At 43.2% G+C, this 144,179-nt stretch overlaps 5 protein-coding genes, 1 long non-coding RNA gene and 1 pseudogene across 7 annotated transcripts in view; 4 read left to right on the top strand and 3 right to left on the bottom strand.

Moving 5' to 3' along the window:
* Window positions 1-21,391, bottom strand: part of LOC143276781 (uncharacterized) — a 22,631-nt gene extending 1,240 nt beyond the window's left edge. The window contains exons 1-8 of the mRNA XM_076581424.1: window positions 21,289-21,391; window positions 18,137-18,315; window positions 16,029-17,411; window positions 11,646-14,202; window positions 10,191-10,480; window positions 8,053-8,201; window positions 6,352-6,617; window positions 1-5,298 (exon numbers count right to left, since the gene is read on the bottom strand). The exon at window positions 1-5,298 is cut by the window's left edge and continues 1,240 nt beyond it. Of these exons, the coding sequence (XP_076437539.1) occupies window positions 4,589-5,298; window positions 6,352-6,617; window positions 8,053-8,201; window positions 10,191-10,480; window positions 11,646-14,202; window positions 16,029-17,411; window positions 18,137-18,277 (5,496 nt within the window). The 5' untranslated portion in view covers window positions 18,278-18,315; window positions 21,289-21,391 and the 3' untranslated portion in view covers window positions 1-4,588. The remainder of the gene's footprint in view (window positions 5,299-6,351; window positions 6,618-8,052; window positions 8,202-10,190; window positions 10,481-11,645; window positions 14,203-16,028; window positions 17,412-18,136; window positions 18,316-21,288) is intronic.
* LOC143276822 (uncharacterized) lies at window positions 8,449-9,626 on the top strand (the record flags this gene model as incomplete). The annotated part of the gene is made up of 2 exons (XM_076581476.1): window positions 8,449-9,129; window positions 9,618-9,626. Coding segments are annotated over 2 exons (690 nt in total), but the record flags the coding sequence as incomplete, so codon positions are not given.
* A 34-nt stretch (window positions 21,392-21,425) lies between the features above and the next one.
* LOC143277074 (kelch domain-containing protein 9-like) lies at window positions 21,426-27,057 on the top strand. The gene is made up of 6 exons (XM_076581813.1): window positions 21,426-21,531; window positions 22,035-22,153; window positions 22,576-22,785; window positions 23,499-23,717; window positions 25,253-25,453; window positions 26,654-27,057. Exons 2-6 carry the CDS (start codon window positions 22,124-22,126, stop codon window positions 27,029-27,031), a joined length of 1,038 nt encoding a protein of 345 aa, XP_076437928.1. The 5' UTR covers window positions 21,426-21,531; window positions 22,035-22,123; the 3' UTR covers window positions 27,032-27,057.
* A 2,916-nt stretch (window positions 27,058-29,973) lies between these two features.
* LOC143276920 (myotubularin-related protein 9-like) lies at window positions 29,974-51,940 on the bottom strand. Its single transcript, XM_076581587.1, has 15 exons — window positions 51,864-51,940; window positions 50,507-50,678; window positions 49,562-49,721; window positions 48,507-48,658; window positions 47,541-47,669; window positions 46,802-46,958; window positions 45,998-46,102; window positions 43,900-44,025; window positions 40,116-40,218; window positions 38,383-38,521; window positions 37,902-37,986; window positions 36,812-36,881; window positions 36,433-36,532; window positions 35,765-35,892; window positions 29,974-32,965 (listed from the first exon to the last, which is right to left on the bottom strand). The coding sequence occupies exons 2-15, from the start codon at window positions 50,651-50,653 to the stop codon at window positions 32,872-32,874; spliced, it is 1,695 nt and encodes a 564-aa protein (XP_076437702.1). The 5' UTR covers window positions 50,654-50,678; window positions 51,864-51,940; the 3' UTR covers window positions 29,974-32,871.
* Window positions 51,941-52,112: 172 nt separating this feature from the next.
* LOC143277253 (uncharacterized) lies at window positions 52,113-83,642 on the top strand (annotated as a pseudogene). The gene is made up of 8 exons (XR_013053709.1): window positions 52,113-52,149; window positions 58,946-59,007; window positions 64,287-64,409; window positions 69,192-69,330; window positions 69,606-69,757; window positions 70,638-70,746; window positions 72,012-72,058; window positions 80,404-83,642. The product of XR_013053709.1 is annotated as an uncharacterized LOC143277253 (transcript).
* Window position 83,643: 1 nt separating this feature from the next.
* LOC143277254 (uncharacterized) lies at window positions 83,644-90,138 on the top strand. The gene is made up of 2 exons (XR_013053710.1): window positions 83,644-84,249; window positions 84,372-90,138. It is a non-coding gene; the product is annotated as an uncharacterized LOC143277254 (long non-coding RNA).
* Window positions 90,139-106,194: 16,056 nt separating this feature from the next.
* Window positions 106,195-121,814, bottom strand: LOC143276880 (uncharacterized). The gene is made up of 5 exons (XM_076581537.1): window positions 121,689-121,814; window positions 119,638-119,811; window positions 117,990-118,151; window positions 116,857-117,093; window positions 106,195-106,322 (listed from the first exon to the last, which is right to left on the bottom strand). The coding sequence occupies exons 1-5, from the start codon at window positions 121,786-121,788 to the stop codon at window positions 106,195-106,197; spliced, it is 801 nt and encodes a 266-aa protein (XP_076437652.1). The 5' UTR covers window positions 121,789-121,814.
* Between the last annotated feature and the right edge of the window lie 22,365 nt (window positions 121,815-144,179).

Genomic DNA, 144,179 nt, shown 5'->3' with positions numbered 1-144,179 from the left:
CACTGTCAACAACCACAGCAACATAAGAGGGGACAGGCAGGACAGATGTGTGCACTTGACATGGCAAATATATTTATAGGGAATGTTTGAAGAACATACAATGTACCATGTCAGATTGCAGCAGAACTGAAAGCAAAGGAGGAGGATACATGACCTGTGGTCCCAGTGAGTGGACCAGGAATTAGAGATGGCTGTATAGCTAAATCAAAGAAGATACCATTAAGTTTAACTGACTTGAACCACCCCCTAAAATGGAGCGTGACTGCCTACATGGCAGGGGTAAAAACAACCACACAATCAAAAGCCCACTCGTGTATTCAAGTGAACATGGGAGTCGCAGCCAATGAACGAATAAGAACTGAGTAAAGTTTGAGCCGTCAGCCCTGTGCCATTCTAAATTCCTGCAAATAATCACTTTTGAAATGATTGTTGGAGTGCCAACAAGCTGCCACTGAAATCTATGTGTTTCAAGGGAACAAAGAGCTAAAAGGTTGCTGAAAAGGTGATGGCTCTAACCTTGTGGGCTGGACAATTGGGGAACTGGTATCTGTTTTTTTCTGCACTATCATCTGCATCATTTCAGTGGCATTACTCCCACACCACTCATTCCCAGAGTCCCCCATAAAAAGTCACACTTGGATTCGTTTGCCACAGTTTCAGCACAGGTATTTCACAGAGAACTACTGATATTAATTTTCCGGAGGCCACACATCAGAGGAGACCCTGCTAAGTCCCATTCTGGCAACAGAAATTGTTTAGTCGCAGAACGCAACTGAGCGAGCATCTCCTTCACAGTGGTTTTGACTGTACGATGTGGAGAAATGACCACACATAATTTCTTTCTAGATTGAAATGGAAACTTTTATTGTGACAATATTTCTTTACAACACTGGTGCTCATGAATGTGTCTAAAGAGGAATTTCTAGTATTGGATTAAAAAAACAAACCTGAACTTAGCGAACATAAACATACTTGCATTATACAATACTAAATACACAAAATAATATTTATAACTGCATTAAGCAGGGGAAAGATGACAGAAAGAAAAATACAAACTCAGAAAGAAAGAGCAATAGAATTTTCATAAAGTGGGATACTATTCTTCATGAAAGAGCCCCCTCATCCCATGGGTGGGGGGTTGAGAAGGGTGTAACTGACTCAGGTACTGCACATCTACAATGTTGTTCACCTTGCAATCTAATCTTTTTATATTAAAAGTATTTATGTAGTGCTGAATTTTGTTCAGAGACAAAGTGCATACCAATTATTCACATGCATGTACAGCTCTGATTCTGGGTAACAAAAAAAAACCACTTAAGAATTTATTCGAAGATGGAATAAACTTTTATAAAGCCAGAGAAACAGTAGAGGAAGAGGAAGTGGAGGAGAGGGGTCTATTCTGCAGACTGACTGGCAGGTTTTAAGGCCAGGCTTGAAAGTGCAGGGCCTTGACACAGCTGAAGAGGAGCTCATTTTAATTGTAATGTCCAGAGACAGAAAGAGCAGTAACCGACTACCACCCAAACAAGCTTGGTCACATATTCATCTTCTCACTCATCTACTTTTGAATTTAAAAAAAAAAAAGAAAAAGAAAAAGAAAAAAAAAGTCACCGCCACGTACACACACACAGACGAGTGTCACAATATATTTCATTAACTGGAACTTACACTGTTGTCTGACCATCTTTTTCCAGTTTCATGCTTAACAAAACAAGAAACAAGCAAAATGACAGTGTTCAGCAATCACTGACATAATTTGCAAAATTGATTTAACCTTAAGTGGGTCATTATCCTTTATTTCTTTTTAGAATTCAGAATGTGCACACAGTTGTGCATGTATTGGGTGATATGGGCATGAGTGTGCATATGTGTGTGCACACATTCATGCTGCTCTTCATCTCTTGTTTTCTCTTTAAAATATGCAAAAAGTTTTTTTTTTCTGATGCACTGCTCTTTTCGTGTTTTAGCGTTTCACAAATAAAAGCACAGAAACAGATGATGACTGTTTATCACTGACACAATGCATGAGCAGACAACTCAGGTACAAAGTGGCTATCCATTGAATGAGGGAGCTAAGTCTGGCTGTAGCTGACTCTCAGTTTTCATTTATCTTCTAAGTCATCTTTATTTTGTTCTCCATGGTCATAAAAAAATTGTTTTGCTTGTTTGTTTTTACTGCGCAGCTAAATTACTTTATCGTTACTGATTTCAGAAACTACGGAACCGGTAAAATCAAAATGATGATTAACAAACCAGCCGCTGTGGTGAAGTGCTTAGCTTCACATACTGAATGCTGGGAGGATGCTGGTTTGATTCCCAACTTAGGTGGGTTTTTCACCTTGGCTCCTATCTGAGCTGAGTCACAGTGTGATATGGGCTTGAATGGGAAAACTGGGACCACACAGTCAGGTATCATCCACTTCAATGATTCATCTCAAAGTGTGCTGCTGAAATTTCCTGACCAACACTGCAAACATCTGTATCTCTCAGACCTGGTTGATGCCAGGATGTCATGAAAGGAGACATTGAGTCAAGTCTCGTCACATACACCATAAGCTGAAATGGTCCTCCACAGCATCATCCTTCTCTACCTCTTCAGTCATCATCAATAAAATAATGAATTTCCATATTCTGTGGCCTTTCATGCCCTACTCTCATGGTAACTTCCGTTTTGATCCCCCTCCATTTCCATGCTTCGGGTAAGTCCTGTCAGTCTTCAGAGGTGGCAAGATTCATAGGCAACTGTTGTTGTTGGGATGTGGTGGTGGTCTCCAGTCCGCTTCCATGACTAAGTGATTACTGTTATTAGTCTTGGCCTTGTAAGTGATGTCCTGTGTATGTTAAATCAGAACAGGCAATACCAAACACCACCAAAGCGAATCAGCAGCAATGCTGTGTCTCCTCTGGTGTGTGGCCTCCTGGCGACCTAACATTCATGGTTCCCTGTGGACTGCTGGTGCTGGAATTGTGAAAGATAAACCTGGGTATGGCTGTGTGTGTGTGGAGGGGGGTAGGGGGGGGGGGGGCTCAGAATGAGTGGTGTGAGAGTAATGCCACTGAAATGGTCCAGATGATGGGGACATATATATGGTCAAATCAAACAACTGTTTTGAATCCTATGCTAACTTTTTTTGTAATGATATTTCAATGATGATGAGGTTGTTGGTTTTTGTTTATTTGTTTTTTGTTTTGTTTTGTTGGGTTTTTGGGGGTGTGGGGGTGAGGGTATTAACAACAAATGCCAATATTTCAGAGATCATTGAATGAAGATTTCTTTTTCCAATGTTACCCCAGAACAGATATGCACATAAGAAATCATGACATGGGCGTTGAGCAGAGGAAGAAAACAACTTGTCAGAACAATTTATCTTAAGCTGTGCCAATGTGGCGAAGCATATGTGAAAAGAACAAACAAAACATTTACGCAAATGCAACCACAATTGAAATGACAACTACAATAGACAACAGAGATCTCAGAACAGGTTTCTTATAAATCTATAATAACCCTCAATGTCAAATAAGCCCAAACAACAGCAGGACCTTAAGTCAACAGAATCTGTCCACACTTTGGTCTCTGGCCATGGGAACACGTTCACCACACACACACACACGAACACCAATGTGACCAACATTTCAGAACAGCACAACTCATTAAACAGAGGTAGAGAAAGACATTGATTTGTCATCAAGTACTCTTTAAGTAGTGTTATGACAACAACCCAAAATAGAAAAAGACAGAAAATGGACACAGAACATCAACAGTAAACTGCCTTCGTAGAAGTGCATTTTGAAGTTGCACAAGAGAAAGGAAGCATGAGAACACAATTTGTTTGTTTTGAATGCTTTCCCAGTTTTGTATTCTATACAATGTACATTCTTCCCACCACACCAGCTTCTGTCTTTCTGTATATACACTTAGGGCTTCTGTTCCCAGGAAGAACATGTCAGCATAGTTCAGCATCACCCGCTTTCTTGGCTCTTTGGTTGTCAGACAGGTACATCACTTCACTTCCAATCATTTGAGATATGTCAGGATTTCATGCTTTTTCTTCATTACTGTACAAGTTTTTTTTAAGTCACATACATTTTAATGTCACAAAACCGAGCCTTAATTACAGGGTATATGAAATGCAAACTGTCAAACGCATTCAAGAAAATACATCAGTGCTTTGTGCGTAATACAATAAGACGCCTATGATTTGTCAGTTTCAAATGCTTTTGCAATAAATTAAGTAATATACATGTGTCATTACGTGCACACTGCACATAATACAATGTGACCTATGTAAAAACAGTTTTACACTTTTATTCCCTGACCGCAGAAGATTGCCATCAACTGTCAACAGCTTTTTATGGAATTGAATACAGAAAACACAGTCAACCTACACAACAGATTTGTTTTCTTTTGATATTAACTATAAATTATAATTATATCACTGGAAATACAAGATTCTCTTTTTTCCTCTCTCATCTTTCAAAGGAAAAGCTGAGTTTTAAGGAAAAGCATGTCAACAGTTGTATATGGTCATGTGAAACCAGTCAGTGTTCATATGAAGTCAGATGAAAATAATCCTACAGCTGTGTGATGTTAATCATCATCATCGGACATGAAATGTTCTGGAAGAGTTTTCAGTTCCTCCACATCCATCAAATCGCTGTCCTCACGCTTCCGCATCACAAAGTCACTCTTCTCCTCCTCCTTCCCCCTAATCTCTGTGCTTCCTGCAATCCCTGCGCTCGCCACACTTTTCTTCTCCCCTTCTACTCCAGCCATGGTCTCTCGACCAGACAACTGCTCCACCTCTTGGTCCACTCCCATCTCACCATGTTCCAGTCTATTTTTCACACTGCTGCCGTCTTGGCTTACAGGAGAATCAGTTACGCTTTCCACAGTGTTCTTGGCTGTTTCTGACTGGACATCAGACGACGATGAACTGGAATCAATGACCGCTGTTTTGGTGTTCACTTGGTCGGTCAGCTGGTTTTCACTGCCGGTGTCAGATTTCTTGCTCTCTTCTGCAACAGCTTGGGAGAGATTCTGGGCAAAAGATGACAGGTTTCGTTTGGCATAGGCTCCTTTGCGTGTGTTCAGCATTGCTGGATCACTGTCACGGCTGTAGGGTCGGGTGTCAAAGTTTCGTGGAGAGTTGCGAGTTGAAATGTTGAACGTGGTAGTGTTTGGGGGCTTGTTTTTCAATGGGTCACTTGAGGCTGTAGTCACCTCAACCACCTTTCCACGAGTGGTGGGGCGTCTAGTAGGAGTGCTGTTGGAACTGGACTCTGGGGCTGATGAACTTCCTGAAACAAAAGAAACCAAAAGTTCAATACTCCATAGGCAATGCTCTTTTACTTGTCTGAAAAAAGTTCAATCAGGAGAGAAGTTCAATAAGAGCTGATTTGAATTTCACATTTCAGAGTGTTGAACAAGATCATACACTTGATCAAGGTTATGGGTGGCTTGATAAAATGCGAACATACAGATTGCCCCCCAAAATTCATCTAAAAAATCAGTTAAACTTGCAACAAGCCCTAGTTTTTATTTCATTTTAAACAATATAGATTTTGATGTTTTATAACTTACCAGCACAGATGAAAAATACTTTTCTTTGAATAGATAAGATTGTCATGTGGCAAAAACCTTTTTTTTTCCTGTATGGGTGAAAAGCATGATTAACCATGAGACTTGAAAAGAGGGAAAGGGGAGGGGGAAGGGGAGGGGGAAGGGGGGGGAAGGGGAGGGGGAAGGGGAAGGGGGGGGGATGTTGGGGGGGGGAGGGAAGGAATCATACATAAAAAATCCAACCAACCAAAGAAAGAAAACAAAAGCAACTTTGCCACACAGTCCAGATTCTAAATGGACGTTCAAAGCAGCAATATCATCACCCTCATTTGTTGTAATCAAATACTGTATACAGTGAAAAACAAAAAAAACTAAAAAAACACCTACAGTTAGGCTGCAGTAAGATTGTCAGTCCTCTTATTTAAAACAAAATGCTTGAGTCAATGCTGACAAGTGACATTTGCCTTTTGTTTCTGGAGGGTGATTTTTGTAGCAATTCAGACAGACATTGCCAATCCTCTGATGGTTTCTGAAACTAAATGCTTGAGTCAACACGATAAGTGACATTTGTGTTTTGCTCCTGAAAAATGATTTCAGTAGGAATTCATAGTCAGACACTGCCAATCCTCTGACAGTTTCTAACTTGAAACAAAATGCTCGAGTCAAAGCTGACAAGTAACAATTTTGTTTTGTTTCTGATTTCTGAGGGTGATTTCTGTAGGAATTCACAATCAGACATAGATGAATTTTCCAACACACTTATCACAGGTGACCCAAACTCTTTCTCTCACCTTCAGCCTTGTCAGCAGTCGTCTCCTGGCTGACTGCTGCAACCTGGGCCTTTCTGCCACTGCTGCCCATATGGGTGTAGGGTTGATCCTCAGCCTTCCCGCCTTCCCCCTGTCGCTGTCTGTTCAGAGTCTGCCGTTTCTTCAGGCTGCGAACACTGGCAGCCTGCCGGTTGAGGTCTGTGATGAATGTGTCGATGCGAGCACCACTACTGCCCAGGCGGACGCGCTCAAAGTGTGTGCGGATGATGTGTGTGTTGCACTCTGACCTGCAATTCATTATTGCAATACATGCTCAGCATGCCTCATAGGTACAGTGACAAAATAAAAGATGACTGCTAGGTCTAAAAAACTTACAAATAGAGAAAGTCTGTAAAAAAATATATATAAGAGTAGGTTGTAAAATAAGACTCACTTGAGAGGCTTCACATTTTTGTTTATGATCCCTAAATCTATCTGGCTTTATCAATCACTGAGTGCTGAGGGCTCATTTTGTGCATTTAAGGTTTTTTTTCTCATACATCATGTCTAACCCATTTAAACCCATGTAAAACTAAGTTATCTCGTCACTCAAGACCAATTCGATTTTCTGAAGGCTGAAAGAGACTTGCATCAAAAAGGAAATTTTCTTCCTAAAATTATGTTTAAGTAACATACTTACTGTGACCCACTAGTGCAGACTCCGGCAGGGGTCTGACATTCCTGTCCTGTATCTGCCTATGCAGAGAAAATGAAAGTAGCTACGGCCGATAACCTCCCGGAAGTAGGTAACCTCCCCTTTGCCCTCCTGACTAGCGCCCTCGTTTTCCGGCAGCCATCTCAACTCCTGTTCCTGTGCTCTCCATACGGCTAAGCTTTTTTCCCCCACATTTTCTATCTGTCTATCGATTCTTTGGCATTCTTGCTTTTTGTCCAATTATGTCTTGTTTCTGAACTGACTGTTGTAAAATTTAGTGTCATGTTGTAAAGTGATACTGAAGCATGTGTAAACTGTAAATTGAATGAAACTAGTAAGCTACATTTTTCGTCTTCGTTTTTTTCCCCTTACATGGAGGTTACTACTCTCTCTTGAACATCATCACCATCATAACAACTCAATAAGGAGAAATCATCCACGGTATTTGGGGTAGGGGTGGAATTGTTATGCTTCAGCATGGCAGACAACTGGGACGCACAATGTTTTTTATGCGGAGCAAATCACTCTTCAGTTCTTATCTTTTGTACTACAGTAAACCTTTTTTAAAAACATATGTTTGCACTTGATACAGTCTGTCTTTTGTACTAAACTCAAAAACAAATGTGTTGACATTCTGATACCTGTTTTTATCTTTTGTGTCAACTCATTCTACCCCATGGCTACACCCCTGCTACAACTCCCCTGGACCAGCATTACATGAGACCACTGCAGTAAAAAGTAGGGTGGTTTACTAAAACAGTGAAAACTGATGCAGAATTGTTGAATTTATCAGTTAAACAAAGCCTCGTTTTCATACTTCAGGAATCTGTAATTGGTTCACTTTAGAACAACAACTGTATCAAGCAAGAATAAACTAAATTAGAATAGCGTATTGGTGTGAGAATACTGGGACCTGGTCCACTGGGGAAGTAATCATGGTACGAGTTAACTCATGCCTGAATGAGATAAGTTAAACTAAATTTAAAGAAAAAAAACCTCTGTTGGCATTGTGATGGTGATGTTGCTACCTGTTGTAGGAGCAGAAGCGACACAGGCGACACTTGAAGCGTTTCCAGCCCAGGTGTCGGATGGCGTGGCGTCGCAGGTTGGAAACACTGGTGAAGAGCTGGTTGCAGTGCAGACAGTTCAGTCCTGTCTCATTCACTATCTCCTCCACCTGTAACAACGTCAGACACTTCAGTCCTGTCTTATTCACTATCTCCTCCACCTGTCACAACATCAGACACTTCAGTCTTGTCTCATTCACTATCTCCTCCACCTGTAACAACATCAGACACTTCAGTCTTGTCTCATTCACTATCTCCTCCACCTATAACAACATCAGACACTTCAGTCCTGTCTCATTCACTATCTCCTCCACCTGTCACAACGTTAGACACTTCAGTCCTGTCTTATTCACTATCTCCTCCACCTGTCACAATGTCAGACACTTCAGTCTTGTCTCATTCACTATCTCCTCCACCTGTAACAACGTCAGACACTTCAGTCCTGTCTCATTCACTATCTCCTCCACCTGTCACAACGTCAGACACTTCAGTCCTGTCTTATTCACTATCTCCTCCACCTGTCACAACGTTAGACACTTCAGTCCTGTCTTATTCACTATCTCCTCCACCTGTCACAATGTTAGACACTTCAGTCTTGTCTCATTCACTATCTCCTCCACCTGTAACAACGTCAGACACTTCAGTCCTGTCTCATTCACTATCTCCTCCACCTGTAACAACATCAGACACTTCAGTCCTGTCTCATTCACTATCTCCTCCACCTGTCACAATGTTAGACACTTCAGTCCTGTCTCATTCACTATCTCCTCCACCTGTACCAACATCAGACACTTCAGTCCTGTCTTATTCACTATCTCTTCCACCTGTCACAATGTTAGACACTTCAGTCCTGTCTTATTCACTATCTCTTCCACCTGTCACAATGTTAGACACTTCAGTCTTGTCTCATTCACTATCTCTTCCACCTGTCACAACGTCAGACACTTCAGTCCTGTCTTATTCACTATCTCCTCCACCTGTCACAATGTTAGACACTTCAGTCTTGTCTCATTCACTATCTCTTCCACCTGTAACAACGTCAGACACTTCAGTCCTGTCTCATTCACTATCTCTTCCACCTGTAACAACGTCAGACACTTCAGTCCTGTCTCATTCACTATCTCCTCCACCTGTCACAACGTTAGACACTTCAGTCCTGTCTTATTCACTATCTCTTCCACCTGTCACAACGTCAGACACTTCAGTCCTGTCTCATTCACTATCTCCTCCACCTGTCACAACGTCAGACACTTCAGTCCTGTCTTATTCACTATCTCTTCCACCTGTCACAACATCAGACACTTCAGTCCTGTCTCATTCACTATCTCTGTCATTTTAACTCATCAAACCACCCAAAAACAACAAGACAAACTAATCTTTCGTATCGGACGATAAACAAGGTCTCGTGTGAAGCATGCACAAGGCACACATAAAAGACACATAGCAACAAAAGGGTTGTTCCTGGCAAAGTTCTGAAGAAAACTCCAGATGTATATGTGTGTGTATGTGCATGTGCTTGTCTGAAGCCTGAATAAATGACACAGGAAACAAATGATGAACAAAGGCAGCTCTCAGTCAGCTCCAATCAGGTAAGCAGACTGTTGTGCAAATAACTCCATTTGTAAAGTGCTTAGAGTTTGGTCATTCTCATCACTCGCTTAGAGCTTGGTCTCCCACCGAGGACAGGCGCTGTAAGTATCCAAATCAATCAATCAATCACTCTCAGCCACATCTCTAAATCAAATTACGGTGCTTAGAGTTAGAGCCTCACCAACCACTAAGACCATCTCAAGGCTATCGCCACGTTACCAGATCTCTGAGTCCACCGTTTCTTTTAAAATGTTTAGCAGAGTCACCATTCAGAATTTAATTTTGTTTGGTTTTTCAAAGCAGACAAGAACTGTACTTACAACCAAAAATTAAGCAATCAGTCCAACCCTGAACTATATGTTCTCGCATAACTTTTATTGCTCATATATCTCATTAAGCTTGCTCATGAATATCTAATCAATGAATTTATTCTGATTCACTATCTTTGAACAGAAGACCACTTACATGATCAAACAACCACTTGTTAACAAGGCTCTGTGCAGGCTTACCTTACGTGTGTCCTGACAGGTGAGACGGCCAGCATGGGAAGGCTCCACCACGTAAATTCTGGACCTGGCCCGTTCCGTTGGTCTCCCAGTCTTCTTCTCTACCTTCGCCTCTTCCACTGTCTGCCTGTCTGTGTCCTGGCTGTCCTTGGTCTTTGTCACCATGGAGACAGAGGGGTCTGTGGATGAGGTCTGTTCTCTTGAGGAAGCTGTCCTGGTGTTCAAGTCCTCTTTGACTTCACCATGGTCTGGGACAGGGTCATGGCGACCTTTCTTCTTTTCTACAGTGCTCTCTGAAAACAGCGAGACTGAAAGTAGAGTCAGTAGAATTGTGCCTCACATACAATGTAAACTTATTCAAAATCATTCAGACCAATTCAATCAGAAGAAGAAGAAGAAGAAGAAAAAACACTTTAGGAGGAAAGCAAAGAAACAATGAAATTTCCTGTTTCGTAAGAAATTATCTTAATTTTCTGCAGTCTGTCCACAACACTTTCCTCCATAACTAGTGTAAGGATAGCATACATAATTCAGTGAGTTCAAGTTAGTGACTGCCTATGAACACTGATCTGATTAGATTGTTTCTTCAAAAATGAGAAATGCTAAGCCATAGTTGTCAAAAATAAAAAGGGAATAAAAAAGAAAAGCCTTTACAAATTCAAATATGACACTGGGATTTTAGAGAAAAACAAAATATCTAAGTTGTGGAAAAGTGAAGAAATTAAAAAAATAAATAATAATACTCATAAATTTTGACCCAACACTGGCCTGAAAACTGCACAGAAAACCTGGACTCAGCTGACTTTTAGTGCTATGTGATGCTTTTACTCTTTCAGCATACAATATTTTTTTTTATTAAATATTGCACATTTATGAATTATTGAGCATACTGAAAAGTGTTAACTGAAATGTGATTTTCTTTAAAAAGAAAAAAAGAAGAAAAAGAAAAATGTTGCTGTTGAAACTGAAAAATGATTAAAACTGATACAATTCTTATGAAATTGTTACACATACTGTAATTCTATAATTTCACTGTCTCAGAATAACTACATAATCATGATAATGGTTTTCATTCAACAAAAATAAAACACATACAGTGGTGGAATTACACATGTGATACCATCACAACTTACTTCCTTTTAAGTTTTATCAGCTTCATCAGTGATGGTGGAGCAGATCACCTCTGAACAGTACAGTCTCTGTCACTCACTTGCCAAGCTTCACTATTTTACTGGGGAGAACATGCATTCAATTGAATTTATTAATGGACAAAGACACACGTCATTTGTCATTAAAAAGGAAAACAAAGTAAACAACACACTACATTAAACCAATAAATTAACATTTGCAAACACTGCATTTATAATATATCGTGATGAACAAGTCAGCATGCACGACATCAGTGAATTAAAGTTAAAAACAAATAGAAAGCCCCAATATGAACATTTGAAAACTTACTTGGCAGAGTTATTTCACTGTCCAGGACCCTGGCAGGAGCTCGACGTTTGCGCCTTGGTCGCTGGTTTAGTTCACTGGGGTTTTCCTGAGGTGACTTCCCTGAGGGGGGCACGCTCCCTGCTGCTGCCTTGGGGGCATATGATGCTGCTGACTGCTCTGACTTGCTCACAGGTTCTACTGAAATCTGCACACCTTGTGCAGGCGGAGGTAGCTGGGCTGAAGAAGAGTCTGCCTTCTTTATTTCTATTCTAACTACAGCTGAGGTTTCCTGCAGTACTGGCTTGGTTGCCGACTTCTCTGACAGCACAGGCTTCACTGCTGCTTTCTCTGGCAACACAGTCTTTGGGTTAGCAACATCCTGCTTGAAAGGAGAAGAGGAGCTGGCTGAAGTTCCTGAAAGTGATTCTATGGAGGGTTTCTTTGGAGAATCTGGCAGCTTCCCTTTCACAACCTTTCGCAGCACACTTGTGGTCACAGTTCTCTGAGAGATGGATTTTTCTAGAGAACTTGTGGTCACCGAACTCTGTACTGGGTCACTTTTCTTGGAGTCAGATAGGGCATCTCCTGATGAGTTACATCTTTGCCTGTCAGTTCTTGGTCTCACTGGGGAAGGGTCCTTGTCTCTGTTCGCTGTAGCTGCAAGTAGCTGCTGTGAAAGACGCTGGCGGGAAATTACTAAAAGATTTTCTTCTGAGCTTATCTTGTCAGAACTGGAAGCTCGATTTCGACTATCTCTCAAACTCTCTTGACCACTAGATTCTGATTCTCTACGTAATGTACATGTGCGTTCTGCTGACCGCCGAACAGGTTTGCTATCAGATCTTCGTGTTCTTACACTATCAACAGAACTATCACGACTAGAGCTTGCTTTGGAATCTGCCTTTTTTCGAGACCTGGATGGTCTTTCCACTGCTTCAATGTCAGACAAGATATCTTTACAAGTTACCTGACGGTCCAATGAGCTTTCTCGACTGGAAGATCTTTTAGAATTTGATTTTGATTCCTGTAGATTTGCTGATGATTTCTGAAGTCTTGGCATTTGTTCAGCTGAACTGTCTCTAAGTGTTCTGGTGTGGGTCTGATCATCATGCACTTTACCAGTTCTACTTAAAGATGCTCTAGATACTAAACTTTCAATTTTCTTCCCTATACTTTTTTGTGTCAGTTGTAATGCTTGCACTTGCTGCTTTTGAGCTGCCTCTGGTGCTGCAACAGGACCTTTGCTGCAAATTTTGATGTGGGAATCCAAACTAATTTTTCGCCCAAATGCGCGATGGCAGTGTGGACAAATGTGCAGAAGGCCAGAGGCTTCCGAAGCTGGGCCACGTGTCGAGACTTTAGTCCCACTTCTTCTCTGCCCCACCACCTGAGGGGAAATTTCCTTGGCAACAGCTGCTCTGGAAACCTTTGGGCCAACGTGAGAATTCAGTCCTGAACAACTGGGTGTTGTTGCTACCATATCTGACACTCCTGAAGATGTTCTCGTTCTTGTCTGTGGATTAGATCTGGCTTCAGTGAGTGGTTCATTCTTCTTGAATGTGTCCACCTGTGTTTTGTCTTGAGTTCTTGTTTGTGGATGAGATTTGGCCTCAGTGGGTGGTCCATTCTTTTTCAGTACATCCCCCAGTGTTTTGTCTCTTGAAGCTGGAGACTGTGTTGATGAACATGCAGCAGGTTTGGAGGGACCTGATGCTGCAGAATTGTGAACCTTGCTGTCTTCACCATGAGGGGTTGCTTTCTCACAGTCTGTCTTGACATCCTTGTGAACTGCTGCTGACATTCCATCTTTAGGTTCCTTTCGCTCATCTTTCTTCCCAGAAACTTTGTCACTATCGACCAGCTTTGGAGTGGATGCACTGTTCGGGTTCTGCTCAGCTGTTGAAGACTGAGCTTTTGTGGCTTTGGAGTTTGTTTTCTTTGTCACTTTCTCCGGTGTTGCTGGAGGAGAGTCAATGGCTGTGCGATTGTACACACGCTTGCTGCGAGTGGTGCGCAAAGCCTTGGCAACTAGCTTTCTGGTTCTGAATGGAGAGGACAACGGGTTGACTGCTGTAGGGCTGCTAACAGGGGATTCTGTTCTCTTGTTGGCATACACTTTCTTGTACAAATTAGCAGGCTTTTTAGATTTGGATTTAACAGACGTAATCACTTCTACTCGACGTCTGCGACTCGGCATGTACAATGTGTTGGGTGGACTCTTCTTCACATCGTCAGTGGGAGAAGAAATAGATGCAGCAACCATTTTCTTGGCATGAACGCTTGGACGGAATTTTCGAGGAGTTTCTTTTTTATCTTTCATGTCCACTACTACAGGGTTCTCTGCTGTGCCGATAACATGTTCCTCAATAATATTCTGCTTGTAGGCTTTGCGACGCAGACTTTTTCGCATACGATCAATGTCAGACCGCGTCTTCTTGTGGTTCATATTGAGGTGTCTGGTCAGGCCCCAGAAGTAGTAGAACACACGTGGACAGTAAGGACATGGAAAGATGGTGCGTTGTCCAGAGTGACGAGATTGGCAGTGGTACATCAGAGACTTTCGGGCCGCAAACTCCTTCTGTTAAGATGAACATAACGGTTTATTCTTATTGTTTTCTTAAAGAAAGAAGTATTTACTATTATATTTTTTCTATTCATTTCACAATCACTGTAAGAATTTACAATGGCCGCAAATTTCTGTTAAGATGAACACGTTGTTTTTTTCTAAAATTGTTTTCTTAAAGAAAGAAGTATTTACTATTATATTTTTTCTATTCATTTCACAATCACTGTAAGAATTTACAATAATTATCTATACTAGGAGAGAAAATTCTGTCATGGCTGAATTTCTAAACATTTTTTTCTATTAACAATGAACAAATCCTTCATGCTGATTTAAAAAACAAACAACAATGAAATGAAAAATATGTGAATGCACTGGTGGTAAAGAAGGGGTGGGGGTGGGGGATGCAGCACCACCAGCACTTACTTTACATGTTTCAATCCAATCCACGTTATACTTTTACTCACCATCAGAAAAGTATTCATTGAACTTAAAATTGACAGGCGCCAAGTGGTTAAAGCGTTGGACTGTCAATCTGAGGGTCCCGGGTTTGAATCACAGTGACAGCGCCTGGTGGGTGAAGGGTGGAGATTTTTACGATCTCCCAGGTCAACATATGTGCAGACCTGATAGTGCCTGAACCCCCTTCGTGTGTATATGCAAGCAGAAGATCAAATACGCATGTTAAAGATCCCGTAATCCATGTCAGCGTTCGGTGGGTTATGGAAACAAGAACATACCCAGCATGCACACCCCTGAAAATGGAGTATGGCTGCCTACATGGTGGGGTAAAAACGGTCATACACATAAAAGCCTACTTGTGTGCATACGAGTGAACGTGGGAGTTGCAGCCCACGAACGAAGAAGAACTTAAAATTGTATGCTGGAAACAGAATGATTCCACCAAAAGCAGCCTGCATCAATAGCATTTTATTGTTTTCAATTATAATACATAAATTTATCAGTGAATCAAACTTTCCTTGTTTCAACAAATAATAAGAGAAGTTCCCAGTGCTTATACAACACTGGACTGTATTAGCCACACTGGATTGGCATTTCACCAAATCCAAACTTATTATACTTATAAATTCACATCTGCAGAACTTTTAACATATTTCCATCATTTCCATAACTTTACAGCTCAGATACTTCATAACAAAAGTAACTATCGCATGCTGAATGGTTCCCTTAGAAACTGATTAAGGCAAGACTGTGGATGCAGAAGTTGTAAATAACCATGCTGATGCCACAGTCAGTCATTCTGTGTGGTCCATCCAGAATTTGAGAATCAGAATGTCAGGCTGTCTTAAAACCTCAACTCAAGAAAACATGATTTTTGTTAATTCGGCTATGAACCCGGATTGGCTTAAGAGTAAGAAACTCTTGCACATCTGGAGGCGAAACAAAATAAAATATTCACCATCCTGAAATACATTTTAATCCAGAAAACTCAGTCAGACAACTAGTATAACTGGCATGTGTGAAAAGAATGAATATTTTTGTATCTTTGAGCCGAATTTGGCGGAAAGTATTTCTAGAGAAAATAAATTTTAGTTAACCATGGGCACAAACACACACATGCATACTTACACACTGATACATGGACAACCAAAACAGTTACTGCAATGTACATTGATTTACTTTCACACACGAGCGCCAAAACAAAAAAGCACCGAGTATTCACACATCACAGACACACACACACACGTCATATCAAATGCATGTATACACACATACATGGGCACACAGGTAAGTGAATTATGCTGATCACATGAATCGCTCATTTGTTTTAACATGAGCCATACAAGTGAAATAAAACAAAACATAAAAAAGCGCCTCACATTGCAGACAGTGCAGCGCAAGTTGTCCATGTCCATGGCACTCTGGTCCCCGCCGCTGTCCTGTCGCACCAAAGGGGATGGCGCCTCCCCGCGGTCGCTGTAGCTCCCTGCTTCGCTGACGTTGTCTGCATCTGCATTCCAGTCGCCGTGTTTGTGAGGGGACACCCTCACTGACCCTGGACGCCCCGTCAGGCACCGCTTCACCACGGCGCGCAGGCTCCCCTCCTTGTCTGCTTCACTCTCACTGATCTGGTCAGTGGACCTGGTGCTTGGGGTGGGAGACGGGGTGGTCAGGGGCGGTTTTTCCTTCAGTGACCGGGTGTCAGCTGGTGCCTCTGATCTCTGCACTGAGGGAAACGGCGCTGCAATCTTGGACTCAGAAAGAATGGAGAGAAGGATAGATTTACTGTTTTTCTTAGTGTTCTTCTGGGCTTTCTCTTTCTGGGAGGCTTGTTCTTTAGCTGTGTGTTGTTCTTTCTTCTGTCGCAGCTCTTTCACCACTTTGGTCACAGAGCGTATAGCTGCTTTCGACATGCTGGTCTTCTTTGTTTGTTCTAGACTGCTAGCAGTGATTACAGTGGACTCAGTGGTGGTGGTTGTCTTGGTTCCTTCATATTCCTGACCAATGGCTGGTGTGGAACCCTCTCTTGGAGAGTTTTTCATGGGCTCTTTGTCCCTTAATTCTGCACGCCCAGGCACCATGTCTGACTGAGAAGAGGCAGACTCTAGCACAGGTGGATCACTTGGTAGGCTCCCTTTGTTGACAAACACAGCACAAGGTGTGGTGGGGATTGCTGTAAAGTGGATGGCTGCACTCTGTTCTACTTTTCTTTTGTCTTTTTCTGCTTTTTCGGCAGCAGCTGTGTAGAAAGCATATTCCTGCGACTTTCCCAGCTGGCCACTTTCAATCTGATGAACTGTCTCTTTAAAGGAGTCTACTGTCCTGTCCACAGATTCTTCCGACTGTTTAGCACGGGTCTTGGTACCAGACTTGTCACTACCAGCATCAAGTGGGTGACTCCCAGGTTGTTTACCATTGCCTTTGCTGCTGTCAGATGGAGCCTTGCCAGTTTTTTTGGTTGCTGGATCTGTCCCAGCTTTGTCCTTTTTCTGCTCCTTGCCCTTTTCCTTTGCTGGTCGTGGCTGACGCAGGTTCTTTGGCTGCACATCCTCTGGGGCCACAGGTTCCACGACCACCACCTGTTCTGGTGGTGGCACAACTGTCGTGGCAGACTGAAAATGTGAGTCATGGACAAAGTCTGAGTAAGCCCGGCAGCAGTACACACGCTTGTGAGCAATGAAATTGGGCAGAGCACGGAACAGCCCTCGACAAACACGGCACTCTAGGATGAAGTCACATTCCTCAAGCATCAGCAAGCGAACCTGCAACACAATTTAACCAGCAACACAATTTAACCAGCTAAACATCAGCCACTGCCTACATGACATTTTCTGATCACCTGCTGACAAATGCAAACCCAAAACTATCGTCTTTTGGATGAGATAAGCAGAGGTCATGTGTGCAGAAGGCATTTGTGAAAGCTTACATAAAAGAACCAAGGGCAACAAGAAAGTTGCCCTTGGCAAAATTATGTCTTAAAGTCCAAGCCACGTCTCAGCTTACATTAATACATCACAATCATTACCAACAATCAGGTCAGGAACCAAATGTTTTGTTTTGAGAAGGTAAACTTTTCAAGAACATTACAACGAGACCATGTTTGTTTTGACATCTTGTTTTCTGGTGCCAGCTACCCATGGTAAATTAATGCGACTTTGCAATTCATTAAGTTGAAACACAGTACTGTGTTGTATTTTATTGCATTGTATTACTTTTTATCCAAGACAATAACTTGCAGGTTTGTATGCATAACCTGGCAAAACATTTCTCAGGAAACCATTGAAGAATCTTCCACAAAACAGAAAGAGGTATTTCCCTAATTTCAAGAACCTGAGTTGTTGTTTTTTTATTCTTTAAAATTTTTTTATCACAGATATATATATATATATATATTAACGATTTTGCTAATTCTAATTGTTTGAAGAGCTCTACTCATCAGTATTCTTGAAACTAACTGACAAGAGCATATATATATAGATATCAATACCTCTGGGCTCCCATACTGAATGCCATTAATAATCTGTTCAATCATCTTGCCCCCAGTTTCCAGAGCTGTGGTGATGACGGAAAAGTCAATGCCAGTTACATCAAAGGGAGGAGCTTTCTTCTTCTTGCGTGGGGCTGCCATGGCACTATGTCAGCAACCAGCTTTGGAATCCTTTAATTCTGGAACACACACATACCCACCAGTGTTTAGTTCATTCAAAGCACTGAAACACAGGAATGGCTTTAACTTTAGCCCATTCAGTGCTAGATAATCTTATGGAAAAGAAGTGCTCTCCCGTCGCCAGAGATTTTTGAGGGTTTAGGGGTAATTATTATTTTTTTAAAGATAATTTTCCACAAAATCTATAGAAGAGGTTGTTTTTTGTTTTTGTTTTTTTCAAGACCTATGAGTATCCTCCTTCTTTTAGATGGGAAACTCTTTCATGATACTCACTGCTGTTGCACTGTTGCAATAAAGTGTCTCCTGTGCAATCTGGTTTGCCTCTTGTACAAAGAAGCTGGTCAGCTAATCAGCGGCCAAAAACATGAAAAAAACAGGATTCCTTTCCACTGTCTCTAAACCCTGTTTCATGTAAATTGTGGATTATTGGCTATTGTCCATTCCTGCCAGTTGAGCACTGTAAAACAACAATTCACTGTTGTTCATGGCCAAGCCCCCTTTCACATCTTATGTCTGACCTTTGACCTATACCACTCCTCTCTCCCTCTCCTCCCCCTCTTCTCAAACTATGCAAATGTACCGCACCTGTCAGTCATTGTCATCCACTAAAAAACTTATGTATGACTGGACTGATGGATTAAACAAAGTGTCAAATATTGCTTTCAGTTTTGTCACTGTTGTCTTCACCTTTGAGTTCAAATGTACCACCAAACAAGATAGATCCATTTCTCATTGTTACATGTTTACATAATCATCTGCACAGCCTGTTAAGTTGTGCAAATTTGCTCACTACAACCACTTCATTAGACACATTTTCTGACGCCTTTTTTTTTTTTTTTAAAATAAAAAACAAACAAACATGAGGCATATCAACTTTTCACCGTGCTCCATGTGGTCCAGTTTGCAAAACATTATTGAGAAGAAAGGTGTCTTCCACCTGGTGTATGCTCATTTTAATAGTATGGTTATAATCTAGACACATTGAACTAATTACGAACCAATCAGAGTCTGTTTTTGTTCATTGAAAATTTTGAACCAAACTTCAATGAAGGAAAAATCGGAATAGATGCAAGTTGTCAGCGGACATCTTATAGGCACTATTGTAACACTTTAGGCAGACATCAGCTGGGTTATAGGCACTGAGCCTGTTATGGTAAAATCTGTAAAAGGTTAAAGACAAACATCAGCTGGAGTAAAACTAAAACAGGTTTTCAATCATTATTTATGTACATACCATTAACCTGTAAGTGAAACAAATCATTATCTTTACATTACCATTTAATATACGATTTATTTTTCAAAGCTATTCAATGACATGCAAAAAAAGAAATAACTGTAGATGGGGACACATTAATGCGTAAATTATACTAGTTTACCTGCAGTCCCCAGGAAGTACTTCAGACAGGACTCTTCTACTGATACTCCACTATCATGTGTGAAACATTTAAGAAGAACTGATACTTAGAGACTAACCTTTTTCAGCATCAATTAGCCTACAAATGAAAACCAGATATGAATTGTCGCACATGATGAAAGAGTCACACAATTAGATTAACATTTCAAATTTTCATTCCTTTAATTAATAACATCTGGCAGTGTTTCAAACACCTTGTCATTCATATCTATGATTAACAAGTACGGAGAAGTTACATAAGCATTACTCCACAAACAATGTCATGATGGCATTTCTTTGAAATCCTTAATAACTGGTACTACTACTAATGGTAGTGTCAAATTTTTATAAGAAAGTTCAAAATCCAACTGAATTCTCTGCTGTTAATACATATCTATTTATTTAAACTAAAGACGGATGGAAGATGATAGACATTTAAAAATCTAGGAAAACTGAAACTGAAACTTGTTAAAATGTTAAATATCAGTAGTAATTTCTTCTTCAGATTACAAGCAATTTCACATCGAGGCAAATGTACTTTATTATGTCAGCAAAACCTTGGCCTTTCCTTTCTTGAAGGAAATAACAATATTGAAGAAACTCATAATACATCTCTACAAAAGCAGCAAACTGCAGGACTGCATTTCATGAAAGACTGTAATCTAACTTTTCAAGGAAATTATAATCATTCAAAAGACTGAATACCGTCCACCCTGAGAAGCAGCAAACTACATTTCATTTTTCAAAGTAAATTGGAAAAAAACAAAACAAAAAAACCTCAGCACTGACACACTCAGCAACATAAATAAACTTTTCATACTGCAGTTAGCAAGTGCAAAAAACAGCAGTACATTACCCTAATAATGATAAATATGACTGCTGAAAAAATAGAACAAAAAGATTTGATTCATTGATTGTGTCAGGTTCCTGAAGGCATCTTCACTCACAATTCTCATAGACTGACAAGGTAACCTGAAACAAAGTATAAAAATAACACAAATCAAAGTTAAACAGTACACACGTTTAGTGATTTACTTAAAACTTAACTTATATCATTCATTGTGCAACACTATTTATCACTCATGTAACTGCAATTCTACACTGATTTGTACCATTTTTCATATACTGTGACACTGCACAAATCTACTGTTTTCGTACTAATGCGTCTGATACTAATACACGAATCCACTAGTAATAAAGCAATTCATCAAGTTGATGATCTGTTCATTCTCATAATCAACATTCAACGGGAAAAGACTTGATATTGAACATGACCGACCGAGCTCTTCGCTGCCATGCACTGTCGTCCATGGAAGAACAGTAAAACGTGTGCCTGTCGAGAAACAAACCACGTTACCCAACAATGAAGCACGAGCCCGCCTTGTGCTGAAATGATAAGAAACAAAGCCAAAATCTTTCCGCCCAGCTGCAAAGCGTCACGCGCGCACCTTCATCGCGCACAAGCGTTGAATGGGTGAGCCTGCACAATTCTGACAACAATCCTATGCTTCAAATTAATATTAAACATTGAACCTACTAAGTTTAATCAAGATCTGTATTTAATTAGTGTACATTCTACCTGGGTAACACTTCAATGGATGAAAATCAGACCCATCCGATGGATCTGTGAAGAAAAATTTCCAGTGACTCGCAAGGTTCAACAGTCGGCCATCTGTGAAAGTTACGGGGCATTGTGGGAAATATCAACGGAAGCACCGGAGAACCTCGTTGTTCAACATGGCTGTCTTCAGAGAGAAGCGTCATAGGCAACGAATCCTGGAAAGTTGAATTTACGTTGTAATTTTTTCAGCCAACAAAACCGGTTAGTATGCGTCTGCACCCAAAAATTTGAAATGCTTCTGGTTTAATATAGTGTATAAAATAAAGTATCATTTATTGTACCATTTCCAGGCATCTGCACTACTATCATCTGTATCTCCGAGACGCCGAAAAGACAAAAGTTTGCAGTAGCTGATTACTCAGAGCCTTAGTAAAAGAAGCCCGGTACCGTCAACCAACAGTTCATACATGAAATGAGAACAACAAGTATTTTCTCAGTTCATCGGGAGAAAATGGATAATATTCATGAAACACTTAGGCAGTCGATAGCCTTTTCTATTACACGACCACCATCAACTGCATTGCCTAGTGCAGCAACACTGAACTTACAGTTGATGTACTCTTTCAAATAATATTGATATGGGAATCATAGACATGAGTGTTTTGTGAGGAAAATTATTTAGCGATGATTACAACACAGAATTCCACATGAATTGTAACTTTTTTTTTCTTTTCTTTTTTTTTTAATTACATTTTTCTTTGCAGAAAATGGAGAGAATTGAATCCAGCTGACCAACAAATAAGCCAGAAGCATACTAGATTTATCATATGGTTTTGCATCTGGTACTGAAGGCATGAAAGAAAACATCATGCAAAAACGCAAGGTAAGTTCTGTTGTATATCTATGATGACATACATATACCACCTAGAACTAAGCAACAAAGATACTGAGAACAGTTTTGCATGAAAACATATATACATATGATAGAAGAAAAACATTTTCAGTTTTGGACAGGGCCCTGTACCCCAGGCATCTAACTGTTCAGATGTCATGAATAAAATAATTTTAAACTGTACATTCAGGAACTAAAATGCTACCTTACTGTGTAGCTTTCAGATGTTACTTTTCTGCGTAAATGTAACTTCTTACTTCGATAGAGTTTAAGTCATGAAAATGAAAATGCATTAACTACACTCAAAGAATCAGCATGATGCTGCTTTTTTCTGAGCTTAAATTGTATACAGAGTTAGATCAGATCTGTGTACTTCACCGCATGATTCTTCTTTTTATTGGTCATCATTTCAGAGTTTGGTTGGCTTGGAGCCCAGGAAGAGTATACAGGTGATCACAGCAGAATGGGAACCTTTTGCCCCGATTGGTCCACAGGTGGCATACCATGCTGCCTGTATAATTCGAGGTGGACTCTTTGTGCATGGCGGAGTGACACAGAAGGATGGGAAAGAACCCAGTCACAGTCTGCACAGGCTGGATCTCAGTTCAGGAATGTGGAGTCAGGTAGGATTATTTATTTGTCTAACACTTCATGGACTATAAGGTAATACTTACCTCAACTAAACTGATGGGCCTCATAATCCAGTGTGTCTAATGTTTGGTTGTATTGACAAAATACTATCGTCAATCATAATCATATCGTGGTCAGCTTCCAAACCCAGAAATATGACACTTAAACAATAAAAATGAATTAAACCTTTCCATGAATCATGATTAGACCAGCTCACAAACAACACCCAAGGGAATTTGTGGACAGTAACTGGATCAAGAGATGGACAGAGCTGACAAAAAAGTAGATGATGCAATATATAGACTTCTGATGATGATGTCAGGGTTTCAGCATTATTTCAACAGAATTGTTGTTGCTAATGTTTGATTACCAGCTTGAATCTGTTATCTTCAGTATAAACACTTTAGTGAAGCTTGACTGGTAGTTTATTGTAGGTATCCAGTCTCAAAAGTGGCTTAGAATGTTCCTGTGTGTATACCTATCAAAATTATCATCAGAATGGGTGACTGACACTTTTTTCCGATAAATATGACACACTTGTATCAACATCGTTTAAAGGATTAACAACAACAAAAAAAACTTTACCACATTTAATTCAGTTCCCATGTGTATTTCATTATAGGAAAGCTTGACAGTTTTCAGTAACTTTGACAGAGTGCTACCAGCATCTTTCAACACATTAACAACAAAGACAACTTTTCCACAGGTGAAGACTCCTGGTACTCCTGCCCTCAGTCACCACTGTGCTGTTGCCATTGACGACCGCTACATGCTGCTGATTGGTGGTTGGAATGGGCGGCTGCGGACCCCAGATGTTCACGCCTACGATGTGCAGGAAGACCTCTGGCTGCCGATAAGTGTAGCGGGATTTCCTGAGGGGGCAGGTCTCAGCTCCCACACAGCAAACCTACTGAGCCGCTCTAAGGTGCATGGTTGTTATCACACCGTTAGGTAAAGTTTTGGTATATTGAATTTTGAACAGTAAGCTTGCTTACACATTTGCCATTTGCACTCTGATGCTGAGATCAAACAAAATAAATTATTTCTTTATGACTGCCTTTTTGAAACTGTGAACAAATGCACCAAGCCATCAAGCAGCATATAGGACCATATGAAGATCTGCTGAAATGAGTTAAGCAAAAGGAAAGAAAACTATGTTGGTATGGCCATGTAACACTGGCCTTGCTAAAACAGTCCTCCAAGAAACTTGGTCGAGAGAGATGGAGGGGAAACAAAAAAACGATGGACTGACCACATAGCGGAAATGACAGGAAAACCATTTGCAGAGACCCATGCTTTAGCACACAACTGACAGGCCTGAAAGAATCCAGTGAACAGTTCTTCTGTCTGGCACTGCAATGACTCTTCACAGATCCCTTAGAACCTTCAGATTTTTTTTAAAGGAAGAAATGTTGGCATGAATACAGTCACATTATTTACTTAAACCTAGGACATGCCTTTGATGTTGATTATTCCATCAATTTTTATGTCAAAGGATAAAAAGATCTAATCTGGACAAAAACATAATTATACAAGATACAAAAATGATTATATGTATTAACAGGCATAGAAAACCCCAAATCACCAGTGGGAAACTCCCACTTTCTAGGTGCAAAAAAGAATACAACATAGAAAGAGTGCACAATTATCAAGTCCAGAAAAAATAAAAAAAACATTGATGGCTTTCCATAGAAATACCGGTGAATGGACCAGCAAGTCACACAATAAGAAAGGAAGAGATGACAGAAAGAAAAGGAACAAAAAAGAAACAGAGTGATAGAATAGAGAAGCTTCAGGCACAGAATTAGGGGATGCATGTATCTTGTACTGAAATAGTCCCTGGATCCCCTCAGGTGGGTAGTGGGGGATTCAGGAGAAGTGTGGAAGTAATGCCATTAAAACAACACTAAAGAGGAAGCAGGAAGAAAAAAAAAAAAAAAGTACAGTATTCTCTATAGGATGTAATGTTTTTTTTCTCTGTTTGATTTATGTTTCATTGACAAGTGGATGTGAATTATTTATGTTTATTTTGTCTCATTTTTTTCTGTCCTCTATATTTTGTGCTTGTTTGAGTATGTACATGCAAATGTGTACACATGTCTGCATGTGTAAATAACTGACTGATTTTTCTCTTACCTTAATCACAGGTCTTTCCCGATAATTCAGTCAATAATGGTAATAATGATGATCATAATCATAATGATGATAATGATAATAGTAATAAGAATAACAATCATAATGATAGTAGCACATTTATATTGTGCTTTCAAACCTTTAAAAGCGCTTAACAGTAATATGTCAGTCAGACACAAAGTGACCATGAACACACACACACACACACACACACACACACACACACACACACACACACACACATGCAGTATCCATTTTCTCCCTTTTTTTTTCATAACACATGTACACCCATGCAGGCATTATCCATATTCTCCTTTCTTTTCGCAGATTTTGGTCATAGGTCGGGAGGGCAGCCTTCGCACACAGCGGCGCCATGGCTGTGTGTACATGCTTTCAGGGACAGTGGAGTCTGGCCACTTCAAGTACAGTGAGTACAGCCAGTCAGCATCCTCAAGGTCAGGTCACACTTCAACCTTTGTGGGCAACAAGCTGTACATCATCGGGGGACGCAGTGACCACCTGATAGAGGTAATACAGAAGTCTGTCCCACTATGTATGATTGTGTTGTATTACTTTTTTTCAAAACAAATTGCTCTGTGTGAAATTCAGACTACCGTCTCCAGGGAGAGCATGTCAGCACAGTGCAGCACCACCCTTTTTTTGTGCATTGTTAAAGTGCAGCACCATCCATATTTTGTCTTTTTTGTTTTCTCTCTCTCTGCAGTTGTATTTGTTTTGCAATCAAAGTGGATTTTTCTGCAATTTTTTTTTCCGGGAACAATCCTCTTGTTGCTGTGGGTTCTTGTATGTGTGCTAAGTGCATGCAGCCCATATGGGACCTCAGTTTATTGTCTCATCCAAAAGACTAGCACCCAGACCATGGCTCAGGGTCTTGTGGAGTAGGGATTTAACCTCTAGGTCCACAAGTGGGAATTGAAAAAGATATGGTGACATGCTCTCCTTGTGGTGAGCACCCTGAATTTCACACAGAAAAATCTGTTGCAACAAAAAGTAAAAAAGTAATGCAATAGCTGTTGACTGCTTGCGCTGGATTTACATTTCTTTGTAAATATCAGAAGTATCACTTATGTATTGTTCAAGTTGTCTGTCCTGGTATGATGCTATTTCTATGTTGATAACTACCATAATTGTACTACTTGGGTACAGAAATGCATACACACAGTTTTAAACAGCTGACAAACTACTGCTAATTCTGTTCTGTAAATATGTAAAACTTGTCCCACTGTCGGTTAAACACACACAATAGTGCATCAGGATATATATGCATTTGCACATTCATCTGGGAAGTACATGCATGTGATAGACTGCAAAATGCACTCAAAAACAAAGATTTTTTGAACTGTAGTCAGCTCACACATACACAAACATGTTGCACCACCTCACATATTACTTAAGTCACCTGCCATGGAGAAACAAAAAAACAAAAAATGCCAACAAAAAAAGGCATGCACATATAATTTGGTAGTCCTTCGTATTCCGAAGATGACACACACACATATCTTGGTAGTCCTTCGTATTCCGAAGATGACACACACACATATCTTGGTAGTCCTTCACACTCGGAAGATGATGCAGTCTGTGTTCTAGACACAAAGACAGACACGTAAAAACACGTACATCGTGGCATATATTCAATGCCTCAGAATGTATATAAAAATAAAAAAGACAAGTCAATGAACACAGCTGACCCTTATCCTGAAATGACAGGTATCCCCAGGCTTCTCCCCACCCCCTGCCACTCCCTGCACTCTGATGAAGAAGGTTGCTGAAGCGGCCAAGTCTGGACAGCTGAAACCCCTGGCCAAGATGCCTTGTGGTCGCAAACACCACGTCACAGTAGCTGGTCCTGGGATGATACTGGTTTACGGCGGGGATACGTTTGATGGACGCAGTCGTGAACCGGTTGGGGAGATGATTGTGATTCACTTCAACCCCGGGCCAGAGTTCTACTCCCTGGGTGTGTCCCGCTTGGGGCGTGCGGGGCATGTTGTCGTGACGACTGGGGATTGCATCATAATGCACGGGGGGCTGGGAGGACGTGCTGACATCTTTGGAGACGCATACCAGCTGAAACTGTTTGTTTGAGGACAGAGAGAGCAGTGTCTTTGTTGGGGGGGGGCGGGGGGGGGGGGGGGGGTAGAGAGAGCAGTGTCTGTGGGTGGTGGGTGGTAGAGAGAGCAGTGTCTATGCGGTGGGTAGAGAGAGCAGTGTCTGTGGGTGGTGGGTGGTAGAGAGAGCAGTGTCTATGCGGTGGGTAGAGAGAGCAGTGTCTGTGTGGGGGATAGAGAGAGCAGTGTCTGTGTGGGGGATAGAGAGAGCAGTGTCAGTGTGGGGGATAGAGAGAGCAGTGTCTGTGTGGGGGATAGAGAGAGCAGTGTCAGTGTGGGGGATAGAGAGAGCAGTGTCTGTGTGGGGGATAGAGAGAGCAGTGTCTGTGGGTGGTGGGTGGTAGAGAGAGCAGTGTCTGTGTGGGGGATAGAGAGAGCAGTGTCTGTGGGTGGTGGGTGGTAGAGAGAGCAGTGTCAGTGTGGGGGATAGAGAGAGCAGTGTCTGTGTGGGGGATAGAGAGAGCAGTGTCTGTGTGGGGGATAGAGAGAGCAGTGTCAGTGTGGGGGATAGAGAGAGCAGTGTCTGTGTGGGGGATAGAGAGAGCAGTGTCTGTGTGGGGGATAGAGAGCAGTGTCAGTGTGGGGGATAGAGAGAGCAGTGTCAGTATGGGGGATAGAGAGAGCAGTGTCTGTGTGGGGGATAGAGAGAGCAGTGTCTGTGTGGGGGATAGAGAGAGTAGTGTCAGTATGGGGGATAGAGAGAGCAGTGTCGGTGCAGGGGATAGAGAGAGCAGCGTCGGTGCAGGGGATAGAGAGGGCAGTGTCGGTGCAGGGAATGGAAAGAGCAGTGTCAGTGCAGGGGATAGAGCAGTGTCGGTGCAGGGAATGGAAAGAGCAGTGTCAGTGCGGGGGATAGAGAGAGCAGTGTCGGTGCGGGGAATGGAGAGAGCAGTGTCTGTGTGGGGGATAGAGAGAGCAGTGTCTGTGTGGGTGACAGAGGGAGCAGTGTCGGTGCGGGGAAGGGAGAGAGCAGTGTCGGTGCGGGGAATGGAGAGAGCAGTGTCGGTGCGGGGGATAGAGAGAGCAGTGTCGGTGCGGGGAATGGAGAGAGCAGTGTCGGTGTGGGGGATACAGGATATCAGTGTGGGGGATAGAGAGAGCAGTGTCGGTGCGGGGAATGGAGAGAGCAGTGTCGGTGTGGGGGATACAGGATATCAGTGTGGGGGATAGAGAGAGCAGTGTCAGTGTGGACGACGAGAGAGCAGTGTCTGTGTGGACGATAGAGAGAAGAGAGCAGTGTCAGTGTGGATCGAGAGCAGTGTCTGTGGGGAATAGAGAGAGGAGTGTCATTGTGGACGATAGAGCAGTGTCATGATGGTGTCTGATGCTGGGATAGAAGCTGCTGGAGAATCTTGTGGTGACAGGATCCTGATCCATATAAACAACCTGAATTTCACACACGTCTGTTGTTACAAAAAGTAATACAATAAAAATGTGGGAAAGTGAACAGGAGAACCAGTGCCTTGCAATGCAACATGTGCAGACTAAATCGTCATGGAATGGTCAGCGTTGTGGATGTGTATCTGTTGATGTGTTGAACTCTCAAGACCTGAAAATCAGGTGACACTGAACTCTCAGAATCTGACATTTAAGTGACAAACCAAACTTCCAAAGTTTTGTGGATGTGGGTCTGTTGAACTACTTGAAGTGTTGAACTCTCAGGACCTGACAATTCAGTGACAAATCAAACTTCCGAAGTTCAATCGGCTGTGACCCACTTGTATGAAAGGAAACACATTAACTGTGATAGCTCATGTATTTTGAGCGAGCTGTGAGGGTGGGCAGGAATACATTAGATATGCTGGTCTGCAAAACGAGAGGGGGATGATGCATGCAGGAGTTTCTTAAAAAATGGCACATCCAACTTTGTTTTTGAAAGTTTACCACACTGACCAAGTTGATTGTGTGATTTAATGTCACTGCCAGTGGCAATGCCTGTTAATGACTGCATGAGTGTGTGTGCATGTGTGTGTGTTTATATGTACACAGCTGTGTGCATATGCTTATTTCTACTGTTGTTTTAAAACATATCTGAGGTTTATTTGTTGCTATTGTATTTTCGGATAACTTATCTGTTGGTGAGTTTACCACCATGGTGTCTTTGTTACTTGTCGATGCACACAAATGATGACGGTGTATGTGTGCGTGTGTCTGCATGTATATCTGTGTGTTATGTTTGTGTTTGCATGCATACATCACATGTGTGTGTGTGTGTGTGTGTGTGTGCATGTATGCTGTTAATTTGACCAACTTTTTCTTTATACTTCCAAGACTATTGCATTTTGTGTTGATGTGGTAGAGCATTTGTAAGGTTTGACAGTCCTGATATGGCCAAGTGCAGTCGGCTGGACTATAAGCAACAAGAATAAGAATAAGACTATTAAATAAGACTATAAATTCACAACCATATTTTGCTGAAGGTGGAATTTCAAATTGCAAAATTACAGTTATTCTTGCCAGTGACAGATGTGGTATTTGATTCTTGAAACTGAAATCAATGATTTTTTTTTCCAAGGTAATAAATTGTAAAATATTTGAAAAAAAGAGGGTTTTTGATATTTCTTGTCAATGCTGCAAAATGTATTTGGAAAAAAAAATCAAAATCATGTTTCCAGGCTTTTGGAATATTGACTGTGATCATAAAGGTAATCTTTGAATCTGATTATCTGTACACATGTACTTAAGTACAAAGTTTGCTGTTGTAGCAGCATTTAAAACCTGTGTATATGCAGTTTATATGAAAGATAAAGAAAATTTAAGATGATATGGATTTGAGACAAAATAATACTGACACAATTCAGACTGAGTGATTATAATTATTTTTTTTCTAATAATGCAAAACATACAAACAATCTAATGCATTCTCACTCTCCATTCATACACATATTGATGCAGACATTATACACAGATGCCTTCATATCTTTTTGAATATTTTTTAATGAGAAATTGATTTTAAAGTTGTGTCTTATGTTGGAAGACACAGACACTGAATGACATTACCATGAGGAAAACTGTTGAAATAAACTGTATTGCACTAGAGTTTATGCATTGGCATTCATGAATACATACTGTTCTTTAATCTTAACATTTGATTCACAAGTTTCAAAAACAGAGTTATGAACAAATTCATTTCAAACGTTGAAATAAAAAATCTAAAAGAACTCCAAAATACACAATGGATATCCACCATATCCTGAGCATTCAAAGGAGTCTGCAGTCTCCTCAACCTATCCATTCACTTTACACATGCTGACACCAACACACAGACACAGACTAACACACAGACTTTACAAATAGATTAAATGTCAAGGTAAAATAAGTATGTGTGAGCTCTACAAGCATAACATCATACAGGACTGAATGAGCGTGACTTCCTTTAGGAACAACCTGTGATTGACTGCTAACAATAAAACAAACCACCAAGTATCCATCACATTGATTTTCCAATCTTTTCACGAAGTACTGTTGCATGCAAGTATGATTACAGCAGTCAAGCAATCATGACTGATACTTGGAAATTTGACCATCGCAGTCCACAAAGAAAAACACCAACAAATCTGTAGATAAAGTAGTTGCTCAGAAAAATAAAATCTTATTTGAGATAACATTTCACTGAGTAGTCACATATTAGGAAAACAATAATTTCATCCACATCAAGACCATAAGAACTTAATACTACTGATAACAGGAATGATGATTACCACATTTTTTAAAGACATTCACATCTATTGCTAAATTTATCAATCAGGGATATGCTCTGTAAAGAGACAACTGCTAAACATTGCTTTTTTTTTCTTCCCAACCATAAAGTTGTCTTCCAACTGCACAGCAGTACTATATTTATCTATTACTCCTATATAAACAAAATCACATCCCCAGTATCACAGAACATCACGAAGTCAAACAGTAAAACAATGACCATGTACTTTGGTGACAGGTTTTTCACAAGGACTTCACCAGGCCATAACAGACAGTGACAAGGGCCAGTCTAAAACAGTTCTGGTCAAATCAGAAATATGTACTGTGCTCTGTTACTTTGTCACTTGCTTTTTCTTACTGCGATTTGGGCTGCTCATTTTCAGAATGCCTGATTAACATACAATTAAATCACCAGTGTCAGATGATGCACAAGATCAAGTACAGATCGCACATATTTACTTCTGTGTGTCCAACAGATTCATTGCTTCATGATTTTGCATTCTTCAATTTGACAAAAGAAAGGTGTGCAATTCTACAAAAAAAAAATTCTAATAAAATAAACTGCAGCAAGAAAGCAAGATCTGTCCTTTCCCTTCTTCTTCTTCTCCTTCCTCTGCTAACTGCAGTGTTTTACTTCATTTCAGCCATCAGATAAAGCTCTGATGGTGTTTGGGTAAAAAGTAATAAAATGTGAAGAGGAGGCTATGCAGAATATTAGCCGACTGAAGTGAACATTGAATCCACGTCTGGGCTCTTTTGTTACATTGCATGCTGTTTAAACTTCAGAGGAAGAACATATGTATGTGCAGAATAGACAATACACTGAGTCTTAGTGTATGGATCTGAGGTGCAAGTGAGCACACCTGTGGTTTTCAGAGATGTTCCGAGCTGAACTGAAAACAATTGTGTAATCCCATCAGGAGGTATCACAAAGATTGAGCATAACAACTTGACCTGGGTGTCCCATCATTGTGAGGTAACAGTCCTTTGCTGACATTCAAAGTAATCAGCTACAACTCAGAGGATTAAAAAGAATGAACAAGACACACACAAAAACCTTGCAATAAGTATGATGAAAGAAATTTTCGATCTATAAATCTTTTTCAAGGATGAATGATGTAATGTGGAAAATGACATAATTGAGAAGTTTTACTCTCTTTTTTTTAAGTGATGTATATTTTATCTCTCTCCATGTCTCTCTCTCTCTCTCTCTGTGCTTTCAACAAATGTTTTTTATGTCTGTCTGTCTGCTGCACACTCACAACATGAGCTCCACACACTCAGGTAAGTGTAGAAAAGACAATGAGACACCAAAGTACCATCCTATATTTCAGTCAAATACATTCAGTCCGTCAGGATAGTGGTCTGTAGTTGGTGGCACCAGAAAATTTCTCGCGTCTCTTCCTGACAGTTACGCTGGGTGTGTGGATACGTTCGATAGATGTGCATCGCGCATCACTAGCGTCAAGTCCTCTCTCAATGAAATTTTTGGCCACCATCCTGTCTTCTTTCTTTCTGTCTCTCTGTCAAGGTCCTGACACATGCAGGTCATGAACTGAGGATTAAAAAGAACTCAGCAAAAATGTCTACCAAACATACACAGTTGAAAAGAGTTCAAGTTCTGAAAGGCTGTCTTAACACACAGTTTAAGAAAATCAGTCTGACAGCACCACACCATGACAATACTGGAGTGGCTGCTTGTCTCTTATGGAAACTGGTGACAAGATGATACAGCCTGTCTTTTGGTCCCTTGTCATGCACTCTTCTGGCTCCTTACAACCCCCGCATGGTTACACTGCATATCACACACACACACACACATGCAGACACAAATACACACACTCTCACACACATTCACACAAAAACACATGCACACTCAAAAATGCTCCTTTTAATCACATCACAGTCATGCCTCAACTCCGTCATCGAAACTGTTCACGCGTGTTTGTGTGCACATAAACTCTTTATAAAACCAGCACAAACACATTCTTCAACTGAGTCATTCAAAGCACCACACACACACAAGTAAACCCCCTTCCAGAATGCTTCCACCAGAAGTGGAACTATCAACAAAGTATCTGACTGTTGCGCAAACTCCCTGACAGTTCAACGATAGGATCAGTGTGCTTTGATTTCATCCCCTGCACTCTCCACAGCTGACGGGAGGATCACTTTGGCACCCACTGCCTCTTTGGTCAGACTGGCCAGCTGCCTGAAACATTTTTACAGAGATATCTGGAATACAGGAACACAAACATGAAACTGGACAACATTTGCAGAAGAAATTGTTCTCTGTTTATAAAGAAACATCTGGAATACAAACAATTGAAAGTGGGCAACATTTGCAGAAGAAATTGTTCTCTATTTATACAGAAATATCTGGAATGAAAACAACTGAAAAACAACATTTGCAGAAGAAACTGATCTCTATTTTCATAGAAATATCTGGAATACAAACAACTAAAGTCTAGCAACATTTGCAGAACAAACTGTTCTCTACTGTACGAAGATATCTGGAATACAAACCATTGAAACTGGGCAATATTTACAGTGTAAAATGTTCACTATTTAAACAGAAATATCTGTAATACAAACTACTGAAATTGGGCAACATTTGCAGGAGAAACTGTTCTCCATTTAAAAAAAAGTATCTGGAATAAAAAGTAAAGAACTGAACAACATCTGCAGAAGAAAACGTTCAAATACTCCCTTTACATGCACAAATACATCAATAAAGAATAAATATCAATTAAAAGTGAAAGTGAAGAAAAACAAGAGAGGCAAGGCCTTCAAGACTCACTTGTGATACACTTTTAAAAAAAATCTAATTGTTAAAATGTGTTCTGTATTTGTTATTATAAAGCTTCGGGTTAAAAGAAAAAAAAAAAAAATCCTAGATTCAAACCCCTTGTGTTCGGGTGAGAAGGAACTGTCTTACCCATTACACTATCGTGGCTCCTTAAATGATGTTCAAAAATATAACACTTAAATATGCTTTTTTAAAGGGCGATAAATTGATTACAGCATTTGCAGTGAGAACGCTGTTTAAATAATATTATTCTGGTGTATCTTGGACATTCAAAAAATCTTTATGGACAATTAAAATTTTTTTTTAAGTCCATGGTAAAGGAGACGTGGCTATCGCTGCAATCACACTGCAACATTTAGCCGTTTTCTCTGGATCTAGATAGATGTCCAAGTTTAGTTACACCTGGTTGACATGGTCGATTCAATTTCTCTTTTATGTTCATTCTAGTTTTATAGTTTTAAAGTTGATATGAAAATTGAGTATTTTGTTAAACTAATAACATGTAGAGCCAAGTACAAGTACTTCTAAACGTCGTATGAAGTGAAAAGGACTTAATTTTGAGAAAAGTCAAGACTGGAAATTTTTGTGTTTCATCAATTCAACTGTATTAACTCTCATGGTTTATTATTTTTGACTGTGAATTCTGACCGATTCTATGGATATTTTAATGACAGTTTGGGGCATAATCCAGTTAAGTGATGAGGCGTTCACAAATCTTTCTCTGAATAAATATTTAACGGTCTCCTTCTCCAACTTTCCATCACTTGTTATCGTGTATTGTTGATTGAATATAGGATTGATCAGGCAGGTCAACAACTTGAAACAAAATGGCATCATTCGCGTTCGTGAAGAATATGAGCACGCGCTTTGAATATGCATAAATATGTGTACGCAACTGATTTTTGCCCATGACCTTCAGGGCTCAGCCAATAGATCTATAAAGTATAAAGTCCACTCGTCGTATTGATTTTAGTATTTTCCGAAAAAGACCACTTGGGCGAATGAACATAGTGAAAGCCCTGAACACTGAGAGTAAAACACACAAGCTTTTTGTGTATTGAGTATAATTTCAAAATGTAATGTTTAAGATGAGAAAGATCAGATTAAAGCAAATTAAGCCCCCTAGCATTAATTACAGATTAATTTCCCTTTTTTACTATCTGCACCAAAGACATGCAAAATAAATATAACTTCCATGCTTAGCAAAAGAAGTTCCTGTTTGAACGAAAAATGATAAAAATGACTGCTCTTGTTGTTGTGTCAGAATATCAGATCAAAGTGCCAAGTTTAGAGAATTAAAAAAATATAAATATAACAGTAAATTCAGTTTGCATATAATCTGGCTTCTTTTTTAAAATTTTTTTGTGCCCATCCCAGAGGTGCAATATTGTTTTGAACAAGATGACTGGAAAGAACTGAATTTTTCATATTTTTATGCCAAATTTGGTGTCAACTGACAAAGTATTTGCAGAGAATATGGCAATGTTAAAGTTTACCACAGACACACACAGACAACCGAACACCGGGTTAAAACATAGACTCACTTTGTTTACACAAGTGAGTCAAAGAGCACCACAATGTTAACACTGTCATGGCACTGAGGAAAGTGCAAACAGAAAACCAACTGTTGTCATATGTTGAGTTTACTACTGCCATTATGCTAAGGAAAAAGCTGAAAAAAACAACAACAACATTACTACTGTCATGAAGTGGAGGAGGGTGCAGAAGAAAAAAACAACATTACTACTGTCATTAAGTGGAGGAGGGTGCAGAAGAAAAAAATAACAACATTACTAATGTCATTAAGCGGAGGAGGGTGCAGAAGAAAAAACAACAACATTACTACTGTCATGAAGCGGAGGAGGGTGCAGAAGAAAAAAATAACAACATTACTACTGTCATTAAGCGGAGGAGGGTGCAGAAGAAAAAGAAGAAAAAAACAACATTACTACTGTCATTAAGCAGAGGAGGGTGCAGAAGAAAAAAACAACAACATTATTACTGTCATTAAGCGAAGGAGGGTGCAGAAGAAAAAAACAACAACATTACTACTGTCATGAAGCGGAGGAGGGTGCAGAAGAAAAAACAACAACATTACTACTGTCATTAAGCGGAGGAGGGTGCAGAAGAAAAAACAACAACATTACTACTGTCATGAAGCGGAGGAGGGTGCAGAAGAAAAAACAACAAAGGATGACTCACTGGCGCAGTTTCTTGACCTTGGAAGTGAGCTCCTTGTCGTACTGTCTGATCTTGGTGATCTCTGTCCACGCTTCCTCCTGGGGACCTGGGTTCACCTGGCCCCGCAGGTACAACCCGTTCCACAGGGTCTGCCACACAACACCATGCCTGTGTTCAAGTCTTTATTCTACCACTTTCCTCTTTGAATTCACCATAGTGCTGACTGTTTGTGTGTTTCTGTTTTGAGCAGGGTCATGTGTTGATATTCAATACGATTGTGTGTGTTTGTTGTGATCAAGTATGTTGTCATATGTTGAGTTTTTTGTGAGATGTGGCTCCAGTGGCAGCCAGAAGTTAGTTTTCTGACACAAACAGTGCAAATACTGCCAAAAAGATACACACACACACACACACACACAGAGATAGAGGAATACCAGGAGTCAGATTTCAGAAGAAAAAAAAGTTGCATCTTATGGACTGGAAATTACTGTACAGGACAAAGAAAAATGCATATTACAGGTGTGCACAAGGACACCATTTTTACACCTATCGATATAATCAAGATAAAGCGATCCAGCTCTCAAATGAACTTGTGTGCATCAGATAAAGAACACATGGACAAGCTGTGATGCTTAACAGAGAGACAGACAAATGGACAATCCAAAAGTCAGACAGACAGACTGACTCACCAGACTCTGTGGAGCAACAGAGGGCCAGATGACAGAGTTGTTGGGGTCATACAATGGGTTGATGTACTTCTGTATAGTTTCTGGAGTGTTCAGGTATGACCTGCATATCCACACATACATTGATGACACAAAAGCACTGATTCATAGTATTGCAAATATATATATGTATATATATACTCACACAAAAGTGAAGACATGAACACACGAATACGAAAACTACACCCACAGAAGTAATTTTCACACGCGCACACACACACACACACACACAAAGTCCAGGATGTTTCTTGTTGAAATAATGAGAAATAAAATCTATAAAAAAAATAATGGAAAAAAGGTGAGACAAAAAGAAAAAAGATGAATAATACTTCAGACTACTGACCAGAGTGAGACAGTGCGCTCTCTCAGCTTATGGTCCTTCCTCTCTGCTTCATTGTTGCACAGGAAGGTACCTGCACACAGTGTACAGGAAATGGAAAACGTCAGTGGCCACCTGTACTGTTACCGCACCCTCTCTGTGGTGCATGGTCATGTTGTTATTATCATTAAAATTATTACTTTCTTTTTTTTCTTTTTTTTTTGATACCTAAACACCGTGTACCCTCAGTCAGAGACCAAACTGCTTTACAAACACACAGTCATTTGCACAACAGGCTATCTACTTTGGTATGATGACAGCTGCCTTTATGCACTCATTCAAATCCTATATATAATTCAGTCAGGCTTTGGTCATGCGCATGCACACACCTGTACATCAGGAAGGATTTTTCCTTCAGAATTTTGCCAAGGACAACTCTTTGTTACTATTAGTTCTGTTACATGCACTAACTGCATGCTGCATATAGGACCTCCATTTATCAACTCCTTTGAATTATTAGCATTGAGAACACCACTCAAGGTCTAGTGGAGGAGAAAATTCTGGTGAGTATTGGATTTAATCCCATTCTCTTGCTTCCTAGGCAGACATATTACACTTAGGCAACAACTCTATTGTTCTCTCTCACATGGTGACATGCACACATTCCAATACCCTCTCTCTGTGGTAATGTTTTCTCTCACATATTACTACTGATATGGCGATGTTCTCTCTCACATGCTTACATTCAAACATTCCAACACCTCACGTATGTCATGCAGAGTTCTAAACTTTCCACCTCTCTCCTTCATGAGAGAGAGAGAAAGACACATTTTACAAACAAACATTAGCTGCAAAAACATCAATATATGCATACAGAGAGGGAGACACAAAGAAAAATAAATGGGAAAAAAGGGAGACACAGTTTTGCAAACTGACATCTACTGTAAAAAAAAAAAAAATGCACATGGATACACACATAGAGAGAGAGCAAGGAAGAAAAACAGAGACAGAAACAGACACACTTTACAAACTAACAACTGTTATAAACACACACACACACACACACACACACACATATATATATATACAGAAATAAACTGTCACACAAACTTACCGAACTGAGAGGAATAGGCATGCTGTACCAGCATGATAAGGAAATTCTCATTGAACTCAAAAGAACATGGGAACTGTGTCCATATCTGCAACACAACCACCAACAAACATGTTCGCCATCATCTACTGTTATTGTTTCTGTTTGAAAATTGCATGTCATCCAGAGAAGGAACTGGTTTTTGTTTTGCTTTTATACAGGAACAGATTCACAAACACATTCCAAATGAGGTTTGGTCTTTTTCATTCAAGCATGAACACACACATGTTCACATACATGCATGCACACACACACACACACACACACAACTTGCTCAAAAGAACAAATGCTTGGAAACTTTGCAGTAAATTTAACATCTCAAGTGTGCTGTAACAACAATCAACAATGAAAAGTATTTGTAATGTGTACCACCCCTTCACTGTTCAACTTAAGCTGGAATTCTGAATGTGTTACCACAAACGACTCACCCATGCCTCTTACCCACCTGCCACACACAGTCCATGAAGAGAATGAAAACTGGCGACTCATGGCGCTGTTTACTGATGGCGTACGCCGACTTTGCACAACGGAAACGGAAGGGGTGACCAGCCTGCACCCACTCTCGTTCAATCAAAGCTTCAAACCTGGATCAATTGTGGAAACGATATGACTGACTGATTGATACAGATACTTATATAGTGCCTATCCTCAGTCAGAGACCAAGCTCTAAGTGCTTTACAAACACGGGGTCATTTACACAACAGGCTGCCTACATGGGTAGAGCCGACTGACGGTTGCCATTGGGCGCTCATCATTTGTTTCCTGTGTCATTTAATCAGATTTCAGGCACACACATACACACTCAAGACAAACATGTAACGTTTAACATTTTACGTGTATGACCATTTTGTTTATCTACCCCACCATGTGGGCAACCATACTCTGTTTTCGGTGGGTGGTGGTGGGGGGGTTCATGCTGGGTATGTTCTTGTTTCCATAACCCACCAAACGCTGACATGGATTACAGGATCCTTAATGTGCGTATCTGATTTTCTGCGTGCGTATACACATGAAGGGGTTTCAGGCACTGACAGGTCTGCACATATGTTGACGTGGAAGACTGGAAAAATCTCCACCCTTTACCCACCAGGCGCCACCGAGATTAGAACCCAGGACCCTCAGATTTCAAGTCCAACGCTTTAACCATTCGGTGCTTTAACCATTCGGCTATTGTGCCCGTTCGGTTGTGTATTAAACCATGCCATCCCTAGTAAAAATCAGAAATCCCATCATTCCAGACAAAGTAATTTTCAAGTTTAAAGGCTGGGAAAGAGTTAAATCCAAAACATAAACACCAAGATTTTGTTCCTGAATGGATTGTTCTAAAATCTGGTGTGCCTGTTGTGAAGTGATAAATGAAGCATGTGTACAGTGTACATCAAATAAAACTGATAAGTTGTTGCTTTTTTTTTCCTCCCTTAATTCGAAGGTTATCATTTTCTCTTGAACATCATCAAAACCGCAACAGTTCCATTCTACACAGTTCACATGTGTTAGTTTGTTCAACAACAAACAAAACAAAACAAAACAGCCAAAACGGAACTGAAAGTAGGGTTTGAAACACAAGCTCCTCATTCGCAGTCTCTTCGAGTACACAGTCATTGGCAACACTGGCAGACATAAATCATATCCCTTTGTAATATGTGACAAACTTATTTCAGTGCGCTGGAACTGAATGTAAGGTTTTAGGCACAAGTTCCTCATTCCACAGTATCTGGTAGTACACACTGATGTCATGAGGAACTCATGATGTCAGACGAAATGTGTTAAGAAGTAGACACCTTTGTGAATATTTTTAGAATCACAACTTACCAATGGCTATGAATCTCAAACATGCCTGCATGCACAAACGATAAACACACACACATACCAACATATAAACGACGATGAAAGCTGCTTCAAAATTCTTAAGTTCTGATTTATCAATTGTTGGTAAATGAGTCAAACAACAAAATATGACAAGATGGAAAAACTATTTTCCCTGCTACCATAAACATTGAAATTGGACATGCTTGAATATATCATTTTCAGTTTACTAAGTATTATTTTTCTTCTTTTCAAGTTAGAATATTTTTCCTTTTACTGAAAACGTTTCATTCACACACCTGATAAATACAATTATAGTCAACAGAACTTGTATCTGAAGCAGGTGAGAAGTATTCCAAAAATGTGGCTCACCCATTGACAGTGCGACAGTCTTTGTCCAGAATCAGCTGTGCCAGAGAGGAGACCAGCAGAGTGGTGTCTGTGCCTTCTGCTCCATGGACCAGAACTGGGGTGCCTGCAACGTACCGGTGGCCATGCTGTAATGTACCGGACTATTGTTTATTGTTGCTTATAGTCCAGCCGACCACGCAGGACCATATCAGGACTGTAAAACCATACCAATGCTCAACCATATCAACACAAAACTGTCACATCTACAAAAAAAAACAACAAAAAAACACAACAAACAAACAAAAAAAAAAACACACACAAAAAAAACAAACAAAACCACCAAGACAAACCCACAAAACATTATCCTAACCATTTAGCTCTTTAGGACAAATAAGACTAGGCCGTGCTGAGGACGTCAGCTCTTCCACTAAATTCATCATCCCCAGATTACAAAAAATCGGAAGAAAAAAACAATACTTAAAATCCAAACAAAAAATACCAAAAAAGGACATATAGGCAAATAACACTACAGAATGGACAGCTAGTGCCCATCCCAGTTTTACAATTTCACTACCAAGTTGCCAGAGTAAAACAACACAGACAGCACATCATAAACTGCAGAAAAGAGATAAAGTGTCAAGACTTGCTGAAAAAAGTCTGGAGGAATGAATTGGGAAGGCAGAAAAAGGAGACAATTGTGAAGGAAGAAGAAAATGAATAAATAAAAGATAAAGAGAGTAATACAAAAAAGGAATTTTCTAGCACAGAAGTTCCAGAAAGTGGGGATGCTGTTTATTCTGAATGACCCCCGGCATCGTCACGGGGGAATGCGCCGGACTAGGAAGTAAGTATCCAGGGGTTCAGTTGTCATGTACAGAATGGGAATTTTTATCCCACCCCCACACCCCCTGTCCCCCTCAATATGACCTTGAGTGATGGTCTGGGTGCTAGTCTTTTGGAAGAGATGATAAACCAAGGTCCCATGTGCAGCATACACACTGCACACATAAAAGAACCCACAGCTACAAAAGAGTTGTCCCAGGGATAATTCTGTAGAAAAATCCTCTTTTCCTTAGTAAAGCAAATATACTTGCTGTCAGAAAAAAGAAAAAAGTGGGTAGCGTTGCATTGTGGCATTGCATTGTTTCACTGTAGCGACAGGAAGAGCAGCCCAAATTTCACACAGAAATATTTGTTGTGACAAAAAAAGTAGTACAATATATTTTACATTTGGCAATGCTTCTTTTTCAATCACTTCAATCCATGCACCTTGTAATACCATGCACCTAATTATGGTTTAAATCTGTTCAATTGCTGGCGTGAATCAGAATTGTAGGGAGGTTGACCTCCAAAGGTGGAAGTATGACATTCATGGCAGTGAAAATGAAGCAATCCATCCCATGAATTAGAATAAAAACAGCTGACAAACAACTCACATTCACACAGACAACATGCTAGGGGGGAGGGACGGGGACATTAAAAAATTAAAATTAAAAATATTGCTTAGAGCCCAGCCGACCATGAAGGCCATATCAGGGCTATCCACCATTCAAAGTCTGGTCACCGCAGATGGGCCACCCCAATGTTTTCAGCTTTCTACTGCACTGTGATCACTCCATGATAAAAATTTCACAACTTTTGTACTAAGCATATACTATATTAAATACTATTAAAAATATTTATTTCTTTTAAATATTGCAATATTGTCCACGGAGGGACATCACGGAACAACGTTCTCAATGAATCTGCTGTAAAAAAAACCCGTCGTGTGTCATAAAAGTCCCAACAATCAATCAGAATATGTTGCACAGTGAGTGGTTCATCACACGGAATACACCAAGGAGCTTCTTCTCCTTTCAGGAGGTAGGAATGTGTGATGTATGTATGACCTGTATGAAGTCGGCACAGCACTGTCATTTCTTTTCGATTCACCACAGCCATAGGCAGAGTCTCTTGGACGGGGACATGACAGATTTCAAGAAGGTAGAGACTGACAGAGCAGACAAACAAATGGATGATGGTTCAGCATGTGAAGAGGTTGCCAATGCTGACATCAGGGCCTCGACATCAACTTCAGATGAAGGTGCAGACACGGCCACAACAGCGACAGTGATAGACCCATCAAAACTCAACTTTTTGTTTATCATTTTGCTGAGCGCATTATTATATGCTGCCTCACATACTGTTAAATATATGCTTAAAGCCTTTGTAAACTACCTTCTTCTTTGTCCATGCACTGTAAACTACATTCTCTGTCCATGAATGAAAAATTTCCATCCATGCACTTTAAATGACTTCCTTTTTACATGCACTGTTATCTACCTTCTTTCTCTGTGCACTGTAAACTTCTTTGTCCACTCACTGTAAACTACATTCTTTGTCCTTTGCCTTGCCGTGCTTTGCCTTGGTCCTTTACCTCTGTGAGGAACCGTCAGGGCACCGTGATGTTGACTTGTGCACCAGCCTTCTTAATTCTGGACGATCATGTGTGAGTAACTGTATCTCAGCAAATGTCAGCCCTGTCCATTCTTCAATGTTGTCAGACCAGTTTTCTCCTTTGCCTTTTCTTCTCTTCCCCTTTTCCGTTCCTTGGAGGATGACTTTGAAAGGCTGTATTCTTTGTCCATGCACTGTAAATCTACTGTCTTTGTCTATGCACAGTAAAACTACTTTCTTTGTCTATGTAAATGATCTTCTTTTTGCTACCTTCTTAGTCCAAGCGCTGTGACTCACCTCCTCTATCTGTGCATTGTGAATCTTTGTCCAAGCACTGTAAACAACTCTATTTGTCCTTCTGTCTTTGTCCATGCACTGTGACAATCCTCTTTATCCATGCAGTATGGCAAACCTTTGTCTGTGCACTGTGACAAACCTTCTTATCCATGCAGTATGGCAAACCTTTGTCTGTGCACTGTGACAAACCTTCTTTGTCCATGCAGTAAGGCAAACCTTTGTGAACTGTGACGTACCTTCTTTGTCTGTGCACTGTGACGTATCTTCTTTGTCTGTGTTCTGTGACTACTTACTTTGTCCAAGCACTGTGACATACCTTCTTTGTCCAAGCACTGTGACGTACCTTCTTTGTCTGTGCACTGTGATGTACCTTCTTTCTTCTGTGATGTACCTTCTTTCTCCAAGCACTGTGACATACCTTCTTTGTCCAAGCACTGTGATGTTCCTTCTTTGTCCAAGCACTGTGACATACCTTCAGTCTTCTGTGATGTACCGTCTTTGTCCAAGCACTGTGACATACCTTCAGTCTTCTGTGATGTACCGTCTTTGTCCAAGCACTGTGACATACCTTCTTTGTCCAAGCACTGTGACATACCTTCTTTCTTCTGTGATGTACCGTCTTTGTCCATGCACTGTGACATACCTTCTTTGTCTGTGCACTATGACATACCTTCTTTGTATGTGTTCTGTGACCACTTACTTTGTCCATGCACTGTGACATACCTTCTTTGTCCAAGCACTGTGATGTTCCTTCTTTCTTCTGTGATGTACCTTCTTTGTCCATGCACTGTGACATACCTTCTTTGTCTGTGTTCTGTCACTATATATTTTGTCCATGCACTGTAATGTACCTTCTTTGTATGTGTTCTGTGACCACTTACTTTGTCCATGCACTGTGACATTCCTTCTTTGTCCATGCCTGATACCTTCTTTGTCCAATGCCCTGTGATGTACCTTCTTTGTCTATGCATTGTGACGTACCTTCTTTGTCCATGCACTGTGATGTACCTCTGTGACTTACCTTCTTTGCCCATGCCCTAATACCTTCTTTGTCCAATGCCCTGCGACATACCTTCTTTGTCCATGCACTGGGCAACGACACAGGCGGTGGTGAGGATGTCTTTGATGTGGGTCAGCCAGGCACTGGACTCCAGCTTGGACAGCCACTTGTCCATTGTGGCCCCACTGTCGCTGCTGGCTGCAACAACCAACATCTCTTTCAAACCTTTGTCCTTCTTCTCTGTGGCTACACAATAGTGATTTTGCTTTTAATTTTGTAGATTTGGGGACAATGTTAGTTAAAAGGTAAAGTGGAGTGGTGGCCTGGTGGTTACTTGTCCACTGTGGCCCTGCTGTCACTGCTGGCTGCAACAACCGACATCTTTTTTCAACTATCTGTTTCCCTTCTGTTTATTTACTAGCTGCAAACACCGATGTTTGTTTCACCCTTCCGTTTCTCTTTGGCTGCACGATATATAAAAATCCTTTTTGCTCGAATGATTTTGAGACTATGGCAATTATTTATCTTTGTCAGACTTCATCTTTTTATGTGTGTGTGTGTGTGTGTGTGTTATTCAGTCAAGCCCCTTAATCGCTGGTTAGTAAGTTCATGTATTGTACACTGCTGTGGAGACTACTAGCCAGCCACAGCTATTTTTGATTTCTCCACTTGGGTGGACTAGTACTTAGCATACTGCAGGATTGAGATCCAGATCAGAGTCTGCACCAGTAGGTCACAGTATAGGTGTGACTGAATAGACTTTGATTCTGAAAAGACCTTTTCCTGATAAGTGGCTGAGGTACTTATTCAGGACTGGTAAGAGTGCAGTTCATTTTAACTACAATTGTTTTTAAAATCAACAATAAAAGCTGTCACTGCTGGCTGCAAAACCAAACCATGTTTCACCCTTTTGCTCTTCTTTGCTGTGGCCACACCATAATGTCTCATAAGACTGCTTTTTCTTCTTCTTCTTTGTTCGTGGGCTGCAACTCCCACATTCACTTGTGTGTACACGAGTAGGCTTTTACTTGCATCTCCGTTTTTACCCTGCCATGTAGGCAGCCATACTCCATTTTCAGGGCTGTGTGTGCTGGGTATGTTCTTGTTTCCATAACCCACTGAATGCTGACATGGATTACAGGATCTTTAACGTGTGTATTTGATCTTCTGCTTGTGCATACATACCAAGGGGGTTCAGACACTAGCAGGTCTGCACATATGTTGACCTGGGAAAAATCACCACCCTTCACCCACCAGGCGCCATTACTGAGATTTGAACCCGTGACCCTCAGATTGAAAGTCCAACGCTTTAACCACTCGGTTCTTGTGCCCATCAAAAGATTACTGATTTTAGGATTAAATCATGTTAAAAGGTTAAAGGTCCCATTGCCATTATGGCCACCAGGGCAGTATCACGGAAAGGTGACCAAGTGGTAACACTTCCATCTGTGAAGCGAGAGAATCTGAGGGCAAGGGATCAAACCCCACACTCACCAGAATTTTCCTCCCTCAAACTAGACCTTCAGTGGTGGTCTGGGTGCTACTGTTACAGACCAGACAATAAACTGAGGCCCTGTGTGCAGTAAGCACTTAGCACGTGTAAAAAACATCCATGGCAGCAAAAGGGTTGTCCCTGGCAAAATACTGTAGAAAAATTCACTTTGATAGTGAATCAAATACATGTGCAGACCAAAAAAAAAAAGAAAAAGGGTGGCATTGTAATGTGACAACATGCTCTACCAGGGGAGAGCAGCCCAAATTTCACACATTAATACAAAATAGCCTAAAATCTTTTTCTTTTCCAAGTGTGTTACAGTGTAGCCTATTTATTAAGCACTAATTAAAAAATTGTTTTAAACGTATTGTCAAATAACTGGCAGAGGCGAAACTTTTTTGCTTTACTTATGTTGGGACGTTGATCACACTGTTCAATCTAATTGATGCTTTTTATCGATGGTAATAGGTTAAATTCAAGATGTCAGAATGCATGGTGGATTTTTTCCCCTAGATATAAAGAGTTCAACTTCACAAATTCAGAATTCATGATCAAATAATGTCTTTTACCAGAACAATGTTAGTTTGCATGTTTTCTGTTTTCAAACTTAAGTTGACAAATAACTATACATAAATTAAACGAGATTTTCTGTGTGAATACAGACAATGTAGTTACCTTCAATCATTTTGATGAGGGAATCGTGAAAAGCCTGGCGGCGTTCAATGGGCTGGTGAATACGTCTCCACTGGGGGTAGTGGCATTCAGGTTCATACCCACCTCCTAGAAATTTAAGCACTATACTATAGATTAAGTCTTTGTAATTACCAGTGAAAAACAGAACACTGTAAAGGATCAGAAAAAAAAGAAAACAGTGTAAGTACCACAGTGTAATCATCAAGAACAACCAATGAAAAGTACTACCTTTAAAGCAGCTAATTTGTCATATATATACATAAACATGATAAAGGGTAGCAATGCTTTAAAAGTAAAAGCCACTGTTTACTGTTGACATTATCATAATTACTATTGTCATTGTTGTTCTTGTTGTTGGTGTTGCGATGATGTATAGTAATTAAAGTTGTTTGTAATGTTATCATCGTTGCTCTATTGTTGCCATTATTTTTTTTTTAGGAAGGGATAGACAGGGATAAGTGCACCAACTGCAGTGGTCTTGCTACTGTGTTTTGCAATAATTATGTACATAAGGTGCATGTCTGTGTGTGGGTGTGTGCATGCACGTGTGTGAGGATAGAGGAAGAGAGCATGCGCAAACCACCCTTATTCTCAGTATTTTTTTTTAGGTGTGCACTGGCTGCTGATTAGTGTCATTTTAATACCCCATGCACATACCAAAATCTCTTTAAAGCCAATAAAGAGACAAAAAGAGTAGCAGCTCATGAATTCAGATGAAGAAACCCAAGGAGGCAGGGGAGAGAAAGGCAAGACAAAGTGTTCACATGCCACAGATATTCCCCTCACCCTTGCTCTGGGCCATTTTGGCCACTGTCTGTGCCCGTGTGTCCACAATGTACCCACGGCGTCCCTTCCCCAGAACACAGTTGATCAGTTTTTCGTCCTCCTTGCAGCGGCGATTCGACTGTCCTGTCAGGGGCTGACTACTGCGCATCAACACTGCCTGCAAGTGGCAGTCACAACCAACACAGTCTTAACAACAGGCAATCATAAATGAATCTCACAGAAATTTTCAGCTTATTTGTCCAAAACTGTTTCATCAACCACAAAATCAGCACATTTCATGTCTTGTGTTACATGTTGTTAATAAACACACAGTGAATAGACAGACAGATCAGAATACCTATGCTTGCCTATAGTATGTTACTGTGTATTCATGTAAATATGAGAATGTATGTACAGTGTGTGTAATGGCAAAGGTGAGTGGAGTGAGAGAGTGTGTGAGAGTGACAGTGACAATGAGTGAATGTGTGTGTGAGTGGGTGTGAGAGTGTGTAAAAGTGAGTGAGAGAGAGAGAGAGAGAGAGAGAGAGAGAGAGAGAGAAAGTGTGTGTGTCTGTGTTTGCGTCAGTGTGTGTGTGTGCTTGTGCATGTGTATGTGCATGTGTGATTATGCACACCTGTGGTGTGAATAGTACATCTATGCATACACATGTGTGCATGTTTGTATGAATATATATGTGGGCATGCATGCACATGTTTGCTCAATCCTCAACATCTCCACTTCCTCATCCTATGATCTCACCTTACTCTCCCTGTGGAAGAAGCTGAAGACAGGGAATCGTCCCCCCATCCTGAAGCTAGCGGCTTTGATCAATGTTTCATCGTCCACCGCCTTGGGCACAATCACTGCTTGTGGGTAGGTGGAACACACCTGTTGGGGATTATATGAAAAATAAAAAATAAAACTAGAGTCTGATCTATGTCTCTGGTAATTAACAAACCCATCTATTTTGGTTTGGCCCTGTCTTTGATTACAGCTGTCTTTTTTTTCCTTTAATCAAAGCAAACCAACTTAAATGTTCACCTCCAAACAAAAATTAACTTAAAGACAAAGAAAGGCATGAATAATAGAACAAGACAGAGCAAAACACAAAATACTGGATTGATTTTAGTAAAATGTTACTTGTACCATTATAATATAGCAACTTTTGTCTTTACATACATACTTTCGTCCCTTCACCACAGTTTAGTTACACACATCTTGGACTTAAATCACTATCTGTAAGCAGGCACAGAGTATATGTGTACACACATTACATGATTCTCATCTTTCATCACAGTTTACTTGTATCCTGTGTGAGTGTGAATGAGTTTGCCACTGGCCACTTAGCAAAAACTTCACAATGTCACAACACATTTCAGCACAAACACAGGCAGTGTATACAGGCCAACTAAATGTCTCAACAAAACAAAACAAAACAAAACAAAAAAAAAAGATATTACTATTCACAGGTCACATGTGGAGAATCTCAGATGACTTCTCAGCTGATGGCACTGATCGATCAGCTGTGTACATACTCTTGATTGGGGAAATGGGGGAAGGTGGGTTGTGTCCTAGCAAAACCACTGAAACTGCACAAGATGGGGCAGCAAAAAAAAAAAAGAAAAAAGAAATGGCACGAAAAACACTATGAACTAGTCTCATTTTTACAGTCAAAACACAGATTTACACAGATCTGCACTCCTTCCAGCCAAACAAAAGACTCACAGAGAAACCACTGTTGACATAGCTCAGCCTCCAGTCATCAGAAATCTCCTTGAAGCGACCAAACTCTCTCTCTGGCTGAAAGGCCTCCCAGCCATTCTCCAGCACCTCAAACATGGGCCGGTAGAAAAAAGGGTACTTCAGATTTATGTCATCTGAAACCAGAATAAAACAGATTATTATAGCATTTCATGTTTTAAAGCAAGGAATAAAAGAATAAATACAAAGAAAATTTAAATGTGGCTGTGCTGTTACAATACAATTTATACATACTATGATGCAACAGCAGATTAAAAAGCAAAACAAAACAAACAAACAAATTTTTTTTTAAATCAACATTTTTATGAGAAAGCCAAACATGCAATAAATTACTTCTTTTTTTTAAAAAAAGATTATAAATGAACGATAAAATTATTGATGAGCAGAAAACATCAAACATAACTAAACAGATGAAAGCATACATAGGATGTACTGACAAGCAATCCACCAACACTCCTCACACCCATTGGAGAACGAATCAACTGATGCAGACAAACAGCCTCCCAACACCACCACCCCACCCACGCACACATTTCCATTTCACCAATATACAAATAGTTAAAAACTTCTTTTTTTTTTTATCACAGTCCCCATACTGACCAACATTGGAGAGCAAATCAACTGATTCCTCCGAACACCACCACCCCACCCATCCACACACATTCCCCTTCACCAACAAACAAATACTGAAATAATCTAAAATTTTTTTTTAAATCACAGTCCAGCATACTGACCAATATTGGAGAGCAAATCAACTGATTCCTCCAAACACCATGACCCCACCCATCCACCCACTTTCCTCTTCATCAATAAACAAATACTGAAATAATCATAAACTTTTTTTTTTTTTTTTTTTAAATCACAGTCTGCCATATCAACCAATACTGGAGAATGAATCAACTGATGCAGACAAACAGCCTCCCAACACCACCGCCCCACCCACCCACACACTTTCCCCTTCACCAACACACCAATAGTCAAAAACTTTTTTTGATTAAATCACAGTCCAGCATACTGACCAATATTGGAGAGCTGTTCCACTGATGCAGCAACATTGAGGCAGTCCTCAGCCGTGGGCAGCTCCAGCTGGAGGTGGACGAAGTCTTTACACTTGAGTGTCACAGTGCCCCCTGCTCCACTGAGGCGTTTCTCCACACTGTCCACAACACTGTGCAACAGCTGCACACCCCGTCCCCACAGTGAAAACCATGACACTGATTCAAGTGTGAGCACTCTAATATGAAATGAGTTAACAATAATAATAACAATAACAATAAAAATATCAATAATAGTAATAATAACATTAAGTTAACAATAACAATAATGCAGATTAATGCTCACACCTATGAGACAAGCAGTTTATGGCATTTACAATAACTGTAAGTGTAATTAAATAATAAAAAAAACAACAACTTTATTTGCATTCAAGAATGATATACCATACACAAACAAGAGAGTGCACACACACAAACACATAAGTAAACACACACACAAACATTGACACACACACACTTGAATATGTTTTACATGTTGTATCTTTTAATCTCTCTGGGTAACATGAAGTAACCACTCACTCTCATTAAATTTATCTGACATCTTTAAGTTCTGTTCACAGACATACCCACATATCTATAAGAATATGTCCATAGACAGTCCTCACTAATGTGTGTATTCATGCACAAATATGTACTCAAACTGGTACTTGTAAACACATAATGGACACAGACATGCAAACAAAGCCATATAATATGGATACACAAAAATCCAAAGATATGGACAAACACATATGCATACACAGTTTTTCTTGTTTTGCAAAATAAAACACAATTTGTTATTTCACTTTCACTATGAGATTTTCAAAGTCACCTTCACTATGAGATTTTCAAAGTCTTTAATTTAAATGATATAAGCACAATGAAACAGCATTAAGTACAAAAAGCTATTTCCTGTTTATGAAAACCCACCCATAATTCTTCATGATCATCACGGCGAGATGACAAGATCAGCTGATGCCCTGTCACACACAGTGTGCCTTCCATCGGCTCCATGAAAGGTCGACGTAAGGTCACACTGTTGACCATTGGGGTTTTGATGAATTCAGCAAACTCCATGATGTCAGTATATCATGCAAACAATCTGTAAATATGAAGGACCAGGCATTTTAATTATTGATCACAATCGGTTTATATACATGACCTTCAGTACTTTCAACAAAACATAAAAGAGATTTTAGATGGAATTTTCCTCCACTTTGTGTCAAAAACTGTCTTAATACTCTTATTCTCAGTGTTCCCATCATCCTGACTAAATAAACAGACCAGTGAAGCCAGCTCTTATAATAGCACTGTGTGCTACTGTAACAGAGCTGTGGTGTTTACCACCTTCCTTTATCGCTTTGAGTGTTTGGTCACCTACAGCAGTCACATCTGCATCCTGGAGAGATTCCACCAACGCTGCCTCCGCATCATCTTATTTATCCATTGGAATGACTACAACATTAATGTTGAGGTCCTTAGGAAAGTCCAAGTCACCAGCATCAAGGCCACCCCACTGAAGACCCATCTGCACTGGGCATCTCTCCATAATACAAGATCACTGCTCACCAAAGATCATTTGCATGGTTAAAATTATCTGGCCACCTGGGAGGTGGTACAAAGAGATGCTGAAGAAAGCCATAGAAACCTGTAACATCAACTAGCCAGGCCATTGACTGAAGTGACTGTCATGCCAGTCTGGAGGAGTAGAGTACAATACAAAGCAGGAAAAACAAGGCCCAAACAGAACCTGTCAGAAACCAGACAATCCAATGTAGCTGCTGGGAAGGAACTTTCATCATTTGGTGTAATCAAGGTGTTCTACCTGCTTTCACTGTTCAGTGTGATTGCATCAATGTTGGTATCCAGGATAATTTCCCATTCTGAGGAAGAAGCCAACGCAGCCACCACTGCAGCATCCGAAGTATACTTTAAAATGCTGTTGGGAACTTGCAAACTTTAAGCTGTTCTGAACTTAGATCCCTGGATGAGTTCAAGTAATTCAGAAACAGAAATGGAGTGACAAAGTCACAGAGATTAAATATCTGGGCTAAACTGCCCATAAGAATCAGTCCCCTAAAGAGTAATCCGTTCATTTATTTGTTTATTTATTTATTTTTATGACCTGTGTCCAGCTGCTCAGTGGGAGGGACTGACCACGGGCCGGTTGCCAAAGCACTGGGCAAATGCGGATAGTGCACAAACACAAAAGCGATAGCCCCCCAAAATGTAAGTAACATGTATTCTAAGATTTAGACTTCACAGGACAATATTTATTCTCACGAACCTTTAAAATTGAATTGAAAATGCAGACTTCATCTCATCACATCAACATAACTCGATGGCAGACGACTGATAAACTTCCGGTGCAAAAGCAGCAAATGGATAAAATATTGTTGTTGTTTTTTTACATGTGATTATGTGTTCAAGAATGTAGAAATAAAAATCTATGTTGAAATGAATATGAAGACTTTATTTGGAAATGTTTGGATTTTATTTTTCAAAATAGAAATATCATTTGTTGCATCTTGTTCCGGCCGGGAGAGAGGAATTCAAGATGGCTGACGACGGAGGTAAACAATCACGCTTGTCGTTAGCTACGCAACTTATCCTGGGATTTAGGTTCTGTAGTACTTTCATTCGTTTTGCAGTGTGGCTTATTTGCTAATTTCATATGACACATAATGTTAATTTTACGAATTGAGCATTTAATCATATTTTTTCATTGCATAAATAGAAGGTAGACGTTTTTGCACACTTGTTTCGGCGAGATCAACAGGCAGCAAGTTGAAGCTAACTGAGTCATATGAATTGCGGGGATGAAGGCGAAACAGCAAGTTCTTTGAGATGAGTCAGTACATGCCTACAGGCTGCAACAGATGGCAACAGAGAGAACACTAACGGTAAAAGTGGAGAAAAGAATGGGAAGATGGACACCGTAGTGACTGCTAACAATATAGTAGCAACAGCTTGCAGAAGCAGTTATTGCGTTCAGCTGTACGGAATTGTGAATTCCAGTCCTCAACCACCCCACAACTTCTCAGAAAGTGGAATGAAGATACTGCAGTTTTTGTTCAATTGCCTTTCCCGTAAAAAGATGGATGCAAAAGACAACATTATTTCATCAGATTTTTCTTCCAAAGTCCATATTATATATGTTATTGGTTGTTTTTTTGTTTTGTTGTTTTTTTAATTTTTTTTTTTATAATAAGCTTGTTTGAAATGAGTTCAGGAAATTTAATAAAAATTCATTCTCCTCACAAAATTAGTAAACATTGTGATTATGCCTGTTTCTCTCTCTCTCTCTCTTTCTCTCTCTCATAGTCACACACACACACACACACACACACACACACACACACACACACACACACACACAGTGTGTTTCTAGAACAAGAATATGTGTGTGAATATAAGAACAGAGAAGTGAAATTATTATCGGTTTAAGAAAAAAGAAAAGAGTGCTAACATAGGATATGTTGGCAACAGCAGCACTCACACCAGGGTCTAATTTGCTTATATTTGCCTTATGCCTTCTGTTTGAAGTCTCATGAAGTATCAAATTTATTATATCAACACTGATTAAGATACTTAGTTTACTTTCTTCTGGGTAGCAATATCAAGGCCTGTGTATGTGTAGTCAAAAGGATAACATGGTATGGATTGCTTAATGTTCTTCCATGATTTTGATTAGTCTGTTATTGTCGAAGTCCATATAGTGGTTTGCATCATGCATAGGATTGAATGTGTTTTGTTTGCATTTGCAACTAAAACATCAGGAAAATACGCTCATATTTAATGAATTAATGCTCTAATGATCTTGTTAACAAGTGAGTGAAGATGACTTTTGTTTTTGTTTTTTTGTCTTGTTTTGTCGTGAAACAATGAAACTAACATGTATGTTATAGAATCTGGTACACTGCACCAGTTTGGAGTGACTTTCATAATTAATAACATAATGAAAAATGTTTTCACAGGCAGATATTGCCATATGCTTAGTCCTGCCACATTCTTATTTGACTGATATTGAATCCATAACATGTCAAGCAGCTATAAGTAATTGTTTGGTTTCATGAAATAATGGCATGCACATTGATGATTATTGTATTCTGAAAACAGAGTGAAAGTAAAAACCAGATTTGATATTGATGGAATCCCAGTACAGAAGTCAATAAGTGGAGAAATGAAAAGTTACTGGCATCTTTTCAGACACATTGTGAAAGGTTTTATTCTTGGGGTTGCTTTGTTTCAAAATCAGCGAGTCATTCAACAAGAACTGAATAATTTTCTTTGTTAACAACACCAGGTGATAAAATGCTGCAAATTTTCTGAAATAGACCACTGGAGAGTGGCCATCTTGGATCTTGCACATGCGCATTTAACTTTTACTCGAAATTCAAGCAATGCCAAATGTGATTGACATAGACAAAAGCAGTAAATGTGTGCTGTCCTCCATTTCTTCAGTTGACTGCCTCCATTGCTACAACCAAACTCTGGTCAATCATCACCAAATGATGTGCCATCGTATGCGCAACAAAAAAGAGTAAAAAAAAAAAAAAAAAAAAAAAAAGAAAGAAAAAAAAAGAAGCCTGCTGTTTCGCACATTCTGCCTCTCGCGATCACCTTTGTTGCTCGAAATTTCTAAGAGCCAATCAAATTCGAGAGCACAGATCATGTGACGTGCCTCTATAAGTCATGTAAGTACAGAACTCTCCAGCGGTCGTGTGTGTGTGTGTTTTTTATTGTTGTTGTTTTTCTTAGTATTGTATCATCAGTGTATAATCAACGGATCTGTCGAAATCCATGCACAAAAGTGCTGAATCACGGCATATCCACAGAATTAGTACTTTTTAAATCATCACTGTGGTATCATATTACAGCTCACAAAAAAAACTTATCAAACAAATGATTTCTGTTGAGAGCTCTGAACAGTTTTGATTATTACTAGATTGATTATACTCTGTTAAAATAATGAGATATTGAGATATACAACCCAAACTCCGTATCCAAATAGTGATACACCAATTGTGATAACCCAGATATCCAAACAGATAACCAAAGCTCTGTATGCAAATGGACAGATACTGATAGTGATAACCAAAACTTTGTACGTGAAATAGTGAGATGCTGATAGTGAATACCAAAGCTCTATATCCAAATAGAGAGATACTGTTAATGATATCCTGAGCTCTTTTTCCAAACATAGATACACTGATAGTGACTACATGAGCTCTATACGCAAACAGAGAGATATTGATAGTGATAGCAAAAACTGTATCCAGTGAGATAGTGATATCCAAAATTACATATTCACACAGTGAGATATTGATAGTGATTGCCAAAATTTATCCAGATGGTGAGATACCAGTTATGATAGCCAGAGTTCTGTATCCTAATGTGAGATACTGGTAGTAATGACCAAAACTCTGTATCCAAATAGTGAGATACTAATAGTGGTAGCCAAAACAGTATCCAAATAGTGACATATGATAATGATAACCAAAGTTCTGTATCTAGATAGTGAGACACTGATAGTAATAACCAAAACTGTGTATCTAAATATTGATATTAATGACAATAACCAACACTAAATCCAAATATTCAGATATTGATAGCAATAACCAAAACTATATCCGAATAGTGAGATACTGACAGTGATAACTAAAACTGTATTGAAATGATGAGATACAGATAATGATATCCCAAACTCTGTATCCAAATGAATACACAGCGATAATAACCAAAATCTTGTTTCAGTAAGACAGCATGGTGTTTTTTGTTATAGTTTCTATGCCTCACAGTGTATTGTGGCAAGTACATTGATCTTTGAATAATGTGTGATGTACACATGAATATTGTATGATGTACACATGGATAATGTATAATGTACATGCTGAGTTGAGTGCTTTTAGAGGGAATGTACAGCTGATTTGAATGACAAGAACGGTGTTGCCAGCAAGGTTTCATCTGCTGTTTCTCTGTCATCACCGAAGCGTGAACAATCTGCTGGTGTTAAATGGCCATTGATCCTGGTTGATAGTTGGCCTGTGTTATCTCCTCTTAGTGTTGACAATGCCCTGTACTGTATGAACCTGGAAATAATTCTGTTCTTGTTGCTGGCATTTTTTCAAAAGATATATTTCATTGCTCCCTGTCTGTGCATGTTGACAAGTTTAGGTTACAGCAAATAACTGCTCACTTGAACTTCCCTCATGCAGACACACTGCAGTGACACACACACACACACACACACATTCTGAGTCCTCCTTCACCACCACCCCTCCCCCCAACTTCGAACCCCTACTCTCTGTCTCTCTCTGTGCCTCCCTCTGTTTCCTTTTTGTCTCTCTCTCTCATTCTCTCTCTCTCTCAGTAAGTTTCTTCTTCATCTTCATGTATGATTTCTACCCACCAGTTCCATATGTTTGTGAGAATGTCTGCTATAATCTACAACAATCTATGAAATTTAGTGGACATGTTTGTGTTTATGTTGTGTGTCTATGTGTGTTGTTTTTGTTTTTGTTTTGTTGTTGTTGTTGTTGTTGATGATGTTGTTTTGGGTTGTTTTTGTTTGTGTATATGTGTGTTTATTTGGAATCATGTTTGTTTCTTTGTCTGTGTATACATATGCATGTGTATATGTACATGTGTGTATATGTCAGTATATGTTTGTGTGTGTACTCCCCACCTGTCTGTCCATCTGTTGTTTTTTGTTTGTTGTTGTTGGATCTTTTAGTTTGTTTGTTTTTCTTTCACATCTTTTCTGCCATTTAAGGGGCGAGAGGATGCTGGTGATGATAAGATGAGTTATCACTCCTGCTGGAGAGAACTGAACAAACATACATTTCTCTATGTTTACAGAGAGAAGAGGTGGAAAACATTCTCATGAAATATTTACTTTCCATACATAGTTAATGATAATAGAACAGCAGCATAAAAACAAAGGCATTTCAATTATTAGCAGGGGACAAAAACTACCAGTGTGGTTGTGTGTATGTATGTTGGAAAGGAACAGAGTAAAAATTTGTAAGAAAACACACACACACACACACACACACACACACACACGAAAAAAAAAGAAGACTGCATAACAAGGAAACAAAACCCCAGCCAGTATTTCCTGTCAGCTCTTGTCATTTTTTTCAGGTGCAGTCTGTGCAGGAATGGTTCTGCTGAAGCGCTTGTTTGGATACAATGTGTTTGCGGGTTGCTAGGCACTGGCATTATATTTATAGATCACCTTGTCTAATATTTGGCCTGGACATAAAAGGGATGAGAAGTGTCAACACTTCAGAAAGAAAGAAATATGGGCGTGCCAGTGCATTGATCGTGTGGAGTTATTGTGTTGTTAAGCTTAGCAAGCCTTCAGGTGCACAGTCGTGCTCACATATGTGTGTAAGCATGCATACACACGCACACACACATTCACACACACACACACACACACACACACACACACACACACACACACACAAACACAGAGGAAATGATTTCAGCAGGGCTAACAGGTTTTTATTGTGACATGGACTCTCATGTACAATTCTTTGTTGACATTTATTTGCTATGCTGTCAGTTGAGAAAATGATGACTGGTTGTTGTTTTTTTTTCTTTTTTTTCTTCTTCTTTTTATTGTTCTCTTTCGTCCTTATTCACAGCCCTCAAAAGATTTATTGCTGTTGCTCTCACATAAAGTTTACTGATATTGATGCAGAGTCACACTGCATTTGTCATTTTATTCTGTTGTTGCCTGCTCCTCGATTCCGTTCTTGGAGCTGTATAAAAGGCCCGTAAACTCCACTTTTGCAAAGGTAGGCAGGTTTTTCTCCATTGCTATTATCATACACAGCTTGCACAGTTCCTGGTTCACTGCTTTATCTCCCCACAACTTTTCTTTCTCACAAAGAGCTCAGTGTGAGAGTTCATCTGTAATCTGTAGACAGATGTAGGTCGCAGAGAGTGAATGATCAACAAGATCGATTGATTATTGAAGCATACATCAGCGAAACCTGAAAGGTGGGTTGCTATGCCCTGCAGAAATGGTAAAGTGACGAGTGTTTGCTTTTAATCTTCAAACTGGCTAGGGTCAAAGGGCGCAAGCTATCAAAGAGAGTGGTTGAGTGCTGGGGTGGGAGTGCAGTGAAGGGAGCATTGTTGGCATGGAAGGCAAAAGTGCTGGCATTGATGGGCTTTAAACGTCCGCAGGTGTTCTGATGTGTTGTGTACTTGAAAGAAGTTATGGCATTAGGGAGGTGGTGAAATGTTTGTGTATCTATGTGTGTGTGTCTGTGTTTGTGTGTCTGTGTTTGTGTGTCTGTTTGTGTCTGTGTTTAAGGGGTAAATTGAAACTGGTTTAAAAATCTGGTCTTTTTCTTTATATGTTGAGTCTTTAACCTCTCACTCACAATAAATTTTAGCAATGATATGATTGTTTAAATGCATTCAGATATTTACAATGCTTGATGGAATATTTTGTTACACGCCCCTTCAACTAGGGGCCTTGGCCTTTTATGAAGAAACCATTCATTCATTCACTCCACCTAATAGTAATACTTAAATTTTGGCCAACACTTTCATTTATTTGATTTATCAGAATCTAGACTGAACAAGTTTATATTAGACCAAGACATTTCTATCCCTGGTTGAAATGATGCATGTGCATATTTTCATGTGTGTGTGTGTGTGTGTGTGTGTGTGTGTGTGTGTGTGTGTGTGCTACACTTCAGTTTTCCTTCAAGTGTAGTGGCTGCTGCATCTTCGAAAGACAGACAGCCCGGTAGTAGAGGAAGAATGAAAACATCATATTTCAGGCTTTTTCAAGGCTGTAACGCAAGGGAACACAACCACTTACAAATCAAACAGGCTTGGGTTAAAAGAAGGGGGTGGGTGGGGGATAGCTAGGAGGCAAGAGAAGAAAGGACACACACACACACACACACACACACGCACACACACACACACACACACACACACACACACACAGAGAGAGTTGGATGAATGGTGTCATGATATTTATTTGTAGTGAGTGTGTGAATTGATTTCTTTACATGTCATTTACAGTTAAGAAGTTTTGTGCATTGAAAGCGCTTTGAGCTCAGTTAGAGAAAAAACGCTCGATAAGTGTTCATTGTAATAATTATTCTTATTTTCATTCTTATTATTATTAGCATTGTATGCAGTACTGAACCTGCCATTCAGTTTTTATTGATTTATCTGTGTACGCCAGAGAGTGTCAGCGGCTAAGGAATGAATGCAGTATTGAATCTGTCCTTCAGTCAGTTTTCATTGATTTATCTTTGTGTGTCTGTGTATTTGTGTGTCTGTGTATTTGTGTGTGTGTGTAATTATGTGTGTATGTATGTTTGTGTGCAGCAAAAAACGTACCTCGCTATCCATGCCGGATTTGTGAGCGTCAGTTTTTTAAGGAATCTCTGGTGAGTAGAGTACGCCAGTTTGTAGACATAGATACAGTAATGTGTGTTCCCTCTGCTAACAGAAGTACAGGGAAACACATAGTGTGTGGTTGTTGTCGGCATCTAAAGGATTGACGACTTTGTGTATCTATTAAGTATTGGACAAAACACACGTACATTTACACACCTGCACACACACACACACACGCATATGTGCACACATGCACATACATGTATGAACATGCGTGCATGCAACCATGAACACACATATGCATGCAAATGTGTGCACATATACAAATGCACAGCACACGCACATGCTCACTCGTGCATGCGCACACACACACACATGCACACATACACATGTGCAGCACACACACACATGCTCACTCATGCATGCACACACACATGCACACATACACATGCACAGCACACACACATGGTCACTCGTGCATTCATACACACACACAAACACAACAACATCAACAAACAAACCACATATTCATTTATGCACTTCTCTTCCTGCACAAATATGCATATTAGAGACGCACAGAAAATGGCCAAACAAAGTAGGAAGCAAACTGATGGAACTGAGCAAGGACAGAGAGACACAAGGAAAATTGTGTGATAGGTTGCAAAGAAACAGAAAAAGTATCATTGATTTAACTAAACATTAACCATGAAGCACATTGCTCACATGCATTGACACACACATGTTCACTCACACGCACCCTCACACACACAGGCCTGTTTATTTATGCACACATGCAGGTACATGCACATGCACATGCATGTATGCTTCCATGCACCCCTGTGCACACACACAAACAGTTCACATGCTGTCCATTAATGTTGCTCTCATCTCACACATGTATGCATGCACCTGTAGAGAAGTGTGAAAAGCATGCACAGTTACTCCACCATCATGCCCCTTTAACCCCTTCACTGCTAGTACGTTTTGCTATGGCCTATGCTGAGAAAATTTTCAGAAAAACAAGAAAAACACGCCAATGATTTTAATTTGCTTATATTTCAAAAAGTACTGAAGATAAGTGCATAAAAGTATATATCAAATGAAAGGAAAATGAACCAAGATTTTGCTTTTGATACTCACATGTTAAAATAATGAGTCAATCTGACAGAAAAATTCCATCAAATGCATTAATAAAAAAAAAATTGGAACTGTCATTCCATCATGTAGGTGCTACAACATCAACCAGGTTGTCAACCTGTCTTTCTTGTGACTGTTGTGATCAACCACACACACTGTCAAGGCTGAGCAACAGTGTCCAGGTGCAAAAGACTCCAACACAGTCCACACAAAGAATGAAAAGGGTGTACTCACCCAGGATCTACCGCCAGTAAAAACGCTGTGTGGGGTACTTGCAGAAACAGTCATCAAGACACAGTGCTGGTTTGCTGGGGCAGTCTGGGCAGTAGAACCCCACATCCTTTCTTTGTCCTTTCTTCCAGCAGACTGCACCTCCTTTGTGGCCAGGCCTTCTGTGGGGTAGGTGGGATGAAGTGTCGTCCACACAAGACAAACAGCGTGGTCATCTTTAGCAGTGTCTTGGTCACCAAAAATCATGGCACTAATTACATCCTTCTGAAGTCCAGGAGTGTACTGCTGTTGCCTGCTTTTTTGTAGAGGATGTGTGCATTCAGCATGGCAATTTGTAGAAAATGCACACACAGCTATTTGTACCACTTCAGGGTTTTCCTTGTGACATCGTAGGGCTGCAGCTGTTGGTCATGATGGTCCATGGCACCCATGTTTTTGTTGTAATCCAGAATTGCTGGAGGCTTGTTTACTGCCTTTTGGTCTTGCTGCTGCTGGTCTTCAGTTGTAGGTTTGTGGCAAGCTGTCAACTCCAGATAGTCCAGGATGAACATCATGATCATCACCATGCTGCATACCTGAAACACATTGCATAAAAGACAAGTCTGTTGGGTTTTGGGTTGTTTTTTGTTGTTGTTTTTTTGTTTTGTTTTTTAGATATAAAAAGATCATGAAATGGTACCATTTTATTTCTGATTGTTTTCAGAAGCTGAAATACAAATACACACATACCTACCCCACCCCCACCCCAAACCCCCAAAACACACACACACTGAAACTGGTTCATGGTATGCCACACCCCCTTCATTCTCTCTTTCTCATACAAAACAAAATGACAACACATCACACACACACACACACACACACACACACACACACTTCTACAAGTGTTGCATTTACAAAGTAATTTAGGCATACAGTTCTGTATATCATTCTCTGATTTCAGTTTTATAAACATCATCTCCCCCCCCCCGTCTCTCTCTCACTCACTCACTCACACACACAACAACAACAAACCAATACACACTCAGGAACGAACACACAGAAAGCTGCAGGCGAGCGACACATGCTGTCATCAACAATGAGCCAGCCAGCAAGCCACGCCCCCTGGGCTGTGATGGTCAGACACAGTACCCACGTGACTGACTCTCTCTCAGTCACACACACTGATCAGTGACTGACGAAGCCACAGCTAACACATTCAAAACACACACAATGCAGTCATATTCATTGTTACAACAAACGGAAAGCAAATAATAAACTGACAAACCTCGAAAACACCCACCTGCATCTTGAATCAGCTGAGCTTGTCTGTCTTCAGTTTCGTCAAACAACTCAGTCCACCGCCCACCCCCCTCCACTGTCAAAATCAGTGTCTTCGGCATCAACTTCAAGCAGTTCTGTCTCATTCAGTCCACAATCTTCATCTCTTCTGTTTGCATCGCGAAAGAATTCTTTCAATACAAGTGCAAGTGTTGGGGTTTGTCTGCGTTCAGCCATGGCTTTGCAAACACAACTTGAGCTTCGTACAAACTTGCAAAACTTTCGCCATAAATATGACAATCCAATGAATAATTTTAGGTTATGGAACTCAGGAGATAAAGAGCTCTCAGGGGAGCTAATTTAATAGTTAGCAGACTGTATTTTCTGTAATGCGGGACTCGAAACATAGAACGTTGTAACATGACGTACGGCGCACGTCAATACAGCATTGCTGAGCGAGATTTCATGACGTACGCCGTACGTCAACAGCGCAGTCAAGAGGTTAAAAGAAAAAGAGAGAGAGAAAAAGATGTGTTGACAGTTCTGTGTGCTGAATTTCTCTTTTCAAATCACAAGCCTGGCTTCCTTCATCTGCTGAGCTATGAGCACTATGGACTACTGGGGCAGGACTATGAACACTGTGAACTACTGGGCTATGAGCAGTATGGACAGCTGGACAATGAGCATGATGGACTACTGGGCTATGAGCACCATGGACTATTGGGGCTGGGTCATGAGCACTGTAGATTACTGTGTTATGAACACTATGGACTACTTAGGTTGGCCTATGAGCACTATGGACTATTGTTCTACAAACACTGTAGATTAATGGAACTGATCTGCGAACACTACAGACTGCTGGGGCATGGCCATGAGCACTATGAACTACTGGGCTGTGAACACTACAGACTGCTGGGGCAGGGCCATGAACACTATGAACTACTGGGCTGTGAACACTACAGACTGCTGGGGCAGGGCCATGAGCACTATGAACTACTGGGCTGTGAACACTACAGACTGCTGGGGAAGGGCCATGAGCACTATGAACTACTGGGCTGTGAACACTACAGACTGCTGGGGCAGGGCCATGAGCACTATGAACTACTGGGCTGTGAACACTACAGACTGCTGGGGCATGGCCATGAACACTATGAACTACTGGGCTGTGAACACTACAGACTGCTGGGGAAGGGCCATGAGCACTATGAACTACTGGGCTGTGAACACTACAGACTGCTGGGGCATGGCCATGAACACTATGAACTACTGGGCTGTGAACACTACAGACTGCTGGGGAAGGGCCATGAGCACTATGAACTACTGGGCTGTGAACACTACAGACTACTGGGACAGGGCCATGAGCACTATGAACTACTGGGCTGTGAACACTACAGACTGCTGGGGCATGGCCATGAGCACTATGAACTACTGGGCTGTGAACACTACAGACTGCTGGGGCATGGCCATGAGCACTATGAACTACTGGGCTGTGAACACTACAGACTGCTGGGGCAGGGCCATGAGCACTATGAACTACTGATCTGTGAACACTACAGACTGCTGGGGCATGGCCATGAGCACTATGAACTACTGGGCTGTGAACACTACAGACTACTGGGGAAGGGCCATGAGCACTATGAACTACTGGGCTGTGAACACTACAGACTACTGGGGAAGGGCCATGAGCACTATGAACTACTGGGCTGTGAACACTACTGACTGCTGGGGCATGGCCATGAGCACTATGAACTACTGGGCTGTGAACACTACTGACTGCTGGGGCATGGCCATGAGCACTATGAACTACTGGGCTGTGAACACTACAGACTGCTGGGGAAGGGCCATGAGCACTATGAACTACTGGGCTGTGAACACTACAGACTGCTGGGGCATGGCCATGAGCACTATGAACTACTGGGCTGTGAACACTACAGACTGCTGGGGCAGGGCCATGAGCACTATGAACTACTGATCTGTGAACACTACAGACTGCTGGGGCAGGGCCATGAACACTATGAACTACTGGGCTGTGAACACTACAGACTGCTGGGGCAGGGCCATGAGCACTATGAACTACTGGGCTGTGAACACTACAGACTGCTGGGGCAGGGCCATGAGCACTATGAACTACTGGTCTGTGAACACTACAGACTGCTGGGGCATGGCCATGAGCACTATGAACTACTGGGCTGTGAACACTACAGACTGCTGGGGCAGGGCCATGAGCACTATGAACTACTGATCTGTGAACACTACAGACTGCTGGGGCATGGCCATGAGCACTATGAACTACTGGGCTGTGAACACTACAGACTGCTGGGGCAGGGCCATGAGCACTATGAACTACTGGGCTGTGAACACTACAGACTACTGGGGCAGGGCCATGAGCACTATGAACCACAGGGCTTTGAGCACTGTAGACTACTTGGCTATGAGCACTATGGACTATTTGGCTGTGAACACTGGAGACTACTGGGGTTAGGTAATGAGCAGTATGGACAACTGGGCTTTGAGCAATGGACTACTGGGCAATAATGAATATGGACTACTGGGTTGTGAGCATTATGGACTACTTAGGTTGAGCTGTGAGCACTATGGACTACTGCAGCTGGGCCATGAGGACTATGGACTATTAGTGCTCTGCTATGGCTGCATATAAGTAGATAATGCTCACAATGTGCGTGTGTGCGTTTGTTTTCAGGCAAAGCATGAAGCTATTTGTTCCAAAAATGCGGCCAAGAAACGCAAAGTGTTTGACTCGGCCAAGCAGCGAGCAGAGGGCACTGAGGTCACCTACAGGCAGATCAAACAGGCCCAGAAAAAGGTGATCACATTCTGTCTCTCTGTCTGTCTGTATGTCCGTCTGTCTGTGCTAGTGATCAGATTCACTTTGTGTTGGTGATAGGATTCTGTCTGTGTTGATGTGTGTGCGTCTGTTTGTGCATGTGTGTGTTTGTGTGTGCCAATGTGTGGAGGGCAGCTGCAATGTACATAATATCATGTATGTTAAAATGTATGTATGCATTGTGTGAATGTGTGTAAGTGTGTTTGTGTGTTTAGTTTGTTAGTCACATTTTGGAGTGTGTACGTAACATTGATGTGGTGTGTTAATCTGTTATGAGAACAGAAGTGTTTTGTAAAGCACCTGGAACAGATTTCTGGAGAGTGTGCTATATAAGTACCGGTATCCGTTATTATTGTTGCAATTGATGGTTGCATTCTGTCTGTCTGTTTTTGTGATTGGATTCTGTCTGTCTGTGATTGTTTCTGTGTTGGTGATTAGATAATGTCTGTCTATGTTGGCGATTGGATTCTGTCTGTCTGTCTGTGTTGTTATGGATTCTGTCTGTATTGTTATGGATTCTGTATGTGTTATGGATTCTGTCTGTGTTGGTGTTTGGATTCTGACTGTCAGTGTCAGTAATTGAATTCTGTCTGTCTGTGTTGGTGTTTGGATTCTGTCTGTGTTGGTGATTAGATTCTGTCTGTTGTGTTGGTGATTGGATTCTATGTTGGTTATTGTATTCTGTGTTGGAAATTGTATTCTGTCATTAGAACACACCAAACCAAAATTCCACACAAACCTGTCAGAAATCACTCATACCTTCTTCTGCATATCTCTGGAATCTCTACCTTATTCTTATAAACTGGCAACTTCTGAAGCTAGCTGAAACAATACCTATGTGCTGATGATGCTGTTAGCTGTTCCAGCCATAGTGAAAATAAGGAACGAATCATTCACTGAAAACCTTTTCTTTGGATCTGTGATCTGAGCAATGATGTGTTTATCTGCCATTCGAATGACTCACTCTGTGCCTATGGCACTGCAAAAGAAACTGTCTCCAAAACAACACACACATTTTTTTTTTTTTTTTTTTTTTTCAAAATTTTAAAACTTGTTCAACAGTTCCCTTCTGAATTGTACCGATTTGAACTTTTGAAAATATGTTTGAAGAACGGGTACAGCCTGACTTTGAATGGTAAATCTGTGTTGAATGTTCTGATCATACAACATTTTGATGACTGACCAATGTTGAGTGGGTTTAGTTTTTGTGATGGATGGTTGCATTGTGGTCACCTGGTATTTCTGTCTGTTCCCCCTCACAGCTTTTTCCCCCATTGTTATCTTCACTTTCTCAAATTAATGTGTTTCATGTTACTTTTTCATCAGGCGAAACCTGTGGTGACTATGAATTCTTGTCTTGACATTACTGTTGTTGTTTTTAACTCACATGTGACATATGTATTTTAGTGTGTGTGTGCATGTGCGTGTGTGTGTGTGTGTGTGTGTGTGTGTGTGTGTGTGTGTGTGTGTGTTTGCAGTGTCGGTTTGTGCACATGTGTGGATGGGTTTGGGTTCGGAGGGCGTGGCCCATTTTCCTCCTTGTTTTTATTTCAGTCTTTTGTCTTCTGCTGTATTTCTCTTCACTGTGTTCTAATGTATTTACTTGTTTGTGGATGTTGTCTTAGTGATTTATTTCATTTTTGACTCACTTGTGTAAACAGTGTGAGTCTTTGTGAAAACCCGTTGTTTGTTGTTGTTTTTGTTTTTGTGTATGTGTGTGTATGTCCGTGGTAAACTTTAACATTGTCATTTTCTTTGGAAATAATTTGTCTGCCATAACCAAATTTGGATTAATACCACATAGTGGGAAAAAAAATCTTCCTAGTCATACAAATAATAGGTTATAAGTTTTCTGGATTAAGCTATACGGTTTATTTCATTGAGGATCTGAATGAAAAAAATCACAATTTTTGGTTTGGTTGAAGATGAGCTGGCCTTGTTTGCAATTAAAAGAAAAGAAATACAAATTCTGGGCAGACAGAACACATACAGTGACACTAACGACAAGCCCACAAAATGGTGACCACATTCTGTCTCCTTGTCTGTCTGTGTTGGTGATCATCTATGTTGAGGATTGGATTTTATCCGTGTTGGTGATTAGATTCTGTCTGTGTAGGTGATTGTCTGTGATGATGATTGGATTCTGTCTGTGTTGATGATTGGATTCTGTCTGTGTTGGTGATTGGATTCTGTCTGTCTGTGTAGGTGATTGTCTGTGATGGTGGTTGGATTCTGTCTGTCTGTGTTGGTGATTGGATTCTGTCTGTCTGTGTTGGTGATTGGATTCTGCCTGTGTTGGTGATTGGATTCTGTTTGTCTGTATATTTCAGTGATTGGATTCTGTGATTCTGTCTGTATGTGTTGGTGATTGCATTCTGTGTGTGTGTGTGTGTGTGTGTGTGTGTGTGTGTTTTGCATTCTGTCTGTGTTGGTGATCGCATTCTGTCTGTTCATGTTGGTGATTGGATTCTGTCTTTGTTGGTGATTGGATTCTGTCTGTCTGTGTTGGTGATGATTCTGTCTGTCTGTGTTGGTGATTGGATTCTGTCTGTCCGTGTCGTGTTGGTGATTGGATTCTGTCTGTCTTGTGTTGGTGGTGATTGGATTCTGTCTGTCTTGTGTTGGTGGTGATTGGATTCTGTCTGTCTGTGTTGGTGATTGGATTCTGTCTGTCTGTGTTGGTGATTGGATTCTGTCTGTCTTGTGTTGGTGGTGATTGGATTCTGTCTGTCTTGTGTTGGTGGTGATTGGATTCTGTCTGTCTTGTGTTGGTGGTGATTGGATTCTGTCTGTCTTGTGTTGGTGGTGATTGGATTCTGTCTGTCTTGTGTTGGTGGTGATTGGATTCTGTCTGTCTGCGTTGGTGGTGATTGGATTCTGTCTGTCTGTGTTGGTGGTGATTGGATTCTGTCTGTCTGTGTTGGTGATTGGATTCTGTCTGTCTTGTGTTGGTGGTGATTGGATTCTGTCTGTATATGCTGGTGATTGGATTCTGTCTGTCTGTGTTGGTGATTGGATTCTGTCTGTATATGCTGGTGATTGGATTCTGTCTGTATATGCTTGTGATTGGATTCTGTCTGTGTCTGTGGTTGGTGATTGGATTCTGTCTGTATATATATAAATATATATATATATATATATATATATATATATATATATATATATATATATATATATATATATATATATATATGTTAGTGATTGGATTCTGTCTGTTTATGTTGGTGATTGGATTCTGTCAGTTTATGTTGTTTATTGGATTCTGTCTGTTTATGTTGGTGATTGGGTTCTGTCTGTGTTGGTGTGTCAGTGGGCGTGGCTCATTTTCGTTCTTGTTTTTATTTCAATCTTTTGTCTTCTGCTGTATTTCTCTTCACTGTATTCCATTGTATTTACATGTCTGTGTATGTTGTCTTATTGACCCATCGATGTGTTTACTGCGTATGAATATTTTAAAGTGGATACTGAATCAACTAGAATGAACATGAAAGAGAACTTGAATGGACCGCTTTGCAGTTTCTGTCAGCCTGTTGAACGCGCAGATCTAGAGAAAAAAGCTACATGTTGCCGCGTGCCTGAGGTGATGGCAATGTCTCCTCTACCGCCATCTTTAAAAAGAATTTCTTAAATAATTGAGATATACCAAAAAAAAAAAAAAAAAAAAAGAAAGATTTAAACAGCGTTATCACCTGGAATATTGATATCAATTTATGATGCAAAAAAACGTGTGTTTAGATAATTTTTGAACTTCATTGGCAGGTGTACTTTAGCACTATAAGTACATCTACTTACTTTGCTTGGTTCTCTGCAGAGAAAAGTAACATACTCTTTTATATATATATATATATGGATCTGTCCCTAAGCTCAGACACCTCCTCAAAACTGAAACTGATAGAAGCACTATGTTTTTTTCTTTGTTTATTTGTTTGTTTAATTCTTCATTTGCTGTTTAACGTGTGAGCACACTATTAGCTTTAAGCATATTGATGCTTTTTTTTTATCATTGTTTATATTCATAATTTGCATAATTTATGTGTATTGTTGAACGACTAAAGGTTATTCAAACCAGACTGAGTAATGGTGATCACATATACAAACACTCACACACATGCACATGCACATGTGCACAAACACACACACACACACACACACACACACACACACACACACACACACACACACACACACACACACACACACCCCATTTATGTACTTGTTGTGTTCTGTTACCAATTTCTTTTGATAATTTTATTCATTTATTTACTTGTTCATTTTCATACATACGTGGCATTGATTTTATTTGTTTGTTCATTTATCTGCATATTGGGTATTGATTTTTTTATTTGTTTATTCATTTATTTACATACTTGGTATTGATTTTGTTTATTTTTTTCTTATACATACTGGGTATTGATTTTATTTAGTTATATACATACTGGGTGTTGATTTTATTTAGTTATATACATACTGGGTGTTGATTTTATTTAGTTATATACATACTGGGTCTTGATTTTATTTAGTTATATACATACTGGGTATTGATTTTATTTAGTTATATACATACTGGGTGTTGATTTTATTTAGTTATATACATACTGGGTATTGATTTTATTTAGTTATATATATACTGGGTGTTGATTTTATTTGCTTATTCATCTATATACATTCTGGGTATTGTTTTTAATGATCATTGATTATGCATGGTGGGTATTGATTTTGTTGATCACTGATTGATCAATTGATTTCTTTGTTTGCTGACAGGAGGTAGCTGCTCCCAAGAGCAACTGGCGTGCCAAGCATGAGGATTTCATCAACACAGTGCGTGCAGCCCGCGGGGTGTCCAAGGCCATGGCTGAGGGAGGTCCTCTGCCCCCCCCTCCCCCACCCAGCATCAATCCTGGTTCGTGTGTGTGTGTGTGTGTGTGTGTGTGTGTGTGTACATGTGAATGTTTGTGTGTGTGCGTGTGTGTGTATGTGAGCGTTTACATTTTTGTGGAAAATTTGAGTGTGTGTTTGTGCTGATTAGAGAAGTGAAGAGGAGGAAAGGAGGAAAGAGACCAAAAAAGAAAATTACTGTCTTAGTTTAAGAGTATTAGACATATTGTTTGTATAAATGTATGTGTGTGTGTGTGTGTGTGTGTGTGTGTGTGTGTGTGTGTGTGTGTGTGTGCACAGACTACATCCAGTGCCCATACTGCTCGCGGCGATTCAACCAGCAGGCTGCAGAACGACACATCAACTTCTGCAAGGAGCAGTCACAGAGGATCAACAACAGGCCGCCACCCAATGCTGCAGCTAAAGCCAAGCAGGCCACCACACGCATGCAGGTAACGTCTCCGGACAGTGGGTTGGCTCCATAGGGGAGCAGACCAACAGCGAGAATAGTCAGAAAGCGTGACGCCGAAAGTGCAAACTTTGGACAGACCAAAATCTGACCACAGTAATATTATCCAAAAGTGTGTACTGGTTGAGTGAGTGGATATTCTCTTCATTCCAGCTCTTTTCACACATGCAAATCTCATGCAGTGAAGTTTTTTGGGGAGGAGGTGGTTGTTTTCAACATATGGTTGTTTCTTAATTTATAGAATGGCATTTTTCTTATCATTAAAGTCATTTGAATGTTGTAATGCAGTGTGCATTAATTATGACATGTTACCTAATTATTATGTTAGAAAATGTGGCAACACAGCTTGCATTGATTACTTTTTCTTTGTTTTTTTTTTTTTTTTACTTCGCATGCAAATTTACCAGTATTTGGGCAGATTCCTTCTTGGCTGAGATAGTGTATCAGGTCTGTTACTTGAGTAAAATCCCTGCCATTGTAAGGCTAAAGCACACCAACATTCCAACATTAACATTGTGTGTATTATATCATATATTATTTCTGCACATTGTCACATTCTCAGCTTGATAGTATTGAAATAACTTTTTAGAGAATAAAACAAAAGTACAAAATGTTATTTACGCAATCTGCACATACACACACACACACATACGCACACACACACACACACACACACACACATCTGGCTCTTAAGAATTAAAAAAAAAAAGAATTTAACGTAGGATAAAGGTTTTCTGAGCTCTAGAATTCAGTTCAAAAGTTCTATAGCGTGGTCCTGACGGCAGCAGCTGATAATGCCTTACCACCAGGCCATCACTCCACACAGTTGTGGGTCAGTGGCGTGTCACCCTCACTGTGTGCAGTACCAGGCCCCCCGACCCAAGGCCAAAGGAGCCCCAGCCACAGGAGGCAGTGGGTCTGGTGGCCACCTGTCAGGGTCAGCCAGGGGAGCACCTGGCGGCACCAGACCAGGTGAGACTGTGGGGGGAAGGCTGGGGTGGAGGGAGGGGGGAGGTTGGGGTTTGGGGCAGATCGGGTGAGACAGTGGAGAGGGAGAGGAAGAGAGAGAGTGGTGAGGGTGTGGATGGGGGTGGAAGAAAGAAAGAGAGAGAAGGGTGGGGATGGATGGGGTGTGATCGGAGGGAGGGGGGAGGTTGGGGTTTGGGGCAGTGGAGAGGGAGAGGAAGAGAGAGACTGGTGAGGGTGTGGTTGGGGGTGGAAGAAAGAAAGAGAGAGAAGGGTGGGGATGGATGGGGTGTGATCGGAGGGAGGGGGAATGGGTATGATCAAAGTGAGAATGAGAGGAAGAAAAAGAGAGTGAAATGTGTGTGTGTGTGTGTGTGTGTAAAACAGTAAAAAGGAAGAAATAAATTTAGCTATACACATACATACACACATACACACACATACAGACATGCATACAGAGAAAACAACACAACACTACACACAGATATACAGCACACACATGCACATAAATCCCCCTTCCCCTTACCCCCCCCCTCCCACACACACACACACAACACACACACAACACACACAAAATTGCACTGGCACTCTCCACTTCAATCAATTAAACCCCATTAGTGGGGACAGTGGTTGCCTCCTCTGCTGTTGTGATGGTCATATTCTGACACAATGTGGATGCTGATATAGCACCTGTCCTCAGATGGAGACCAAGCTCTAAGCACTTTACAAACACGGGGTCATTTGCACAACAGGCTGCCTACCTGGGTAGAGCCAATTGATGGCTGCCGTTGGGCACTCATTTGTTTCCTGTGTCATTCAATCATATTTCAGGCATGCACACATACACACTCAGACATGTAACATTTTACGTATATAACCCTTTTGTTTATTTACCATGCCATGTAGGCAGCCATACTCCATTTTCGGGAGTGTGCATGGAGGGTATGTTCTTGTTTGCATAACCCACCGAACACTGACATGGATTACAGGATCTTTAACATGCGTGTTTGATATTCTGCGTGCATATACACATTAAGGGGGTTCAGGCACAAGCAGGTCTGTATATATGTTGACCTGGGAGATCGTAAAAATCTCCACCCTTTACCCACAAGGCACCATTACTGAGATTCAAACCCGGGACCCTCAGATTGAAAGTCCAGTGCATTAACCACTCGGCTATAGCGCCCGTCAATCATACAGATTATCATACAGTCTGTTGATGTAATGACTGTGGGCGCTGTGATGATCAGCGGTGTTGGTCTGTCTGTCAGGAGTGGGGCCTTCTCCTGCTGCCAGAGGTCGTGCTGGGTCCTATCAGGTACACATCTGTGTGTGTGTGTGTGTGTGATTAAACCAGATGTGTGTGTTTGTTTGTGTGTGCGTGTGTGTGTGTGTGTATGTGTTGTGTTTGTGTGATTAAACCAGATGTGTGTGTAAATGTGTGTTTGTGTGTGTGGAGTGATGGCCTAAAGGTAACGCGTCCGCTTAGGAAGCGAGAGAATGTGAGCGCGCTGTTTCGAATCACGGTTCAGCCGCTGATATTTTCTCCTCCTCCACTAGACCTTGAGTGGTGGTCTGGACGCTAGTCATTCAGATGAGACAATAAACCAAGGTCCCGTGTGCATCATGCACTTAGCGCACGTAAAAAAATCCACAGCAACAAAAGGGTTGTTCCTGGCAAAATTCTGTAGAAAAATCCACTTCGAAAAGAAAAACAAAATAAAACTGCACGCAGGAAAAAATACCAAAAAAAAAGAAAAAAAGGGTGGCGCTGTAGTGTAACGACGCGCTCTCCCTAGGGAGAGCAGCCCGAATTTCACACAGAGAAATCTTTTGTGATAAAAAGAAATACAAATACAAATACAAATGTATGTGTGTGTTGTGTGTGTGTGTGACTAAACCCAATATGTGTGTGTGTGTGTGTGTGCGTGTGTGTATTGTGTATGTGTGATTAAACCAGATGTGTGTGTGTGTGTGTTGTATTTATGTGATTAAACCAGAAGTGTGTGTGTGAAGGGTATATGTGTGTGAATAAAACCATGTGTGTGCATGTGTAGACTTGTTTGCATGTTGTGAGGCAAGAGAGGATGTTTAAAGGACAGTGGAGCACTAGTAATTGTCCTTCGTTTTCTGTCTTTTCACTCTCAGTGCCATTAGCAGGAGCACTAGTGCAGAACTGTAAATGTCCGTTTTTCTTTTTGTAGAATGGTTTCTGTACCACTAGATACACTTTTGATTAGAACTTTTTTATTTAAATTTAAAAAAAAATGTTTTAGTTTTATTTTCTTATGTTTCCATCAGTTACCATCAGTAACATAGTCACCATCAATTTGAATATCATATTCTTTCAGGGCATATTCTTCCAATAGCTGAGTGAGGTATTTAGAAATTCTCTGTAACCAGTGCCAGTGATTTGGTTTAGTAAACAACTGTAGACAACAACCTGAGTTTCAATGATTAAAAAAGACATTATATTGCTCTGAAATTCAGTCTATTTCAGTCATGTCCTCAATTTTTGTTGTTGTTTTTTTAATGAGAAATATATTCACACACAGCAGCAGTGTTTTATAAGCTGCAGATATTACACCAGAAATTTCACATTAAAAACAGATATAAACTAAAGGGCATAATTAACTTAAACCTTACCACAGGAAATGAACACACTCACAAAGCACAAGGCAACAGAAAAATGAGAATACCCTTACAACAAAGACACAATATACACACAACCAAACTTTACTGGTGGTCACATTTATTCATTGTCATCATCATTTCCACTGAAGCCACTGAAAGCTTTGTCTTCACTGTCAGAATAGCGCACAGTTTCCTTTGCCAAGTTTGCTTCGCTTCTGCTTCAGTTTGATATTTGGGTGAAATGATGGACAACAAACACTGTTACTGTCAGAGAGACAAAGGCACAGAGTAACCTGAGAGTAACTGTACTGGTGCTTGTTTCTTGTTTAACATTTCTCTCTTTACCTCATTTCCATTTTGTTAGGTGTCTTTGGAAACAGTAAAGACAGAGGTTGTGTTTTTCCTTTCAGGTTTTATTGACAGGAAATGCAGCTTTTGGGGGGTTGTCTGTAAATGAAATTGATTTTTTTTTTTTTTTTTTTTTTTTTAAATGGAGAATAGGTTTCTGCTCCTTTTTCTCTGTAGTCTGTCTCATTGAGATGAGATAGAAATAGAAGTTTGTGCATACACTGTAAGGGTGTGTGTACTGGGTAATACAGGATGAGAATAGTATGGTAGATTGTGAAAAATGGATTGTAGATGGTTTGGAGCTGTTTTACATTGGAAATGGGTAATAATAATAATGATAATGGATACTTATATAGCACACTATCCAGAAATCTACTCTAGGTGCTTTACAAAAATGCTTTTGTTAACATAAAACATTACATCAATGTTACATACACACGCCAAAATGTGACCACACACACACACACACACACACAAAAACGCTTTTGTTAGCATAAAACATTACATCAATGTTACATACACACGCCAAAATGTGACCACACACACACACACACACACACACACACACACACACACACACACACACACACACACACACACACTGCATACATACATTTTAACATGCATGTGTATCTAACAGCTACCCTAACACATACGCACACATAGGCAGGCACAAACTTACATAAACACATGCACACACAATACACATTCATATACATGCATGTAGTTATGTACACATACATATGTATATACACACATCGTCAAGCACAGCTAACGCAAAGGAAGTGGACCTGCCACAATTGAACTTATTGCTGAGGGAAAAGGTGAGTTTTGAGACCAGATTTAAAAGATGCTAGGGAATCAGAATAACGGAGGTTATCAGGGAGCGCTTGTTCCATGTCTTTGGCGATTGAAAAGAAAACGATCTGTGTCAAGTACTGAAAATTTAGCTGATTTTTGTTATTTAAATTTTTTTAAAATTTTTTAATTTTTTTTTTTTTTAAGGCTTATGGACTAAGACAGAAGAAATAAAAAAAGACTGGTCAAAGTGGAAATGCTCGAATATGCCAGCAAGCACTTTAAAAAACTCCAAATTGATTCCAGTTGTTCTCAGACTTCCCTTTGAGTATCTACAGAACAGACTGGCAGGAGTATTGTACTGAAGAAGTTATGATTTTCTTTGTTTTTCAGGATTCTGTATGCTGTTTAAAACAATAAATGAATGCAGTCATTTTGCTGCTGAAAATATTTCAAAGACACAATGTTAATCCAAGCACTGGCTAGACATGAATGTTTCACTTTTTGAAAAGAGCAAAATTTATTGCACTTCATACTTATTTTTTGATTTTGTTGTATTGTTCTTTTTGTTGACTAATCAAGGATTATTATCTTAGCACAACATTGTGTATATTTTTAGAATTTGTCATTATCTGAAACTTTTTATTGTTCTAGGTATTCCTGTTAGATTTTGTAAAAATTATGTGTTGCTTAAAGAGCTTTAACCTGTAGAATGATGTGTTCAGTGTTATCATTGTCTGATATGTTTTCTTTTCTGGTTACATGTTCATTTTCACTGCTTCTGTAAACGCAGACGTTTCCTCTTTTTCTTTCTTTCTTTTCCATCATTTAGCAATTATATCTTAATCTGCATTTCTCTTGGGGTTTTTTTTTGTCAGCTATACAGAAAGATTTCTGGTTCTTCATGTAACCCATGCACCTGAACCCATTGATTGCTGAGGAAGTCAGTGTGGCCTGAAGTTGAAATGCAGTAACTGCTTGTTGTGCATTTCTGAATTGTGTCATTGATTCTGTTGAACAAAAGCAATGCAATCCCCAAAGGAAGAAGTCCTGATAAAGATTGGTGACCAGCGCCCTGCTCTGTTAGCTCAGTCTGACCTCAGTGAGTGACAGCCCCTCACTGATGAGACATAGCTCAGTCTGACCTCAGTGAGTGACAGCCCCTCACTGATGAGACATAGCTCAGTCTGACCTCAGTGAGTGACAGCCCCTCACTGATGAGACATAGCTCAGTCTGACCTCAGTGAGTGACAGCCCCTCACTGATGAGACATAGCTCAGTCTGACCTCAGTGAGTGACAGCCCCTCACTGATGAGACATAGCTCAGTCTGACCTCAGTGAGTGACAGCCCCTCACTGATGAGACATAGCTCAGTCTGACCTCAGTAACAGCCCCTCACTGATGAGACATAGCTCAGTCTGACCTCAGTGAGTGACAGCCCCTCACTGATGAGACATAGCTCAGTCTGACCTCAGTGAGTAACAGCCCCTCACTGATGAGACAACTCATCAGCAGCAGTCACTGGGTTCATGCTTCATCACTCCATCAGTTTTTGTTGGTTTTTCTCTTTTCTTTTCTTTTTCTGTTTTATTTCATGTTTTTTTTCTTCTTTGTGTGTGTGTGTGTTTTGTTTTTGGTCAGTGGCACAGAAACATTTCTGGTTCTTAATGTAACCCATGCTCCTTAAACAAGTATTTGAAATAACCTATTGGAGACCACCACCATTTTCTTTAAGCAGAATTTATTTTGTGGCAACAGCTTTTTAAAAGTTTGTTGTTGTTTTTTTCTGTTTGTTACCCACAGTATCAGCCATTGTAAGTACCTTGTTTTGTTTCACCCTTGACTTGATTCTCTACAAAGTCTTCACCCTCATCCCTCATTCCCCCTTTCCCCCTCACCCACCTATCTCTCTCCTTGTTACTGCAGTGTAATCTTTGTCATTTCTCAGTTCTAACAAGCAAGCATTGTGGTTTAAAACTTGCCAAGACAATGAGCACCTGACCAAAGAGCTGAAGTTGGCTGAACCACTGACCAGGACGTAGTTCAGTGTGGTGACCAAAGAGCTGAAGTTGGCTGAACGACTGACCAGGACGTAGTTCAGTGTGGTGACCAAAGAGCTGAAGTTGGCTGAACCACTGACCAGGACGTAGTTCAGTGTGGGCAGCTCTGTGCCTGTTAACCCCTTGGCTGTTGAATCTAGCTGAATTGAGATCAGTGTGGCATGAGACTGAAGAGCAGTTAGTGCTGTTTCTCTGCTTACCAAGGGTCCTGACCGGTTTTGCTGATAAAAAATAATGCAGCCCCAAGGGTGGAAGGTCTGAATAAAGAACTGTGGTTGACCTGTAAGCTCTGTCTTATCTCAGTGAGGTGACAGCCCTTTGACGACAAGCATACCGTGAAATCGGGCTGTGTAAGCCACATCCCCTCATTTTTTTTTAAGAATTGGGAATTTATTCTCACATAAGCTGCAGTTGTTTATTAGCCGCAAATGTTGTACCAAAAAAAACAAAAAACAACAACAACAAAAACAGGTGCAAAAATGTCTCAAAATTAGCCATAGAAAGTGAAATGAAATGGCCAATTCGATTGCCTCCAGTTTGAAAGCTGCATTGTAAGCATTGCATCATGTTTTCGGCATGACGGAAGGTGTCTGAGCAAGGGCCATCAGCTGAATGGTTCGTGTGCATGAAGGCCATGTATGAATTTGGTGGTGACAAAACATGAACAGTTAACACTAACACACTTTTGCAGTGACTTTTTAATTGATGATGAGTGAAAACCAGTGAAGAGATTGAATGTGAATTAAAAATAATAGACTGCAGACTGACAGCGACACATGATTTGACCTAAACGTGTCGTCAGGAAAACCCACAACACTGGAAAAGCCACAAACAATCTGCTTGTTATTTTAGCCACAGGAGTCATATCAAGGGAGAAAGGTGCAGCTAATGGTCTGAATTTTAAGGTACTTGTCAGCAACTTAACTCACTCCACCCTGCAGTTTTCTCCCCTGATTCTCACTGCATACTGTTCATTTATAGGTTAGTACATAAAAGATAATGATAATATTAATAACAAGCTTTGCATTGATGTATATGCAAAAAATTGTTTACATTGACAGGAAAAATGTTATTTCAAGTTAGGTAATAACAATTTAAAAACAGATGTGTAACACAGAGAGTTGGCTGGTGTAAAGCATTTTTCCTGACCTCATATTTCTGCTTGTTTCTGCACTCTGTTTTCAAAATTTTCATGGTATTTGATATGAGATGCAGAAGGTCAGGTTTGAAAACAAAAAAAAAACAAAAAAAAAAAAAAGGAAAAAAAAAAGTATGCCTCACAGAACAAAGTAATATGTTCTGATTGGTTGCTTTCAAGAAAGAAAGAAATAATCCGAAACTGCTATAAACAGCTTATAACGTCATGAATGATGCAACTTGGCAGATTCAGAAATTTCTCAGCTTCGAATCCCAATCCAGAATGCTGGTAGGAAAGCGTGGTGTGTTGCACGTACCTGGATGGTGCAGAGAGAGTGAACCAGTGGTCTGATGTGTGCTGTAATGTTCTTCCCTGACCCATGACTCTCTCTTTCCCACCCCCACTTCCTCAACACCCCCCCACACTTACCCCTTCCATTCCCTGTTGAATGATGTGACAGCCAAGTGTACTGGAATGGTAAAAGGGTGGAATGTATGCATGCATGTGTGTGCATGTGTTTTTGTGCACGTGAGTGTTTCTGTAAGATGTTGCATGTGAATGTTTGAGATGTATGTTTTCCGTCTCTGCAGTTGGTAAGCGAGCATGTTTTAATGCATGTTCATGTGTATGTGAGTGCATGAGAGTGTTTCTTTCAGATGTATATTTCTTTTTCTTCTTCACAATACTGTGGGAAGCCCATCAAGTGACTGGACATTTAAGTAATGTCTCATACAGATGATGATTATTGATACTTTGAGAAGACAGCTTGTAAACTGAGGGAGTGGTTGTGTTTTTTTAGCGTGTCTGGAGGGAAGTGGTGGTGGTCTGTGTGTAATGTCTGACTGACCTTTAACAAACCGATCTGATGCTGTCTTGCTCTGTGTGTGTAATGTCTGACTGACCTTTAACAAACCGATCTGATGCTGTCTTGCTCTGTGTGTGTAATGTCTGACTGACCTTTAACAAACCGATCTGATGCTGTCTTGCTCTCTGTGTGTAATGTCTGACTGACCTTTAACAAACCGATCTGACGCTGTCTTGCTCTCTGTGTGTGTTTCTCGTGGTGCTGTGGCCACAGTGTGTCTGGAGGAAGTAGCCCCTGTCCTTCTCCTGTCACATATTCCCGTTTCTTAAATCTGAAACTTTAACGGTGAGGGGGCAGGGAGTAGACGTAGATTCAGAGCAGCCTTCAGCACAGAGGAATGTGTGGGTGTGTTAGTGGTGTGTTGTGTGTGTGTGTTGTTGTTAATTTCTTTAAATCTTTTCACTTTGAGTGGTATTAGATGTGGTGTGTGTGTGTGTGTGTGTGTGTGTGTGTGTGTGTGCTTGAGTGCAGAGTTAGAGACAGACAGACAGACAGAGAGCCTGCATAAGTGTGTGTTTACTCATTTCCGTGTGCTGTGTCAGGTGGTGCAGAACTTGAGTTCCTCTGTAACTGTGTTGTATTGTGATGTGTTCCAAATCAGATGCTGTGGTGCTGCAGCAGCCTGTGACTGTTGTCATGCTCTGGACTAAGGAGCTTTTCTCCTTCTTTTTCATTTCATGAGAATGAAATGAGATAAATTTGTGTCATTCAAACATAGCAGTGCAGCTATACTGCCATACTGCTTCAGTTGAAGCATGGAAAGTCTTATCCATACAAACATACACTTTTATGTGTGAACACACACACACTCTCTCTCTCTTTCTCTCTGTCTCTGTCTCTGTCTCTCTCTCTTACACACACACACACACACATACACATAAACACTCTTAAACAAGTATACACACACACACACACACACACACACACATTAACACACACTAACACATGCTTACATACACACTTACACAAACACTCTTACAGTCATATTCTCATGTGTGCTTACATACACCACTGGTATGAAAATATATTATTGACATTTCAAACTATTCAGTACTGCATACATTTTTATCAGGGTACATTTGACTGTTTGCTTTGACTATTTTCAACACAATCCTATATTTGAGGGGTTCCTTGCAGTGTCATGTGTGTCTAGAGGCAGTGATATTCTCACAATGTGTGCTTTTTCTCTCTCCAAACAATTGTCCTTGAATCTGCATTTGTCTTTTGACCTTGAGGAATTTCATAATTTGTATGTGCATACTTTGGATTATGAAACAGGCATGCACAGTGCAATTTCATTGACTGATGGGTCTTTCCATCTTTCTGTGTGTCTGTCTTTATACTCCCCCTCACACACACACACACACACACACACACACACACACACAGATATGTGCACAGAGATAGAGAGACAGTGACAATGACAGTGTTTTATGGTCCTTTCAGCAACGAAGCCCGTTGGACGAGGGGGCATTATAAACAACTTGAGCACAGTTCAAGAAACACACATGCATCTCTTACCACCATATGACCTCTCCATCTTACCAAGCACAAACACGCTCATACCCACAAGCACTAACATGCTCACACCCGCAAGCACATACAACATAGCACTCTATGTCTAATATTACTGAAAATGAAAAGATGTTAAAGAAAGAATACACCTTCACTCACAACCTCACTCACTCTCCACACACACTTGCAAAAATGACAACAGACCATCTTGAAGATTCAACTGGAGAGAGAAGGAGAAATGTATATATCTAGGTGAATGATTAAGAGATCTATTTATAAGTACACACAATGTTGTGTGGTTGCAGAGCCGGCGCTAGGCACAGCCCACGGAACTACAGCAAGAACTCCAGTAACCAGCCGGACACCACCTTCCTCCACTCCACCACCTCCTCCAGCAGTGCCACCACCACCACCACCACCACCACCACCACCCCCCAGTCCCGCCGCCAGACCCGCCAGTTCTCCCACAACCCTCACCCCAAACTCTCCGGCATCGGAGACCACAACTTGGCGGACGAGAACGCTGGCTATGAGAATGCTCCGTCGACCCAAAGGAGGCTTCACTCTGGAGGAAAAAACCAACAGACAAAGAGAACCCCCCTATCGTATGTCAGCTCCAGAAAAGAACCCAGCTATGAGGACGATTTCTGCTACAGCTGCGGAGATCAATCCCCAGACAGTAATTATGCCGATGCTGAAGAGTACTTCTACAGTACCCCTCCAGATTTTCCGTCCAAGCCGTTGTTGCATTACAAGAACGGGACAGGGTCTGCCAAGAAGAGTCAGTTGGGTCAGGGGGGAGCTCTGTCGTCTGCCAACTCTGCTGCCCGCCTGTCCAAGTTCTGTCACGAGTGTGGTTCCCCTTACCCCATCCACACCGCCAAGTTTTGCTGTGAGTGTGGCACACGGAGGATGGCCATTTCTTGATAAGGTGCTTTTTTTTTTTTTTCCTCCTTTTTCTTTTATTTTCTCAAGCATGTTACTTTTTCTTCTTCATTTTGTTTGTTTTGTTGGGTTTTTTTTTGCTTCTTTTTCAAGCAAGTTATTGGGGGAACACTTTTGTCTCTTCCTTTTTTTTTGTTTGTTTGTTTTAGTTTTGGTGGGTTTTTTTGCTTTTTTTTTCAAGCATATTATTGCGGGGGAAATTCGCTTCCATTCATACACAAAGTATGCATTTATGAATGTGTTTGAGTCACAGTTGGTTGTGAAAGCAAAAATTTTAAAAATGACTTTTGTTTCTTCATCTCACGCAGTTTGTTCATTTAGTTCCCCATTAATTCACTTCAGGACAGGAAAAAACAACAATATGATTTTCTGCTAAAGCCAGACGTTGTGTAGCAAAACCAGATCAAACATGAAGTTGCAAGTTGTGTCACAGTCAGTGTTCAGGTTTCCACACAGAAAAAAATGTTGACATGTTTGCTGATAAAAAGGTGACAAAATTGTCTCTGCCACTTTACAAACTCTGAACCCATTTCAAATCATCTCTGCCACTTTACAAACTCTGAACCCTTTTTCAAATTGTCTCTGCCACTTTACTGAACCCTTTTCAAATTGTCTCTGCCACTTTACAAACTCTGAACCCATTTCAAATTGTCTCTGCCACTTTTCAAACTCTGAACCTTTTTCAAATTGTCTCTGCCACTTTACTGAACCCTTTTCAAATTGTCTCTGCCACTTTACAAACTCTGAACCCATTTCAAATTGTCTCTGCCACTTTACAAACTCTGAACCCATTTCAAATTGTCTCTGCCACTTTTCAAACTCTGAACCTTTTTCAAATTGTCTCTGCCACTTTACTGAACCCTTTTCAAATTGTCTCTGCCACTTTACAAACTCTGAACCCATTTCAAATTGTCTCTGCCACTTTACAAACTCTGAACCCTTTTCAAATTGTCTCTGCCACTTTACAAACTCTGAACCCTTTTCAAATCGTCTCTGCCACTTTACAAACTCTGAACCCTTTTCAAATCGTCTCTGCCACTTTACAAACTGAACCCTTTTCAAATCGTCTCTGCCACTTTACAAACTGAACCCTTTTCAAATCATCTCTGCCACTTTACGAACTGAACCCTTTTCAAATTGTCTCTGCCACTTTACAAACTGAACCCTTTTCAAATTGTCTCTGCCACTTTACAAACTGAACCCTTTTCAAATTGTCTCTGCCGCTTTACAAACTGAACCCTTTTCAAACTATCTTTGCCACTTTACAGAATCTCCTAATCATTTAAGAAGATTATACTCTGCCATTTTACAACCTACCAGGATCTGAATCATTTAAAAGATTTTTTTTTTTTTTTTTTTTTTTTTTTTTTTTTAAGATGAGCAGATGAAGTCCAGATTGTGTGAACTGTTCACATCAGTTCCTTTAACTGAGCATGTCATGAACATGGAAAAAAACACATGATCTTGTCTGTTTCCTCTGCATATAGCAGTGCCTTCAGGTTGCATTTAAAAAAAAAAAGATCTTAGGTACTCCAGTAAGCATCTGCTGGTATGAAAATATTATGTCTGGTGGAGCATTGATGTCATTTATGGTAGAGCTTAAGTACAGGTTTTGTTGAATTTTCTTGGGTGTCTGTGTACTATGCCTTGTAGGGAGGATGTCATGGTCCAGAACTGTAGAACTTAGAGCATGTTGTCTGCACTCAGGAATGGTCACATTTACATGGTGTATGTGTGTAGTAGATATTGTTCGCTTTGTAAGCTTTTATGGTGTATAATGATGCATACACAGTTATACGCTTAATTGTGAATCTAACATATTTTTTTTTTTACTGGTTTGCAGCACCTGTATCTTATTCTGTGAGAAAAATTTACTTTTTTTAAGAGTTTGGTATTGACAACTTATTTTATATATATATTCTTTTTTTAAAGTACAATTTTTTTTTAAAGCTTATACAGTTGTAACCAAGTGTCCTTTTGTTTCCAGCATGAATTGACCCCGAGTCAGAGGTGTTTTTATCTGGTTCATTCATGCTTCATGGAGTAACATTTTTTCTTAATCATTCACTGCAATAAAATGAATCAAAATACAGCAAAATAAATAATCTATTGCAATAATGTCAATCAAAATAAGTGATAAAGATTGAATACTTTGACACCAGTAAATATGGTCAGTGTGTGACTCCTTCACAGCCAGAACATGCAGGGTTTGTGTAGATCCATGGAGCAGGAAGGTGTGTGACTCCTTCACAGCCAGAACATGCAGGGTTTGTGTAGATCCATGGAGCAGGAAGGTGTGTGACTCCTTCACAGCCAGAACATGCAGGGTTTGTGTAGATCCATGGAGCAGGAGTGTGTGTGACTCCTTCACAGCCAGAACATGCAGGGTTTGTGTAGATCCATGGAGCAGGAGTGTGTGTGACTCCTTCACAGCCAGAACATGCAGGGTTTGTGTAGATCCATGGAGCAGGAAGGAGTGTGACTCCTTCACAGCCAGAACATGCAGGGTTTGTGTAGATCCATGGAGCAGGAGTGTGTGTGACTCCTTCACAGCCAGAACATGCAGGGTTTGTGTAGATCCATGGAGCAGGAAGGTGTGTGTGACTCCTTCACAGCCAGAACATGCAGAGTTTGTGTAGATCCCTGGAGCAGGAGTGTGTGTGACTCCTTCACAGCCAGAACATGCAGGGTTTGTGTAGATCCATGGAGCAGGAAGGTGTGTGACTCCTTCACAGCCAGAACATGCAGGGTTTGTGTAGATCCATGGAGCAGGAGTGTGTGTGACTCCTTCACAGCCAGAACATGCAGGGTTTGTGTAGATCCATGGAGCAGGAGGGTGTGTGACTCCTTCACAGCCAGAACATGCAGGGTTTGTGTAGATCCATGGAGCAGGAAAGAGTGTGTGTGACTCCTTCACAGCCAGAACATGCAGGGTTTGTGTAGATCCATGGAGCAGGAGTGTGTGTGACTCCTTCACAGCCAGAACATGCAGGGTTTGTGTAGATCCATGGAGCAGGAGTGTGTGTGACTCCTTCACAGCCAGAACATGCAGGGTTTGTGTAGATCCATGGAGCAGGAAGGTGTGTGACTCCTTCACAGCCAGAACATGCAGGGTTTGTGTAGATCCATGGAGCAGGAAGGAGTGTGTGTGACTCCTTCACAGCCAGAACATGCAGGGTTTGTGTAGATCCATGGAGCAGGAAGGTGTGTGTGACTCCTTCACAGCCAGAACATGCAGAGTTTGTGTAGATCCCTGGAGCAGGAAGGTGTGTGTGACTCCTTCACAGCCAGAACATGCAGGGTTTGTGTAGATCCATGGAGCAGGAAGGTGTGTGTGACTCCTTCACAGCCAGAACATGCAGGGTTTGTGTAGATCCCTGGAGCAGGAGTGTGTGTGACTCCTTCACAGCCAGAACATGCAGAGTTTGTGTAGATCCATGGAGCAGGAAGGTGTGTGTGACTCCTTCACAGCCAGAACATGCAGGGTTTGTGTAGATCCCTGGAGCAGGAAGGTGTGTGTGACTCCTTCACAGCCAGAACATGCAGAGTTTGTGTAGATCCATGGAGCAGGAGTGTGTGTGACTCCTTCACAGCCAGAACATGCAGGGTTTGTGTAGATCCATGGAGCAGGAGTGGAGGGACATGTAAACGAAGGGAACTGCAAGTGAAGAGGGGTAGGGGATGAAAGCATTTTCATGTCACGGGATTCTAAGATTCTACATGGTATCTGAAAGGACCATGTGGTGTATCTGAAAGGTTGCCCATGAGGAAAAGGAGCTGGAGTTTCACCCTGGTTATTTTGTTGATTAGATAATCCAGTTCAGCATTTTCAGCATCATACACAGAAGTACTTTATAATTACCAACATATCCTGTAGTGAAACAGTATTGTATTATCAATTTATATAGTACAATACACTGAAGCAGAAAATGTAGAGAAAGCAATCCTATGCCCACAAAGCATGTGTTGTGTCAAGAGTTTAATCTGCAAGTTGTCATGTTTTCTTTGTCTTTTTAGTCAGTACAAGGCACCGGTTTTTCCACTGATAGAAGAAGAAACGCAAAGTGTGTGTTTGATCAAGGATAAGGTGATATCTTTTTTACTTTTTCTTTTTCTTTAATGTGCTGCAAAGGTAGTTTTTCCTTTCCAGATTGGTTCTGACAATGCCTTTCTTTTGAAAACATATTCATAAAGGAAACCAGAAATCCCAGTGAAATTACAATTGTGTATGGTAATAAAAACACATAATCATATCCGTACATTAATACATAGAACCTAAAGATGTTATCTTAGTTTGTGTCTTTCACATGGAATTCTAGCAGAAGGAAAAAAATGGTAAATGTATATAACTGAATATTTGTTAAAGCCCTCGTCTGTATATACAGACAGCAGTTACAGATACTGGAGCAGATTCTGTGAGAGATCAGTTATTCCTTTTCTTGTGTTCGGCAAAATCAAGAAGCAGTCCTTTTTTCTCTTTTCTCCCTTTTGATCAGTACGTTTTGCCATATGGGGTGAAGTGTGATGGATCTGGAGCAAGAAGATGTAAATATGAAGGCAGTGCTATCATCTGTGTGGCTTTGTGATGCATTGACTGCAATGTTCATCATTTATGTAGTGCGGTGTCTTAGTGTGTTGGTGTAATTTGTACTGTGGGCATGATCTACGTTGTCTCAGCTGTGCATAAGCTTCTGTGATGTACTGATTGTGGGGCTGGGTTTCTGAGGTCAGTCTGTGATGTGCTGATTGTGGGGCTGGGTTTCTGAGGTCAGTCTGTGATGTACTGATTGTGGGGCTGGGTTTCTGAGGTCAGTCTGTGATGTGCTGAATAATAATGGCTTGTGAAGCCAGCTTTTGCATGTTTAAAAAAAAAAAATTATTTAGTCAGTAATTCTGTTCATTGTTATTCATTTATATTTTCTTTTGTTGGCTGTTTTTTTTCACAGCTATAATAGTTTATTCTCTTAGGAATTGTGTTAGTTTCTTGCATTGATTTTCCATTGTCTGTGCTTATCTCTTTCTTTTTTGTCGCAGATTTAAAGAATATCATTTTGTTGTATTCGTGGTGTACTTCCTGTGCTTTACAGTCTATCAGTATGTGGTATCCTTCAAACTTCATGCTCTTTTTGAAGGATGAAATTGTGCTTAACACAAAGATGGGATAAAAAAAGGTGTGTTTTTTTGTGTTCAGAATGTATTTATATGATATGAAAATAATTATGGACCAGGAGTATGGTTGTTGTATCGTTGACTGTGATAATTATATAATCATAGCTGCTAGTTCTCTGGGAATAGCGTTTGTTTCTGGGGAAATGGGGGAAACTCAAAACTTGAAGCTCATGCTTTTGAAATGTTTTCAAAGACAAACAGCCAAGTAAACTCGAACAGCTGTGTGCATGCACATGAGTTGGAATCATCATTTTCTCTTTGGATCAGTTTGAGCAGCCAGACATGACGGTGTTTTGAGATAAAATGCGGTGACTGTGTGATTAGGGCAAAGTATCACCACACCCACAATCCCAAAACAGTAAAATTACAAAATTTGTTTGATGAAGATGGGTCATTAATTGTTTTGACAACAAAGTATGTGATAATTCTTTGTATCGTATGTGTATTCACAGAAATCAGTGAGGTTAATGTTCATTGTTGTCTGTTTATCTGAAAAGAACTACACCGTGGATCATGAGACCAAAGCATTTTGTCCAGTGATACTTGTATTCAGTTGATGGTGACTGCTCCTCATTCGTCAAACTGGAGACCACAGCATTTGTCAGATGGCAGTGTGATGCTTGTTAAAAGGCGCAAACTAAGTGAATGTTAAAGTTCATGTTATTTGTGACATTTATCTCAAAGGTGAGACATTCCAGAGTCAGATGACCAGTGCATTTCAGATTTCAGTGGAAGACAAAGCAGAGTAGAGGGGTGGAGGTGAGGAACAGATCAGTTGAGTCACAGTGAATACAGAGTGGGGATGAGGAACAGATCAGTTAAGTCACAGTGAATACAGAGAGTGGAGGTGAGGAACAGATCAGTTAAGTCACAGTGAATACAGAGAGTGGGTGTGAGGAACAGATCAGTTAAGTCACAGTGAATACAGAGAGTGGAGGTGAGGAACAGATCAGTTAAGTCACAGTGAATACAGAGAGTGGAGGTGAGGAACAGATCAGTTAAGTCACAGTGAATACAGAGAGTGGAGGTGAGGAACAGATCAGTTAAGTCACAGTGAATACAGAGAGTGGAGGTGAGGAACAGGTCAGTTAAGTCACAGTGAATACAGAGAGTGGGGATGAGGAACAGATCAGTTAAGTCACAGTGAATACAGAGAGTGGAGGTGAGGAACAGATCAGTTAAGTCACAGTGAATACAGAGAGTGGAGGTGAGGAACAGATCAGTTAAGTCACAGTGAATACAGAGAGTGGAGGTGAGGAACAGATCAGTTAAGTCACAGTGAATACAGAGAGTGGAGGTGAGGAACAGATCAGTTAAGTCACAGTGAATACAGAGTGGGTGTGAGGAACAGATCAGTTAAGTCACAGTGAATACAGAGAGTGGAGGTGAGGAACAGATCAGTTAAGTCACAGTGAATACAGAGAGTGGGGATGAGGAACAGATCAGTTAAGTCACAGTGAATACAGAGTGGAGGTGAGGAACAGATCAGTTAAGTCACAGTGAATACAGAGAGTGGGGATGAGGAACAGATCAGTTAAGTCACAGTGAATACAGAGAGTGGGGATGAGGAACAGATCAGTTAAGTCACAGTGAATACAGAGAGTGGAGGTGTTCATGGCATTGGACTTCTGATCAGTGTTCATGGCATTGGACTTCTGATCAGTGTTCATGTCATGGCATTGGACTTCTGATCAGTGTTCATGGCATTGGACTGCTGATCTGTGTTCATGTCATGGCATTGGACTTCTGATCAGTGTTCATGGCATTGGACTTCAGATCAGTGTTCATGTCATGGCATTGGACTGCTGATCAGTGTTCATGGCATGACATTGGACTTCTGATCAGTGTTCATGTCATGGCATTGGACTGCTGATCAGTGTTCATGGCATTGGACTGCTGATCTGTGTTCATGTCATGGCATTGGACTTCTGATCAGTGTTCATGGCATTGGACTTCAGATCAGTGTTCATGTCATGGCATTGGACTGCTGATCAGTGTTCATGGCATGACATTGGACTTCTGATCAGTGTTCATGTCATGGCATTGGACTGCTGATCAGTGTTCATGTCATGGCATTGGACTTCTGATCAGTGTTCATGGCATGGCATTGGACTTCTGATCAGTGTTCATGGCATTGGACTTCTGATCAGTGTTCATGTCATGGCATTGGACTGCTGATCAGTGTTCATGTCATTGGACTTCTGATCAGTGTTCATGGCATGGCATTGGACTTCTGATCAGTGTTCATGGCATTGGACTTCTGATCAGTGTTCATGTCATGGCATTGGACTGCTGATCAGTGTTCATGGCAGTAGACTTCAGATCAGTGTTCATGGCAGTAGGCTTCTGATCAGTGTTCATGGCAGTGGACTTCTGATCAGTGTTCATGGCAGTAGACTTCAGATCCAGTGTTCACCACAGAGGCAGAGTTTGAGGCGGTGTTTGGGTGTGGTGCTGTGTCCTTGGGGAAGGCATTTTCCTCTGATTTTCCTCACACCACCCAGGTGTTCATGGGTACCTGTCTTAAGTTAGGGAAGGTAAAGATGGCTGAAGGGCCCTGCTTTCCTGTGTCAAGCCCCAGACACAGTGCATATGATCTCACTGCCCAGGTGCTGCTAAAAGGCCAGGAATCTTTAACCCTTTGAAAAAAATCAGTACAAAGACCAAATCATTTCATATTATGAAATGTTACTGGATTTTGATTGATGATAGATTCAAAGAGTATAAGAAAAGAATTAAATCTCTAAGTCTGATTTATCAAAGAACATTTTTTGTTTCTTTTTTCATTGCAAGTCCCTTTGTGTCTCAGTATCCTTATGATCATGATTGTCTTTTTATGGATTGTATTTACTCTTACTACATATCTTTATAGCTCATATTAAACATGTGGATTATTTATCAGTGTGGTGATATATTCGTTGTACATTGTAAAAACAAAAGAAAAGGTTTATTTGTTATTTATCAATATGGTGATATATTCTTTTCAGATTGTAAAAAAAAAAAAAAAAAAAAAAAAAAATTCTGTGACAACCTGCTGCTGCCATGCAAATTAATATTCCGTCCATTGCTCTTTCTTTGCAAACTTTATACATCTGCATAATTGTTTTAATGATCTCTCTGCCATTGTTGAATTTTAGCAGAGTGTATACAGAAGAAACAGGTAATCACACTAGAATGAATCTTGGGGATTTTCTGTCTCAAAACTACTGTTCCGGATTCTGTCAACTCTTTCACAAAATGAACTTGAAAAAAAAACATAACCTTAAATCAACAGAGTCAAGTCCACAAGATTAGACAATTGTGTTATGCTGGTAAAAACAACAGAAAAAAAGAAAAAAAAGAAGAAATTTATCTCTTAAAGTGATATAAAAATTACAGTGTGACTTAATGTTCCCCAGATAATCAAGACAACCTATTTTGGGGTCATTTCCTGGAAATGTGAGATTTGTATTTACATATTTTAATAGATGATAGCAGCAAACAGTAAATAAAATCATTGCAAAAATGCTTGAGTCAAATTTTTTTTTTCTTTTTTTCTTTTCTTTTATTTATTTATATTTTTTGCATATGGTTAACAAAATCTTATCAAGTGATGCGCCAAACAATTCTAATCAGAAATTTTTTTTTTTCAAAGAGCTCAGCAATTTTAGTTTAGTTTAGTTTATTTCATTTTTACTGTTCTGTCATATTTCTCATACTTTTATGTATTCTTTTTATATAATGATCTTTTGTTGCCACCATTTTATCCTTGTAAAGGCTTCCTAGCGAGAGAACTGTCAGTGGGTTTTGTGTAAATCAGTGTATGTACAATCATAATATGATTTGAAAAGCTTTACATGAAATACAGATATCTTCATTCATATATACAATGTTCATTTGCCTTGCTGATGGGAACTAGTATGCACAAATAAAATGGTTGAATTCAGTTTGTGCGTGTTGTATGATGTTGAGTTGGAGTTCACTGAGTAAAGGTGAAATTCCACAGACCAAAAAAGCCGATGTGAAATTCACATGGGAACTTAGCACTGAAACAAAAGGCATGAGCCTTTCTATCATTCCCTAAATTTATTGGCACTAGTTTTGCTAGAACTTTGCAAAATCACCAATACAAAATTTTTCTTTAGCATGAGGGAGTGAAGCGTTTGACTTTTGCATGCAAATTTGACCATTCTTTGGACAGATACCTTCTGGACGGGGGCAGTGTTTGATGAGATCCCCCTCTACCAGGTACATCACTGGATCAAAGTGCCCCCTTGTTAGCCACACACATTTCTTGGAGAGATCTCCATCAAAACCATGCCCCTTTGTTAGCCACACACATTTCATGGATAGATCTCCATCAAAACCATGCCCCTTTGTTAGCCACACACATTTCTTAAAGAGATCTCCATCAAAACCAAGCTCCCTTGTTAGCCACACGCATTTCTTAAAGAGACCTCCATCAAAACCAAGCTCCCTTGTTAGCCACACACATTTCTTGGAGAGATTTCCATCAAAACCAAGCCCCCTTGTTAGCCACACACATTTCTTGGAGAGATCTCCATCAAAACCATGCCCCCCCTTGTTAGCCACACACATTTCTTGGAGAGATTTCCATCAAAACCAAGCCCCCTTGTTAGCCACACACATTTCTTGGAGAGATTTCCATCAAAACCAAGCCCCCTTGTTAGCCACACACATTTCTTGGAGAGATCTCCATCAAAACCATGCCCCCCCTTGTTAGCCACACACATTTCTTGGAGAGATTTCCATCAAAACCAAGCCCCCTTGTTAGCCACACACATTTCTTGGAGAGATCTCCATCAAAACCATGCCCCCCTTGTTAGCCACACACATTTCTTGGAGAGATCTCCATCAAAACCATGCCCCTTTGTTAGCCACACACATTTCTTGGACAGATCTCCATCAAAACCATGCCCCCCTTGTTAGCCACACGCATTTCTTGGAGAGATCTCCATCAAAACCATGCCCCTTTGTTAGCCACACACATTTCTTCTAAGAGATCTCCATCAAAACCAAGCTCCCTTGTTAGCCACACACATTTCTTGGAGAGATTTCCATCAAAACCATGCTTCCTTGTTAGCCACATATATTTCTTGAAGGGATCTCCATCAAAACCAAGCCCCCTTGTTAGCCACACACATTTCTTGGAGAGATTTCCATCAAAACCAAGCCCCCTTGTTAGCCACACACATTTCTTGGAGAGATCTCCATCAAAACCATGCCCCCCCTTGTTAGCCACACACATTTCTTGGAGAGATCTCCATCAAAACCATGCTCCCTTGTTAGCCACATGCATTTCTTAAAGAGACCTCCATCAAAACCAAGCTCCCTTGTTAGCCACACATATTTCTTAAAGAGATCTCTATCAAAACCAAGCTCCCTTGTTAGCCACACACATTTCTTAAAGAGATCTCCATCAAAACCATGCCCTCCTTGTTAGCCACACATATTTCTTGTAAGAGATCTCCATCAAAACCATACCCTCCTTGTTAGCCACACACATTTCTTGGAGAGATCTCCATCAAAACCATGCTCCCTTGTTAGCCACACGCATTTCTAAAAGAGACCTCCATCAAAACCAAGCTCCCTTGTTAGCCACACATAGTTCTTAAAGAGATCTCTATCAAAACCAAGCTGCCTTGTTAGCCACACATATTTCTTAAAGAGATCTCTATCAAAACCAAGCTCCCTTGTTAGCCACACACATTTCTTAAAGAGATCTCCATCAAAACCATGCCCCCTTTGTTAGCCACACATATTTCTTGTAAGAGGTCTCCATCAAAACCAAGCCCCCCTTGTTAGCCACCCATATTTCTTAAAGAGATCTCCATCAAAACCAAGCTCCCTTGTTAGCCACACGCATTTCTTAAAGAGATCTCCATCAAAACCAAGCTCCCTTGTTAGCCACACGCATTTCTTAAAGAGACCTCCATCAAAACCAAGCTCCCTTGTTAGCCACACATATTTCTTAAAGAGATCTCTATCAAAACCAAGCTCCCTTGTTAGCCACACACATTTCTTAAAGAGATCTCCATCAAAACCAAGCTCCCTTGTTAGCCACACACATTTCTTAAAGAGATCTCCATCAAAACCAAGCTCCCTGATCAGGTTATTGTAAACTGAGAGAGATGTACACGATACACTGATAGCCTCTTTTGACTTTCTCTCTCACACACACAAATACACACACACACACACACACACACACACACACACACACACACCAAAGAAAACCACCAACACACACACACACACACGCACAGACACACATACAACCCCCCAAAAAACAAACAACCAAAACGCACAACACCCCCCAAAAAAACAAACAGGCACACACACACACACACACACACACATTATCGATTTCCATCAAATTTTAAAGTACATTTACTGTGTACCAACCTGTCAGCTAAACTGACATTTAAAGTAGCAGTATACAGTAATGAATGTTTGAAACTTAGAAAGTGAAAGTAAACTTACATTACAAGTACTGTAAAATATACTTACGTGTTGTCACATGGAAGTAAGTGTGTCTTTTGACGTGCACATGATTTTAGCAGTAAAAACTTCTTTTATTTCAGTCACTTTATATCTCTTGCTATCTTCAACCATTTCTCCTGTTCATATGGGCCAGATGGCCTGCAAAAACTGAATAAACCATTATCGTTATTGTTACTCACACACATAACTCTTCCAAACTGAAAGTCATTGGGCACACACACACACACGCACGCATGCACACACACACACATGCACACACAGAGGCACACACACACGCAATCACCCCCTCCGCCCCACCACCCCCCGACACACACACACACACCCGACGCACACATCACATCATATCACATCACATCACCTCAGCACCCGACCACTGATCTCCCATTAACAACAATATTGTGCAAAAAGCATCTTCGCTCTCATTCGTCTTACCAATCCAATGTGCAGATAAATAAATAAGATTATCCACATAAGTCCATTCAAGAGTTTAACTTGAATAATCATCTGTCTACTGGTCTGATCCATTAAAGTTAGGCATTCCTCTTACGTCTTTTCGTCTTTTTTTTTTCTTTTTTCTTTTTTTTTAAATTAAAGACAGGTTGCGGCTTTTACAGTTTCAGTTTCAGTTTCAGTAGCTCAAGGAGGCGTCACTGCGTTCGGACAAACCATATACGCTACACCACATCTGCCAAGCAGATGCCTGACCAGCAGTGTAACCCAACGCGCTTAGTCAGGCCTTGAAAAAAAAAAAAAAAAAAAAAAAAAAAAAAAGACAAAAAAAAACCCGAAAAAAAAACCCGGGGGAATAAATAATAGATAAGCTTACATAAATAAATAAATAAATAAATAAATAATAATTATAATATAGAAAAAGGTAGTAGTAATAATAATAGTAATACTAATAAAATGATAATAATAAAAAATAAATAAGACAACAATGGTGATAAATAAGCGAATAAATGTAAAATATGAAGACACACATTCACACATACACCCACACATGCATAGCAGAAATGCACCAAACATGCAGTTTCACAGATATGAAAGTACAGTCAAATACATATTAACGTACATGAGCTCCAACACACACACACACACACACACACACACATTACCTTGCACCTCCTCCACCCCCCTCCTCCACACACTCATTTCTAGTCTACGTATCGTAGCTTCCACGGCACACACACACACACACACACACACACAAACACACACTCACAGAGATGAACACTTACTTGTACAAGCACACACACATACGCCCATATCTCCCACCCCCAACCCCACACACAAATATACAAAGATATATATATATATATATACGTTCCAATATCCTGTTGCTCCCACAGTGTAGGCATGCATACACTCACATACCTCATCCTCTACCCCACCTCCCCCCGCACTCTCACCTCCCCTCACACACACACGTACACAGATCTCTCCTGACACTTGTGTACACTTACACTCTCGCGCATTCATAAACGCACTCAAAAGCACAGACCCACACATCCACACAAACACACACATACACACACGCACAGAGGCTGCCACTGACTGGCCGCAAGAGGGATGGGAAAAGATCTCTGATGCCAAGAACGTGGCGTCTAGTGTGTTGCTCAGTCTATTGTATTTGGAAAGGCCCACAGAGACTCTGTTCCGTTTTGAAGAAATTTGCGCAATGTTGGTTTGGAAATGATGCCGATATTTGTTTGATTTGCAAAGCATCGTGCTCTACCTTTCATGTTAGACTTGCGGCCGCTCCCTCTCTCTGTTTTTATTTCTTTGAGGCGATCGATGGTGTGATGGCCTTGTACCTGTTCTTTTTGGTATTCTTTGACTTTTCTGAGGATTTCCGATTTTCCTAGATGTAGGCCGCTCGTTGGTGTTGCGTTACCAGCAAGTCTGTCAGCTCGCTCATTTCCCTTAACACCTGCATGTCCCGGGCAGTATGACCATGTGAGTTTTTTAATCTGAAAGTTGCGCATTGCCTTATGCCACTCTGGGCTTCCCATTCCGTTTTCAATTTTCTGTATGAGGTTCATTGAGTCGGTTAGAATCATGGCATGTTGGTTTCCGGGCGTATGGATGGACGATAGCCACTGGAGGGCATGTGTCGCAGCTTCAACTTCCAACTTGGTTTTTACAATCCAAGGGAACTAACTACTTTCTATATCATACTCTATTGCTCTATTGGAACAGAGTTACTTCCCATTGATCGTCTGCAAAATGATCGTGTATTTCTTTCCCAATCTCTTCTCCACACCTGTATCTCCCACACAGTTACTAATATCCACCATACTCTCTGTCTCTCCACGTCTCTCTCTGTCTCTGTTGCCCGCCATCTCTCTTTTTCTCTTGAATTGAGTTGTTTTCCTCCTGAGGGCAGGAGTCAGTGTAAGAAAAATGTCCGTAGTTTTTGTCAATTAATTGAAATCATCTCTCTCTCTCTCTCTCTCTCTCTCTCTCTCTCTCTCTCTCTCTCTCTCTCTCTCTCTCTCCCCCACGCCACTGTGTGTGTGTGTGTATGTGTGTGTGTGTGTGTGTGTGTCTGTGTGTGTGTGTGTGTGTGAGAGAGAGAGAGAGAGAGAGCGTGTGTGCGTGGCCGCGACAGTGTGTGTGTGTGTGTGTGTGTGTGTGTGTGTGTGTGTGTGTCTGTGTGTGTGTGTGTGTGTGTGAGAGAGAGAGAGAGAGAGAGAGAGAGAGCGTGTGTGCGTGGCCGCGACAGTGTGTGTGTGTGTGTGTGTGTGTGTGTGTGTGTGTGTGTGTGTGTGTTACAAAGAAATAGACTATGATACAATGATACAAACAGCGACAATTTTTCTTTTCTAAACAAGAGAGATAGAAAGAACATAAGAGCGATAAGGATGGCGAAAGAGAGACTGAGAGAGAGAGAGAGAGAGAGAGAGAGAGAGAGAGAGAGAGAGAGAGAGAGAGAGAGATCTATCAGATTAAGGCCAGACACGGTAGTGAAATTTTGACCAAATCATGATTTTTTATGATTTTCGTTTTTTCGCATAATTTGCTTCTTCAACATCTAATCTTTATAGTCATTTTCATATTTTGTACTAAATCGGTCGCAAAAGGTGTTATATTTGCAAATGAAAGTTGCTTCCTGATGTTGATTTTGTCTGAATTTTTCAAACATCGTCCAAAAGTGTTGATTTTACACCTTAGCAACGTATACTTTCATTTCCCGAAGCCTATCATATCGCATATCAACAGAAACAGCGTCATCTTGTGAATGCACAGACCCGGTTCTTTTAGTTGTTGAAACGGACTATAAAACACTGCGAGCGATTTTACACGCACACTGTATCGCGCGAACTTTCCCGAGTTTTCCCAAATAAGGGCATAGAGTACTATGACTGTGCAGTTTCATTGATGAGACTGACACCAGTGGAAATTTCAGCCAATCAGATTTCATTCCGCTGGGCTCAGCCAGCCTTCGGGCACGCTCGGCTCCCTCCGTCGAGAAGCCAAAATGGCCGTCCAATAACAACAACATGCTGACATGAAAGTGTTTTTTCTCGTCAATTGTTGATTATTTTGCCAGCTAAGACATCTCCTGGATTCATCATGCCTCGGCATAAGCAAGGAAAGAGACGATTGCACTTGATAGCTGCTGCAAAAGCAAAATGGGCCAAATGTGATGCGGCTGAAAGCGTGGCTTCGAAGAAACCTTCGACATCAGACTGATAAAAGTGCGTCGAGAAGAAAGATGGAAATCATGAACCCTGTCGCATATAATGGTGAGGTGGAAGACCAGAACTGGACTTTGCTACACGTTTTCCAGCTGACCAGACTGATGAGTGACCTGAGTTGTCCAGAGTGCGGAGAAACGGGACTGTCAGTCAGTGTCCGAGAGAGGGAGAAAGCTGGTTTTGCGGCAAAGCTTGCCATGTGCTGCGATGGCTGTGGTTATGAAAAGTGCGAATTCTCATCCCCACGAACTGGATTCAGTGACAAAAAGAATACAGGTTTTGAAGTAAACAACAGGATGACCATGCTGAGCCATGAACTGGGAGGCAGCTACACTGCTCTTCAAACCTTCAGCACTGTCATGGGACTACCAGGCATGCATTTGAAAACTTTCCAGGCCCATGACAAGAAAGTAACAGGTATGTTTGTGAGGTTTTTTTGATGGTTAAAAAAATCTTTAACTGTGCAGTACAAATACACACAAGTGTGCACACATCCCTGCACTGATAACCGCTAGTGAAACATTACACTGTCAACCACTGAATCAGTCACTCAGGCAAAAGTTTTGCTTGTTCAGTCTTGACTATGATCCATGTGTGTTTGTGTGTGTGTGTGTGTGTGTTTGTGTGTGTGTGTGTGGTGTGTGTGTGTGTGTGTGTTGTGTGTGTGTGTGTGTGTGTGTTCATGAATGGGTGAATGCATGTATATCAGTTATGTGTGTAAATTATGCACAGTGTGTGTGTGTGTGTGTGTGTGTGTGTGTGTGTGTGTGTTTCATTGCAATATTATATATTTATGTATGTGTATATGTGTATGTGTGTGTGATATTTAGACTCATCACCTGAGGAAGGAAAGTAAACTATGTAAATGATATAGTTGTGAGCACAGCACAAATATCTCACAAACATTATGCATTTTTCAGCTGCTGAAATTGAATCAGGGTCAACACTCTTAGAACGCACAGCAGCTACAATCCAGCAGGCGTATGCAGAGACCGATGAAGACCTGCAGGGGGCACTGGATAAAGGTGAAAATCCAGTCATCAGTATCAGTGTTTCATATGATGGAACATGGCAAAAGAGAGGATTCACATCATTGTATGGTACGCCTCCCTACGACGTCTCAACAACCGAGAGGAGGAGGCCAGGGATCCAGATGCCTACCAAGCAGAAGGACACTAGCTTGTAAGTACCCCCTTCCACTGTGCTCTCCTAAACTGCTCTCATATCAGGAGTATGGGAAAGCCAGACCACTGGAATGCGTCTGCCAATCTGTGTAAACCATTTCACGTTCTTTGTGAATTTGTCATCATGTGAGCTGTGAACTGGATTATTATTGGCCACAAAACACTTCAATTTCAACTTCTTCTCTTACCTGGTGGTTGCTGTGCTGTGGATTGACATGCTGGGTGAGTAAATTGTACTCTTTTACCACTTGTGCTAAACAACACTCAGCCAGTAAAGTTTCTGTTCTTCTTTCTCTGTTTTCTGGGTTTTCTGTTTTTCGCACGCTACGCACATTTCAAATGGCTAAAACTTTCACAAAAATAAACACAGAGCCTTAAAATTTGGCATGGTGCTTCTTTAAAGTATGGTGCTTAAAAGTACGCATTGCATTTTTGAAACAAAATGTATAGTTATGTTTTATTTGAATTTTATTTAGAACAATCGGTGCAATATAACTGCGTTGACCAAAAAAAATTGTCAAAAATATAAATTTGTCATTACATCAAAAACCTATCCGTACTTTTATAGATATTAACATTCCTAAATTAGATCAGAAAACAGATTTTGGCTAAGTGCAATTGAAAAAAAGCCTTAGGCTTTTAAAAATTTTTGTTTGGCAGCCATCTTGGACTGTTTCCATGGCAACCGGAGGTCCAAACACCAAAAAAAGAATAGTTTTGAACTTCCCAGTAAATATACTTTCAAAGTGTAATACATTTTAAATTAAGGCAACAAACACCTCTGATATGAACTTTACTGTAGTGTCTGGCCTTAAGGCGAAGTGTGGGAGAGGAGACACACTTATACAAACCCCAGACGATGTAATGTGCCGAAATCACTCCCTGTTCCGAACTTACTCCCCTGCAGTGAAGAATAGACACGTGCCCAAACCGTCATCCATGGCGAGTTGTTTAACGAGAGATTAAAATTTTTGCATTCTTCTTACGTCTACTTTTCTTCTCTCTTTCGAAGCAGAGAAAGGCGGGTTTCACAATTCAAGGGAAGTAACCACTTTATGTATCATGCTCTACTGGAACAGAGTTAAATCCCATTGATTATCTGCGAGTTATGTCCACTGGCATCATTGATTGTATTTGCACAATAACAAGGGGGTATAGGGGGTGCACGGGAGGGGTAGTACCTCTAGAGGGGTAGTACCTCTAGAGGGGGGGCTTTTCACGCTCTTTCGGGAGTTGTTCGTCCTCTGTTGGTCCCCACCAGCACCCAGCTCTCACTTATGTATCCTAGAAGCTGCTAGCATGCGGCAGCACCCAACCCCCGGGCAACGGCTTTGACAGGCTGACTAAACTAGGTGAGGGTAGCCGACGGGTCTCAAACCCTCGGTGAGTTAGGGCTTGTCTACCCAAGCATGTGAAGACTGGATCTGGCGGACTCTGCGGAAGAAACCTTCATGGTTCAACGGAGAGGAAGGTGGTTGCAGCAGAGCACTGTAGAGTGCTGAGGGCAGGATGAGGCACATAGGACATCCTGGTCATCCACTGCATCCGTTTCCATCTCCAGTCGTCTTGACCTTGTCTTGCCACTGGATACAGACGGTCTCGGACAAGAGAGTGAGGTCGACGGTGTGCAACTCTACTCGCTATAAACAAAGTCATCGCGCAAGTCATCAGCCATCCTTCATCCCATACCATCATTTCCCCCAAGCCCTGTGGCGACAGGCGAGCGACGAAGCGACAGGTGTGGGTACACTGGCAGTCGTAGCCGCGGACCTGCACACAGGCGGCTCAGGCCATAGGGTCGTTTTTCACCGACTGGAGTAGCGGTGGAGATCGGCAGCCCCCTGAGCGACTGAGCAGCCCTCTTCAGGACAGCACTGCTCACCTCCATGGCACGAGGAAGGGGCTAGAAAAGGTGCCCTAAACATTGCCTGCTCCACACCACCCTAGTCAGCATAACGCGGCTGACGGGGACCCTACTCAAGCGGTTGACACACAAAGGAAAGAAAGAAGAAAACAAGGAGCACCCCATTGACCATTGCTACATGGAATGTACGTACGCTTCTGGACAGAGGCGACTCAGACAGACCACAGAGACGCACAGCACTCATTGCGAGTGAACTAGCCAGGTTCAACATCGACATCGCTGCCTTAAGTGAGACCAGACTGGCAGAAGAAGGCGAACTCTGTGAGCGAGGCACAGGCTACACCTTCTTTTGGAGTGGTCGCGGACCTGAAGAGAGACGTGAGGCTGGAGTTGGCTTTGCAGTGAAGACAACCCTCGTTGGCAAGATGGCTGGCCTCCCGAAAGGAGTGAACGATCGCCTGATGACGATGAAACTCCCTTTATGCAACGGGAAGAAGTTTACCACCATTGTCAGCGCCTACGCGCCCACCATGACCAACCCGGATGAGATCAAGGACAAGTTCTACGAGGACCTGAACGCTGTCATCACCACTGTTCCCAACACAGACAAGTTCATCATTCTTGGTGACTTTAACGTGAGAAGGCGTGATTGGGAAGCATGGGGTTGGCAACTGTAACAGCAATGGTCAACTACTTCTCCAGACATGTGCCGAGCACGACCTTCTTATCACAAACACCGTCTTCTGCCTCCCTACCCGTAACAGGACGTCATGGATGCATCCTCGCTCTGGGCATTGGCATCTCATCGACTTTGTCATCGTCAGGAAGAGGGACAGGCAGGACGTACGAGTCACGAGGACCATGTGCGGCGCCGAGTGCTGGACAGACCACCGCCTTATCGTCTCCAAGCTCAACCTCCGCATCCAGCCCAAGAGACGGCCTCAGGGCATGAAAGCACCTGAATGTCAACAAGCTGGAGCTAGGCAGCATCAAGCAGAGCTTTGCTGACACCCTGGAGGAACGCCCTGAGTTGGACAACCAGAATGTGGAGGCAGCATGGGGCGCACTGCATGAGACGGTGTATAACACTGCCGTGGAGTGCCTGTGGCCTTCTGCCAGGAAGCACAAAGACTGGTTTGATGAGAACTGCACTGAGATCAAGCAGCTGCTGGAAGACAAACGCCAAGCCTACAGAGCCCACATTGAAGATCCCAAGTCACAGTCAAAGAAAGACATACTGAAGAGCACACGCAGCACCATCCAGCTGAAGCTGCGGCAGATGCAGGATTCCTGACTGAGCAACAAAGCTGATGAGATCCAGGGCTTTGCAGACAAGAACAACATGAAGAACGTCTATAACGGCCTAAAAGAAGTCTACGGTCCCACCACCTCCGGATCTGCTCCACTCCTCAATGCTGATGGTTCTACCCTGATCACTGACAAGGACGGGATCCTTGAGAGATGGGCTGAACACTTTGACAGCGTACTGAACCGCCCCTCCACCATCAATGATGAAGCCATCAACCGACTCCCCCAGGTGCCAGTCAGTCGTTGGATGCCATTCCAACTTTGGAGGAGACCCAGAAAGCTATCCGTCTGCTATCCAATGGCAAAGCCCCTGGCTCAGACTCCATTCCAGCTGATGTCTACAAAGAAGGTGGCATGGCGCTGACTGAGAAGCTTCATCAGCTGTTCCAGCTCATCTGGCAACATGAGGCAGTTCCACAGGACTTCAAAGACACTTCCATCATACACTTGTACAAGCGCAAGGGAAATCGTCAGGCCTGTGACAACCATCGTGGAATATCCCTGTCTGTCGCAGGCAAGACTCTGGCCAGAGTGCTACTCAACCGTCTCATAGCGCACCTTGAGCAAGGTCTCCTACCAGAGAGCCAGTGTGGCTTCCGGAAAGAACGCGGGACTATCGACATGGTGTTTGCTGCCAGGCAGCTCCAGGAAAAGTGTCAGGAACAGAACGCCGACCTTTACTCCACCTATGTCGATCTGACCAAGGCCTTCGATACTGTTAGCAGAGATGGCCTTTGGAGAATCATGGCGAAGTACGGATGTCCCAGAAAGTTCATCACCATCATACGGCAACTACACGATGGGATGCTGGCCCGAGTCCAAGACAACGGAGAGACTTCAGAACCATTCCCTGTCTCCAACGGAGTCAAGCAAGGGTGTGTTCTTGCCCCCACCCTGTTCAGTCTCATGTTTTCAGCCATGCTGACAGATGGCCTTCAGAGACACTGACGTAGGCATTGGCATCAGGTACCGCACAGATGGCTCACTCTTCAACCTCAGGAGGCTTCAAGCAAAAACCAAGGTGAGGACAGACACCGTCAACGACTTCCTGTTTGCTGATGACTGCACTCTCAATGCTGCTTCCGAAGCTGACATGCAACACAGCGTCGACAAGTTCTCTGCTGCCTGTGACAACTTTGGCCTCACAATCAGCACAAAGAAGACTGAGGTGATGCACCAGCCAGCTCCAGGAAAGCCTTACGTTGAACAAAACATCTTCATCAACGGGCAACGACTAAACGCGGTGGACAAGTTCACATACCCGGGCAGTACACTCTCTCGCACAGTTGTCATTGATGACGAGGTGAATGCCAGACTCGCCAAAGCCAGCGCTGCCTTCAGCAGACTCCATAAGAACGTTTGGAACAGGAGAGGCATCACCCTGGAGACGAAGCTCAAAGTATACAAGGGCATAGTTCTCACTACACTGCTCTATGGATGTGAAGTACGGATTATTATTTATTTATTTATTTATTTATGTAAGCTTATCTATTATTTATTCACCTTTTTTTTCTCTTTTTTTTCCTCAAGGCCTGACTAAGCGCGTTGGGTTACGCTGCTGGTCAGGCATCTGCTTGGCAGATGTGGTGTAGCGTATATGGATTTGTCCGAACACAGTGACGCCTCCATGAGCTACTGAAGCTGAAACTGAAACTGGACGGTCTACAAACGTCACGCCAAAAAAGCTGAACCACTTCCACACCACCAGCCTCAGAAAATTTCTCGGCATAAAGTGGCAAGAGAAGATCCCTGACACAGAGGCCTCACTCGTGCAAACTTGCCCAGCATCTACACCATTTTGATGCAGACCCAGCTGCGCTGGGCAGGCCATGTAGTTCGCATGCCAGACCACCGGCTCCCCAAGAAACTGCTGTACTCCAACATGGCAAGCGCTCCCATGGAGGCCAAAAGAAGCGCTTCAAAGACACTCTGAAAGCTTCTCTGAAGGCCTTCAACATCAGCCACGACACATGGGAGCTGAATGCAATGGACAGACCAAAGTGGCGTTCAGCTGTCCACAAAGGCGCCAAATCCTGTGAGGCCAACAGAATCGCTGCAGCAGAGCAACGCAGACAGGCCAGGAAAAGCAGTGCCAGCAAGTCCCCGACAGCCGCCACCATCCCCTGTCCACACTGCGTCAGAACCTTCCGGGCGCGGATTGGCCTGACCAGTCATCTGCGCACCCACAGAACCCAACCTACCCACCCCCAGGATGACTAGATGGTCCTCGTCGATCCCGACGGACGAACCACAACAAACATTAACATTCAGTTCTCTCTCTCTCTCTCCCTCCCTCCCTCCCCCCACCCCGTGTGTGTGTGATCGTTCTTTAGTTTAGCGTCTTTTCACTATCAGTGATATTACTAGACGAGTGTGTGTGTGTGTGTGTGTGTGTGTGTGTGTGTGTGTGTGTGTGTGTTTCTTTTTCAAAACGTCGTTTTCAGAGCTTCTTCTTCTTCTTCTTTCCTATTTTTTCTTTGTTTTTCTTGTTTTTTTGTTGTTGTTTTGTTGGTGGTGGTGGTGTTTTTAATGGTTTTTGTTTGTTTGTTTTTGCACATGCGACCATCAAACTCAGTAGTGAAAATCCAACCATTAATACAGCCACACTCTGCCTTCGGGGTTCATGCATTCTAAGTGAACATGACACATCCATAGCAACGGCTTCTGGCATGCTAAACTGGTCTTCTGGTCAGAAAGATGGTGGTGGGTTTAACAGCACGGAAGTATATTTAAAGGTTCTTGATTTCACAGTGGGCAAGGTGATCAAAGGGAAGTAACTCCGGTCCAACGGAGCATAATACGTAAGGTGGTTCGTTTCCCTTTTCAAACTCGCCCAATCGGTGTTGAGGGGGGGGGGGGGGGGGGGGGGGGGGGGTGTTAGTTTGCCTCGTGAATGGAGTCAGTTATGTGGATAATTCTACTTGTGTATGTGTTCATTGGTAAGATGAATGAGCGAAGATGATTTTGCACATTGTTGTCGTTGTTGGGGGATGGTGGGGTGGTGGTGGTGGTGGTGGTGTGTGTGTGTGTGTAGCTCTCTTTTTCTTTTTCAAAACGTTGTTTTCAGAGCTTCAAACTGAGATGTCATCCGGTTTGTTTTCCATGTATTCATTATAAATTTCCTTGTCCAGAGTGTGTCGCCATGAACGCTCACATTACACAATCGTCAGTGGGAGCCCCTACAGCACCATAGCTTACTGATTGACGGCAGGGGTCAAGGTGACAAAGTTACTGAAATCTTCTGTGTTTCTGTGTCTGTGTATGAAGGATCTTTTTTTTTCCCACATGCTTTATTTTTCTTTTCTCTTCTACTTTTTTTTCGGAAGCGACCATTGAATAAAAAAAAGAACCATTAGTATAGCCACATCTTCGGGGTCATGCATTTTATGTGAATACGTGTCATCCACAGCAACGGCCTACAGCAACCCAAACTGGTCGTCTGGACAGAAAGATGGTGATGGGATTTTACAATGTACAACAATGAACAATGAACAATAAGTTTATTCCCATTAATTTTTTTCAGTCATTGAGGAAGAATGAAACATGACACTGACAGAAAGAACGAAACATGACAATGACAGGATGCCAACTACAGAGATAGAACGACACATGACAATGACAGGACAGGATACCAGCTACAGAGAAAGAACGACACATGACAATGACAGGATACCAGCTACAGAGGTAGAACGACACATGACAATGACAGGATACCGGCTACAGAGGTAGAACGACACATGACAATGACAGGATGCCGGCTACAGAGGTAGAACGACACATGACAATGACAGGATACCGGCTACAGAGGTAGAACGAAACATGACAATGACAGGATACCGGCTACAGAGATAGAACGAAACATGACAATGACAGGATACCAGCTACAGAGGTAGAACGACACATGACAATGACAGGATACCGGCTACAGAGATAGAACGAAACATGACAATGACAGGATACCGGCTACAGAGGTAGAACGAAACATGACAATGACAGGATGCCGGCTACAGAGATAGAACGACACATGACAATGACAGGATACCAGCTACAGAGGTAGAACGACACATGACAATGACAGGATGCCGGCTACAGAGGAAGAACGACACATGACAATGACAGGATGCCGGCTACAGAGATAGAACGACACATGACAATGACAGGATGCCGGCTACAGAGGTAGAACGACACATGACAATGACAGGATGCCGGCTACAGAGATAGAACGAAAATATCTTAAACAAAAGAAACAAAGGGGAAAAAACAATAAAGGGGGAAATTGATAAGAGGTCAAGCATAATCATCAGTCAAAAGGAATGGAAAACTGTCATTGATCAGCTCAGCAGACAAAGGACATTTCAAGTTAATGTGTCTCTTGAATGGAGTCAGTCATGTGGATAATTCGTCTTATGTATGTGTTTATTGGCAAGGTCAAAGAGCGAAGATGCTATTGCACGTTAGGCTATTGTTGGTTGTTGTGGTGTGGTGGTGTGGTGGTGGTGGTGGTGATGTGTGTGTGCGTGCGTGCGTGCGTGTGTGTGTGTGTGTGTGTGTGTGTGTGTGTGCGTGCGTGCGCGCGCGTGAGTGTGTGTGTCTGTGAAGCTTTTTCTTTTCCAAAACGTCGTTTCCAAACTAGCTTCAAAATAAATAAGATGTTATACGATTTGCTTTCCATGCATTCAAGATAACTTTCCTTTTTTGTAGTGTGAAGTAATGAGCTCTCAGATTACACAGTTATGTGAGTCCCTATAGCACCACAGTGATGGCTCGTGTGTGTGTGTGTGTGTGTGTGTGTGTGTGTGTGTGTGTGTGTGTGTGTGTGTGTGTGTGTGTGTGTGCCATGTATGTGTGTGTGTGTGTGTGTGTGTGTGTGTGTGTGTGCCGTGTGTGTGTGTGTGTGTGTGTGTGTGTGTGTGTGTGTGTGCCGTGTGTGTATGTTTGTGTGTGTGTGTGTGTGTGTTGTGTGTATGTGTGTGTGTGCGTGCCGTGTGTGTGTGTGTGTGTGTGTGTGTGTGTGTGTGTGTGTGTGTGTGTGTGTGTGTGTGTGTGTGTGAAACAGAATCAGAAACAGAATCAATTTTAATGTCAATTAAACCATAACAAGGTCATAAGAAACGCATGCAAGTTACATATACCACACACCAAAAAATAAACAAATAAATAAAACAATAACATATAGAACAAGAGACAGACGGACTTCTCCCTGCTATGGCGTTTTTGGCAGCAGTTGTTGACAATTTGTCCAAACATTCCCACAAGTTTATCTTCCAGCATCATCTGAGTGGTTTTGATGATATTTGGAAGGTACTTTTTTCATTTTGTGTGTGAAAGAAAAACAAAGATCAATTCAAAAAGGACGGCAGCAACGACTGCCATCAAGGCGGAAGACGGAAGCGGAAACGTGAGGAGAACTACCCGGATGCTTTAGGAACACGTGCCACACGTCTTGAGGCAGACGGCAGCACGGTCGGGGTCAGCACACAGCTCCTGCACCGAGCTGTACGTGCCCTTGTTGCCCAGCAGGTCTGTGCACTGGATGCTGTCCTGACAGGCTGCAAATGTGAAGGTCATCGGCACAATGTGGTGATTGTTCACACTGAGACACACAGACATACACCAGCAGACACACAGACACACAAACGCACACACTGAGACAGACAGACACACACACACACACACACACACACACACACACACACACACGGTCCCCACTCAACTTTCGACACACAACATTCTCTCTCTCTCTTTCATTGTTTGGATCATTTTCATAATGTTTCCCTAATTATTTCTTGATTCAATCATCGGCCTATTTACTAGAACATATTTGATTTGTTTTATGTTATTTATTTATTCATACTAATTTCGTTTATTATAGTGTGCGTATGTATGTGTATGCGTGTGTGAGAGCATGGTGTAAAGAAGCTTCCAGCTTATCGATTCTACCCTCAGTAAAACATTTGTCATTTTCTCTTTTCTCTCTCTCTCTCTCTCTCTCTCTCTCTCTCACACACACACACACACACACACACACACACACACACACACACACACACACACACACACACAAACATGAACCCCACCCACCCACCTCACCCCGACCCGCACCTTCTTGAATCACCCTTACCCAGCCCCCTCTCCCCTCTTAACCCCTGCAAACGCCCTCACCCCCACCCAGCCCGCTCTCCCCTCTTCACTCCTCCTAACGCCCTCACCCCCACCCAGCCCGCTCTCCCCTCTTCACCCCTCCTAACGCCCTCACCCCCACCCAGCCCCCTCTCCCCTCTTCACCCCTCCTAACGCCCTCACCCAGCCCCCTCTCCCCTCTTCACCCTCCTAACGCCCTCACCCAGCCCCCTCTTCACCCTCCTAACGCCCTCACCCAGCCCCCTCTCCCCTCTTCACCCCTCCTAACGCCCTCACCCCCACCCAGCCCCCTCCCCCCTCTTCACCCTCCTAACGCCCTCACCCCCACCCAGCCCCCTCTCCCCTCTTCACCCTCCTAACCCCCTCACCCCCACCCAGCCTGCTCTCCCCTCTTCACCCCTCCTAACGCCCTCACCCCCACCCAGCCCCCTCTCCCCTCTTCACCCCTCCTAACGCCCTCACCCCCACCCAGCCCCCTCCCCCCTCTTCACCCTCCTAACGCCCTCACCCCCACCCAGCCCCCTCTCCCCTCTTCACCCTCCTAACCCCCTCACCCCCACCCAGCCCGCTCTCCCCTCTTCACCCCTCCTAACGCCCTCACCCCCACCCAGCCCCCTCTCCCCTCTTCACCCCTCCTAACGCCCTCACCCACCCCCACCCAGCCCCCTCTCCCCTCTTCACCCTCCTAACGCCCTCACCCCCACCCAGCCCGCTCTCCCCTCTTCACCCCTCCTAACGCCCTCACCCCCACCCAGCCCCCTCTCCCCTCTTCACCCTCCTAACCCCCTCACCCCCACCCAGCCCGCTCTCCCCTCTTCACCCCTCCTAACGCCCTCACCCCCACCCAGCCCCCTCTCCCCTCTTCACCCCTCCTAACGCCCTCACCCAGCCCCCTCTCCCCTCTTCACCTTCCTAACGCCCTCACCCAGCCCCCTCTTCACCCTCCTAACGCCCTCACCCAGCCCCCTCTCCCCTCTTCACCCCTCCTAACGCCCTCACCCCCACCCAGCCCCCTCCCCCCTCTTCACCCTCCTAACGCCCTCACCCCCACCCAGCCCCCTCTCCCCTCTTCACCCTCCTAACCCCCTCACCCCCACCCAGCCCGCTCTCCCCTCTTCACCCCTCCTAACGCCCTCACCCCCACCCAGCCCCCTCTCGCCTCTTCACCCCTCCTAACGCCCTCACCCCCACCCAGCCCCCTCCCCCCTCTTCACCCTCCTAACGCCCTCACCCCCACCCAGCCCGCTCTCCCCTCTTCACCCTCCTAACGCCCTCACCCCCACCCAGACCTCTCTCCCCTCTTCACCCCTCCTAACGCCCTCACCCCCACCCACCCCCACACACAGCAATACCTCGCCATCTACACCCCCCCACACACAGCAATACCCCGCCATCAACACCCCCACCCCCACACACAGCAATACCCCGCCATCAACACCCCCAGCCCCACACACAGCAATACCCCGCCATCAACACCCCCCCCCCCCCCCCACACACACACACAGCAATACCCCGCCATCAACACCCCCCCCCCCACACACACACACACACACAGCAATACACCGCCATCAACACCCCCAGCCCCACACACAGCAATACCCCGCCATCAACACCCCTACCCCCACACACAGCAATACACCGCCATCAACACCCCCAGCCCCACACACAGCAATACACCGCCATCAACACCCCCAGCCCCACACACAGCAATACACCGCCATCAACACACCCACCCACCCCCCCACACACACACAGCAATACCCCGCCATCAACACCCCCCCACACACACACACACACAGCAATACCCCGCCATCAACACCCGCACCCTCACACACACACACAGCAATACCCCGCCATCAACACCCCCCCCCCCCACACACACACACACAGCAATACACCGCCATCAACACCCCCACCCCCACACGCAGCAACACACCGCCATCAACACGCCCCCCCCACACACACACAGCAATACCTCGCCATCAACACCCCCAGACCCACACACAGCAATACCCCGCCATCAACACCCCCCACCCCCACACACAGCAATACCCCGCCATCAACACCACCACCCCCACACACAGCAATACCTCGCCATCAACACCCCTACCCCCCCCCCCCCCCCACACACACACACAGCAATACCCCGCCATCAACACACCCACCCCCACACACAATACCCCGCCATCAACACCCCCACCCCCACACACAATACCCCGCCATCAACACCCCCACCCCCACACACAGCAATACCCCGCCATCAACACCCCCAACCCCACACACAGCAATACCCCGCCATCAACACCCCCACCCCCACACACAGCAACACCCCGCCATCAACACCCCCACCCCCACACACAGCAACACCCCGCCATCAACACCCGCACCCCCACACACAATACCCCGCCATCAACACACCCAGACCCACACACAATACCCCGCCATCAACACACCCACCCCACACACAATACCCCGCCATCAACACACCCACCCCACACACAATACCCCGCCATCAACACACTCAGACCCACACACAATACCCCGCCATCAACACCCCCACCCCCACACACAATACCCCGCCATCAACACCCCCACCCCCACACACAATACCCCGCCATCAACACACCCACCCCACACACAATACCCCGCCATCAACTCACCCACCCCACACAATACCCCGCCATCAACACACTCAGACCCACACACAATACCCCGCCATCAACACACCCACCCCACACAGCAATACCCCGCCATCAACACACCCACCCCACACACAATACCCCGCCATCAACACACCCACCCCCACACACAATACCCCGCCATCAACACCCCCACCCCCCCACACAATACCCCGCCATCAACACACCCACCCCACACACAATACCCCGCCATCAACACACCCACCCCACACACAATACCCCGCCATCAACACCCCCACCCCCACACACAATACCCCGCCATCAACACCCCCACCCCCACACACAATACCCCGCCATAAACACCCCCACCCCCACACACAGTACCCCCGCCATCAACACCCCCACCCCACACAGCAATACCCCGCCATCAACACACCCACCCCCAAACACAGTACCCCGCCATCAACACCCCCACCCCACACAGCAATACCCCGCCATCAACACCCCCACCCCACACACAGTACCCCGCCATCAACACCCCCACCCCACACACAGTACCCCGCCATCAACACCCCCACCCCACACAGCAATACCCCGCCATCAACACACCAACCCCACACACAATACCCCGTCATCAACACCCCCACCCCACACAATACCCCGCCATCAACACCCCCACCCCCACACACAATACCCCGCCATCAACACACCCACCTCCACACACAATACCCCGCCATCAACACACCCACCTCCACACACAATACCCCGCCATCAACACACCCACCTCCATACACAATACCCCGCCATCAACACACCCACCCCACACACAATGCCCCGCCATCAACACACCCACCCCACACACAATACCCCGCCATCAACACACCCAGACCCACACACAATGCCTCGCCATCAACCCCCCCCACCCCCACACACAATACCCCGCCATCAACACACCCAGACCCACACACAATACCCCGCCATCAACACCCCCACCCCCACACGCAATACCCCGCCATCAACACCCCCACCCCACACGCAATACCCCGCCATCAACACACCCAGACCCACACACAATACCCCGCCATCAACACACCCAGACCCACACACAATACCCCGCCATCAACACCCCCACCCCACACACAATACCCCGCCATCAACACCCCCAGCCCCACACACAGCAATACCCCGCCATCAACACCCCTACCCCCACACACAGCAATACACCGCCATCAACACCCGCAGCCCCACACACAGCAATACACCGCCATCAACACCCCCAGCCCCACACACAGCAATACACCGCCATCAACACACCCACCCACCTCCACACACACACACAGCAATGCCCCGCCATCAACACACACCCCCCCCCCCAACACACACAGCAATACCCCGCCATCAACACCTCCACCCTCACACACACACACAGCAATACCCCGCCATCAAACCCCCCCCCCCCCCCACACACACACACACACACAGCAATACACCGCCATCAACACCCGCACCCCCACACACAGCAACAAACCGCCATCAACACGCCCCCCCCACACACACACAGCAATACCTCGCCATCAACACCCCTACCCCCACACACAGCAATACCCCGCCATCAACACCCCCACCCTCACACACACACACAGCAATACCCCGCCATCAACCCCCCCCACACACACACACACAGCAATACACCGCCATCAACACCCCCACCCCCACACACAGCAACAAACCGCCATCAACACGCCCCCCACACACACACACAGCAATACCCCGCCATCAACCCCCCCCCCCACACACACACACACACAGCAATACACCGCCATCAACACCCCCACCCCCACACACAGCAACAAACCGCCATCAACACGCCCCCCCCACACACACACAGCAATACCCCGCCATCAACACACCCAGACCCACACACAGCAATACCCCGCCATCAACACACCCACCCCCACACACAATACCCCGCCATCAACACACCCACCCCCACACACAATACCCCGCCATCAACACACCCACCCCCACACACAATACCCCGCCATCAACACACCCAGACCCACACACAGCAATACCCCGCCATCAACACACCCACCCCCACACACAGCAATACCCCGCCATCAACACCCCCACCCCCACACACAGCAATACCTCGCCATCAACACCCCTACACCCCCCCCCCCCCCCACACACACACACAGCAATACCCCGCCATCAACACCCCCACCCCCACACACAGCAATACCCCGCCATCAACACCCCCACCCCCACACACAATACCCCGCCATCAACACACCCACCCCCACACACAATACCCCGCCATCAACACCCCCACCCCCACACACAGCAATACCCCGCCATCAACACCCCCAACCCCACACACAGCAATACCCCGCCATCAACACCCCCACCCCCACACACAGCAACACCCCGCCATCAACACCCCCACCCCCACACACAGCAACACCCCGCCATCAACACCCCCACCCCCACACACAGCAACACCCCGCCATCAACACCCGCACCCCCACACACAATACCCCGCCATCAACACACCCAGACCCACACACAATACCCCGCCATCAACACACCCACCCCACACACAATACCCCGCCATTAACACACCCACCCCACACACAATACCCCGCCATCAACACACCCACCCCACACACAATACCCCGCCATCAACACACTCAGACCCACACACAATACCCCGCCATCAACACACCCACCCCACACACAATACCCCGCCATCAACACACCCACCCCACACAGCAATACCCCGCCATCAACACACCCACCCCACACACAATACCCCGCCATCAACACACCCACCCCACACAATACCCCGCCATCAACACACCCAGACCCACACAGCAATACCCCGCCATCAACACACACACCCCACACACAATACCCCGCCATCAACACACCCACCCCCACACACAATACCCCGCCATCAACACACCCACCCCACACACAATACCCCGCCATCAACACACCCACCCCACACAATACCCCGCCATCAACACACCCTGACCCACACACAATACCCCGCCATCAACACACCCACCCCACACAGCAATACCCCGCCATCAACACACCCACCCCACACACAATACCCCGCCATCAACACACCCACCCCCACACACAATACCCCGCCATCAACACACCCACCCCCACACACAATACCCCGCCATCAACACACCCACCCCACACACAATACCCCGCCATCAACACACCCACCCCACACACAATACCCCGCCATCAACACACCCACCCCCACACACAATACCCCGCCATCAACACCCCACCCCCACACGCAATACCCCGCCATCAACACACCCACCCCCACACACAGTACCCCGCCATCAACACCCCCACCCCACACAGCAATACCCCACCATCAACACCCCCACCCCCACACACAGTACCCCGCCATCAACACCCCCACCCCACACAGCAATACCCCGCCATCAACACCCCCACCCCACACACAATACCCCGCCATCAACACCCCCACCCCCACACACAATACCCCGCCATCAACACACCCACCTCCACACACAGTACCCCGCCATCAACACCCCCACCCCCACACACAATACCCCGCCATCAACACCCCCACCCCACACAGCAATACCCCGCCATCAACACACCCAGACCCACACACAATACCCCGTCATCAACACCCCCACCCCACACACAATACCCCGCCATCAACACACCCAGACCCACACACAATACCCCGTCATCAACACCCCCACCCCACACACAATACCCCGCCATCAACACACCCAGACCCACACACAATACCCCGCCATCAACACCCCCACCCCCACACGCAATACCCCGCCATCAACACCCCCACCCCACACGCAATACCCCGCCATCAACACACCCAGACCCACACACAATACCCCGCCATCAACACACCCAGACCCACACACAATACCCCGCCATCAACACCCCCACCCCACACACAATACCCCGCCATCAACACCCCCAGCCCCACACACAGCAATACCCCGCCATCAACACCCCTACCCCCACACACAGCAATACACCGCCATCAACACCCCCAGCCCCACACACAGCAATACACCGCCATCAACCCACCCACCCACCCCCACACACACACAGCAATACCCCGCCATCAACACACCCACCCACCCCCACACACACAGCAATACCCCGCCATCAACACCCCCACCCTCACACACACACACAGCAATACCCCGCCATCAAACCCTCCACCCCCACCCCCACACACAGCAATACACCGCCATCAACACCCCCACCCCCACACACAGCAACACACCGCCATCAACACGCCCCCCCCACACACACACAGCAATACCTCGCCATCAACACCCCCACCCCCACACACAGCAATACCCCGCCATCAACACCCCCACCCCCACACACAGCAATACCTCGCCATCAACACCCCTACCCCCCCCCCCCCCACACACACACACACAGCAATACCCCGCCATCAACACCCCCACCCCCACACACAGCAATACCCCGCCATCAACACCCCCACCCCCACACACAATACCCCGCCATCAACACACCCACCCCCACACACAATACCCCGCCATCAACACCCCCACCCCCACACACAGCAATACCCCGCCATCAACACCCCCAACCCCACACACAGCAATACCCCGCCATCAACACCCCCACCCCCACACACAGCAACACCCCGCCATCAACACCCCCACCCCCACACACAGCAACACCCCGCCATCAACACCCTCACCCCCACACACAGCAACACCCCGCCATCAACACCCGCACCCCCAAACACAATACCCCGCCATCAACACACCCAGACCCACACACAATACCCCGCCATCAACACACCCACCCCACACACAATACCCCGCCATCAACACACCCACCCCACACACAATACCCCGCCATCAACACACCCACCCCACACACAATACCCCGCCATCAACACACTCAGACCCACACACAATACCCCGCCATCAACACACCCACCCCACACACAATACCCCGCCATCAACACACCCACCCCACACAGCAATACCCCGCCATCAACACACCCACCCCACACACAATACCCCGCCATCAACACACCCAGACCCACACACAATACCCCGCCATCAACACCCCCACCCCCCCACACACAATACCCCGCCATCAACACACCCACCCCCACACACACAATACCCCGCCATCAACACCCCCACCCCCACACACAATACCCCGCCATCAACACCCCCACCCCCACACACAATACCCCGCCATCAACACACCCACCCCACACACAATACCCCGCCATCAACACACCCACTCCACACAATACCCCGCCATCAACACACCCTGACCCACACATAATACCCCGCCATCAACACACCCACCCCACACAGCAATACCCCGCCATCAACACACCCATCCCACACACAATACCCCGCCATCAACACACCCACCCCCACACACAATACCCCGCCATCAACACACCCACCCCCACACACAATACCCTGCCATCAACACACCCACCTCCACACACAATACCCCGCCATCAACACACCCACCCCACACACAATACCCCGCCATCAACACACCCACCCCTACACACAATACCCCGCCATCAACACCCCCACCCCCACACACAATACCCCGCCATCAACACCCCCACCCCCACACACAGTACCCCGCCATCAACACCCCCACCCCACACAGCAATACCCCGCCATCAACACACCCACCCCACACACAATACCCCGCCATCAACACCCCCACCCCACACAGCAATACCCCGCCATCAACACCCCCACCCCACACACAGTACCCCGCCATCAACACACCCACCTCCACACACAGTACCCCGCCATCAACACACCCACCCCACACACAATACCCCGCCATCAACACACCAACCCCACACACAATACCCCGCCATCAACACACCCACCCCACACACAATACCCCGCCATCAACACACCCACCTCCACACACAATACCCCGCCATCAACACACCCACCCCACACACAATACCCCGCCATCAACACACCCACCTCCACACACAATACCCCGCCATCAACACACCCACCCCACACACAATGCCCCGCCATCAACACACCCAGCTCCACACACAATACCCCGCCATCAACACACCCACCCCCACACACAATACCCCGCCATCAACACACCCAGACCCACACGCAATACCCCGCCATCAACACCCCCACTCCACACGCAATACCCCGCCATCAACACACCCAGACCCACACACAGCAATACCCCGCCATCAACACACCCAGACCCACACACAGCAATACCCCGCCATCAACACACCCACCCCCACACACAATACCCCGCCATCAACACACCCAGACCCACACACAATACCCCGCCATCAACACACCCAGACCCACACACAATACCCCGCCATCAACACCCCCACCCCCACACACAATACCCCGCCATCAACACACCCACCCCCACACACAATACCCCGCCATCAACACCCCCACCCCCACACACAATACCCCGCCATCAACACACCCTGACCCACGTACCTTCCTGACAGAAGCCGCAGGTTTTCCTACACAGGCCGTGGGCATAGGCATCAGCACAGAACCCAGGCAGCTTGCACACACCTGCCTCCGCCACGTCCACACACGGCAACGGAGTCGTCGTCGTCGTCGTCGTTGTTGTTGTCGTCGTTGTTGTCGTTGTTGTGGGAACTTCTGTGAAGGAAAGGATTGACAAACTGGAGCAGTGACCTGGAGGCATTTTTTTTCCCACAGGGAAATACTGACTCTGTCATTAGATGTACGTGTCTCACTGAGAAATTCTTCCTGATGTTCGCCTTCACTCGTTTTTGTGTGTGTGTGTTTTTTTTTTTTTTTTTTTGCTTTTTTGTGTTTTTTTTGTTTGTTTATTTATTTGTTTTGTGTGTGTGTGTGTGTTTGTGTTGCTTTTTTTTTGGGGGGGGGGGGAGGAGGGGGGTTGGTGTGTGTGTGTGTGTGTGTGTGTGTGTGTGTGTGTGTGTTTTGTTTTGGGGTTGTTTTTTTTGTTTTGTTTTGTTGTTGTTGTTTGTTGTTGGGTTTTTTTTTTTTTTGGGGGGGGGGGGTCGCGGGGGAGGGGGGGGGGTTGCGGGGGTCATGAGGGCGGGGGTGGTGGTCTTTTTTCCCAACGAAACCATTTTCCCAATAAAAGTATACACAGTCCTCTTCAGTTCACACACACACACACACACACACACACACACGCACACACGCGCACACACACACGTGAGTCAGACAGAAAGACAACTCACGGCAGATCCCACAGTACTTGGCACAAGCCCTCTTGCCGTTCGTGTCTTGACAAAGGGTCACAAACGACTTGGCCAAATTCGCACACGCGTTGTCGCCCTTGAGCTGATCGACACAAGGCGCCTCTGTCGTTGTCGGGACCTCCGGAGATGTGGAGGGCGTCATGGTGGTGGTGGTGGTGGTGGTTGTGGTGGTGGTGGTGGTGGTGGTGACAGCAGGCAGTGTCGTTTCTGGCGGTTCTGGCAGTGACGTCATTCATAACGATACTGACTTAATACGCCACACCATACCACAACATACCATACCATACCACAACATACCATACCATACCATACCATACCATAACATACCATAACGTAACATGATATAGAAGACATATATAAAAGACACATATTTTGACGTGACCTTGAACTTTGACCTGTATAGTGTCAACACATTTGTACCTTTGACCTATGACTTTGTCAGTGTACACAGATTCTGTTCTCATCATAACCAGTCACTGCAACAAAAAATAAAACAAAATAAATAAAATGATGGAGATTATTTACAAGAGCTTGTCCGTCTTGCACAGACAAACTTTTCCTATCATCATTTTGTGACCTTGAACTTTGACCTCTGAAATTAGTCTTTAACCTTCAAAATTCTTTAGGGATCACGCTGTGTCAATGACCAGTCACAATGCATGTTTGATTGAAAATTTAAATGACATGTGGATTCTATCAAGTTTTTGCTATTTTGGTATACGATGACCTTGACCTTTGACCTCTTACCCTACTTATCATATCAACATATATGAGATGAGTTCAAAGGTTTTATTGATACCTACCATACTGCCAAGTTTGCTTCCTGTGCCACCTGAAGTTGCTGAGAAAATACCAATGTTAAAGTTTCACACACACACACACACCACCACCACCACCACCACCATCACCACCACCCACATATAATCACCCCCCCAACCCTGCTCACCCCCGCCCCCACCCCACCCCACACACCATACACATACACACACACCACCACCCACATATAATCACCCCACCCCCCCACACATAAACACACAAAACCATCCTCACCCACCACAACGCACCCACACACGCACACAATCCCACTCCACACAGCCACACACACAACTTACGGCAGATCTTGCAGAACCTAGGACACAGGAACTGAGGCCCCAAGCCCGAGTGGTCCTGGCAGATCCCCGGGAGTTCCTGACACAGCAGTCCGTGACCCAGTTTGTCTTCACAGCTTCCTGGCACACTGGAACCGTCGTCTGTGGGCTGAGGGTCGGAGCTGGCTGGTGACAAGGGGTGGGACATAGCACAGTTTCATTAAAGACAGCTTAGTGGGGAGACACAGTTGAGATTCTACTGAGGTATGGACGAGGACAGTTGAGGTGTGAGGGGAGCTGCAATCTAGGTATGGGGGGAGAGTTGAGGTACGGGTGGAGAGTTGGGGTATGGAGGACAGTTGGGGTAGAGTTGAGGTACGGGGGGAGAGTTGGGGTATGGAAGACAGTTGGGGTAGAGTTGAGGTACGGGGGGAGAGTTGGGGTATGGAGGACAGTTGGGATAGAGTTGAGGTACGGGGGGAGAGTTGGGGTATGGAGGACAGTTGGGATAGAGTTGAGGTACGGGGGGAGAGTTGGGGTATGGAGGACAGTTGGGGAGTGAGGGGAGCTGCAATCGAGGTATGGGGGGAGAGTTGAGGTATGGGAAGACAGTGGAGGACAGTTGGGGTATGGAGGACAGTGGAGGACAGTTGGGGGTGTGGAGGACAGTTGGGGTATGGACAGTGGAGGACAGTTGGGGTATGGAGGACAGTTGGGGTATGGACAGTGGAGGACAGTTGGGGTATGGAGGACAGTTGGGGTATGGAAGACAGTGGAGGACAGTTGGGGTGTGGAGGACAGTTGGGGTATGGACAGTGGAGGACAGTTGGGGTATGGAGGACAGTTGGGGTATGGAGGACAGTGGAGGACAGTTGGGGCTGGGGTATGGAGACAGTTGGGGTATGGAGGACAGTGGAGGACAGTTGGGGTATGGAGGACAGTTGGAGTATGGAGGACAGTGGAGGACAGTTGGGGTATGGAGGACAGTGGAGGACAGTTGGGGTATGGAGGACAGTGGAGGACAGTTGGGGTATGGAGGACAGTTGGGGTATGGAGGACAGTGGAGGACAGTTGGGGTATGGAGGACAGTTGGGGTATGGAGGACAGTGGAGGACAGTTGGGGTATGGAGGACAGTTGGAGTATGGAGGACAGTGGAGGACAGTTGGGGTATGGAGGACAGTGGAGGACAGTTGGGGTATGGAGGACAGTTGGAGTATGGAGGACAGTTGGGGTATGGAGGACAGTGGAGGACAGTTGGAGTATGGAGGACAGTGGAGGACAGTTGGGGTATGGAGGACAGTTGGAGTATGGAGGACAGTTGGGGTATGGAGGACAGTTGGGGTATGGAGGACAGTGGAGGACAGTTGGAGTATGGAGGACAGTGGAGGACAGTTGGGGTATGGAGGACAGTTGGAGTATGGAGGACAGTTGGGGTATGGAGGACAGTTGGGGTATGGAGGACAGTGGAGGACAGTTGGAGTATGGAGGACAGTGGAGGACAGTTGGGGTATGGAGGACAGTTGGGGTATGGAGGACAGTTGGAGTATGGAGGACAGTGGAAGACACACACACCCACCCACCCACACACCCACACCCACACACACACACACACAGAAACAAACACCCCTCCCCCCCCACACACACACACACTCACCCACCCACAGTACTGACCACAGTTGTCGCAGTGTCTCTTGCAGGCGAGGTGACCGTAGAGGTTGGCACACACACCGGGGATGAAGCCACACTCAGCCCCGTTAATCACATGGTCCACACACTTCAACGCCGCTATGGTGCTGGTCGCTGGGGTCGTGGTGGTGGAGGTGGTGGTGGTGGTCATGTGCCGAGCTGATGACACCACGACCGTAAAGGGTTTTTGGGTTTTCTTGGGGTGGGGGGGGTGGGGTTGGTTGTGGGGGATGGGGGGTAGGGGGGCTTCCAGGATTCGTGTGTGTGTGTGTGTGTGTGTGTGTGTGTGTGTGTGTGTGTGTGTGTGTGTGTGTGTGCGTGTGTGGGTGTGTGTGTGTAATACTATGTGAAGCTATACTTATTCTTTTATCTATTTATTTATTTATTTGTTTGTTTCATAGTTTATTTTTTTATTTAGTACTATACAAACAACATCAACAACAACTACAAGAACTTCTACTTTCAGAACAACAACAACAACAACAACAACAATAATAATAATAATAATAATAATATCATCATTGTTGTTGTTCTTCTTCTTATTATTATTATTATTATTATTATCATCATCATCGATAATAATGATGATAATAATAACAGCAACTGTTTCTTCATGTTCATTCAAACACAGTTCTAGCTCTGTGTGTTCCACATTACAATTACCGTAATTTTGTTCAATGCTTGAAGATGTCGTGGTTTCCTCTTATTTATCGATTTATTTAATTCGATGTCACTCTCAGTGAAGAATTCTACACACACACACACACACACACACACACACACACACACACACACACACAGAATACCTTACACCCCCCCCCCCCCCCCACACACACACACAGAATACCTCGTGCACACACACACACACACACACACACACAGAGGACACCTAACTCGCGCGCGCGCGCGCGCGCGCACACACACACACACACCCACGCACATGCACACGCACACACACCCACCCCCAAACACACACACACACACACACAGAGGATACCTTACACACACACACACACACACACACACATACACCACCACCACCACCACCACCGCCGCCGCCGCTGCCGCCGCCACCTCCAGTTTGCCTTCTACAAGTCTTATTTTGTGTTGATTCAAAATCTGTATTAAATGCTTTAAACTCATCGAATTGTAAGAACAAGTCCAAAATAATAATAGAAATAAGTCACATTGTACATTTTCTGAATTTGAGAGGAACACATATAACTTTTTGTTAGGTTCCTTCTCACCTTGGTCTCCTATATAATGAATGGGCTGACAGGGCTGCAAGAAAAGGTGCAAAACACCAACAGGGAACCACAGAACCAGCAAAATGGCAAAGTTTTAAATAAAAGTATAAATAATAATCAACAACTCGAATCTATCAATCAATCAAATACTTTCAGCAAATTTAATCAGATTAAGGCAAATTCAGACATTATCGAACAGGATAAAGCTGAACGCTTTTATAACAAAGTTCAGCAAAGGTGTTAAATGCATATGTGGAGAATCTATTTCTAGCAAACACGTTTGGATGTCAGAGTCTGAAATCGTTTTTACCAAATTTCTCGGAAAATTCTTGTGAATGTATTTTTGACAATTTCAAGATGTTATCTGCTATTGCAGAAAGTTTGCTGCATAGTCCAATAGGGCATTTGTTATAGTTGTTACAGTTGTTTGATGTTAGCGTTTCATTCTATGCCTATGTCTCCCTTTTAATGTTTTATTTTTTCCAGTGCTCTGTATCTTCCCCCACCACACACACATACACACACCATTTCTTCACCCTCTGCCCAATTGTGTTCCCACCACCACGCCCCGACCCCTCCCCCACCCCCCTCCCATCCCCCCCTTTTCCTCCCGTCAAATTTCACTTAAAGTGGAAGACGTTAAACTGAAGACAACTACTACTTCTACTACACACACACACAGACACACACACACAGACAGACACACAGACACACACACACAGAGACACACACACACACACACACACACACACACACACACACACACACACACACACACAGACTCCTCACTGCAGTTGTGGCAGTGCTTGGGGCAGAGGAGGAAGGGTCCGATGCCGGAGGGGTCCTGACAGATCCCGGGCAGCAGCTGGCACTCAAGTCCGTGTCCCATGTGGTCCGCACACACACCCACCCCCGCCGTCGGCTCCACGACCGCAGGTGGCGTAGGACCATCTGTAGGGTGTCAGTCATCGATAACTCTTCTTCTTCGTTCGTGGGCTGCAGCTCCCACTTCACTCGTATGTACACGAGTGGGCTTTTACGTGTATGACCGTTTTTACCCCGCCATGTAGGCAGCCATACTCCGTGTACGGGGTATCGGTTACAATCTTCCCTTTTCACCGCCAGTCAGTCTAGAGTGAAATACTCCCTACTGTCAGAAGCACGGGGGAAAAATGGGGTCTAAGAACAGCTGGGGATTCCCCTGTGATGTGAACGAAACAATCATGGTCTACCATCGATAATTAAGAGCAGTAGGTTTGTGAATAACCGATCCATATCTGTTCGCACCTCAGCAACGTAGGTGTTCTGCCTGGGTGGTGCTGAAACGATGTGACATTGGCGGTGAAAGGAAAACCTTTTTTCAGCACCGACTTTAATCATCGATAGAAACTGAAAGGGTACACGAGACTTACCTTCAGTTGAGGTTGGATGGTCGCCACCGCAGACCCACGAGAATGGAGTCACAACCAAGGTCAACTGCCCCAGAACCGAACGGCCGGGTGAAGATTCGAACCCCCGACCTGGATCTCCTACGAGTCCTGCGCTCTATCAACTGAGCTATTCTGACCCCACTGAACTATGGTCTGGTCATTCAGATGAGACGGGAAACCGAGGTCCCGTGTTCAGTATGAACTTAGTGCACGCATATATATATATATAACACAACACCAACTGGTAACAAAGGGATTGTACCTGTGAACATTCAAAAGAAAACCCCCATTCCAATATACATGTGTGTGCGTGTGCGTGACCTAAGCCTGACTGAGTGACACAGGAAACGAACAACGAGCGCCCGAAGTGAGCCGTCAGTCGGCTGTACCCAGGAAGGCAGGTGGTTGTGCAACTGGCTCCGTGTTCGTAAAGCACTTACAGCTTGGTCTCCGACCGAGGATAGGCGCTGTATAAGTATCACTACTACTGCTGCTACTGCCGCTGTTGTTGTCAATGAATACTACTACTACCACTACTACTACTACTACTGCTACTACTTATGATGATAATAATTATAATAACGATGATATGATAATGATAATAATAACGGTGATGATAATAATAACAACAACAATACTACCACTAGTATTAACAACAACAATAATAATATGATAAAATAATAATAATAATATAATGATGATGATGACGATGATGATGATGCTAATAATAATAATGGTGATGATGATAATGATAATAACAACAACAACAACAACACTACTGCTACTAACAATAACAACTACAACAGCAATAACAACAATAACAACAACAACAACAACAACAACAATAATAATAATAATAATAATAATGACAATTAATAATAATAATAATAATAGCAATGATGATGATGAGGACGATGATTCCTGCCCCACTCACCACAACCCCCGCAGTACCGTTGACAGGCGACGCTGCCGTAGACATTGAAGCAGACGGCAGGGATAGTGTCACAGCTCTGACCGTTGGTGAGGTAGTCCCTGCACGTCCCCAGGCTGCTGTCTGCCGCACTGCCTCCTGGGACACGCCACGGGGGGAGGGGGGGGAGGGGGGTTGGAATGATGAAAATACAGCAACAATAACTAACGGGTGGTGAATTGTGAAAACAACAATAGCGACGACGACAATAACAACACACACACACACACCACACACACACACAAACTAACAGATAATGAATAAACCCATCGACCGTGTAAATTAACCAAAGAAACTGAACAGACCTGAAGTAAATGGACAGAGAGTAGCTAAATTTAACTAAACCGAACTGTACTTTAATGAACTGGTGAAACTGAACTGAACTGAAGCGACAGAACTGAACTAATCTGAACTGAAGTAACCGCGTGAAATAACTGAACTTAACTGAACCGAAATAACTGAGGCTCAAAGCAGCTGCGGCCTTGTTGCCATCACTGTCACTGTCACAAGAGCATTTGACCTTGTTCGTCGCTTGCAGAACGAGAAGTAGGTCATATGACGTCATGGGCAGCCCACCGCCGTAAATAGCTTTTCTGAGTTTGTACCGCCATTGTTCGGACAAATTTCCGGCAGAGTTTATAAATGGATCAGTTTGAATACGTAATGGCAGAGATGTGACAAGAAACATGCTCAAAGTGAACATAGAAGACTCAAGCAAATAACGGGTGTGATTATAAAACCAAAATTTTAATGTAACTTGTAAACTTGCAAAAAGTCACCGAAATTGTTCCAAATCCTTTCGTCAGGACAATCATTTCTACGACGAAATGTTACCATTTCGGCGACCTGGAAAAAAACTATATGTAGACGCGCATGCGCACGCGGTCACCTAAAGGCTAAAATTTCGTCGTGTAAACAGCTGTTTTGACGAAATGATTTTGAACAATGTCGGTGAGTATTTTTGTAAGTTTACAAGATATATTTGTTTATATAATTACATATAAGTTACATGCATTAATGTTCTATGTTTACATAGACCTTGTTTCTTGTCATATCTATGCCCTTAAGTATTCGTAGTGATCTATTTAAAATTCAACACAGAGCCTCATCTAGCTTTAACTTTGAAGAGACTTGACACAACGAATATCAGTTTGAAGCATCACTGTATCCACAGCACACATATTTGTTCATGTCTTTGTGTTGGGGGAAGGGGAAATCGTTGTTTTGGACAACTGTCGACGGGATCTATATATTCCGTTCCAAGGCAAAGGTTCCATTACGTGATGCTCTTTCGGTTATTTGTTTACACCAGATCTCGATCGGAGGAATCTTTATAACTCCCCCCCACCCCCCACTCAAAAAGTTGTCCAAAGAAAGGCAATGCAAAACCCAGAAAAGCGAATGACGCTGGTGGGCCGCCCATGGCGTCATACGACCTACTTCTCGCTTTACAAGCCACGAAAAAGTCCCCCACGAAAGCGGGCCTGCATAATCCCATCTTCCCCACCTCTATTCTCTCTTCCAATCTCTCTCTCAATGTGTGTGTGTGTGTGTGTGTGTGTGTGTGTGTGTGTGTGTGTCTGTGTGTCTGTCTGTCTGTGTCTGTCTGTCTGTGTGTCTGCGTGCGCGCGCGCGCGCGTGTGTGTGAGAGAGAGAGAGAGAGGGGGGGGGGGAGTGTGTGTGTGGGGTGTGTGTGTGTGTGTGCATGCGTGAGAGAGAGAGAGAGAGAGAGAGAGTCTATTTGTAAATGACGTAAGTTCTGTACGGAGGTGTCACGTGCCACAGATGGCGGCCAGTCCTTATCAGTGCACTGCTGTGCGGTCTTCCGGTCAGTCTCGTGTTGTCCGCCGTGCATTGAAAGAATCAAAGACTTTTGTCCCGTCACAAACACTCGTGACTGCAGACATTTATTATGGTCCCGCCACACATCTAATCACAGCGTAAATGTTGCCTCATTACACATATTAGTGATTGTAGACAGCTAATTATTATTATTATTATTTTGTCCAGTCACACACGTTTGCGGTTGTAGAATCCAGTCTTCTTCTTCTTCTTCGTTCGCGGGCTACAACTCCCACGTTCACTCGCATATACACGAGTGGGCTTTTACGTGTATGACAGTTTTTACCCCGCCATGTAGGCAGCCATACTCCGCTTTCGGGGGTGAATCCAGTCATTTTTTGTGTGTCCCGTCTCATATATTGGTCATCATAGACATCTAATTAAATTATTGCTTTTTCCACATTTGAAAGTAATCGTTATGATAGATAGATAATCAAATAGATAGATAGATACATACATAGATAAATAGTAAAAACAAATAAATGAATAAATAATGAATAGTAACCAAATAAATAGCGAGATAAACACACACATAACATATAATTATGGTTGAAAAGGAGGAGGAGTGTGTGGTGAGTCAATGAAACAGGACAGTGGGTGGAATCACAGATGAACAACAACAGTCAGTGAAACAGGACAGTGGGTGGAATCACAGATGAACAACAACAGTCAGTGAAACAGGACAGTGGGTGGAATCACAGATGAACAACAACAGGCAGTGAAACAGGACAGTGGGTGGAATCACAGATGAACAACAACAGGCAGTCAGTGAAACCGGACAGTGGGTGGAATCACAGATGAACAACAACAGTCAGTGAAACAGGACAGTGTGTGGAATCACAGATGAACAACAACAGGCAGTCAGTGAAACAGGACAGTGAGTGGAATCACAGATGAACAACAACAGTCAGTGAAACAGGACAGTGGGTGGAATCACAGATGAACAACAACAGGCAGTGAAACAGGACAGTGAGTGGAATCACAGATGAACAACAACAACAGTCAGTGAAACAGGACAGTGGGTGGAATCACAGATGAACAACAACAGGTAGTCAGTGAAACAGGACAGTGGGTGGAATCACAGATGAACAACAACAGTCAGTGAAACAGGACAGTGGGTGGAATCACAGATGAACAACAACAGTCAGTGAAACAGGACAGTGAGTGGAATCACAGATGAACAACAACAGGTAGTCAGTGAAACAGGACAGTGGGTGGAATCACAGATGAACAACAACAGTCAGTGAAACAGGACAGTGGGTGGAATCACAGATGAACAACAACAGTCAGTGAAACAGGACAGTGAGTGGAATCACAGATGAACAACAACAGGCAGTCAGTGAAACAGGACAGTGGGTGGAATCACAGATGAACAACAACAGTCAGTGAAACAGGACAGTGAGTGGAATCACAGATGAAGAACAACAGTCAACGAAACAGGACAGTGAGTGGAATCACAGATGGACAACAACAGTCAGCGAAACAGGACAGTGGGTGGAATCACAGATGAACAACAACAGTCAGCGAAACAGGACAGTGGGTGGAATCACAGATGAACAACAACAGTCAGCGAAACAGGACAGTGAGTGGAATCACAGATGAACAACAACAGGTAGTCAGTGAAACAGGACAGTGGGTGGAATCACAGATGAACAACAACAGTCAGTGAAACAGGACAGTGGGTGGAATCACAGATGAACAACAACAGTCAGTGAAACAGGACAGTGAGTGGAATCACAGATGAACAACAACAACAGTCAGTGAAACAGGACAGTGGGTGGAATCACAGATGAACAACAACAGGTAGTCAGTGAAACAGGACAGTGGGTGGAATCACAGATGAACAACAACAGTCAGTGAAACAGGACAGTGGGTGGAATCACAGATGAACAACAACAGTCAGTGAAACAGGACAGTGAGTGGAATCACAGATGAACAACAACAGGCAGTCAGTGAAACAGGACAGTGGTTGGAATCACAGATGAACAACAACAGTCAGTGAAACAGGACAGTGAGTGGAATCACAGATGAAGAACAACAGTCAACGAAACAGGACAGTGAGTGGAATCACAGATGGACAACAACAGTCAGCGAAACAGGACAGTGGGTGGAATCACAGATGAACAACAACAGTCAGCGAAACAGGACAGTGGGTGGAATCACAGATGAACAACAGTCAGCGAAACAGGACAGTGGGTGGAATCACAGATGAACAACAACAGTCAGTGAAACAGGACAGTGGGTGGAATCACAGATGAACAACAACAGTCAGTGAAACAGGACAGTGGGTGGAATCACAGATGAACAACAACAACAGTCAGTGAAACAGGACAGTGGGTGGAATCACAGATGAACAACAACAGTCAGTGAAACAGGACAGTGGGTGGAATCACAGATGAACAACAACAGTCAGCGAAACAGGACAGTGAGTGGAATCACAGATGAACAACAACAACAGTCAGTGAAACAGGACAGTGGGTGGAATCACAGATGAACAACAACAGTCAGTGAAACAGGACAGTGAGTGGAATCACAGATGAAAAACAACAGTCAGTGAAACAGGACAGTGAGTGGAATCACAGATGAACAACAACAGGCAGTCAGTGAAACAGGACACTGGGTGGAATCACAGATGAACAACAACAGGCAGTCAGTGAAACAGGACAGTGAGTGGAATCACAGATGAACAACAACAGGCAGTCAGTGAAACAGGACAGTGAGTGGAATCACAGATGAACAACAACAGGCAGTCAGTGAAACAGGACAGTGAGTGGAATCACAGATGAACAACAACAGGCAGTCAGTGAAACAGGACAGTGGGTGGAATCACAGATGAAAAACAACAACAGTCAGTGAAACAGGACAGTGAGTGGAATCACAGATGAACAACAACAGGCAGTAAGTGAAACAGGACAGTGAGTGGAATCACAGATGAACAACAACAGTCAGTGAAACAGGACAGTGGGTGGAATCACAGATGAACAACAACAACAGTCAGTGAAACAGGACAGTGGGTGGAATCACAGATGAACAACAACAGGCAGTCAGTGAAACAGGACAGTGGGTGGAATCACAGATGAACAACAACAGTCAGTGAAACAGCACAGTGAGTGGAATCACAGATGAACAACAACAGGCAGTCAGTGAAACAGGACAGTGTGTGGAATCACAGATGAACAACAACAGTCAGTGAAACAGGACAGTGAGTGGAATCACAGATGAACAACAACAGGCAGTCAGTGAAACAGGACAGTGGGTGGAATCACAGATGAACAACAACAGTCAGTGAAACAGGACAGTGAGTGGAATCACAGATGAAGAACAACAGTCAACGAAACAGGACAGTGAGTGGAATCACAGATGGACAACAACAGTCAGCGAAACAGGACAGTGGGTGGAATCACAGATGAACAACAACAGTCAGCGAAACAGGACAGTGGGTGGAATCACAGATGAACAACAACAGTCAGCGAAACAGGACAGTGGGTGGAATCACAGATGAACAACAACAGTCAGTGAAACAGGACAGTGGGTGGAATCACAGATGAACAACAACAGTCAGTGAAACAGGACAGTGGGTGGAATCACAGATGAACAACAACAACAGTCAGTGAAACAGACAGTGGGTGGAATCACAGATGAACAACAACAGTCAGTGAAACAGGACAGTGGGTGGAATCACAGATGAACAACAACAGTCAGCGAAACAGGACAGTGAGTGGAATCACAGATGAACAACAACAACAGTCAGTGAAACAGGACAGTGGGTGGAATCACAGATGAACAACAACAGGCAGTCAGTGAAACAGGACAGTGAGTGGAATCACAGATGAACAACAACAGGCAGTCAGTGAAACAGGACAGTGAGTGGAATCACAGATGAACAACAACAGGCAGTCAGTGAAACAGGACAGTGGGTGGAATCACAGATGAAAAACAACAACAGTCAGTGAAACAGGACAGTGAGTGGAATCACAGATGAACAACAACAGGCAGTCAGTGAAACAGGACAGTGAGTGGAATCACAGATGAACAAAAACAGGCAGTCAATGAAACAGGACAGTGGGTGGAATCACAGATGAACAACAACACACACATAACATATAATTATGGTTGAAAAGGAGGAGGAGTGTGTGGTGAGTCAATGAAACAGGACAGTGGGTGGAATCACAGATGAACAACAACAGTCAGTGAAACAGGACAGTGGGTGGAATCACAGATGAACAACAACAGTCAGTGAAACAGGACAGTGGGTGGAATCATAGATGAACAACAACAGTCAGTGAAACAGGACAGTGAGTGGAATCACAGATGGACAAGAACAGGCAGTTAAACAGGACAGTGGGTGGAATCACAGATGAACAACAACAACAGACAGTGAAACAGGACAGTGAGTGGAATCACAGATGAACAACAACAGTCAGTGAAACAGGACAGTGAGTGGAATCACAGATGAACAACAACAGTCAGTGAAACAGGACAGTGGGTGGAATCACAGATGAACAACAACAGTCAGTGAAACAGGACAGTGAGTGGAATCACAGATGAACAACAACAACAGTCAGTGAAACAGGACAGTGGGTGGAATCACAGATGAACAACAACAGGCAGTCAGTGAAACAGGACAGTGGGTGGAATCACAGATGAACAACAACAGTCAGTGAAACAGCACAGTGAGTGGAATCACAGATGAACAACAACAGGCAGTCAGTGAAACAGGACAGTGGGTGGAATCACAGATGAACAACAACAGTCAGTGAAACAGGACAGTGGGTGGAATCACAGATGAACAACAACAGGCAGTCAGTGAAACAGGACAGTGGGTGGAATCACAGATGAACAACAACAGTCAGTGAAACAGGACAGTGGGTGGAATCACAGATGAACAACAACAGTCAGTGAAACAGGACAGTGGGTGGAATCACAGATGGACAACAACAGTCAGTCAGTGAAACAGGACAGTGGGTGGAATCACAGATGAAAAACAACAACAGTCAGTGAAACAGGACAGTGAGTGGAATCACAGATGGACAACAACAGTCAGCGAAACAGGACAGTGAGTGGAATCACAGATGAACAACAACAGTCAGCGAAACAGGACAGTGGGTGGAATCACAGATGAACAAGAACAGGCAGTTAAACAGGACAGTGGGTGGAATCACAGATGAACAACAACAGTCAGCGAAACAGGACAGTGAGTGGAATCACAGATGGACAACAACAGTCAGCGAAACAGGACAGTGAGTGGAATCACAGATGAGCAACAACAGTCAGCGAAACAGGACAGTGGGTGGAATCACAGATGAACAAGAACAGGCAGTTAAACAGGACAGTGGGTGGAATCACAGATGAACAACAACAGACAGTGAAACAGGACAATGGGTGGAATCACAGATGAACAACAACAGTCAGTGAAACAGGACAGTGGGTGGAATCACAGATGAACAACAACAGGCAGTGAAACAGGACAGTGGGTGGAATCACAGATGAACAACAACAGTCAGTGAAACAGGACAGTGAGTGGAATCACAGATGAACAACAACAGGCAGTCAGTGAAACAGGACAGTGAGTGGAATCACAGATGAACAACAACAGGCAGTGAAACAGGACAGTGAGTGGAATCACAGATGAAGAACAACAGTCAGCGAAACAGGACAGTGAGTGGAATTACAGATGGACAACAACAGTCAGTGAAACAGGACAGTGGGTGGAATCACAGATGAACAAGAACAACAGTCAGTGAAACAGGACAGTGAGTGGAATCAAAGATGAACAACAACAGGCAGTCAGTGAAACAGGACAGTGAGCGGAATCACAGATGAACAAAAACAGGCAGTCAATGAAACAGGACAGTGGTTGGAATCACAGATGAACAACAACAGGCAGTCAGTGAAACAGTACAGTGAGTGGAATCACAGATGAACAACAACAGTCAGTGAAACAGGACAGTGGGTGGAATCACAGATGAACAACAGGCAGTCAACGAAACAGGACAGTGGGTGGAATCACAGATGAACAACAACTGGCAGTGAAACAGGACAGAGGGTGGAATCACAGATGAACAACAACAGTCAGTGAAACAGGACAGTGGGTGGAATCACAGATGAACAACAACAGGCAGTGAAACAGGACAGTGGGTGGAATCACAGAGGAAGAACAACAGTGAAACAGGACAGTGAGTGGAATCACAGATGAACAACAACAACAGGCAGTGAAACAGGACAGTGGGTGGAATCACAGATGAACAACAACAGGCAGTGAAACAGGACAGTGAGTGGAATCACATATGAATAACAACAACAGTCAGTGAAACAGGACAGTGGGTGGAATCACAGATGAACAACAACAGGCAGTCAGTGAAACAGGACAGTGGGTGGAATCACAGATGAACAACAGGCAGTGAAACAGGACAGTGGGTGGAATCACAGATGAACAACAACAGTCAGTGAAACAGGACAGTGGGTGGAATCACAGATGAACAACAACAGGCAGTGAAACAGGACAGTGAGTGGAATCACAGATGAACAACAACAACAGGCAGTGAAACAGGACAGTGGGTGGAATCACAGATGAACAACAACAGGCAGTCAGTGAAACAGGACAGTGGGTGGAATCACAGATGAACAACAACAGTCAGTGAAACAGAACAGTGGGTGGAATCACAGATGAACAACAACAGGCAGTGAAACAGGACAGTGAGTGGAATCACAGATGAACAACAGGCAGTGAAACAGGACAGTGGGTGGAATCACAGATGAACAACAACAACAGGCAGTGAAACAGGACAGTGAGTGGAATCACAGATGAACAACAACAGTCAGTGAAACATGACAGTGGGTGGAATCACAGATGAACAAGAACAGGCAGTTAAACAGGACAGTGGGTGGAATCACAGATGAACAACAACAGTCAGTGAAACAGGACAGTGGGTGGAATCACAGATGAACAACAATAGTCAGTGAAACAGGACAGTGGGTGGAATGAAAGATGAACAACAACAGTCAGTGAAACAGGACAGTGGGTGGAATCACAGATGAACAACAACAGGCAGTGAAACAGGACAGTGGGTGGAATCACAGATGAACAACATTAGGCAGTGAAACAGGACGGTGAGTGGAATCACAGATGAACAACAACAGGCAGTGAAACAGGACAGTGAGTGGAATTACAGATGAACAACAACAGGCAGTGAAACAGGACAGTGGGTGGAATCACAGATGAACAACAACAGTCAGTGAAACAGGACAGTGGGTGGAACCACAGATGAACAACAACAGGCAGTGAAAGAGGACAGTGAGTGGAATCACAGATGAACAACAACAACAGGCAGTGAAACAGGACAGTGGGTGGAATCACAGATGAACAACAACAGGCAGTGAAACAGGACAGTGGGTGGAATCACAGATGAACAACAACAGGCAGTCAGTGAAACAGGACAGTGGGTGGAATCACAGATGAACAACAGGCAGTGAAACAGGACAGTGGGTGGAATCACAGATGAACAACAACAGTCAGTGAAACAGGACAGTGGGTGGAATCACAGATGAACAACAACAGGCAGTGAAACAGGACAGTGAGTGGAATCACAGATGAACAACAGGCAGTGAAACAGGACAGTGGGTGGAATCACAGATGAACAACAATAGTCAGTGAAACAGGACAGTGGGTGGAATGAAAGATGAACAACAACAGTCAGTGAAACAGGACAGTGGGTGGAATCACAGATGAACAACAACAGGCAGTGAAACAGGACAGTGGGTGGAATCACAGATGAACAACAACAGGCAGTGAAACAGGACAGTGGGTGGAATCACAGATGAACAACATTAGGCAGTGAAACAGGACGGTGAGTGGAATCACAGATGAACAACAACAGGCAGGCAATGAAACAGGACAGTGGGTGGAATCACAGATGAACAACAACAGTCAGTGAAACAGGACAGTGGGTGGAATCACAGATGAACAACAACAGTCAGTGAAACAGGACAGTAAGTGGAATCACAGATGAACAACAGCAGGCAGTCAGTGAAACAGGACAGTGGGTGGAATCACAGATGAACAACAACAGTCAGTGAAACAGGACAGTGAGTGGAATCACAGATGAACAACAACAACTGTCAATGAAACAGGACAGTGGGTGGAATCACAGATGAACAACAACAGGCAGTCAGTGAAACAGGACAGTGGGTGGAATCACAGATGAACAACAAGAGGCAGTGAAACAGGACAGTGGGTGGAATTACAGACGAACAACAACAGTCAGTGAAACAGGACAGTGGGTGGAATCACAGATGAACAACAACAGGCAGTGAAACAGGACAGTGAGTGGAATTACAGATGAACAACAACAGGCAGTGAAACAGGACAGTGGGTGGAATCACAGATGAACAACAACAGTCAGTGAAACAGGACAGTGGGTGGAATCACAGATGAAGAACAACAACAGTCAGTGAAACAGGACAGTGGGTGGAATCACAGATGAACAACAACAGTCAGTGAAACAGGACAGTGGGTGGAATCACAGATGAACAACAACAGGCAGTGAAACAGGACAGTGGGTGGAATGAAAGATGAACAACAAGAGGCAGTGAAACAGGACAGTGGGTGGAATCACAGATGAACAACAACAGGCAGTCAGTGAAACAGGACAGTGGGTGGAATCACAGATGAACAACAACAGTCAGTGAAACAGGACAATGGGTGGAATCACAGATGAACAACAACAGTCAGTGAAACAGGACAGTGAGTGGAATCACAGATGAACAACAACAACTGTCAATGAAACAGGACAGTGGGTGGAATCACAGATGAACAACAACAGGCAGTCAGTGAAACAGGACAGTGGGTGGAATCACAGATGAACAACAACAGGCAGTGAAACAGGACAGTGGGTGGAATTACAGACGAACAACAACAGGCAGTGAAACAGGACAGTGGGTGGAATCACAGATGAACAACAACAGGCAGTGAAACAGGACAGTGAGTGGAATTACAGATGAACAACAACAGGCAGTGAAACAGGACAGTGGGTGGAATCACAGATGAACAACAACAGTCAGTGAAACAGGACAGTGGGTGGAATCACAGATGAACAACAACAGTCAGTGAAACAGGACAGTGGGTGGAATCACAGATGAAGAACAACAACAGTCAGTGAAACAGGACAGTGGGTGGAATCACAGATGAACAACAACAGGCAGTCAGTGAAACAGGACAGTGGGTGGAATCACAGATGAACAACAACAGACAGTCAGTGAAACAGGACAGTGGGTGGAATCACAGATGAACAACAATTGGCAGTGAAACAGGACAGTGGGTGGAATGAAAGATGAACAACAAGAGGCAGTGAAACAGGACAGTGGGTGGAATCACAGATGAACAACAACAGGCAGTGAAACAGGACAGTGGGTGGAATGAAAGATGAACAACAACAGGCAGTCAGTGAAACAGGACAGTGGGTGGAATCACAGATGAACAACAACAGGCAGTCAGTGAAACAGGACAGTGGGTGGAATCACAGATGAACAACAATTGGCAGTGAAACAGGACAGTGGGTGGAATCACAGATGAACAGCGGGTGGGACGAGGGGGGAGGGGTGGTGGCGGGTGTTTGCATGGTCCACACGCGCGAGCTTGTGTCTGTGTGTTGCGGGTGTGCGGGTGGGTGAGTTGGTATGTGTGTGTGTGTGTGTGTGTGTTGTGTGTTTTCTAATGTATAAATATGTATGTGAGAGATTTTTTTTTTTTTAAACACGAACTGTTTTATGAAGTAATGTTGTAGTTTGTTTACTCAGTTGTCCATCGGTTGTGCTTTTGTTGTTGTTGATGAGCTGTGTGTGTGTGTGTGTGTGTGTGTGTGTGTGTTTGTGTGTGTGTGTGGTAGTGTATGTGGGCGGGGTGGAGGTGTGAGTGTTTTTTTGTTTGTTTGGTTGTTGTTTTTTTTACAATACGTACATTTTTACATTTTCAGGTTTAATTTCTTAAATGTAATGATGTAAATACGTTTTTACTAGAACTGTTTGATGAATATTGCCTTATCATGTGATGTTGTAGCCTGTGTGTTTCAATTGTTTGTCATTCGTGTGTGTGTGTGTGTGTGTGTGTGTGTGTGTGTGTGTGTGTGTGTGTGAACATTTGTTTCATCTTTCTAGTTTTGATCTGTGTGTGTAATGTTGGGTGTTTCTTCAGGGAAATGCTTAGCAGGAACATTTATTTTATTTTTTATTATATATATATATATATATATATATATATATATATATATATATATATATATATATATATATATATGTAATGTCGCAGTAGTTTGCATATTCGATTGTTGATCTGTGTTCGTGTGTGTACTGTGCCTGTAGGTGCGTGTATGTGTGTGTGTCACTGAGTGAGTGCGTGAGTAATGTGTTTGGGTATGCGGCTTGTGTTCGTTGGTGCATGTGTGCGTGCGTGCGCGCGCGCGTATGTTCGTGTATGTGTGTGTGTCTGCGCACGTTGTGTGTTTTGTGTGTTTGTATGTATGTATGTATGTATGTACCTACGTATATATGCATGCGTATACGTGCTTGTGTTCTTTCAATTTCAATTGTCTATTTTTTTTTAAATACCTGTTGCATTTCTTGATTTAATCAACTGACATGACCTATTTTAATTGTTCTCTCTCGCCTATGTTTCAAATTATATGCATATGTTTGTGTGGGGATGTTTGGGTGAATGTTTTTAGTGCTATTGTAAAGCGCATAGAGCTTCAAGAATATGCGCTACAGCAAGAAGTCTTAATAAATAAAAATAAATAAAGATGAACAACAACAACAACAACAGTCAGTGAAACAGGACAGTGGGTGGAATCACAGATGAACAGTTTCAGTTTCAGTTTCAGTAGCTCAAGGAGGCGTCACTGCGTTCGGACAAAACCATATACGCTACACCACATCTGCCAAGCAGATGCCTGACCAGCAGCGTAACCCAACGCGCTTAGTCAGGCCTTGAGAACACACACACACACACACACAAAAAACAAAAAAAAAAAACAAACAAAAAAAAAAACAAAAAAAAACAAAAAAAAAACGGGGGAATAAATAATAGATAAGCTTGCATAAATAAATAAATAAATAAATAAATAAATAAATAAATAATAATTATAATATAGAAAAAGGTAGTAGTAATAATATTAGTAATACTAATAAAATGATAATAATAAAACATAAATAAATAAATAAATAAGACAACAATGGTGATAAATAAGCAAACAAATGTAAAATATGAAGACACACATCCACACATACACCCACACATGCATAACAGAAACGCACCAGACATGCAGTTTCACATACATGAAAGCACAGTCAAACACACATAAACGTACATGAGCTCCAACACACACACACACACACGCATTACCGTGCACCTCCCCCACCCCCCTCCTCCACACACTCACCTCTAGTCTAAGTATCGCAGCTTCCACGGCACACACACACACACACACACACAAACACACACTCACAGAGATGAACACTTACTTGTACAAGCACATATGAAAGCACAGTCAAATACATATAAACGTACATGAGCTCCAACACACACATACACACACACACACACACATTACCTTGCACCTCCTCTACCCCCTCCTCCACACACTTATTTCTAGTCTACGTATCGCAGCTTCCACGGCACACACACACACACAAACACACACTCACAGAGATGAGCACTTACTTGTACAAGCACACACACATACGCCCATATCTCCCACCCCCAACCCCACACACGTACATACAAAGATATATATATATATATATATATATATATATATATATATATATATATATATACGTTCCAATATCCTGTTGCTCCCACAGTGTAGGCATGCATACACTCACATACCTCATCCTCTACCCCACCTCCCCCCGCACTCCCACCTCCCCTCACACACACACACACACACGTACACATATCTCTCCTGACACTTGTGTGCAATTTCACTCTCGCGCATTCACAAACGCACTCAAAAGCACAGACCCACACATACACACAAACACACACAGCCGCCACTGACTGGCCGCAAGAGGGATGGGAAAAGATCTCTGATGCCAAGAACGTGGCATCTAGTGTGTTGCTCGGTCTATTGTATTTGGAAAGGCCCACAGAGACTCTGTTCCGTTTTGAAGAAATTTGCGCAATGTTGGTTTGGAAATGATGCCGATATTTGTTTGATTTGCAAAGCATCGTGCTCTACCTTTCATGTTAGATTTGCGGCCGCTCCCTCTGTCTGCTTTTATTTCTTTGAGGCGATCAATGGTGTGATGGCCTTGTACCTGTTCTTTTTGGTATTCTTTGACTTTTCTGAGGATTTCCGATTTTCCTAGATGTAGGCTGCTCGTTGGTGTTGCGTTACCAGCAAGTCTGTCAGCTCGCTCATTTCCCTTAACACCTGCATGTCCCGGGCAGTATGACCATGTGAGTTTTTTAATCTGAAAGTTGCGCATTGCGTTATGCCACTCTGGGCTTCCCATTCCGTTTTCAATTTTCTGTATGAGGTTCATTGAGTCGGTTAGGATCATGGCATGTTGGTTTCCGGGCGTATGGAAGGACGATAGCCACTGGAGGGCATGTGTCACGGCTTCAACTTCCATCGTTAGGCTGGAGGTTGTGACTTTGTAGGCAGCATTCTCTTCCCAAATTGTTTTTCCATTTTGTTTCGCAGTGAATCCCCAGCCAGACTGGTCTTTGGTGACTGAGCCATCTGTGTATATGATGATGTCCTCTTCTTTACTGTTTTCTTCTATAAGCAGCTTCACTTCCGCATCAGTTTTGCCCTCTGGCCATTCCCGACAATGTCTTCCTAGAGTGGGTGAAATGACTGTGTTGAATAGATGGTTGAGGTTTTCGGGGTTTTTCTCCCATTCTTTTGTTTCTTTCAGGTCTTGAAGTCGGCATACTAGCTGGATTGTGTCTTCTGCTTGCCCCATCCATGATCTTCCTCGTCCTAGACGGCTGCCTTTTTGTTCTTTGACTGCGTCATGCAGTGGGTTTTGAGGGTTTTCTAATGCTTTGAAGTAGGTCTTGACCTGTTCTAACTTGTTTCTGGCCTGCACTGAAGGAAGGTCAAGCAGGTATCGCATGGTTTCTGTGGGCGTGTCTTTTGTTGTTCCAAGGATCAGCCTCATAGCTTTATTTTGGACTCTTTCTAATTTTAGGAGGTTGCTTTGAGACGGTGTTGTTAGCCCAAGTCCGTAGTCGATCACACTGAGGACGAGTGATTGGTATAGCAGGAAGAGGTGGCGTTGTTCAATTCCTTTGGTTGCCATTGCTTTTAAGACTGAAAGGCCCTTTTTGCATTTGAGAACAGTGTTTTCCGTATGTTTTCTGAAGGTCAGCATCCTGTCGAAGTGTATTCCTAGGTAGCGTAGGCATTCAGTTTTCTCAATTTGAATCCCATCGAATGACACAGAAGGTGGTGATTTGCTCGCGGTTTTGTTGTTGAGGGTGCACAGCAACGTTTGGGCTTTCGCTGGATTGATGGAAGATCCTGTGTCTTTGCACCATTGAGCAATATTGTTTAGTTGTTTCTGGACGGCTTCAGTTCTTTCCTGAGCATTTTTTGAAGTTTTGAAGACCAGGCCGTCATCCGCAAGGGTAAGCACCCGAGCAATTCCATTGTTGTTTAAGTCTGCAAGGCCCTTCGTGTAGACATTGTAGAGGACAGGAGAGAGTGGAGACCCTTGTGGCAGTCCCATGGATAGTTTAGAAGGTGCAGACATCCAATCTCCGAGGCGTAGGACGACGGTTCTTTCCTGAAGCGCTGCTGCTATCCATCTTGTCAGTGTCAAACTTACTCCATACCTTAGTAGCAGCTCCATGAGGTGCGCAAACTGGACTTTATTGTAGGCATCTTCAAGGTCAATTGCTACTGCTAGTGTTTCTTCTTTTCTTTGAAATCCTTCATACACCTCATATGCAAAAGCAGCTGCATTTTCCCATGTGGACTTGCCTGTTCTGTAACCACCTTGATTTGAAGGGAGAATGTGCCTGTGTTCAAGATCCCTTGCAAGTTTCCTGGCTATCATGCGTTCCATGAGCTTTCCAACAATGTTTTGCATGGTTAGGATCCGGTAGCCGCTTACCTGACGATGGTCCTTTCCTGGTTTTGGTATGGGTTTTAAGAAGCTGTGTGTCCAGTCCTCCGGCACCTGTCCATTGTGGAGACTGTTTTGATATAGATTGAAAAGTTTGCTTCTGTCTTCTTCCGATAGCTCCTTGATGTCTGAGTAACGAACTTTGTCTGGGCCAGGAGCCGATTCTTTCTTGCATTTAGCTATTGCCTCGTTTAGATCATCCATTGTCAAGTCATCATCAGGTCCAGTCTGCATAAGGGTTTGGTTTAACTCCTCAACATATTTCTTTTTCTCATCTAAGTTTCTTTGATCACTCTGTTGTATGAAACGTTTGAGCAAGGCAGATCCTTTTTCTTCATTTGTCTTAAGCTTGGTTCCGTCAGTGTCTAACATGTCTGGGGTTGTTGTTGTGCACGTTTTCCCTTCCATGCGACGATAAAATTGCCAGAACTCTGTCAATGTTGTGTCATAACTGAGTGCCTCGCAAAACTGTTTCCACTTGTCATTTTTGGCCTCTTGAGCAATGACTTCAAACTGTTTAGTTTTTTCTTTCATTTTTGTTTCAATATCTTTGTCCGGAGATGGTTTTGTTCTTTCTTTTTGCCAAAGTTTGACAGCCGCATGTTTTTCTATCCAGGCTCTCTCTGTGTCGGTATTCCACCATGGGGGCTGAATAGTTTGCATCCTGTTCAGTGCCGTTCTTTTGTTTCTTCTGCGTCTTAATTTTTCGATGACGGTTGTCTCTTTGGTTTCATACTGAAATGGATCACGCAGTTTCATACAGGGTTTATCGGACAGTTTCTGTAGCCTGAAAGCTACCGGGAGGTGGTCGCTGCCTTGGTATGGAAGTGTCTCTGCATTCATTTCTGCTCTGAATTTTGGAGATGTTAGAGCGATGTCGATCACACTGTCACTGTCCCCTTGTCTTGTTCCAAGGCGAGTTGGGGATGTGGTTGTTAAAGGGCTAAGAAGAATTTCCCCTATCATTCCTTCAAGTGCGAGTCCTTGTGGGTTTGTGTTCCGCTGGTCCCATAACTTTGATCTTGCATTGAGGTCTCCACAGATAATGACCGAGTCTCCAAGTTCGTTCTCTATTTCCTCTAAAAAGGCCCAATTCTCTTTTGTTGTGCAGGTTCCTGGGTGAACGTAGGCATTGATGAGCACGATGCTTTTGTGAACTCCGTCAGGTTTGTCAAGACGAACCCCCAATAATTCACATGAGTTGCTACACCATTTCTCTAGATTTATGGTGGAAACTTTGTTTTTTAGGTTTTTGTTCAGTATGATTGCTACCCCTCTTCCTTCATTCCTTTGAAAGACTGTGAAATTCTCAAAATGTATTGGTCTGTCTGCACTTGTCCTGGTCTCTTGGAGACATAGAATGTCAAAATCATATGCCAATTTCTCAATTGTTGAGATTCTCATTCTTGCGCTGGAACAATTCCAACTGCCGATTCTAAAGAATTTCTTTGACAGCCGCTCTGCTTTTGTCATTCTGCTACCTAAGCACGATCTTTTCCCACCTCTTTTGCCACGCCTGTTTTGGGGTTTTGGGGATCTGAATTTATGTCTCGTGCTATGCAGATGAACAACAACAGTCAGTGAAACAGGACAGTGGGTGGAATCACAGATGAACAACAACAGGCAGTGAAACAGGACAGTGGGTGGAATCACAGATGAACAACATTAGGCAGTGAAACAGGATAGTGGGTGGAATCACAGATGAACAACAACAGTCAGTGAAACAGGACAGTGGGTGGAATCACAGATGAACAACAACAGGCAGTGAAACAGGACCGTGAGTGGAATCACAGATGAACAACAACAGGCAGTCAGTGAAACAGGACAGTGGGTGGAATCACAGATGAACAACAACAGGCAGTCAGTGAAACAGGACAGTGGGTGGAATCACAGATGAACAACAACAGGCAGTGAAACAGGACAGTGTGTGGAATCACAGATGAACAACAACAGTCAGTGATACAGGACAGTGGGTGGAATCACAGATGAACAACAACAACAGTCAGTGAAACAGGACAGTGGGTGGAATCACAGATGAACAACAACAGGCAGTGATACAGGACAGTGAGTGGAATCACAGATGAACAACAACAGGCAGTGAAACAGGACAGTGGGTGGAATCACAGATGAACAACAACAGGCAGTGAAACAGGACAGTGAGTGGAATCACAGATGAACAACAACAGTCAGTGATACAGGACAGTGGGTGGAATCACAGATGAACAACAACAACAGTCAGTGAAACAGGACAGTGGGTGGAATCACAGATGAACAACAACAGTCAGTGATACAGGACAGTGGGTGGAATCACAGATGAACAACAACAACAGTCAGTGAAACAGGACAGTGGGTGGAATCACAGATGAACAACAACAGGCAGTCAGTGAAACAGGACAGTGGGTGGAATCACAGATGAACAACAACAGGCAGTGAAACAGGACAGTGAGTGGAATCACAGATGAACAACAACAGTCAGTGAAACAGGACAGTGGGTGGAATCACAGATGAACAACAAGCAGTCAGTGAAACAGGACAGTGAGTGGAATCACAGATGAACAACAAAAGGCATAAAACTACAATTAGAATAGATAAATCTTAATGGATTTCGAAGAATACAGTGGTTGCGTGAACAAGAAAAACAACTGAATAAGCGGAATTGAAACATACATGGATTTCATGAATACATTGGTTGAATAAGTTTAGTTCTGATTATTTTCATTATACTTTAGACATTATAAGCAAAACGTGAAGTTATTACAGTGTGTTAGTGCAACAAATGGCATCGTTTATTTCTGTCTAAGCTAGCTTTGTATTGTTAAGAAAAGAAAAAGAAAAAGAATTCAGTGGAAACAGATACCAATTCTAAATCTCGAAAATGTTCTTGAATGTTGGACATTCTATATATCAATATACAGGAAAGAGTTTATCGTTGGGGTAGTTTACACTGAAAATAAACATTGCAGAAATCATGGACTGCAGTGAATTATGCCAACTGTGACATTGGCAGTATAAGAACCTGTATTTGAATTCCATTATCAAAATGTTACCAACGAGCTTTGCTTCCCAAACTACCGGAAAACCATAATATGCACGTAAGGTGTTGCGAAATTTACACATCAGAGAGAGAGAGAGAGAGAGAGAGAGAGCATACGAGACACTATACCTTGAAATATACAGACGAGGACGCCCCAAAACAGAAAGTTCAGTGAAGTCATGGTGGGCATTGTCTCACACCAAACACAGTCCTAAAAACTTTCAGTTTTCTTGACCAACAACAAGCCTGTTTTCTGTTTTCGCAACAAGAGAAAGAACCTGCTCCTTACTACACACTTTTGTCGTTCTTCTGTGTATAGTTTGGTATTTTTAGTCTTTTTTGTTTTGGATTATGTTTTCATGTTCTACCAGTGTATGGAGTTCCAAAACCTATGGAACCGTTTCAAGCAGCCAAAACGAAAAAAAGAAAGAGAGAGAGAAATTTCTTGTCTGAATGCGTTATCTTTCCCCCTACAGGGCAGTACTGGACTTACATAATCATTGACACGATACCCAGGACACGGTGGCTATAGCGTGACCAAAAGCCTTAAGATAACGCTTTGTGACTATAGTGAAAAGAGTGCAGTTCTGCAGTTCTCCACATGCTTACTGCTCTCTGGGTCAAGCTACGCAGATAAGACCAAGACCCACAGGTTGGGATGTCGTGTTTCTTGTGTCCTCTCCACCCTCATCCCCACTGTGTGTGTGTGTGTGTGTGTGTGTGAATATCCTTTTCCCAAACGTCAGCAGCAGGGAGACAGAGTTGCCCATTTACTTCATTGTTTCTTTCCTCCTCCCCCTGGAGTGTTGAATTTGTCATGTGAATCGCGGAACATTTTTTGTATGTGGTTACTGTATCCACATACCTAATTATCTGTCTATCCACACACACACACACACACACACACTTTTGACTGTTCTTTCTTGTGATTAGAAACCCCTTAACCACTGTAGAAATGCTGAAGATAGTTATAATAATTTCTCAAGCCTTATCTTATTCTAATGCTTTTTACAATTGTGGATCTGTTTACGTTCTAATCTATCCCCATGTCTTTACTATTGTAGAGATATCTAAGACAGGATCTACTTTGAGGCATTTTCACCCGTCCTTTCATTTCGTTATCCTTACCCCTGCAATGTCTCTTCCTCTCTCTCAGTCCTGCCAACCCTCACTCCCCACACCCCCCATTCACTATCCACCACCTCACAACCACATACACACCAAACAATAATTCTGAACTGGACAACAACATCACCTTGAGACCCTACCCCCCTTCACACACAAAAAATGAAGAGTAGAAGGCTATTGCTCTTCCTGCACCAAGACCTGATAAGGTCCACAACTGTGGCGTGGCTCACGCTCTCTGTATGGCCAGTGGCACGTGATTTCAACACGTGACGTCTGTATGTTGTGTTGGTGTTCGAGACACTCACACACACACACACACACACACTGTTTAAGAGAGGCGAGGGAGTCAGTGTCACAAGTTGTCAGTGAGTCTGTTCGCTTGTTTGGGGCTTGAACAGAAAAAGACATTTGGGGAACATGCCGTGTATTCCAAGCAGATAAATACTGTCCTCCAACTGTATCATACACAACAGCCCCCAAACAAACCCTCAGTTGAAGTTTACCATGTCCAGAACGCCCTGTGGAATAATTCCAACAGGTGGTTGAACTGTGCACAAAGATCAGGCTCCAGTAGAAATGAAACCGTTATTTGTCTGTTTGCTTTAAAGTGATTTTGAATAAGGAAAGTGCATGTGGAAACGACATTCTTCAATGCTCTCTCTCTCTCTCTCTCTCTCTCTCTCTCTCTCTCTCTCTCTCTCTCTCTCCGTGTGTGTGTGTGTGTGTGTGTGTGTGTGTGTGTG

Source organism: Babylonia areolata, chromosome 33 (genome assembly GCF_041734735.1).
Source record: "Babylonia areolata isolate BAREFJ2019XMU chromosome 33, ASM4173473v1, whole genome shotgun sequence".
Lineage (NCBI taxonomy): Eukaryota > Metazoa > Mollusca > Gastropoda > Neogastropoda > Buccinidae > Babylonia > Babylonia areolata.
This window is presented reverse-complemented; position numbering and strand designations above follow the sequence as displayed.

Excerpts from the sequence above, each read along its gene's own strand:
- LOC143276880 (XM_076581537.1), bottom strand. The coding sequence starts at position 121,788 with ATGGGACACGGACTTGAGTGCCAGCTGCTGCCCGGGATCTGTCAGGAC. Across the intron at positions 117,094-117,989 it reads TAGGTTCTGCAAGATCTGCC|AACCGCCAGAAACGACACTG; the intron begins GTAAGTTGTGTG and ends CGTCACTGCCAG. Across the intron at positions 106,323-116,856 it reads CAAGTACTGTGGGATCTGCC|CCTGTCAGGACAGCATCCAG; the intron begins GTGAGTTGTCTT and ends TCACATTTGCAG.
- LOC143277074 (XM_076581813.1), top strand. The coding sequence starts at position 22,124 with ATGAAAGAAAACATCATGCAAAAACGCAAG. Across the intron at positions 22,154-22,575 it reads ACATCATGCAAAAACGCAAG|AGTTTGGTTGGCTTGGAGCC; the intron begins GTAAGTTCTGTT and ends TCATCATTTCAG. Across the intron at positions 22,786-23,498 it reads GTTCAGGAATGTGGAGTCAG|GTGAAGACTCCTGGTACTCC; the intron begins GTAGGATTATTT and ends ACTTTTCCACAG.
- LOC143276920 (XM_076581587.1), bottom strand. The coding sequence starts at position 50,653 with ATGGAGTTTGCTGAATTCATCAAAACCCCAATGGTCAACAGTGTGACC. Across the intron at positions 46,959-47,540 it reads TCTTCCACAGGGAGAGTAAG|GCAGTGTTGATGCGCAGTAG; the intron begins GTGAGATCATAG and ends TGCCACTTGCAG. Across the intron at positions 35,893-36,432 it reads CTGTTGCTCCACAGAGTCTG|ACCCTGTGGAACGGGTTGTA; the intron begins GTGAGTCAGTCT and ends GTTGTGTGGCAG.